Genomic DNA, 143,635 nt, shown 5'->3' on the forward strand with positions numbered 1-143,635 from the left:
ATTCTATTCCTGGACTTTTCTCTGCCGATGTCCTCGAAGAACGGACCCCGAGCAGAGGAGCGTCTTTAGTTGCCTCGGCGCAAGGACGCATACGGTACCAGGTACCCGTTTATTTAATGTTTCTACATTATCTATTCTGTTCTTGGATTTTTCTCTGCCGATGTCCTCAAAGAACGGACACCGAGCAGAGGAGCGTCTTCAATCGCCTCGGCGAAGGAGTGCTCATGGCACCAGTGATGAGAGCACAAAAGTGCGATCTACACATCACTTAAATTAGTATTATTGCTAACAAATAATAATAAAAGTGCTGCATTAATATTATATTTTTGTGGGGTGCAGGTGATCATAAATTAAAGCTAAAATACGCATTGGGTCCAAAAAGATGCAGTTAACTGAATGGTTCAACCCTAGTTGCACACTAGAAGGAACCTAAGTTCAGTCAGCCAGTTCACTGCAACCAATTCCCAGAAGCCTGTGCATCTCAGCCCGACGGAGCCCACGTGCAGCTCATCCTCTTCTTCCGTGAGTGATCCACAGCATCCAAAGCTATGCTATCAGCTCCCTCATCCGTCCACACCGTCAGCCAGGCATCATACGAATCTCAGCGTGCGACTCCTCATCCCGTGTCCATGTGATCAGCTCCCAGCATCCACCACGATTTTCAGCCTTCCCCAAATCCCGCAGGATTCCCAGATCTCAGCTTCCTTCCGCTTCATCCGCACGTCCCAGCTGCGATCCAGCCGTCCGTGATCATCCTCTACGTCCAGATCTCAAGCGATGGAGTCCCAGATTTCAGATCTCCCGAGATCCCAGCTCTGTGATCACGATCCACCCGCATCCCAGCAAAGTCCCAGCCGACTGCGAAGGATCATCCACATCCCAGGCGATCGTGATCTTCCAGAATCCCAGATCCTCCGCGTCCGGAGCTTTCGGAGTCGCGATCGCTTGCATCCGTCCATCCATCCGCGCCCATTCCCCTGCGAGCATGAGGGCTCGCATGAACTATATAAAGCCGGGCAGGCTGGGGAAGAGGGGGGGATCCTTCATTCAAAAAAAACAGAGGAGAGTTCATTCGGGAAGGAAACCAGAGGAGCCGGCCCTAGCATTTTGAAAGAAAAAAAAAAGAGAGAGGGAAGAAACAGGGGATGCCCTGTTCTTCCGAAAAGAAAAGAAAAAAAAAAAAAGGGAGGAAGGGGCTAATGTTTTAATGGAGGGCTGAATCCTTCGGTGAAGGGTGATGGGAGAACCCTTGACTTGTTACTTTCTTAAAGTAAACTCTGAACTTTGGTTTTAATAGATTTACATCTTTTCATATGTTCTGATTCTCTCATATTTTTTATTAGATAGATTCATCATGTTTTATATTTATTGATGCATGGATTGCTCTGATATTTGATTTGTCGTAGACATAACTGGCACGATGAATGCTTAGACATTGAGTTCATGTATTCAAAAGATATATTTCATGATTGAAACTATTTTATTTATTTGATCCTTGATCGAGAATTACCAAGTTTATTTCTTGAACGCAATATTGTCAAGGGGGATTCCGGATCCCTAACCATTTCTATTTGATTGAACTTAGTTTATTGATCTATTATTCTCTGCTTTTAATTTCTGAAAATCAAAACATCATCTTAATCCACATATTTATTCAACTGAAAATTACATCTAAAAATTACGCTAATAATCTATAGATCGTTCCCTGAGGATTCGACCTCGGACTCCCGAGATTTTACTACTTGTGCGATTCTCCTGCACTTGGAAGAACAATTTTATTTTTGCACCAAGTTTTTGGCGCCGTTGCCGGAGAACGGCTGATTTATTAGTATAATTTTAGAGTTAATTTTTAGTTGATTTGTTAGTATTTTTCTTTTGGAAAAAAAAAATCTTTATTGCTGTTTTTTTATTCCCTGCACAGTCTGCATCAAACTCTGATATCAAAGTAATTCACCGTCTGATTGAACTCAAATTTGGTCGTCAGTTGCAGGACCTGTGTTTCTTTCATCTGAACGGTCTGATTGATATTCTGAAACTTTTAAGACTATCAGATTAATACGAAAACTTGCTGCTGTCTGTTTTGAATTTTCTGCATTTAATTATTCTAGATCAGAATTTTATTGTTATCATATCTCATTAACCCTTGTTGCTAAAAAAAAAAAAAAAAAAAAAGGAAAACCTAAAATTTCAAATTCAAATTTCAGAATTCAAATTTCAAATTTCAACTCATAAAATTTAAAAAAAAAATAAATAATTTGCTTGATCACCTATTCTATTCTGTTCTTGGATTTTTCTCTGCCGATGTCCTCAAAGAACGGACACCGAGCAGAGGAGCGTCTTCAATCGCCTCGGCGAAGGAGTGCTCATGACACCAGCACATTATTATACTAAGTCCGGTGAATTCCCGTCACGAGCTGACGAGCATTCGACCCATTCGTTGGAAACGAATCTGGTCCACCCCGGCAACGCGAGGATCGAAGTTCACTAACTTCGCAAAAATTTTAAGTCCTAGAGACCGCCTTAGGGCTCGGTCGAATTCTGGACTGAGCTCGGGAAGACTCTCCGAGCCCAAATCCTTGGTATAAGCACAAGCGGTGCTATACCACTGGTTGAAGGACCGAGCAATGGAGCTCGGCAAGCCAAACTTAAACTCAAACCCTGTGGCGGGTAAAGCTCAGGCCCTAGAGCCCATATCCTCGGAACCTAAAACAGATCCGAACAGAGAAACTTGGACTACGATAGACGAGTTTCCAGAAAAAAAAAATGTATATTCATTTCAAAAAGGCCCGTAGGCTAAGTACAAAATTCGGGTTCGGCCCTTACAAGTACGGGAGGCCATCCCGACTTTACAAAACAAAACAAAATTACACTCTAAGGCCCGAGCCCGACCACTTCGGCTTCGGCAGTGTCGGGAGCGGCGGGCTCAGCAGTCGGGACCTCCTCGGCCTCGGCAGCGATGGGAGTAGCCTCGGGGGCGGCTTCGGTCGCCTCGGCCTCCGGAGCATCCGCCTCCGCATCCGGCCTTTCGACCCCTGCTCCCGGTTGGAGCAAGTTCACGTCAAAATCCGGGAGGAGCCGCCGCAATTGATTGCGAAAATCTCGGAAGCCCTGGATCAGCCCATTCACGCCCTCCTCTTCCAGGAGGTCGCGGAACTCCTCCGACTCGCGAAAGAGCGCCACCGCGCTCTGAGCTTGCTCCCGAGTCTCGAGCTCCCGAGCCTCGTGGTAGGTGGCCTTCTTCTCGAGGGTTTTTATTTCCCGCTCGAGCTCCGAATGTCGGAGGCGGGCATTCCCCACCTCCTGCTCGCGGGAGGCCAGCGCCTGCTCGACTTCGGCCAATCGAGCCTCAGCAGCGCGCAGCTCGGACCTCGCCAACGCATGCGCGCCCTTTTCCTCATCGAGCTCGGCGGTAAGGGCTCGAATTCTTCCCTCGGATGCTCCGACCTTTTCTTGGAGCACCTGTCGTTCGGCCTCAGAGGCCTGGTACTTCACTTCGGAGGCCTGGTACTTCACCTCGGCGGCCGTGTACCTCGTCTGGGCTTCGTCATACCCGCGCTGGCACCTCCGGGCCTTCTCCCGGTATTCTTGTACTAGGTGCATCAGCATCTCCGTCTCGTGCAAATGCTGTAAAAGAGACGAAAAGAAAAACATAAGGCGCCACTAGTAGAAAATCTATACAGATTACACAGGTGGAGAATTTTACTTACCCGGACGGCGTTGCAGCGGGTAAAGTCCATGAAAGCATTATAGCTCATGGACTGCATCATGGCCCGGTCGGCTGGGAGCAGCGCGACCCGGAATATCTCAAGCGCTACTCGAGGGTTTTCGAGGGCTGAATCACCCTCGAACACCGACCAGGTGGGTGCAAGGGGCACCCGTTCCACCGAGCCCGATGGGCCCGGGAGGCCAGCATCGGCTGGCCTAGGCGGAGCCGACCCCGAGGCTCCCTGACTGCTCCCCGGCTCGGAGCTAGGGGGCTGGGGTCGCACAAGCGGCCGATCTGACCGCCGCACAACTATGGCGGGGCGTGCAAGCACGGGACCCGCAGAACTCCTCCCCTGGTCGGCAACTGAAGCGTCTTGCCGACCAGGAATCTGCGTCAAGGGCGCCGGGCATGGGGGCGCCATCGAGGCTCCTCTGGAGCCCGAGCCCCCGGAATCCGCGCCCTCCCTCCGACCAGCTTCGGGGCGCGCGGGCTGAGAAGGACCCGCCTCGGAGTGAGCGGGGCGAGAAGGACCCGTCTCGGAGTGAGCGGGGCGAGAAGGACCCGCCTCGGCCACTGCTGCCGCCGGAGGCGCCGGGGTCGCCGAGACCTTCTGCTTCTTCCTCGGCTCGGTGGGCTCGCCCGAGAGCTCGGCTGCCCTCTTTTGGAAGCGGGCGTAGAGGACTTCGCTTTTCGTCACCATCTTTGCGATATCTGCAAAGGCAGAAAGGATTAGAATATTAGAACAGTAAGGAAATAAATACACCTTGAAATTACTCTTACCATGGGGACGCGCCGAGCTCAAGCCCACGTTTACCAAAGCGTCCTCACATATGAGACCGTTCAGTAAGATGCCGTCCTCGAAGCTGCGGATGGCGTCGAGGATCCCCTGCTCACGTGGAGAAAGTCTAGGGGGTTTGTTGATGGACTTGAGCTGAGCCGGTCCCCACCGTGGGTCAAACCCCCAGGACTGTGCAGAACCAAGGAAGAAGAATTTCTCCTTCCAGCCATTAATGGACGAGGGGGCACCATGAAAGAGTGGCCGACCCGCCCGAAGGGCGATGTAAAGCCACTCCCCGTCTCCCGGATTCGACTTAAAGATAAAAAGTCGCCGGAAAACGTTGACAGAGGTCGGAATCCCCTGCAGTAAACACAGTGACAGGAAGCCCATCACTGTCCTCCAGGCATTCGGAGTGAGTTGCGCCGGAACCAACTGGCATACCGTCAGCAACTCATTCACGAAGCCGTGAAGAGGAAATCGGAGGCCGGCCCAGAGCGATTCCAGGTGCACTCCAATCCGGCCTACCGGAGGATCGGTTATCCGATCCCTCCGCCTGGCGGGCTCCAAACGGAACCCCTGAAGAGGGAAAAACCACTCTTCGGTCATTTCGACCTCCAGGATGCTTATGGTGGACTCGACCTCACTGGGAAGAGAACCCATTGCAAAAAAGAAAAAGAAATCAAAAAAGAAGGACGATCTGGGGAAAACGCCGGAGAATAGAACTTCGGACTGAGAGAGGCTGAGAGGAAGAAAGCTAGAAGCAGAAGGCAATAGAAAGAGGACAGAGGGCCAGGGGAGAGTTTAAATAGACCTTCCCAACGGCCCGGATCAGCGAGAAAAATGCTGTATCCTGTTTAGATGGCGACGCGTGTCGGTCCAAAAAACAGAACGACGCATTTAATTAGGGCTAGCGCTTCGGACGCCGAAGCGCCCCATCGGATCGTGCGGCCCCATCATGAGCCCACGACGCGAGGACGCTTCGCAAAAAGTGTCCCAATAATGAGACTTTTCGGGAAAGAAGAGACGCCGCCGATTAAAGGCACCTCAAAGCGCTCGATAATTCAAAATACGCAATAAATTAGGATTTTCGGAATCCGTAATGACCCAACTGAAGCTACTTCCCACGCTCCAGCTGTTAGCCAACTGGAGCTCGGAAGTCGGGGGGTAGTGTTGGGGGAAAAACCCCAAGTCATACCGCCACGGAGGCGCTCGGCCAAAGAGCGCCGACCAGGAGGATGCTCGGCCAAAGAATGCCGACCAGGAAGGCGCTCGACTAAAGGGCGCCGACCGGAGAGAGCGCCAAGAGGCGCCCAATCAAAATAACCAAGTAGAGATGCTCGGATAGGAAGAGCCGACCAGCGGACGCCGACCAGAGAAGCGCTCAACTAGAAAGCGCTGACTAGAGAGAGCGCCAAATAGAGGCGCTCGGCTAGAAGGTACTCGCCCAAAGGGCGCCGACCAGGAGTACTAGAAGCAACCCCGCCACAGGGCGCCCCTCTGGGCGACCAGCTCGGCTCGGCACCCTTGCCGAGCCGATGCCTTAACTAATACTCCTCCCCGCCAAGCCTTCTCGAAAGGTCCGGCGGCTATACACGCGACTCTACTATAGCCTGCCACTATCTCCAAGCCATCAAGGCATAAGATCTCTGCAGGTATTCGGCACGACCTGCCATTAATGCATGAGACTCCCTCAAGTCTCCGATGCACCCAGTCATTTAATGAGCACGGCCCAAGACGATCTCCGGATCACTGAACCATCAGAGCGTATGGCTCTCCCTGACCGCCGGTTCATTCGGTAATAAATGCACTTACCATCCACGGACCTCAGGCCCACCACAGCCGGCGGTTCAACCACTCCAACAAGTCCGATCGACCGTGACAACTCCCTGATTCCGGTCCGATTCGGTCCCGTTCTCCACTACGCCATTAATGGGCCAAATCGTGCCCAATTATTACAAAAGAGGACAAACCTCCTGTCACCTCCCAGGTAACAAAAATTCTTCTATAAAAGGAAACCTGGGGGGAAAAGGATGGGGGCGGCCCAGACAGAACCCTCCTGGACCGGGTGAAAAGAAGCAAACAGCACAGACACAATGGAGAATATCACCCTCTTCATCTTCTTCATCTTATCCAAATATTCCTGCTGTCTTCTCCATATACTCTCTTCCTTGCTCTCTCCACATATCTGCCCCCTCTGACTTAAGCATCGGAGGGCCGGCGCCGGGGAGCCCGGCCACCGGCTTTTTGCAGGACTTACACCCCTCCAGGAGAACGTCACCAGTCGGCGCGCCGCCGACCACCGTCCCTGCAGCGAAGCTCCTCCTTCTCCGGCTTCGCGGTAGCCCCCGGGTCCAATTTCCAGCAACAATACTCATCTTGTCTATAACTCTACATTAAAGTTTTTAGTGGTGATGTTAGAAATAAATGGCATTTGTTACCCTTTTTCTTTTATACTAATACCTTGAAATATTTAAATTTTCAATTTGTTGAAAAGCGTTATATGCTTATATAATTTTATCAGAATATTAATATAGAAGCGCAATAAAGTTATTTTATATTTAAAATAATAGTTTATGATTTAAAAGGGATATGTAAATTGTCATTTTAAAGGTTGAATTTACAAGCTCTCAGAGGCGATTGCTTTAAGTTTTATGCATGATCGAAGGTGGAGGAGAAGACCAAGGCGTGCAAGGTGGTGGGAAGCATCGCCGCTGGTAGAAGCCGGGGTTTGTCGGCATGGGGGGAGGAGCTGGGCAATCGAGCGAAGCCCTGGGGTTGGGAGACGCACTCGATCCCAGAGGTGGAGGTGGAGAATCTTCGACGACTTTTCACGACAGTCCTTGAGTTGCTGAAGGAGCCTATTGAGGCATCGCGGAAGAAGTGGGAGGATCGTGTGGTGGTAGTCTGAAGCCTCGACCGCCGTGTGTCGGTGGAGTGGTGGCTCGGGATGTCGCTCTCCGAGGAAAAATAGAAGCCAAGGTGGAAGCGGTGCCTCTCACTGACGACCACCTCGCGCTCCGGTTTAAATCGACTGTTGATCGAGACCATGCGCTCACCGGCGGCCTGTGGGTGGTGGTGGGCCAGTTGCTGGCCATGGAGCCATAGGCTCCTGACTTTGTGCCGGAATTGGACACAGTGAAGATGGCGATGGTCTGGATCTAGCTCCTGGTGGAGTATTGGTCAAGCGAGACAATCCTCTGGATTGTGGCGGTGGCGGGCCGACCGCTCGCCATTGAAGGAATCACCGAGCAATAGAAGGTTATAGGCTTTGCCCAAGTGAAGATAGCCATCGACGCCATCGTGCCGCTGCTGCCCAGCGTTAAGATCAAGAGAAAGATGAGGGCGTTGTGGTAGCCCTTCACCTACGAGAATGTGCTGAAATTCTGTTTTGATTGCGGGCGGATCGGGCATGTGGAGGCTCGTTGCAGGTTTCCGGCACCGGTGTTGGTGGAGGAGGGGCAGGATCGGTCGTGGACCCCTGCTCCCATGGTGGTGGAGACTGGCAGAGATCTTGGGGAGCCAGACTTGAGCTCTCGTGAAGAGATATGGTGGCTGATTTTCAGCCCCTGGTTGACGACTATGCAAATTCGGCCACTGCATGCAGCAAAGGGGCCATCGCGGTCGAGGAAGATGACCGAGTCAATGCCCAAGTCTCCAAGCTGCAGTCTCCTCCCAACCATTTGAGCTCCCCTGGCTCTGCCGAACTCGGATGGTTGGCAGAAACTGGTGAAAGTGGCGCTCCGATGCTCCCCTTGAAGGAACGATCGACCGGCGAGGGCGACAACTCGAGCTTAGGGTCGGGAACGACTTAGGGTCGTTGCCGAGGCGGGTTGAGTTTTGACCTGCTGTTCGCCCTGGTTGACTCGGTGAAGGACGCAGGTGGCTTTCGACCGGCCAACAAGCGACCCAAGAGCCTATTGTTCGATTCGGATGGGGTGGGCTAGGCCTGGTTGCTGTGGGCCGGCCTTGGAGTGTGGGCCAACCTTGGAGTGTGGGTCGACCTTTAGTGATGAGCTGTGCGCGCCCGCTGCACACGAGCGTCAGGTCGGGCCTGACCGGGGCCCAGGATTGCAAGAGTCGGGGGCTGGCCCCCCTCCGCCTCTTCTCCGGCTTCTTCCCCGACGTGGGCGGCTTCGGCCCTGCCTCCGGTGACCCCCGGCTCCCCTTAGCCTCTATGGGCGAGGTCTCCCAAGGTGGATCTAGGCGCTGATTTGATGGAAAAAGGTGCCCTGGGTGGTCTGGTCGCGGATCCCCGGGAGCTCGGGCTGGGCTGGGAGGTGGCCGACCGCGGCGGACCGATGGCTTGCCGAGTGGCCACTAGCTCTTCTGCGGCCTCCTGGATCATCCTTTGGTTGTACGGATGGTGAGAGCGGCGGTCATGGGGGAAGGTGCTTGTCCTATTGAGGGTGGTGGGGTTGGTGATGGGCCGACCCAGATTGGGATGAAGGGAGCTGAGGCCCTATGCGGCGATGAGCAGAGGTTCGACTGGCAGTGCGGTGCGGAATGAAGATCCTTGCTTGGAACTGCAGGGGGCGGCCAAGCCCTCTTTCAACACTTCATTTAGAAGATTGGTCAAAGTGAATGACCCGAATATCTGCTTCTTGTGTGAGACGCGACTTTTGGAGATGGCCTTCGCCAAGCACAGCGTCGCCTTGCGGCTGCTTGGGAGTCAATTGTAGTGGAGTCTCAGGAGCTATCTGGGAGTATCTTGGTGCTGTGGAAGTGGGGGTTGCCATTATGGATGTATTCCACATCTCTCCTCAACAAATTGTTATGGTAATCTCTTAGCCTAATAAAGCTCTTTGGGTTTTGTTTGGTGTGTAGAGTCATTTGGGGTGAGGTCACCAACTATCTCTTAGGAAATGCCAACCATGGTGGTGGGCAATTTCAATTGCATACATGGGCATAGTGAGAAGAGAGGTGGTAGGGCTTGCATTGGTAAGGTGGAGAGAAGGGAGTTTTGGGACTTCTTGATGACGAATAGATTGGTGGATCGTGGGCTCTCTAGAGCGAGATCCACCTAGTGCAACAACCGTTTTGGCCACACCAGGGTGTGGGAGAGGATCGATGATGCAGCACCAGTGCGGGGAGAGAGGAGAAGAAGGAAGAACAAGAGAAAGAGAAGGAAGAAGAGGTTGTAGAGACGCAGGAAGAATAGAGGAGGAGAGGAGAAAAAGAGAAGAAAGAACGTAGGGAGAAAGAAATTCCAAATCACTTCCTTCACCCTAATCAACATAAAAGTTTCCTATAAATAGGGCCCAATAAGAACAATTAACATAAAACCCCCTTACACAAAAATAACTCCTAATAAGCCCACAAATAACACAAATAAGTCCTAAAATGCAAACAAGCCCAGAAATAAAATAATAAAATAAATATGCAAATAAACGGGTCTGACTCAATCCGGGGGCTCAGGATCATCTGGATGAAGGGCTCTGATGTCCCCATCAACTCCTCCCAGGTGAGAAAAACTCGACCCCGTCGAGTACAGGTCTGGCCGGCTGTCGTACTGCTCCAGAAGATCGGGGTCAATGCGCTGCAACTGTGCTCTGGAAATCTACATCACATCAGACTTTGGTCGACCTTTCCACCGAACAAGGTAACGTTGGTAACCACTGTTCCTGCTTGAAATAACCTGCTCATCCAATATATGTTCTATTTGTTCTCTGCGTGCATGAAATTTGGGAGGTGGTGGCTCAACAGCAGGTAATAGGTCAGGATGTCCAACATGGGCAAGTATATCAATAAAGGAGTCAGAAGGCAGGAATATTATCTTTTTGTATGGGACTAAATCTTCAATATTAAATGTCGCACTACTCCCATAGTCATCAGGAAGATCCACAATATATGCATTCGAACTGGTTTTCTTTAAGATTTTGAACGGTTCTGCACTACAAGTTTACAATTTCTTAAACGTTTCCGAAGAAAGTCGTTCAAACCTAATTCTTATTATGACATAATCTCTTTCACTTAACTCATTATAACGTCTGGTTAAATCAGCAAGGGATTTATATTTTAAGTTATTAAAGTGACTGCAATTGCTGATTTCTTGATGCAATGAATGTGGATGTGATGCAATTGATTGTGCAGACTCAAAGACTCTATACTGATGAGACATAAAAAACAGGTTTTTGGGTTGCCTAGGTTTGTAATCATGCACCACTTCAAACGGATTTATGCCTATGGACTTATGAACCGAACTATTATATGCAAACTCAACTGTCGGTAATATTAAATCCCAGATCCTAGCATATGCATTTGGGTTGAGCCTATAATGTTGAAGGTTGGGCAGAAATACTCCGGGAACTAGATTAATTGCGTGTTGGATATCACGCATCGGAGAAAGTGCATCCGGAAGATCATCAGGGACTACATCATTAAACTCCTCTAGAAGAAAAACTACTATAAGGGAATGTTCAAAATTAGACTCCACATGGGTATCTATAGCTCCAAGTGCCAATTCAGGTGACTGGCTCTCAATATCTGTCACTATCTCTTCCACAGTAGTGATGTGAAATGATTTGGTTGTACTTAGATCAATAGTCTCCCTTTGGGAATCATTTTGGACAAAATCTAATCCTATAGGTTCGTCTTCAAAGTCTTCTTCATAGTCTTCTATATTTGGTTCATAGACTTCTTCGACATATTCGACATCTTGGCTCCTAGCTTCTGGTTCAGTACTCAGGTAGGTCCTAATGGAACATTGGGATGCTATGTGGTCGAATTGTTGACATCTTGAGCATTGGGTTTGGTGCCCAAGAACATGGGAAAGGATTACAGGTGGTGCAACCAAACCGATTTTAGGTTGGGCTGCAACAGGGGTTGGCGGTGTAGGGGTCCTAGAATTTTGCATGAGCTCACGGATCTCTTGTGTGAATTCTTTATATCCAGCCCGCATGGCAACAATCTGTTCCTTGATAGACCTCAAAATGTCGGAATTCATGGTAGCTACAGGGGTTTTAGGTTGACTGAGATAGTACTTCATATCACTACAGGGTGGCATGCAATGATGACACTGGGTGATGATGTGAAATGCAGTGTCACTAATGAAACCCTAATAACTATGATGTAAGACCAAATTTGATGCAGGACAACCTACTAATGCAATCTATTATGATTTCAGAAATCAGCAAGTCTTCACAAAATAACTTAAAATTTAAATGTTGCTGATTTTTACTTCGGTTATTCAGAATTAAGGATTAAGATTATTCAATTTAAGAAATTAGATTGCAACAGTTGTTCTGATCCTAAATCAATCTGATCGAAGAATGTTGAGAAGCATCCAGTTGTTAGGGTGTGCTAATTTAATATTTAGATTTTAAAAGGGCAAATAGGATGGGTTTGAAAGTAGGGGTTCTATGTTTTGAATTTTGACAGCAAAAGTAAGTTTTCAAAATGTGGCTATCATGCAAGAGAACTAGAACATAATTAAATGAACAAGCCCAAGAAAAGTGGAAACCTATCACCTGTCGTGAAGTAGTCGACTAGAATCGTGTGCTTGTGGACTGGGGCGACGATCTTTGCGCGGTGAGTCGCCTCGTCGGATGGCGCGAATCTGGTCAAATCATAGCAACTCGGTGGACTTGATATCAGCAACTTGGGGGCCTGATCAAAAAAAATTCAGTGGGTCTGATGATGGGCCTCAGGGGCGCGGCTCGGATCTGATGGGAGTGATTGGCAGGAGGGCCTTGTTGGACCAATGGATCGGCGGTGTTCTGGTGTGATGTTCGGACCTGGCCCGAAGGCTAATGAGGAGAGAGGGGTGTTCTGGTATGCTATGGTAGTGAAGGAACAAAGCCCATGAAGGAAGAGGAGGGGGGGGAAGTGGAGTTGGGGGGGGGGGGGTTCGGTGCTTCTCGACGGAAGGGGGAAAACGGCAGGCGGCGGTCGGCAGTGGTAAGGAGGAGAGGCGGAGCTGCGGTGGCGTGCGACGGCGATGGAGAGGCGGCGCGGCTCGGTGGGGGGGGGGGGAAAGGCGGTGAAATGGTGGTGGAGGCGGTGGTTTTGCGGCGTGCGAGCAGAGGGGGGCAGCGGCGAAGCAAGGAGGGGTAGGAGGCAGCGGTGGTGGCAATCGGGCGGTCGCGGGAGCGGCGGGGACGGCGACGGCGAGGCGGCGCGGCTCGGTGGGGAGGGAGTAGACGGGGCTCGGGCGATGGCGGATCTCGGCGGCGGCAGGAGGCGGCACGGGCGGAGGCGGCGAAGGCGGAGCGGCACGGGCGGAGGAGCTCGGGTGGGATGCTCGGCGGCGGTGTTCGTCGGCGGGGAGGCGGCGCTGCGGTGGAGTTCTCGGGGAAGAAAGGTGAGCAATTTTTTTTTTTTGCTCTTTTTTTTTCTTTTTTTTTCTTTTTTTTTTTTTAGACATGTGAGATCACGTGTGTTTTTTTAAAACCTTGGATCCGGTCGGATTCGGGTTGTCGGGCGTGAACCGCTCCGATAACCCGTTAGTTCCTCACGTGCAAGGCACGTGCTTTTTTTTTTTTTTCCCTCCGGAACGGATCCGGGCTAGTGGGGCGGGCTAATGGGTCTGAGACTTACCCGTGGCCCCAACCTTCTTCAACCTCCCGACGGATTCGGGAGGGCGTCCCGTACTTCGCGGTGGCGGCGGCGGGGCGGGCTCCAATGGCCGTGGCGGAGAGCGGTGATCTCGGCTGCGGCTCCGTGGTCCACGGCGACGGGCGGCGGCCGGTGGCGCGAGGGGTCTTCTCCGGCTGACTGTGGACCGCGTGGTTGGAACCCTTGGCGGCGTTCCTCTCCCGTATCCGGCCACAGACGGTGGCGGCAGGTCACGGCCGAAAGGGCTTTCCGTCAGACCAGGGGCGGCGGGTTTCCGTGGGGATATGGATCCTTCGACGGCGGGCTCGGGCCTTCACTGGGCAGCGGCGGCGGCGAGGACGTCCGACGGTGGCTCGGCGCTGCTGGCGGCGACTGGTGGCGGCGGTGGGCGCAGGTGTGACGGCGGGTGGGGTGGACCTGGCGAAGGGATTTAGGGCATGTTCCTTGTGTGAGAACCGAGAGAGGGAAGAAAGGATTTTCTTTCTTTTTTTTTTTTAATCTGTTGAAAACCGAGAGTGACAGAGAAGGAAAGAGCTGGATCGTGGCCTTGGCAGCAGGGGCAAAGCCAACCTGGCTCTGATACCAAATTGATGCAGCACCAGTGCGGGGAAAGAGGAGAAGAAGGAAGAACAAGAGAAAGAGAAGGAAGAAGAGGTTGTAGAGACGCAGGAAGAATAGAGGAGGAGAGGAGAAAAAGAGAAGAAAGAACGTAGGGAGAAAGAAATTCCAAATCACTTTCTTCACCCTAATCAACATAAAAGTTTCCTATAAATAGGGCCCAATAAGAACAATTAACATAAAACCCCCTTACACAAAAATAACTCCTAATAAGCCCACAAATAACACAAATAAGTCCTAAAATGCAAACAAGCCCAGAAATAAAATAATAAAATAAATATGCAAATAAACGGGTCTGACTCAATCCGGGGGCTCAGGATCATCTGGATGAAGGGCTCTGATGTCCCCATCAATCGAAAGGGTCGTCGCGTCACCATGTTGGATCCAATGCTTTCCCATCTACCAGGTTCGTCATCTGCCTTGGATTGCTTTTGATCACTGTCCCTTCTTGATCTCCACTACTTCTAGCTCTAGCCATAGTAGTCCTTTCCACTTTGAGAAAGTGTGACTGTCGTACCCCCAGTCTTGGAATATTATTTGGGAGGCCTGGGGGATGCTGGTGCGAGGAGATACTATGTAGAGAGTCTCGCATAGGTTGGAGCTCACCAAGCGGAGGCTACGTAGATGGAACCATGAGATGGTGGGCAACATCTTCAAAAGATTGGAGGAGGTGGAGGCGTCCATTGCTAACCTTCAGAGGAGGGAGGATAGGAGTGGTGAACTTCTAAAGGCCGACATGGTTGTTCTGCGTCAGAAGCTGGTCTTTTGGTGATAGAAATCCAGAGTCCAATGGATAAAGAAGGGTGACAGAAACACTCATTTCTTCCACCGGTTGACCATCATTAGGAGGTAGAGAAACATGATCCAATCCTTGAGAGATGGGGTAGGGCAGTGGGTGGAGGAGAGTAGAGTTAGACATGTTCTATTGGATTTTTTCAGGTCTGGGTAGATGGAGGACAGTAACTTAGAGGCAAGTGCCTACTTTTCGTTGTCGGAGTTGGGGCGGCAGAGAATGCAGACTTGATCTGGGCTGTGTCGAAGTCGAAGGTGTGGGGGCTGTTTGGGCCCTCGCGGAGGACAAAGCCCTAGGACTAGACAAGTTCCACCCTTCTTCTTTAGAAGATACTGGTGCATTATCTGGAGGGCAGTAGTGGAGGCAGTCCAGTTATTCTTTAGCACGACATCAATGGCTGATGACTGGAACATAACATACGTCACTCTCATCCTGAAGTTCTTGGATGTGGCGGAGCCTGGCCACTTTAGGCCCATTAGTTTTTGCACTACCCTTTACAAGGTTGTGGCGAAGATGTTGATGGGTAGGATGAAATCCTAGCTACCTGGTCTCTACTGTCAGAAACAGGGGGCATTAGTGGAGAGCCGGAGCATTACCAATAACATCTTAATTGCCTAGGAGATTATGTGGGACCTGCAGCGGGCCTTGAGGCGGCGAAACTACATGCAGTAAAGCTAAACATGGAGAGGGCCTACGATAGGGTCGTTGGTGCTTTCTCAAGCATGCATTGCAGAGCTTTGGCTTCCACAAAATCTGGATAGCATGGGTTCTGGGCTGTCTGTAGGGGCCTTCTTTTCCATCCTAGTCAACGAGACGCAGTCACCTTTTTTCGATCCACCATTAGGCTTCGCGAGGGTTGTCTTTTGTCCCGTAATTTGTTCGTCATATGTTTTGATGTGCTATCTTGCGCTCTGCAGGCTACTTGTTGGGAGTGGGAGTTGGAGGCCTGTATACCAGCCTCTGGTACCTGACCAATCTCTCATCTCTTGTTTGCATATGACTGCCTCTCCTAGTTAGGGTGAGGACAAGGGATGCGCGGCCCTTAGAGGGATCCTGGAGGACTACTGTGAAGCATCAGGGCAGAAGGTGAATCTTCATAAGTCTACTATTTGCTTCAGTTCGAAGATGGAGCTGCAGGTGAGGTAGGAGATCAGAGGGCTACTTGGCATGAGGGAGCAGGAAGGGCCGTAAAGCTACTTGGATGTTTCCATCATGAAAAGGAGACTGCGGGTGTCGGAGTGTATCAACTTAGTGCAATGCATCTAGGAGTGATTGGAGAACTGGAGGGCGGCCTCGTTATCCATGATGGATAGGCTGATACTAGTCAGGTTGGTCTTGAGCCCCATACTTGCATACCTCATGTCAAATATTGTAGTTCCAAAAGTTGTGCTGATAAAGATTGAGCGGTTTCTCCAAAATTTCTTTAAGGGCTCTCATGATGGCAGCCACGGTGTGCATCTACTGGCTTAGGAGACGATCTACCAACTAACCCGTGAGGAAGGACTGGGGGTGCATTCTCTCCTTGTGAGGAGAGAGGCATTGATTGCTCGGCATGCGGCGAGATTTGTCCTTGAGCCGCAGTGTTTTTGGAGTCACGTGATGACTGCTCGGTACGACCCATCACGGATTGATGGTGCAGCTTAGAGTAGCCGAAGGTGCTCCTACATTTGGCAGAAGATCTGCAGGTATGTGCCCACTGCCTTGGCTAACACCAGGTGGCTGATCAGTGATGGGCATAGTGTGGATATGTTGGAGGACTCTTAGGTGGACTCTCTTTCGGTGAGGCTCTGGCCACCTATGGTCAATGTTGAGTCCATGGATGGACTTCGGGTTTGTGATCCTCTCCGCCCGGAGGGGGCTGGGTGGGACACCAGTTGAATCGGTCATCTGTTTGGGGAGCATCTCGCAGAGAGAGTTTGATCGCTTCTTGTTTCGGGGAGTGCTAGTCCGAACATAAGAGTTTGAAATATATCATGCAGACCCAGAGTCAGAGTGGGAGATATTTATCGTATCCTTCAGAGTGAGCAGCGCCGAGGACCGGACTGTGCATGGATTTGGAGGTTCGATCTTTACTCGAGGGTGGCCTTGTTTCTTTGGAAGGTAGCTTGGGGCCAGTTGCCGACGAGATCGGTGCTGAGCGGATAGGGATTAGGCATTCATCCTCAGTGCCCTAGGTGCCAGGTGGATGAGATCGTGGACCATACACTATTTCAATGCGAGCGAGCTAAGAGGGTCTGAAGGCTCGTCGAGATCTCGCCAAATGTTTGGTGCCACTCGGGCCCTTTCTTGGAGGGGCTCAGATAGTGGATCGTCGCCCCCCAGACTCGACAGATGGCCATTGGGGCGACTTATACTATTTATCAGATTTGGGTAGTCAGGAATGCCTGGACTTTTGGTAAGAGCAGCCCTTTACCTAGGTTCATTGTGGAGCGGACCCGGGTACATGCGGCAAAGATTCGACATTCGGGTTTCTACTTTAGCTCTTGTAGCACCTTGAATAGTATTTTTCACCTGGGAGCCCCCATCTCTGAGTTTTCTCAAGGTCAACTTCGATAGATGAGTGCTAGATAGTGGCAAGAGGGGAGGTGCAGGCTTCGTCATTAAAGGCTTAGACTCTAAGGTGGTTATTGCTGGTGGGTGCCAGATCTTCAACACCACGATTTCGGAGGCTGAGCTGAGGGTGGCATGGGCTAGTTTGAGCCATGCTTGGCGTGTGCTGTGAGCTAGAGTAGTCATGCTTGAGGGTGATTTAGCTACGGTGATCAGCTGGATCCAGGAGGCACTAGCGGCGTGGGTGGGTGCCACCCTTTGCTTCGAGACATCCTGGTCATGGTTAGTGGCGGCGTGGCTTTTCAGGGCAAGTATGTTTACACAGAGGCTAATGGGGTTGTAGATTGCGTGGCCTCATATGTGGCCGATCACTCTGGAGGAGTTCTATGGATTCAAGAGAGGGAGTTGCCTAGAACACTCTGTGACTTGTTATTCTTTGACTTTTTTGGATGTATCCGTACTAAAACTGCATGAATCATCCATTTTGTAAAAAAAATGCAATAAATTATATTTGCAAGCACATATATTAGAGATTGTTAAATAATTAAAAGAGGAAATTAGTGATTCCGACTAATCTCATATAATAAGTTTGAAGAACTCCTATTAACTATATTTATAGTAATAAGGTAATAAGTTAATAATTCGTGCAAGATACCGACGTACCATTTTAGTGTACCAAGTATAGTCCTTTTTTGTGAAAATTATAATTTTGCCAAGCACCAAGTTTAAGTGTGAACCTATCATCGCCAATTATCTAGGACACCTCTCAGGTAGCGTTTGGTGATCTAAATAGAATCATCGAGGTGATCTTAGATCATTGATGATTCTTAGGCCCTGTTTGAGGAGCTGTTAGTAATAGAGCTTTTGAAAGTAGAGCTGTCTGAAGCAGAGCGTTTACAAAAAGCTGTTTGTTGTTTGGTGACTACATTTCTAAAGTAGTGTGGCACTTTAACATATGTTTGGTAAACAAACTGAAAAGTACTTTTGTGTGACAAAATGACCATAAAGGACATTACCAATATTATATAACAAAGCATAATAAAATATAATATGTATTAATATATAAATATATAATACAATATAATATTAATGTAATATAATATTATAATATAGTACTATAACATTATGTATTATAGAATTAATATAATATTAAATTATTTAACATAACATATCAATGTATTATGATATAATGTAATATAATATTATATTTATAGTATAATACAAGAATAAATATATAAAATATTATAATTATTAGTGTAAATTAATTTTTCATCCTTCTAATGATCATTTATCTCTCTAACAAATTTTCTAACAAGATGATAAAATTAGTTAAATAATTACTAATATATTTATTTATTTATTTATTTATTTACTTAGATCATATTATTTGCCACTCACTCATTATTTTTTATTTATTTATTTATTATTTTATTTCATTGAAATATAGAGGGGTCGCCGACCATGGGTGGTGGCCGGCATGGTGGCTGCCACCGTGGGCAGCCACGAGCCTCCAAAACAAAAAAAAAAGAAAGAAAAGAAGAGGAAGAAGGAACAGAGGTGGCGGCGTTGAGAGGAAGAAGAAGATAGAAAGGGAGAGGATGGGTGAGAGAGGAAGAGGCAGGATGAGGGTTTTGGAAAAAAAAGTGTGATTTAAATAGGAGGATTTTGGTCCAAAAAATAGCTTTCCGACAAAGCTGAAAACAACGTTTTTGGAAAGCTCCAAATTGGATCTTCTCCCCAAAAGCTGTTTTCAGCTTCCCGCAAAAGCTGAAAGAGCTTTCCGAAAATTTTATTAAACACCATTTTTATCTAAAAGTACTTTTGGAGGGCCAGAAAATGCTTTTTGGCCCTCCAAAAGCTCCCCCAAACGGAGCCTTATTCAAAGATAATCTAATCCTAGATGATTTAAGATTATTGTATTTGATATGCTGTATTCTAATGATTAAAAAATTTTAAGTATTCACAAGTAACATGTTTGGTATTCGATGAAAATCCAGAAGCACTCATCATACAATACCAAAATTATCTTTGATATATTTAATAAAAATATATTTATTAATCATATAAAATATATTATAATAAAATATTACTATATATTTATTTATATATTAATTATCAATATTTTCTATAAAAATATTTATTAGTCCTATAAATTACTAATCCTATAAGATATATTAATTATTATTATAGAATTAATATTTTATTTATTCTTATAATATTTTTTTATACTAATAATTATTTTGATTAAAAAATAAGACAAATTGAAGTAAGATATTAAATAATTTTAGTGTATAAACACAAAGTACAATAATATATTTCTAATATAATTTAAAATTATCATTGAAGAATGATATGATTAATAATATATTATAATATAATAGATCATAAATATAATATACATAATATTAATATAATATCATATTATATATATAATATTAATATAACATATTAACAATATATTAATATACCTTTTTTTTTTTGCTAGACTAAGGAATATTTTTGCCTTCAATTTTTAACCCAAAATTAATGTTTTGAGGTAATTTTAGATTTTTGATCATAAAAATAGGTAATTCATTACTGAGTTGGCCGGTGATTTAAAAAGCCATAGGGGGCGTTTGGTATGAGGTGATCGTCCCAGGATCAAGGATGATGTGGGTGGAGGTGATGAGATCACTACGTTTGGTTGCACCACGGTGATCCTACGTGGCGGTGAACCTAAATCACCTCCACTCCTCAAATCACCGTTCAACCCGGTGATGGGATACCCATCCTTGAGGTCGGAAATCCAAGATCACCCCATGACAGTGATTTTGGGTTGAAAATTAAAGACAAAAATATCTCTCAATTTAGCAAAAAATTGATATATTAATATACCATCAATATATTATGTTAATGTTATATATATAATATTATGTTGATATTATATATTATATTAATGATATATATTATTATAATATATTACTAATCATATTATTATTGAAGGATAATTTTAGAAATATATTATTATATTTTATATTTATATAATGAAAATATTTAATATATTACTCCTATTTACCTTATTTTTTAATCAAAATAATTATTAGTATTAAAAAATCTATTATAAGTATAAATAAAAGTATTAATTCTATAATGAAAAATAACATATTTTATAAGATTAATAATTTATAACAGTAATAAATATATTTTTATAAAATATATTAATAATTAATATATTGATAAATATATTAATATTTTATTATAATATATTTTATATGATTAATAAATATATGATAAGAGCTACTAAAAGTAGAATATGTGACAAAATTATGGAACTATTATAGGAATTAGCATATTGATTTACATTTTTGATTAATGAGAATTAAAAATATATAAAAAATCATCTAAGATATATCAGGGGTATTTATGGTATTATGTGGTCGGTGATCTTGGATCTCCGTACCATACTAAATAAGTTACTCATAGATATCCGAAAATTTTTAATCACTGGACCATGGCCTGCCAAACACATTGATCCTAGATCACTGGAGATCAAATCATCCTAATATTTGGATCACTGGAATCTTAGATCACTGTGGCGATCTTGTTGGGGTTACTAGACGCCCCCATAAGTGATTTAGGCCCTGTTTGGGGGAGCTGTTGGCAGTAGAGCTGTTGGAAGTAGAGCTGTTGGAAGTAGATCTGTCTGAAATAGAGCTGTTATAAAAAGCTGTTTATTGTTTGGTAACTATATTTTTAAAGTGTTGTGGCACTTTAACATATGTTTGGTAAACAAACTGAGAAAATACTTTTATATGACAAAATTGCCATAAAGGACATTGCATAGTATTATACAATAGAGCATGATAAAACATAACATATATTAATACATAATATACGATATAGTATAATATTATTGTAATATAAAATATTATTATTATAATATAGTAATATGATATTGCATAGCATAGCATAATGGTAATATAATTATTAGAGTAAATTAATTTTCTATTATAGAACATAATATTAAATTATTTAACATAACATATTAATGTATTATGATATAATGTAATATATATTATATTTATAGTATAATACAATAATAAAGATATAAAATATTATAATTATTAGTATTAATTAATTTCTCATAATATAACATAATATTAAATTATTTAAAATAACATATTAATGTATTATGATATAAGGTAATATAATATAATATGTATATTATAATACAATAATAAAGGTATAAGATAATATATTATTAGTATAAATTAATTTCTCATAATATAACATAATATTAAATTATTTAACATTACATATTAATGTATTATGATATAATGTAATATAATAATATATTTATAGTATAATACAACAATAAATAACCATTTATCTGTTTAATAGATTATCTCTTTATTTAACTATTTGCAATGGCGACAAATTCACTATACTTATCAATATCATAAGGATCAGATTATTTGCCACTCACTCATTATTTTTCTTTTTATTTATTTATTTATACGTTCATTCGTATATATATTTTTATTTATGCATTTATTTATTTATTATTTTATCCATTGAAATGTATTTATTTATTATCTTATTTATTTATTCATTCATTCATTCATTTATATAAATATTTATTTATTTATTTATTCTTTTCTTTTCTTTTCTTTTCATTTATTTTATTTTCTTTTCTTCTTTTTTTCTTTTTCTTTTTTTCTTCTCTTCTTCTCCTTCCTTCCTCTGCCCCCTTCTCCGTTATTCTCCTCCCGCGCGGCCGGCAGCACCGAAAGGGGGCCAGGCCGCGGCGGCCGCGGGAGGGGGCCGGGCTGTGGCCGGCGGTAGTCTCGGCGCCGGAGGGGGTGCGACACTACGGCGGCGGGGGAGAGGGAGGGGGTGCGGCGGCGGCGGGGGAGAGGGAGGGGGTGCGGCACTACAGCGGCGGGGGAGAGGGAGGGGATGCGGCGGCGGGGGAGAGGGAGGGGGTGCGGCGGCGGCGTGGGAGAGGGAGGGGGTGCGGCGGCGGGGGAGAGGGAGGCACAACAGCTGCGGCGGCGGCGGTGCGGGGGGGAGGGGGGGTGCGGGTGGGTTGGAAGGTGGGTTGGGAGAGGAACAGGCGGGCGGCGGGGGGAGGGTGCGGCTGGGTTGGGAGGTGGGTTGGGAGAGGAACAGGAGGGGAGAGGAACAGGCGGTGAGACGGTTTTGGGGGAGGATTTTTTTTTTAAATGGGGGTATTTTGTTCAAAAATATAGCTTTCCGAAAAAGCTGAAACAGCTTCCTCCCAAAAGCTCCAAATTGGAGCTTCCTCCCAAAAGCTGTTTTCAGCTTCCCGTAAAAGTTGAAACAACTTTTTGAAAAGTTTACCAAACATAGTTTTTAATCTAAAAGTATTTTTGGAGGGCCAGTCCAAAAGCTCCCCAAACAGGGCTTTAGAATTACTGTCACGTAAAATCGAGTAAAGTGGTGCAGCCAAATAAAGTGATCTATAACACGCGAGGAGTGGAACCGAGTTTGCTTGGAGGGCAATTCCGTCATTCGGCCGCTCTGCCGCAGAAATTTCCAAAAGCCCGGAGGGTTTAGAAGGGGCCGTGAGAGAAAGCGAGAGGGGCCGTGAGAGACCGAGCGAGAAGACCTTCTCTCTTTTGCTGTTTTTCCTCTTTGGTTTGAGGGAGGAAACCGAAAAAGATCACTGTTCCTGGATTCGTTGACGATCCCCGAGTGCTAGGGTTTCTCCTCGCCAGAAAAGCAGGTGAGAATCCTCCCTCCTTCTTCCCGTTCGATACTCGAATAGGGTATTAGGGTTCGGAAATCCGCTCTTGTTCCCGGGTTCTTCGTTGCTTCTTTGGCCTCGTGGCGTTTGCTCGATTCTTGAGGGTTTTGATTAGTCTCGAGGCATTCGAGATTGTGTTCTCTTTCTTGGGTTGTTACTTTGAGCGTTTTGGTGTTGGAAAAAAGTGTTTTTTTGTGGTTTTGTTTTGTGTCAGTTGGGAGTAAGTTTCTGATTTTGGGGTGCATGGAAGGTTGGTGAAGGATCAGGATTTGGAAATTTCCTTCAAGTTGTGGAATTTGTGCTGTAAAAGTTTTAGCTCTATATCTTTCTATGTTTTGGTGCATCAAAAAGATTTTTGAATACGAAACTCAGGCATATTGAAAGATCAGTGATTTCTTTATTGGTTCTGGGTCTTGGATATGTCGTAGATTAGATTTGATGAACGTATTTCCGGCTTGCTATGCTTGTTTTTTTCATCCTTGGTTCTATAATTTGATTCTTTGCCACTTTTCGGTTCTGTTTCCCTGCAATAGTTACAAGTTACATTCTTATGTAACAGAAATGGAGAACATCTCGGTAGCCTAATATTTTGGATACTTTTCTTTTTGTAATGGCTTGTATAGATTCCTTACTGCTCGACATATGAGGGGGCTTTCGCTATCAATTTCACTATTTCACCAAATATAGTTTTGCCTTGTTAAGGTCCCCTCATTCAGTAGTATAACTTGGTCCTTACTGAGTAAGCTCAAAACTGGTAAGTGCGCTGCTAAAAAAAATGCCAGGTCTGCGCACATAAATCATGACCAATTATTATGCTGAGAGGTTGCTTCTCTGTTTGTGGCACTGAACGTAAGCATTCTTTCCTAAGTGCACTCTCTGGTTGCCAAGATCCTACACTTGTTTCTCCTTTGATGGAACCAGTCAATCACTTTTCTGTTGGTATAAGAAGGAGTTGGAGCAAGTTGTTTAACTTTCTATTTTAAATTTTAACATGTTAGTGACCTGCGGAAGTTGTTAATGTAATTGTTGACTAGTTTAAGTAGATGACTTTTTTCCCCAATTCTCCTTGGCCCATAGTTGTCTTGCCAGGCATTTGATCCCTTATATGAATCAAATTTCTGTGAATTTTTAATTGCATGTCTGCTGGTCTGACCTTACGTGCATCATTGAAACTGCAGACTGTTACAAAATTTAGCTGGACTTGACAGGGATTATAATCAAAAGCAGCCACTAGTGACATGATTTAACTTTTTTCAAGGAAACTGTGATTAAAAAAAAATTGATGTTACAAAGATTTAGAGGCTGTTGTAACAAAGCTAGCTTCTGGAAATAAATGGCAACAGAGAATCCATTGAGATTATTAGGTGGCAGTGGAGCTGGAAACTGGCCCATAAGCAAGGATGCTGCAACGTTTTCTTCATCTACGAGTTGTATAGCTGCAGAAGATTTCGGGTTACTTTTAAAAGGGAACGGCTATCATGGAGACAGGAGTACTGCTGGCCCTAGCCGTAGTGGAAGTGCACCTCCCAGCATGGAAGGTTCTCGTGCAGCATTTGATATCCTGAAAGGCCTGCAAGCCTCTGGTTTTGATGCTAGCTTGGAAAATTTAGGCACATCTGGAAGTTGTGTGTTGGAAGAGAAGCTCCGTGCCCATCCAGCTTATTTAGCATATTATTGCTCCAATGTGAATTTAAACCCAAGGCTTCCTCCGCCTCTTATGTCACGGGAGAACCGGCATCTTGTGCACCATATTGGTGGGTTCGGGAATGGTTGGAGAATGTCTTCTTTTGATGACAGCATCAATGCATCTTTGTTTATCTCTCGACCTACCCTCTCTACCCATAAGGAGGAACCTGAGGACGATAGGTCACCTAGACTGGAAACTAACAATTGGCAGGAAAAAAATGCTGATACTATCCCAGGACAATCTACATATCCTTTTCAAGGGCGCCACAAAAGCCTTCTAGATTTGATACAGGTAATGTATTTACTATGGTTCGTAAATTGCCTGGTACACTTCTTCCGTAAATGTTTCTTTCTTGTGTTCATGAAGACACTATATTTATGCTTTTAATGAAATATGGTACTTTGGTTCTTTTCAGCATCAGATGTCTGGTTTTTGATTTAGAATTTTGATCTAAAATGAAACACGCTTTTGCCAGACAAAGGTTAAAAAATTCATTGCTTCATTCATTTCAGATGATCGTAGCTGAGATAAGATATAATGGAACATGTTGCATTATATCGAAACAAGAAATAATCAGAATTCTTTTAATGATTTAATAATCGCGGGACCATTACTTAAGCAAATAAAAATGTTTAGCATTTTTTATTACTGGCCATAGTAATTGCATATGTGGTGACTAATTAAGCTAGTCTAAATCGGTAATGTGAATTTTTATGGTAAAATTATATTTTACTCTGTAAATGTAATAAAATATTAGTAATAACATATTAATTAATTCTAATAAAATTATATTAGAATGAATTTTAATTTAATATATATTATCAAGTTATTTATCCAGGTGATGAACTTGGAGCACCAATGAAGTCATTATTGTTATATAGTTATACAACATGTTGATTTTTATATCTCTTTGAGGAATCCTACTGATTCCAATTTGCTTTTATCCGCAACCATGTATTCTATATGAAATTGCACACTTTATGTTTGGAATGACCCTTACTATTTGTTGAAATGTGCATATTCCTTCTTGTTTTGGTAGGTCAGAACTGAAAATATTTTGTGAAAACGTTCCTTTTCTAGCTGGCTCTTTTGAACCCATGTTTTAGAATTATGAACCAATCTTCGTCTGCTTACCATGTACTCAAAAATCATTGTGGTGATTGCCATAATTGTGATGTGATGGAAAGCATGGTCAAATGCTATATACAAATAGGTCATTCTAATACTTGATGATAGAGCATTTTTCATACCATTTGTGGCTTATTTTTGATGCATTGTGTATTTGAGGCTTTGTCATTTTATCTTTCAGGAGGATTTTCCCCGTACTCCATCTCCTGTATATAATAATCAGACTCGTCCCTTAAATCACAGTATGGCAGAACAAGCAGCTGATTCAGATGGCTATGTCAACCGTGTGCATGATTCTTCTAAGTCAGAGTTGAAAACATCCACTGTGGGGGGCTTTGCTCGTGCACCTCTCCCAGGTGTACATTCAGTTAACTCAATGTCCAATGGTGATCTTGCTGCAGCCTCAGTTCCATGTTCAACATCCTCTAGCAGAATGATAAGGCCCCACTCAAGCCTAAGAGGAGACTTGAGCAATGATGACACCAGTTTGAACACTGGTATTTTACGTAGTAGTCTGGCCGGTTCAAATGTTGGCAGTATCGATAATGACATTAAGAGCTTAAAGATATCCAATGATGGCCACAAAAATCAGCATGCAAGGCAACATCATCAACAAAATGGCTTGCATGCACGAGACTCATCTCAGGCACAGCTTTCTCGGTCTCAAATAATGCCTCAAGGAGTGCACCGTTCTCCTGTGGATCATTTTTCTCAAGGACAGTCAAAGTCATCCTCGGTTGAAGTGCAACCACTAGTGCAATCCACGGGTATCACGCCACCTTTATATGCTTCTGCAGCTGCTTATGGAGCTTCATATTACCCTAATTTGCAGCCTTCTAGCCTATACCCTCCCCATTTTGGCATAAGTGGATATGCTTTGAGTACCTCACTTATGCCACCATTGATAACCGGCTATCCTCCTCATGGTGCTATTCATATGCCTTATGACAATCCTGTCAGTCCAAGTTTTAATGCTAGAGCTTCCGGAGTCACTACTGGGGGAAATATTATTCCTGGAATTGATTTACAGCATTTCTATAAGATGTATGGACAGTTTGGTGTAGCAGTTCAGCCTACTTTTCCTGATCCTTTATATGTGCCTTGCTTTCATCATGCTTCTGTAGACATGTATGCTGGTGCAGGTTCATATGATCCATTGGGAACCAGGGGAAATGCCAATGGAAGCACACCGGTTAATTATGATCTGCAGAAAGGGCCATCTCCTTCATCATATTCACCTGATCAGAGGCTCCAGATTGCTAGTACTGGTGGGTTCAATGCTTTGACTGCTAGAAAAGGGGAAACTGTAAGTCCTAATTATTATGGTAGCCCTCCAAATATTGGTGTGCTAATGCAGTACCCTACCTCTCCAGTAGCCAGTCCAGCATATCAAGGATTACCTGTGGCTGGGACAAGCTTTTCAGGAAGGAGAAATGATAATATTGGGTTGCCATTTAACTCTGGAAGAGCTGCAGGTGCTTGTTCTGGATGGCAGGGACAAAGAGGGCGTGAGAAGGCTGAAGATACAAAATCATATTCTTTCCTGGAAGAGTTAAAATCCAGCAAAACTCGTAGATATGAACTATCTGATATTGCTGGACACATTGTTGAATACAGGTAAGTTATAATTTCCAGATTCTTTTGATTTTAGCCTCATCTTGTTTGCATTGTAGGAGATGGCATAAACTAGCAAAACAATTGGTTATCTACTTTGTCATCAGTGCTGACCAGCATGGGAGTCGATTTATTCAGCAAAAGTTAGAAACCTGTAGTATTGAAGAGAAGGCATCAGTCTTTAGAGAGGTTCTTCCACATGCTTCGACATTGATGATTGATGTTTTTGGGAATTATGTTATCCAAAAGGTATAATGTTCTGATGTATATTTCTTTATTTTAAATGATAATTTTACTGTAAAAAGATTATTCTGTAGTTTCATTTTTCTGGAATGATTAAAGGTTTGTCTCTGAATGCGATAAGGTCTGTGGGTCAATTTTTTGTCTTTACAGTTTTTTGAGCATGGAAGTGCTGAACAGAGGAAAGAACTTGCAAGTAAACTTGCTGACCATGTCTTGCCATTGAGTCTTCAGATGTATGGCTGCCGTGTAATTCAAAAGGTACTGTATGCTTCATTCTGTCTTCTATCTGTTTTGCAACTCTAATCCTTTTATTTGGTTCACTGGAATTTGGATTGATTTTAGATGCCATGACCAAGTGACATTGGGGGAAGCTTAAAATGTTCTTTTGAATGTTAACAGATTTGCAATATGCATTAATTTAGAGATGGACACTGCTAGAAAATAAGGTTTTCTAGGACTGAAAATGGTTTTACCAATTCATAGTTAAGTAGGTTTTCAAACTAATCAAATCCCCTGTTTTTGATTCCTATAATAATAGCTCTGCCTTTGTAATTTAGGAACTTTTGTTTAGATAAAGTGGTGAAAGTTCAAATGTCTGGTTATTTAACTAACATTACTGAATAGTATGGAAAAGGTAGGTTCTGATACAAGTAGCAAATGACTGCCTTTTCTCTGTACCCAAATGCAACTTGGATGCGTGCTCTGAATTTTTGTATATACTCAAATATGAAATTGAAGTGGAGTCACATTTGTAGGGGTGGCAGTGGGTTGAGTCAGCTATGTCCATACCTAAGCTCCAGTCACATGCTTGAATTGAACCTCAGCTATGTCTAGGTGCCTGGATCGATATTGTATTGTGGACTTGATGGTCATACGAATGAGAGGAAGAAGAAAAAGGTGGAGGGGGGAAGGGAGGGGAAGCGTGTGTTGGGCAGGGGCCTAGGGGGGGAGGGCTTAAAGCAGAATGGTGAGTATTGGTGGAGAGGGAATGGTGGAAAATCTTCTGTATACAAAGAGACATATGTCATATATATAACGTATTTGTGAACTGATCTATGACATTTTAGCGGTCTCATTCTGGAATGTAAATGTGATGCTGTAGCTGATTAGGCCTGTTTCGAGGCCCAATATTTTGGGTCACGTTAGCGGCTCATTGGTCCTTATAACCTTTGGCATTGCATCCAGAATATAATCTGAAATGATGTTGTACAGCATGACCATGGTTGAGGCATTTGGAGGTTGCCAACACTGTCTGATGAGAAAAAGTTGTAGCATGATGCTGGTGACTAGATTATCACTTCTGATTTAAAAATTCCTACCATTTAGCATTTCAAACGTTTGAGATCTATAATTTTAAGGACTGTGGGGGTTACTTTGCTTGGGACATTTGGCTGCAAAGGGGAAATTAACGCTTTAGTGGTAAAGAAAAGGACCTTTAGTTCTTGCGTGCTTTAAGCATAAAGGATCTTTTGTTCGTTTAACCTTTTGAGTTAAGGAGGTTCAATCAAATGCAACAAACTATGAAGCAATAGAGAAAATCATGGAACTGTAGCATTCATCTCAAGTCATCCAGGTTAATGCATTCTTTGATTCTAGTTTCTGCTCACTGTAGGCTCTTGAGGTTATTGAGCTTGAGCAGAAAACACAGCTTGTCGAAGAACTTGATGGACATGTTATGCGATGTGTACGTGATCAAAATGGTAACCATGTAATACAAAAGTGCATTGAGTGTGTACCAACAGAGAGAATTGGTTTTGTCATTTCTGCTTTGCGTGGTCAAGTTGCAACACTTTCTATGCATCCATATGGTTGCCGAGTAATTCAGGTAAGAAAAATCTTAAAGAATTTGCCACTTCCTACCTGCCCTTGTTGTCTTGAGTTCTCTTTCTTGTTCCGTCTTTGATTTCCTGAGGCAGATATTTTCATGTTATATGATGTAGAGAGTGTTGGAGCACTGTACAGATGATTTGCAAAATCAGTGCATTGTGGATGAGATTTTGCAGTCAGCCTGCCAACTTGCCCAAGACCAGTATGGCAATTATGTTACCCAGGTGATGTTCATTTCACCTTTCTCTGCCATATGATCTATTTCTGCTGTCAAGTTGACAAATAATCTTTCTTTTATCCTTCTGATCCTTATTCTTTGATAAAAAAATGCTTTCTAAATGTCTGTGAAGTTCAAGTTTGAAATGTTTCTCACTTGTTTTTTTTTTCAATCACAATTTTGGCATTACAGAATGGTCCTGCGGTGTATGCTTAGTTTTGTAAATTTAACAATACTTGTAAAGAAGTATAACAGAGTGATGTCCAGCCAATTGAAGATTCCATTTAAAGTCCCATGTTTCAGTTTTACTGTTGTTTTATTACACTAACAAGTAGTTTCTGAATATTTCTTATTCATGCTAAATGATTGACTGGATAATACTAAAAAACCAAAATGGCTTTACCTTTCTCAATTCTGCTTTTGCCATTTCCTTTCGAGGTTTCTTATGCTTTGCTTTGACTTTGGGTTTTTGTTTTGAGGAATTGTGGTTGAAGCAAATAAAGTATGTATCAGTCCTACCTAAACAATATGAGTGCATAGGGGTTTGTTTTGGATACTGATTAGTTATGTTGAACTGTATTTATCATACCCTTTTTTTATAGTATCCGAGAAGTTCAATTTGATTTATTACGAGGCATGTCTTGTTTCATAACAGTTTGGTTATGGTATGACATGGTAACTGCTAATACTTGAAGCCTTTTGATTTGGTGGCTACCTTCTGAAGGGGGAAAAAAGCTTTCTCCCTTTTTTCGTTCATCGCTAAAGGCATGAATTCTTCAAGAAAGCAGAGAAACAAGAATGTAATATATCAGAGCAAAAAAAATGTTAACATAAGCCATATAACTTAACCGTCTCTGTCAAATTCACCTTTATGAAGCTGCTAAATATGGAGTTATTGAAATAAAGATGATGTTCCGGCTTTAGTTGTCCCTTCAAGGAGACATCAAATACATTCTCCTCACATTAACCTCATGGTTGTGTCAAAATTTACTAATGAGCAGTCCTATTGCAGGAAGAACGCTTGGTAGTTTCATATTGCTGCCTAGGCACCTCCCTTAACGCTTTGCATCATTTTTAGCATCGGTGATGAGATCAATTTATGAATTTAATATGAATATTTCCAAACTTGATTCTTTTCATCGATGTACCATATTTTATTTGAGATGTTTTGTTCAGGACTGCAAAAGGGTTGGGTTTGACTTGGGGCATGCTTGACCCTGACCTGATCCGGTTTTATATCCGGATTTTGATTTTGGACCCAGATCGAAGGCATTGGTTGATTTGGTTAGGTTGGATGGGGTGGGGTCTATGGAATAGATTTGACCCAACAGGTCAATCAAGTAAGGTCAGGCTCAAGTATGACTTGGATCTAACCAAAAATGTTCATGTTCATGTTGGGACTGAGTTGGTCAAGCCTACAGTTCAGGTCAAACATTTAGCTATTATTTTGTAATAAGAAAATAATAATTGATAATTAAATATAATCATTAAAAATTTTTAAATAAAATTATAAAGTCAACTTAAACATGAATTTTCATTCAAAAAATTTGTTGAATTTGATCCAAGAAAGTAATCATTCTTAAGGTGGAGGTTTACAAACTATCATTTTAAAAATAACTATTTATATACTTGAGAATGTTATAAATAAGACTGTTTTATAATTAAATGGAAGTAGTTGAGAGGAGATGGGATTGTTGAGATGAATAAAGAGATTAGTTTAAATAAGGTCCATTCTTGAATTGAAAAGTCATTTAGGGTGAAGGAAAAGGATTTTATATAACTTAGGTTTTAAGTCAGGTTGGGTCTGGTTGGGTTGCGTCGGATCTATTTTTTGTTGACCCAAAGTAGACTTAGATATTATATGGTCAGGTCGAGTCAGGTCAAAAATATATAATATCTAGACCTAACCTTGTTTTTCTAAGTTGGGTCCAATTTTAGACCTTGATTCAACCCACCAGTTTCCAAAAATGGAGGGGGTTGAGTCTAATCAGGATGGTACCAGGTCAGGTCACAAGGCACTCTTTGTATTTGTTACTTTTTTTGAATTCATTATTTTTAGGTTGCCTTGACTCATGGGCACTTGTCAAGGCGGCTTGCCTAGTGTCGTAGCACTTGGCTGCCCCAAGCCATTTATCTACTACCAATAGTCTTTCAATACATATATATCCATCTTATGAGCAATCCCCTTATAACTCAATTTTCTCTTTTATATTGTTGATAACCATATTTGATATTATCGATAACCGTATTTTATTACTTTTCGTGATATTACCATGGTCTAGTACCATCTAAAATCTTGTTTCTGAAATACTATTGATGCCAACCATGAATATCGTGCATAAATGTTGAGGTTAAAGTAAGAGCATAAAATGATATAATTTGAGAGGTCATTGTTACCAAAACACTTGGGGCTTGTTTGCAATCGCTTTTGTTCCGGTTTTCTATTTTCAAAATAAAATCATAGAAACCATGATAAAATATATGTTTGTTGCTATTATTTTTATATTATATTTTCAAAAGTCACTTTTATTATTTCTAGAGAAATAAAAGTAAGAAATTCTTACTTTCAAGTCACTTTCATTGTTTCAAGAAAAATAAAAGTAAAAAAATCCTTACTTTCAATACTTTTAAAAACAAGAAACTCATGGTTTTACCACCATCACCTTCACAACTATCGCCACCGCCTCCACCACCATCATAGTTGTCGTCTCTAGTTGTTACCACCACCAACCCCACCATTATTGCTGCCTTCACTATATCACCGTTGGTGTTATCATTGCCCTTGGAATATCACTATGGTTCCCCTTCCACCATTGTTGTTGCTGCTGCAACACCATCGTCGCCATGATTTTCATCTCCACCACATAGCCAACACCCTCAGCACCATCATCGACACCATCTCCTCCACTATACCACACTACAATTGTCGCCGCCTCCACCATGTTGGTGATGCCCCTGCCATCAATGTTGCTACCACTGCCATTGTTGCTACTTCATGTTGTCTCCGCCACATAGCCAGCACCCTTGCCACCATCGACATCATCTCCACCACACCACCGCTGACATCACTGTGATGAGGACCCCATCAAATTTCACCATGGCGGCCTCAAGCCAAGCGAAATTCGCCGCATGCACGAAGGCTTGGACGAGTACATCTTCGGCGGAGGGACACTTGGTCTACTGAACCGTCGGAACCGACCAGTTCAGCCTGTACTGTACCGGTGCTGGCCAGCATCGGTACGATACAACCACAGAATTCGGTTCCGATCCCTTTGGGGTTGGAAACGAACGGCTCCTTGCCCGTACCCGTGCGAACCAGTGCGGTTCGCACCGGTTCAACCTGGTACCGATGCGAACCGGTGCGGTTCGCACTGGTACAAGCCCGGTACCGGCATCGGTGAAGAAGAAGAGGAAGAAGAGGAAAGAAGAGGAAGAAGAAGAGAGAGGAGAAGAAGAAGAAGAGAAGAAGCCTACCTCCTCCCTCAGGCCAACCTCCTTCCTCGGGCCGACGAGGATCACCCATTCTCCGGTGCGATTCCGGCCCCTTCTTTGCTCGCAGGAGAAGGGGGGAAAGAGAGGAGGAGAGAGGGGAAAAAAGGAGAGGAGAGAGTTTGGGAAGGAGAGAAGGGTCGGGAAGAAGAGAAGGCCAAAAAAAAGAAAAGAATAAAAAGGAGAGGCCCGGGAATAGTGCCCGCGGGCGGGGACGCGGGCGCGAGTGGGGAAACGGTTTTCGGACTCGCGCCAGCGCGCGTTCCACGTTTGGCGAACCGCGCGTCCATGCGCGGGGCAGCGAGCCTTGCATGGGGCTTTAAATTTTAATGCTACTCATGGGCGCCATTCAAATTGAAATGGCCGCCATGTGTGCAAGCCACGTCATCAACTGCGTGCATGGAACACTCCATTTAAGGGTGACAATCACGGCCACCATTCAAATTCAAGTGGCCGCCATTCAAATTCAAATGGCCGCCATGTGCGCAAGCTACGTCATCAACCGCGCGCATTGACTACTCCATTCAAGGGTGACAATCATGGGCGCCCAAAATTGCAGCCTTGATGTGCGCCGGATGGAGTACTCTGGAGGGGCCAAGTGTCATCCAACAAGGACTTTTCATGAGGGCGTGATTCAAGGCTACATCATTTGAATTTATGTCCTTTCCGTTGAATGTTTGAATTTGAATTTCGAATTGCTTTTGTATTAGGTCTATATAAGAGATAGGATAGGGCTAGTGAGGACATCTTTTGACATTTGTATTTCCACCTAAGAGTGTGTCGGCCTATGGGCTTGGGAGGCTTTGTGCCTATGTATTTCGGCCTTAGGTTTGTCTAAGGCTTGGGCTAGTGTGGGATAAATCAATCCCCGCTAGATTGGGCTAGTGTGGGATAAACCAATCCCCGCTAGATTGGGCTAGTGTCGGGATAAATCAATCCCTCACTAGATTGTTCTTGTTTTAGTTTTATTGGAATCGAATTAACAATCTTTCCTCTCATTGTTCTTAGCTTGTGAGTTGATTCAACTTGTGCAATCATCGGGGTAAGCTGCAGCCAGTAATCTCGATCCTTGGACAAGGATTCCAAGGGTACCGATCTTCTTGTGCAAGCCTTGGGGTAAGCTGCAGCTAGTAATCCCGATCCGTGGAAAGGAGTTCAAGAAGTTCCGATCAGTAAATCCATTGGTGTTGCCTAAGTTCGGTCGAGGTATCATCTAAACCCAAGGAGGACGCCAAGGTCAGCGGCGAAGGCATGGAAAGGCTTGGTGTGGGCAGCGGCCGACCGATGCGCCCCACCACGTTGTTGCCTGCGCCACATTGCTAGTACCTTTGCTACCAATGCTGCTGCTCCTGCCATTACCGTTATCTTCGCCGTCCCACCTTCCCCTAGGCCACTAACCAACACTGCCTGCACTATTTTCATCACCACTGCCATCATGTCCGCTATCATCGTCAGTTTATATTATATTTATATTTTTAATAATTTCAAAAAAATGAAAATGTAATTTATTTTTTTTAGTTTTTGAAAATAGAAAGATGAAAGTGATGCCAAATAGCACCTTAATGTATCATATAATATTCTATGCTTTCATGCATTCTCATCTGTGATTTTTTGCAATGCATGGCTTTTTTTAATAACCCGATATGCTGAAACTTGACGTGGATTTTGGAAAAAGGTGTGAGTTTACTAGAAAAAAACAGTCAGGAAAGCATTTGTAACAAGTTATCACAGTTTTTGGATTTCAAAACAGATGTTCATGTGGAGAGAAATTTCTTGAATTCAATGCATCATATTGTTATCAGATGCCCTTGAAACTATGAATATGGAGTTGGCAAGGAGACATTCATATGGGAAGCTAGAGATCGTTTTGACGGCTATCTTATAAGTTGTCTTTGCAGCCCCCCTCCTCTCCCTTTCTATTTCTTTGCTTCTCCAGTTTTCCCACTCTATTCCCCGCTTCCTGTGTTTGTCTTAGCTTTTAAAGGCTAAAGTGCGTCATATTGGTGCTATATTAGTCTTAAGTACATTCGCCCAAAAGTGATTATGAGTATTAAAATTGATTATCAGTATTATATTTCAGTAGTAGGTTGGGAGACCTCATGCTTTACGAGCCTGTTGAACAGCCAGCCAGCTTATCCATGTGATATATCCCACAAGCAGGAGACATGAAGAGAAATGAGGAAGCAGAAGGATTTTGAGCACAAAAGTTATGCAATCCCAAGATTATATGCATACTCTTTATCATCTTTTTAGGTGGATGCCAGTTTCCTGAAAGACTTGAGATTCAGGGAGCAACAACTTCCACCAATTTGTTCCACATCTCTTTTGCTTCTGTACTTTTTAACTCCCATAAGTGTTGAAGATAGGGAGATTGGAAATCCAAATATTAGCCTCTCATTATTGAATTTGAACAGTGTTTGGGTTGTCTCGTATGAGTATTATGACAAAAATTTTATGCATCTTATTTTATGGACAAGTGTTTTTGATCTGGCTCAGGATCTGATGTTGATATTTTACACCTTCTGCTTAATTTATTTTTTATTTGATAGTTGAAATATAAAAAATATTATTTATTCGTTGCAGCCAAGTCTAACGTAAATACATTACTTGCAGCATGTTTTAGAGAGAGGAAAGCCACATGAAAGAAGCCAAATTATCAACAAACTAGCTGGACAAGTTGTACAGATGAGCCAGCATAAATTTGCATCTAATGTTATTGAGAAGTGTTTTGAGCATGGTAATACTGCAGAACGGGAGCACTTGCTTGAGGAAATAGTTGGACAGACTGAAGAAAATGACAGCTTACTGGTATGCTACTACGCTTATGAAATTTGCTAAATAAGAAACCCGAGCAAACTATCTTATGCTTTCCTCTCCTAGACTATCAATAATTGACAATCATCAACATTTGCATTTTTACATGTATTTAATGCATATTAGAGGGTGAGCCTTGGTGCAAGGTAAGGTTGCTCCATTATGACTCGGGTGTAATGGGTTTGAAATATAGAAACAGCCTCTCCGCATGCGGAGTTAAGGTTGTACATATTTGGCCCTTCCTGGACCTTATAGTGGTGGGTGCCTCATGCTTTGGGACACCCCTTACATATCTAATGCCTGCTAGAACAGATCCATCTGTAAAATTTAAAAATATGTTGCTTTGCTAGTCTTGTAGCATTTGTGTTATTAGGTACTTTGTATTTCATGGTCGGGGGAAAATGAAGACTGATGATAGTTGTCACTTCTTATCACCAAAATTGAGGATAACCTTATATATGCTCCCAAGAATAATGTCTCTCATCCTTAATAGTCCAAGCTACAATATTGAAGAGGCTATATTAAGTTTCTGTCAGAATATGCTCACACAATTTTTTTTTTTTCATGTAGTAATTATGCTAAGTATTCATCTGCTAATGTACTTGGATATGGGCTGTAATTACTGTGCACATAGTGTATTCTTTGTATATCTGGTATGTTATCCACCATGGTGATCAGAGATTAAATGATCCAACCTTTTGGCCTACCAGTTATCAGCGGCAGATTGCTGATTTATTTAATCGATGCATCATGTGACACACTTCTTGGATGCATTGTGGGGCCTAGTGACAGATGCAGCACAATGTATGAGCATCAATGCTTCATGTGAAGATAATATTTCATTACCCACACAGCTTCATTTGATATTTGTGAAATATATGTTGCTTCCACTCGCTGCATCCTGAGTCGTAGTTGTAAATGAAAACGTCATGGTTCAATTAAATAGGAATGTAATAATAATTTACCATGCAATTTAAAGAATCACCAAAACAGCCACAGCTTTCTTTCCTCCATTTGGAGGATGAATTCATTGGGCTGTTTTCTCTCTCTCTCTCTCTCTCTCCTTTTTCAATCTTAAGAAAGTTTTTGATCATTTGTTTGCTTCAAGAGGTTTAGGAAATGAATTGACATTTTCTAGTATCCAACTGTAATTCTTGCATAAGTTGTACTCAGTTCAGATAGCATCGCTGCACACTTCTCAGTTTTCACTGTTAAATTTTTTTGTAGTTGTACATAGGAACAACACTGGCTGTGCTGCCTGTGTTGTTCAGAAATTCAAGTTGATCTAGGATAATAAGTGCATTTATGGAACTGGTCTTGTGCTTCATATTACATGGATTCTTCACCTTCGCTTATGGTTTAGAAGTTCTTATATTGTGGCATTTATCTTGTAGATAATGATGAAGGATCAGTTTGCAAACTATGTGGTTCAGAAGATCCTTGAAACCTGTTCTGATAAACAGCGTGAAATTTTGCTTAATCGCGTAAAAATTCATCTGCAATCCCTGAAGAAATACACTTATGGGAAGCATATTGTTGCTCGGGTTGAACAGCTATGTGGTGAAGGTGCGGACTTTTTTCTTCATGCTAAAGTTAGTTTGATATTTTAGACTATGAAATTTACCGTGAAAAAAAGAATTGTTTCACTCATTAGCAAAACCTCAATATTCAAACTCTAATCTGCTCCACAGCTTCCTCTTTTTACTACTGTCTAACTGCTTCCTACCATAATGTTAATTTGAACATCAGGGTAAACTTATTGATTGTTCACATTAGTTTATATACTGTCATACTTCTGCAGGTCTAACCAGCAGTGCCATAAATCAGAGTCCATGCTTTATTATATATGGGTTCTATTATTTATAGTCACCATCCAAAAGATAAAGCAACCGATATCTTTGTTATGATTAAAGCAAAGAAAGTATGGTTGACTGATGATATATTGATATGGTACAGGCCGTAGCTAGTTGTCTTGAGAATGACAGGAAACTTTTCATTTATAAAAGGAAAGTTGTCTCTTGATTGCTGATAAAGCAGTTGATTTTGGGTTTCCTCGACTATGAGAAGAGGTGATTGAGTGTCAAATATATAGCCCAAAAGAACACAAATATATATATATATATATATATATATATTAAATATATGAAAAATCAATATCCAATCTAATGTTCATTTGCAGAGCTAAATGTTCATCTACAGATTAAACTTTTCCATTGCAAGTTATTGAATTCTGAAAAAAATTGAGTAACAGTAGTTATTCAAGATCCAATACCGTCATTCAAAATTATAAAATCCCTTATCTTGCAGTTAATCGAATTTAACTGAACGAGTTATACTTGAAGCAACGTGTAGGCTTGCAGACCATCATCGCAACTGCCTACGGACCCTCACAAAATAGTCAATAATTTCATGATCTGTATTGCAGATATATGAATAGAATCTGAAAAATTCTGGGCTTTTGTCTTTAATTGTTGTCATTTTTTTGAAGTAAATGCGGGATTTTGTACTTCCATAATCAAGGGAAGTCCACTTCCATAATCAAGGGAAGTCCGTTATTTTTCTCAGCACCTTTCTCTTTAGGGGGCAATAACCAAGTTATTTGATAAGATGAGGTTTGCTGCTTGTAAGTAGAGTAGCTTTTTACTAATCCGATTGTTCATTCTTGCTCCCATGCAGAAGCAGGTGCGTCTCTATCATGAAATTTCGGCAACAGCACCTCTCTTTAGGGGGCAATAACCAAGTTATTTGATAAGATGAGGTTCGCTGGTTGTAAGTATCGTAGCTTTTTACTAATCCTATTGCTCATTCTTGCTCCCATGCAGAAGCAGGTGCGTCTCTATCATGAAATTTCAGCAACAGCACACACCAACATCCGTCAGTACATGGTATCAGGTGGAGCTCCACTCACATAAATGCTCTCGGGTTATGCTCATACAGGAAGAGTAACTAAATCCTGGATATTCTCCCCTGCCAAATTTTCTCGGGAGCAGCTTTCAACTGCCTTCAGAATGTACAGGTCAGGGCTCGTAGCGTAGGTAGTTTGACACTGTAAAGTTAGTAAATCCTGTTCTACATGTGTTATATACGACTTATTTAAGGCGATATGATATAATATATTTATGCAATATCTAGATTCAGCCTCTTGTGTGGAGAGTGTCCATCCATTAGTGCTCCTTTGATTAAGTAGAAATGGAATATTGATTCTGATCTCTCAGACCTGGACCTGCTTAACCATGGATTATATATCAGGATATAATTTTTGAACTTGGCGTGCCCCAGTAAGCAGGAGTTTTTAGTGTGTTACAGTAATTGTTGAAGTCAGCGATTGACCAGTAGCTGGCAGCTCTATTTGATCCTTGGGTGGAGAAAAACCACAGATCAGAACAAGATAACCCCAATTCAGCTTCCTGTTGATCTCTGGCCGCGGTATTCATGCAAATGAAGAACCAAATAAATATCATATCAAAATGTGGGTAAAATATACGAGAGATATGGCTGGAGAGTTCGACGATCGTGAGCTATTTTGGATTCTGAACCTGGGCATCGGTGCCTTGGAACTGTGTTCCTTTAAGGCCCTGTTTGGATTCCGGGTGTTCTTTTCCGCCCTTTAAGAACTTCCTTCTCGTGAGGGAGTTCGAAAAATCCGATGGTGATCAACCGGAAAAAAAAAAATTTCCGATGGTGGTGTAAGTTGTTCTTTATTTTAAGTTATTGAACTGATTAAACCAATCCTTATTGGTTGTTTGTTTTCTATAATAATTTTAGAGCCAAAAACAGTGGCCGGGAGATCTTTATCAGCTGATAAGCTCTTCCGGCATCCAAACAGAGCGGAACATCTCAAGACTAATTTGCTGCTTCCAATTATGTTTGACCCCACGGGGGGAGGGGGCGTGGGATTAAAGTTTTAGATTCAATTCTTGGTTGGTGTAAATCTTGGCGCGGATGATTATAATTCTCTTTCTCAAACCGTAGTAGCTGAAGCATTACATGGTCATGATACCATGAGATTTATATAAGGAAAAAAAAAAGCACTGGAGATGATTTTTAATCTGTAAGATTCGTGTCGTGTTTTCTGTATCCATGCTGAGTATTTTCCACTGATATACAAAATGACTTGTACTGTCAACCGTACCAGAAATTATCGTGATTGAGATCCGGGGATATCAATTCTCCAAGAATAAAAAAATTTCGAGTTCTTTTTTTCATTCAATTTGGAACGGTAATTGAGCTCATGCTGTAACGGTCGCCTAATGGGGGTGAAAATGTGCATTGATCATCCAATCGCTGCGTCACATGATATTTTGCCTTGAACATCCACAATTTCTTGCTGACGAAGCATCTATTTTTCCTCCTGCTACAAATCTTTTATGGCATTCCTGGTATAATCTTAATTATTTAATGCCCTTTAAACAGCAAACTGATTACTGCCTCTTGAAGTGCTCGTGACACTTGTGAAGAAAAACCGTGGTCGGTTGCTGGAAAACTCCGGCAAAGCTGTGATGTGATAGAACTCCCATAATGAAAAGGGAAAATCAGGGCATGCCGTGAGATTTGCTTCGCAACCCCAAGGAAGATTTACGAGTCAGCTTTATAATTTTGTGCAAGATTCCTGCGCTCAGCAAACACTGCTCTTTGATAAAGGTCATGAGATTGTGAACCTGGCAATGTCTCTCCATTGCGAAACAAAATAAATGTGAAGTAAAATATATAAGATTTTCATGGATACCTTGTAGAACACAAAAAATCGTAAAAATAAACTTAAAAAAAAAAAGTCGAGGCATACCTTGTGACCTTAAGAAGTCATTGATAAACGTTGCAGCAGTATCCTGCAGAAGAAGAAAACGCAAAAATGGGGTAGGTCTTCATCTCCTTCTTCTTGATACCTGTCTCCTTTTTCTTTTTTTTTAGTGTACCGGCATTTCACTACATACAATTGTGAGTATGCCTAGAATAGTCACAGTACAAAATGCGCTCTAGTGCCAGTGGTACATGCTCCAATGCCCCCTATGTGACTGCACCAGTGTGAAGTGCTGTAAAGGAGGCGACCCAGTCTGTTGCACTGTTCGCCTTCCAAAATACATGCCTGATACTAAAGGAATCAGACTCTTCTAGAAGGCGGCAAATATTGTGAACTAGAGGATGTAGGTCTGTCCTGACTCGCCCACTCTGGATCCACTCTGGACCCTGTCTTCTTAATGGGATAAACGCCCTCTAGGAATGTACAAACTTGGATTCCCTCGGGTTTCATTACAGATAGATATATATATATAGGAGTAGAGTAGGAACCTAATCAAATTAGGATAATGCTAATTGGTCCATTCATTACAGAGCTCATTAACTAATTTGGGCCTACATCTATACTGACTATACCACGACTAAGACAGCAGGGTCCAAAAAAACCATATGATCATGAATTAATTTTGGACTCTTAAATATGCATTGACACAATAACTTAGCCCATATAATGTAATAAAACAATAGAACTAGTCTACTATCAAGGGAAGCCCACCTTTATGTGAAACTCTAACATTCTCTCACTTGGGCAATATTGTTTAAGACTATCATTTTTTTAAAAAAATATATTAATTATATATATAGTATGAAAATGACTCTCAAGTTAAATTCACCTCATACGATCATATTTGCAAATATCCTAAATAAATAACATCTTAAGTCAAAAATCAGTCCAACAAAATCACTAACGATTCATGGCAGTCTTCATATCACCTATTGGCATATAACTCTTCTATGGTTACAAATATTAGTATAATGCATGTAGTGAGAACTTTATATCCTTATATAATCAAAACAAAATATACAAAATTCATCATCAATCCACTTTATGGTTTCGAATAAAACTCTTTTATACTTTCAAATAAAATCTGCTACAATTATAACAATTTTAAGCTTATATCACAATCTCATATTTATGTCTCATGATGAATTATGATATCAATTATAATATAAGTAATACCTTTATGCTTAAGCAATACCTTTATACTTAAGGCTTTCGTTTAAACAACATATGCAAATAACCATAAGTACACAAATGTAAATACAATATTTCAATATAAAAATAATGGAAAAGATAGTTTATGGTATCCAACTAATGTTTAACAAAATAATGCTTCCACTTACCAAGCACATCAAAAAGACTCCAATAGATCCATGTTTTCAGTATGCTTAATAAATACATTGGATCTAAGTGCTTTGGTCAATGAATCTTCCAATATTGGACAAGTCTCGATATGCTTAATTATAATATCTCCCTTTTAGCCAAATATCCGGCTGCCAGATATTTTATCAGGAGGCATTGGAACTTGTATTGTTCTTTGAAAATAACATAGTTGCACTATTATCACAATAAATTTTAAGTCATTTCGAGATGGAATCAATAATTACGAGCTTTAAGATAAAGTTTCTAAACCAAACAACATGTGTTGCAGCTTCATGATATGCCACAAACTCTGGTTACATGGTAGAAAAAGCTAAAAGAGTTTGTTTTGTGCTTTTCCAAGAAATAGCCCCTCCAACCATTATAAAAATATAACTAGAAGTGGATTTTATATCATCCACAAAATCAGCAAAATTAGAATCACAATATCCAGTTACCTCAAAATGATCAGACTTTCTATAATCCAGCATAAAATTTTTGGTATTCTGTAAATATCTTACAACCTTTTTAGCTGCCTTCCAATAGTTTGTACCTGGATTTAATATACATCTGTCACAATAACAATATACACTACATCCGGTCTAGTGCAAACTTGTGCGTATATTAAACTACCCACATCACTAGAATAAGACATATTTTTTATTTATTCTTTTTCTACATCATTACTAGGACACTAGCTTTTTCTAAATTTATCTCTCTTGATCATAGGTACATCTCTAGGTTTGCAATTATGCATGCCAAATCTACTTAGTATACGATTAATGTGAGCTCTCTGAAAAACCCTAATACACAGCAAGCTCTCCTTGTGAATCACAATACAAAGTACGAATGGAGCTTCTCCAAGATCTTTCATATCAAAAATCTTAGCTGGCATATATTTAATCTAATGCAATAATCTAGAGACATTACTAGCAAGCAAAACATCATCCATATATATGATAAGAAAGATAAATTTACTCTCACCGACCTTAAGGTATATGCATTGATCCATTTTTATTTTCCACAAATCCAAGAGAACTCATAATTTCAACAAACTTACAATACCATTGCCTCATTGCCTACTTAAGACCATAAATGGATTTCTTCAGTCTATATACCATAAGTTCCTTCCCACTCTTAACAAAATCTTATGTTTGATTTATTTAGAGTTCTTCATGGAGTTCACCATCCAAAAAAGCTATCTTAACATCCATTTGATGAAGCTCTAGATCAAAATGAGCTACCAGTGTTATAATTATTCTGAAAGTATCCTCACAAAAGATTGGAGAAAAAATCTCATTGTAATTTATGCCCTCTTTCTTTGTGAACCTTTTTGCAACCAGTCTAGTCTTGTAGATTTCATTATTAACATTAGAGTCTTTCTTAGATTTAAATACTCATTTATATCTTATAGGCTTAAACTCCTTAGGTAATTCTACCAAATCTCATACTTTATTTTAAGTCATGGACTGCATCTCATCACGCATAGATGCAAGCCAACTATGTGGTTGGGGACATGCAATAGCCTAATAATATGAGATTCAATCAACTACATGACCAATGTCATAGTCATTCTCACCTAAATATACTATATAGTCATTAGAAATGATTTTCCTCTCTTTATGTGATCTCTTTAGAAGCATTTCATTAATTGGCTGTAGAGGTGCTATAATTGGTTCACCTATTTGCTGCTGCTCTCACATTGTCCTTTCAATAGGATGAAATATGATTTTTTTCTTATACGAAGGAATAGAAATAATGACTTGTGTTTCTTCTAATGTCATATCTCCAGTATAAGAACATCTGCAATTATCTATATCAGACTCTAAAAAACCCACATGGATAGACTCAATAATTGTTGTGCCTCTATTAGGGCAGTGGAATCTATATTCTTTAAAATTATTTAGATAACCAATGAAATAACAACGGATGGTTCTAGGTCCAGACTTATTTTCTGATACATTTAAACCTTAACCTCTGCAAGATAGCCTTGAACATAAAAATGATTAATACCTGATTTCCTGCCAACCCATAACTCAAAAGGTTTTTTCAATTCTGCCTTACTAGGAACTCTATTCAAGATTTAGATGGCAATCTTTAAGGCCTCACCGCAAAAATATCCTGATAAATTGCACCACTCATCATGCTTCGAGCCATATCCTTAAGAGCGTGATTGCGCCTCTCAGCCATATTATTTTGCTTTAGAGTTTCAGGTATAATATATTAACCAAATTCACCATATCGACTATAATATTCACCACTATGATCAGATCTTACCATCTTAATTATCTTTATATGTTGCTTCTCAACATCAGTTTTAAAGATCTTAAACTTAGCAAGTGGTTTGAATGTTTTCTTAAGAAAATAGATATATCCATAATGAAAAAAGTCATCAATAAAGGTGATGAAATACTTACTACCACAAATAGCAAGATTTAGGGTTCCACTAATATTAGTATGAATTCATTCTAAAATTCATTACTTCGTGTGGACTCTTTTCTTGTAGTTTTGGTAAATTTATCTCTAAGACAATCAACTCAGATATGAAAGTCACTAAAGTCAAGCGCAGGCATAATTCCATCATCAATTAATTTTTGATTCCTCTCTTTAAAAACGTGACCGATCACTTATGCCACAACATAGAGAATTTATCTTTAGTCGATCGCCTTTTAGGAACAATGCCATCTACATGTATGGTTTTTTCTTTTCTAGTTTAATGATGTAAGCCCTAACACCATCAGCAATACCATCATACCTCATATTGATTAATTTATCCATTGACTCTACAGCCCCGGCCTTATCAGATTCTACATACCTTTTACTTATGGCATCAAATAATTGTTTATTATTATTATTTTCAGGTGTAGCATCTAGAATGAACTTAGGTATGGATCTATTCATGATTAACATGCTAAGATATGCAACTTTTTGTTTTAGAATATCCTCACTAATGAGTTGAGATGGAGGACCATCTTGCAGTACAATATCAAAATCTAACAAACTCAATGCTAGCTCAATATCATATTTCTATCTTTTGCGGTTTGTTCTAGTCAGAGTTTCAATGGGAGCAGTAGTTTTATCGAAGCAAAAGTGCTAACTGCAAAACAACCTCAATGTAGTGAGTTAAATGGACAAATATGGGCAACCAATATGCTTGAAAACACTTATAAGCATTATACTAATGAGAGCCCTTAGTTGCAATGCCACAAACTTTGTTTGGAAAAAAAGTGATCCACATAAGGTACTCTCACAAGCGTACAGTAGAATCGACTGGCAAGGCATCATTAGTTGTTGGAGGTCCATCTATTTTAGTAAAATGAATTCCTAAACCATACACACTCATTAGTCAAAAATATTCCACTTTAGAATTATAACACACAATAAACTTCCTTTGAGAAGATAATTGTGTATAATTATTTCACAACGCTTCTCGTTTCTTTCAAAAATCAAACAGAAAGAATCCAACAAATCTTAGTGAATGGGCCACTTTGATGATTACCATCCAGTGAAATCCACAACCTTCCAAATCAGCGATCAGCCTAGCCATTTACTAACCTTAATGCATCAATAACATGTAAATTATCAAATATGGCATTACTCAAAACATATTATTATTTAGACCAAATGTAAGAGTACAAATAATTTGCAATACCACAATTAAGGGCTTTTATGTAACAAAGCTATTATAGAGACCAAAACAATTATCTGACGACCTATATGTAATAAAAATCATTATCGATGGACCTTTATGTAATAATGCCCTAGGGATCAAATGATAATTATACAAGGATCTTTATGTAATAAAATTCCACTATAGGGAATAATTTTCCCTTCTCCTTCTATTTATTATCTTATGTAACAAACCTTTACCATAGGAATCAAAAGGTAATTACACAAGGATCTTTATGTAATAAAATTCCGCTATAGGGACCGCAAATCATAATTCCACTATATGTGTCAAAAAGTAATCATCCAAGGATCATGATAACCCTCATTTTCCTCCTAGGCGCCTAATCAGACAGCGCGTAGCCAAATCTTGACCGGCAGCCCCCGAAAACCTTAATCATCCGATCGCCGTCTCCTCCCAAGAACCCTGATCGCCGATTTTCTAATGACTGAGAGGAGAACCGCCGATGAACCGAGATCTGATGATTCCTCTCCTTTTAATCAAGAAGAGAGTCGTCATCCCTCCTGCGACTCTTTTAAACCTCAACGTCGGTGCCGCCGGTTGCTGACGTCAGGGTCACAAGCGTTGGAATTTTTTTTGTTCTTGATCACCGCCAGGCGCCGGCCCATCCCAAGTGCCGCCCGAAGACCGATCCTACCACCTTGATGAGAAGAGGACGAAGGCACGAGGGAGAAAACTATGAGCACCATCGTCCCCATCTTTTTTTTCTTTCCATTTTTTATTTTATTTTAATTTCTTGAATCAGGACAAAAATCGGGGATTGACCATCCTGCGCTACACCGTGATGGGGCTTGTCGTCAGCTTGTCCTGATGGCTGCTGAAGGTTTGCCTGGCCATCGCAATAGGAGAAGAACGACGCAACGGGGAAAACCATGGCCACAATCATGCTTCTTCCCTTTCTTATGTCTCTATTTTAAATTTTGATTCTGATATTCTACAACATCTGGCTCTCATATTAGATGTCGAGTTCTTCACAGACGCCATGCAAAAAATTAGAACATAAAACCCCCTCAAAAAATAAAAAAAAACATTAAAGCAAACCATGAAATTCTTAAGAAACCACTGATACCCGTTGCCGCAATATCCTAAAAAGACACAAAAGCGGGGTGAAGCTTCCTCTCCTCAATGAAATAAATACCCTAAAATCATAGAAACCTTAATGCCCCAAAATTTCATTACAAGCATATAAAATAGAAACCTAGCTTAAGTTAACTAGTATAATGCTACACAACTCGCGAACAACATATCATCATATATTAATTTTAGAGCTTATTAATTATTTATTCAACCCCTATGACTTGGTTAAACGATAAAAACCATTCTATAATAAATGAAGGCCTAACTTTATGAAGAATTCCAACAAAATACACACGCTATAGTCACAATTGCTTACCAAAATATGACATCAGATTTCACTCATGGAAGCCGTTTGCTGACCTGATGCAAATAAAAAGTAGCATCAACCATGAGTCACGATAGAATAAAATAATTAAAAAAGAAGAATATTTAGGCAACTCAGTTATTCCTTTGGCGACAGCCATCTTAAGAGCGCTTAACTTTTTTTATTTTTGCCCTCTACACAGCTATTGTCACCAACCATATATCTCCCCCTTGCTCCCGCGGACCCATGAATCCATCCGCCCACCGAATCCTCACATTCAGCAGTTGTCATTCCTTTGCCACGAAGCCGGAGCTCACGTTTCTTTTAAGGCAACCCTCAGGCTGCTGCACACCAATACACCAAACTAGGATGGGCTCATAAGCAACCAAAATGGGATTTTATTAGGAGTAAAAATAAGTTACCTGAAATAATTATACGAAATTTATCAATAATTCTACCACATTATTAATAATAGTTGCATCCGCATTCCACCGCATGCCAAGATTAAGTAGTCTGGAATGCAGATCCTAGCAACAGCAATAAATCAACCAACTTCACAATCACCACCAGACCAACACACACCACATCATTATCATGGTGCTGCATCAACAACCAGTTAATTTGATTACAATAAAACCAAAACTCGTACTTCTCTTGGCGGCTGAGGACAAGTCATGATAGCATAACCTAAGAATGTCCAGACTGTCTGGGAGAAGAAAAAAAAGAAGAAAAAAAGCAAGTTCAAAATCCTTCTGAGATCAAGATCTGATTTAAGTCTTAACTTGACTGTGACCCTGTAGCATTACAAGTTCGTTTGAATTAATCACCATAGAATAATAAAGCAAACAAATTTCAATTTCATCAGCAAGAGTAATGAAAAATACTTGAGCACTTCAAAAATATTTCCAGCTCCACCATTACAAGCTGCATAACAGAAACTAGAAAAATTAAAGAATATGAACTTCTTATCAACAACACACCACCGGAAAAAAAAAGAAGAAAGAAGAGAGATCCTGCAACATCAAATCTCAGAATATCAGCAACAATCAGACCATACAACCGAGCCTTGATCAAGGGCAACATAACAATCCAACAACAACAATGATAAAAGCCAACCTACGCACCGAAACAGATCAGGCACGATGTGCTGCAGTAATCATATCAAGCAGATTGACCATAATTTATACAGAGCAGATGTTGCAAGTCTGTTGGATAAAAAATGTAACCCAAACAGATAGCTTATACCTAGAGGAGGATGACAAACAAAATAAAAGCCAAAAGAAGATACCAGAATACTAAAATCTTTTACCACCCAAAACACCTAAATGGACAATCAAATATTTGTGCATGATTTATCATAAAACAGACAACCCATCAGGCCACTGAAAGATATATAATGCCGGTTGCCCATGGAAACTACCAAAAGGCAAGTCAGCTGGCCTAAAGAGGCAGAAATTCAATGAGATCCATCTGAAGTACATAAAATAAAACCCACTAGATTTAATCTGAAGTTAATGAGAGAAAGATATGCCGCTAAAAGGATATCTGTTACTCAATCATAACAAACATCCATATCCACCATGCCTAGACCCGGACTAGGTCATAATGTTGCAGCATTACATATATCAGCAGGAGAAGACCCGATAACACAAAAATTACCTAAACCTGAAAACACCCATAACCAATGAAACCAAAACTATAAGCCCTAAACTAAAAGCTCAAAATAAACAAGAGGGAATTCAAGTAGAAGCCATTCTGAAGGCTTCACCTACTCAACCTTCTCCACTTTCTTCTCCTTTTACATATGGTACACCTGTGCCATCAAATTACCCACCTATCTATCCACTCCTACCTAAATCACACCTGACGAGAGGGGAAAAAACCCACAAGCCCTCAAATTTCTGTACCCCTACCCATGCCCTCTCACATGCTTCTCGTCTACTATCAACTAAACTTGTTGTTAGTTTCTCGGAGATCTCAAGCCTACAGCAGGAGACTGTGCATCATCTCGATCGGAATCGCACTCTGATGAGCTACCCGAATCTGAATCTGAACCAGGATCAAAGCCATAGACAACAAGTTAATTAAAAAGACCCTGCAAGGAACAGTGCATGAATCAAAAAAGCACAAGATCATCGTTGTTGTATACCACTTGACGATGAAGAGCCGCTGCTGGAGCTGCTGGAGCTGCTGGCACAACCAGCATCCTTCTCAATCTCCACAGAGGGATAATTGGTGCACGGCATCTCATCACCAATATCAACATCCTCCTCAACTGTGTCCGCCTTCTTGCTCTTCTTCGCCGCTTCTGCCTCTGGTGTCTCTACTGCCACTGGAGACTGCCAACATCCATGCAGAGGAGAAAGGGCATGTTAATAATAGTATCAGAGAGCAAAGGAAAGAAAGCTCCTTGAAATTAATAGCCTAACAGAGGAAAGTGCATTCTTCATTACCCTGTCACCGCCTTCGGTGTTAACCATGGTCGCAGGTGGACCAGCAGAGATCAGGTGGCTGGCCATGTCCTGCCGCTTGATCTTGCTCATCATCTTCTTGCAATTGTACAGGAACCGATCGAGTTCCCAAAGGGTCACCATGTCCATTGTCTCAATGTCCAACTCTATCTCATCCCCCTGCTGTGCTGGATCCGCATTCCTCTTCCTCACGATTTGCAGCACCTGGGACATCTTCTCCTGGGGCAGGCTCTGGAGCCCCAGGCTCAGCTTCGTCTTCTCCTCCAAGCTCATTGGTCGCTTCTTTGGGTATGTCGCCTTTGGCTTTGGTTGCTTCCCCATCATCATTCTACCAACGACCGGATGCTGCTGGGGCTGGGGCAGCAGCTGCGGCTGCTTAGCTTGAACAGGAGGCAGTGCAGATGGAGTTGGCATTGGAGTTGGATTCAGAGCTGGTGGCAGTATCATAGGAACGACCGGCTCAGGTCTCATTGCACTCTCGACAACAGGAGGACGAGACCAGGAAACGACCCTATGGCCCTCCTCTTCCTCCCTGGCAATGGTGCTCTGCTGCTTCTCATACTTCTCGTACGAAGGGCGAAACAGCCCCTCAAAGAGCCGGAGGAACTGATCAGCGAGCTTATGCACTTCATGGCCTTCTGGATTGTAGAGAAGGGCATTGTTAAAGGTCAATCTGATGTCAGCAGCAAACTCCAATGGCGACGGGTAGAGACCTTTGTTGAGCTTAGATTTCACAGTACCAAGGTCCATGGGGTGCTTGATGATCTGGAAGTAGTCATGGAGGCCCATGCCCACCACATCCACAGGGGAATTGAACCAGATGCCCTTCTTGTGCTTCATCAGCTTCGTCAAGATCTGGCCACACTTCTTCATCATGGCAGAGCGGAGCTTCTCTGAACCTGGCGCTGCCGCCAGCCGCTTTGCCTCCCTGGGAGAGACCACCGGCAGCAAGGTCTTGTTTCCGGAGATCTTCTTCTCCTTGGTCGAGAAGAGATCGGAAGATCTGGCTGCCTGTGAATCAGGAGGCTGGACGTGGTTCTGATGCAAGGCTGCCGCGGCCAAGGAGGTGACCTCCCGGCCACCGCAGTAGATCCCCGATGAACTGAAGCCAGCGGATCTGGCGGAAGACTGGAACTCTCTGGATTCGATCCGGCTGCTCAGGCTCCGGACCTGCTCCAGCTCCGAAGCCAGGCGCCTCTTGAGCTCCCTCAGCTCCGTCTTCGAGTAGTTCGAGATGTTGAACGTGATGTAGCTGGCCGAATCACGCCGGTGGTTGAGGTTGATGCATTTCCGGTTAAAGGACGACGAGTCGTCCGACACCGCGGCCACGGACGCCGGCACCTCCTCCGGCTCCAGTGGGTGGAACTGGCCCGTATGGTCGGAAACATGGTCTCTGGCGTTAGGATTAGGATTAGGGTTCGTCACAGCTCTTGAGTTAGGGTTAGAATTCGGGGTTTTCCTCATATAAACCTTTCTGTCTCCCCAGTACGGCTCATTTCGGCTGGCCAGGAGAGCAGACGCCATGCACGGCGGCGATTCCCCTCAAATCGTCCGGGATCCGACGGGCTCGTTCGGATCGGGTGCCGCCGGGGAATCGGGGACCATGGAAGAGGACAATTGTTCAACGAAGGAAGGGCCGGAATCCAGGGAGCAGAGCCTCGTGAACAGCCCAGGCGGGGGGGGGGGGGAGGGGGGGAGAGAGAGAGAGAGAGAGAGAGAGGATGGTGAGGTGAGGAAGGGCGAGGGTTTCTTGGGAGGACGAAACCCTCGGCTGGACGAGGAGGAAAGGCCGGGGGGCAACGCCTCTTAAAGACAGCGAGATCTGCCCGAGCACGTCCCCGGCCTGATCGGCACCGTCGGTTCGAGCATATATGGGGATCGGACGGGCGAGGCAGTTTCTCCCCTGCCCGGGACGGTGACCGTCCCATCTGTCACGGACGGCGAGGATATCGGGCTGAGGTACATGTGGCGCGCATCCTAGTGTAGACCGCTTCCAATCTCGCCCCGGTGGAATTTCATTTGGTTTGGATTTCGCGTGAATTTGGGGCGCATGACTCGTGCATTTGGGGTTAGGGTCCCGACTCCCAGTACCTCTCCTCTCCTTTGCCCTCTGTAAAGAAATTGATATTTTTTTAAACAAGAAACTTAGTACCCCAGGTAAAGGACCGGCCCAGGAGAGGCGGTCAGGTGGAACTGATACAGCTGGCAGCCGATGCGGGAAAATATCTTTCCAGAAATGACACGTAGACCCAAAACCAGTGAACCAACAAGTCCACTCGCCTCAGTCATGCGGGCCCCGATCCATGGAAAAGGTATTGGTGGCGGGTTCTATTTCGCCAGGAACCTTTCTGGGTCTCCAAGGAATGCTTTGGGTACTATTTTCTATTCTATATCTATATAATAAATAGTAAATACGGTGACAGGATCTTCTACCGGTAGCCAGCTCGGACAGAGACGGTTACCTAGAGGTGGGGTTACCGCGAACGTGTGGCCAGTGCCCGGGTCAACGGCTGGCAATCTGGTGGTTACGTCACCTGGAAGGTGACTATAGCGGAACGAAGAAAGTTTCAAAATGAAGCAACGACGACGACAGCAAACTCAAGCATGTGGCCACGTCGTCCAATGGGTGACCATTCAACGTGGCGTGGTGCATCTCGAGTCTTTCTACACCTGGAATTACGGACGTGTCCTCCCACATGGCACAGCACTTTTCTACGTCTAACTCACTCTCCGCCCTTCAGCCCGAGAGGCAACACGTCCAACATCACGGGGCAAATGGGTTGGACCGAGTCATGAGTTAACACCCCCCCACCCCCCAACCCCAACTCAATTTAGTTCCATATCGAATCTAGATCCAATCCAATAAAAAAACGAGTCGAATTGAATTAAATATATGACTACAATATTTGACCCAACAGATCATTCGGATCGAACCAGATTCATATATAATCATGTATAATCCGATCCCAACCCAAAAAATTCGAATCCGACTCAGACCCAGCCCCAACCATCTTTTTTTGCCGAAGTTGCAATTTCTTATGTAACCAGTATTCACTTTCTCAAATTAAATCAAACAAATAATTAACATGCTTGTCTTAAATGTTGGTAACCCTCCTACCGGTGTCCATAAATGTTACACAGCTCTCAATGACTTTTATTTAGGTAAGGATTCAATTTTTAAACAGAAACTTCATAAGCAACATTTGGACCTAATTCATAGAAACTACGCTTGGTCGGTATCATTCATATCCAAATGATGGTAAATGGCAATTGATCCTTTCCACAAAAATCGATAGTCCATAAGTAGTGCTCAATAATAGTTGATAGTTTGATACAACTCGAAGTTAACAAAAAATTGTGTATAGTAAAGCAAATTGAACGAGTACATATTTCAAAACCAAAAGCATATGGTATCTAAGATATGGATCTAAGACCTTTCTGAAAACAAAAATCATGGATCTAAAATAACTGTTGAAGATGTAATTGAGTTCTGAAGGTGGCCATAAAACTACTGAAAGAGAACTACATGAGTTTTCCTATTCCTTTCACCTACTGGATTGGTTGGCCTTCTCTTTACTAAGAGCAAAGCAGCCGTTTGAATTCAAAAATCCTGTAAACTGGAAAGCAGCAGGATAGTGATACCCAATCTACATTAAAAATGCATCAAACAGAACAGCAAACGTATGATGCTTCTGTAAAACCTTATTTCAGGATATTCACAAACAACTACTTAAACATGTGATGCACCCCTGCAGCCTGCAGGCCCAAATGATTTACTGGGTTCGGGTCGGGTTGGGTCGTAGGGTTGGAAATCCAAAATTGCCCCAATTTCAAACAGATTGAGTCAGGCTGGATCAGGTCAGAATTCAGAAAACCTAAATTCGGCTCCAAAAATAGCATGGGTCCAATTTTAAAACTCGACCCAACCCTACGGTTCCTTTAAAATGGATTGGATCGGGTCTAAGTGGGTCGGGTCACGGGTTAACCCAACCCATTTGCAGCCTTGCTCACAAGCAATTGAGACTCGCTTGGTTTGTGGAAAGAATTTGCCCTCACTATTATCTAAATATATGATATCAGATTATTTTTTATTGCATATTTAGTTGACCATAAAAAAGTACCAAGATCATGCTTGATCGAGCATTAACTTTTTTTAAAAAATATATAAAATACCTATTATGCTATTAATTAAAAAAAGACTTTACCACATTCTATCTAAAAGCTTAAAAGCACATTTGGGAAAAAAAATTATTCCAATTTTTAACTGGTGAAAATTGGACTTTTCCATATCCCATATAAATTTTTCTCTCATAAAGTACGAAAATCTTAATCTCATGAAAAAGCTATTTTTCTATCTTTCTTCTTTAAAAAAGTTAATCAAATATCAGGTATTTCTTCGTTTTCTGTTGATCATACTTTTTCTTTCTCGTTTCGTGCACCAAACGAGTTTCTAAAGTTTGGACTTAGGGGAGGTGCTTAGGAATGCTCTATCAGTGGACTTAAGGTCCATTTGGCAGAGCTTTTGGTGAGCCAGAAAGTACTTTCTGATCCTCTAAAAGTGCTTTTGGATGGAATAGGGGTGTTTGGTAAAAAAACGAAAAGTTGTTTTTTTTCTTTTCAGAAAGCTAAAACAGCTTCTTGGACTTCTTCAGAAAAGCAAGTTTAGCATGCATCGGAAAACTATTTCAATTTATAATTTTTTTTCTTTTTAGACCAAAATACCTGTGATAAAATATTATAATTACAAAAAATGTCACTTCATATTACAGAAATCTGCAGAAGACCCAACAAAGAAAACAATGAACCCTAAATATCCCTTAATATATATTGATACTAATTATAATATTTTATAATATATAATGATAATAATTATAATATCTTATACTTTTATCACTATATTATGCTATAAATATCATATAATATTATATTATATCATAATTCATTGATATGTTATGTTATATAATATCAAATTATGTTATATTATTATGCTATAGTATACAATATTATATTACTATATTATAATAATATTATATTACATTATAGTAATATTATACCATATCATATATTTATGTATTAATACATGTTATATTTTATTATGCTTTATTGTATAATACTATATAATGTCCTTTATGATCATTTTGTCATACCAAAAGTACTTTTTCACTTTGTTTGCCTAACACATTAAAAGTCCATAGTATTTTAGAAATTTTGTTACCAAACAGCAAATAGTTTTTTATAAAAGCTTTGCTTCAAAAAACTTTACTTTCGAAAGCTCTATTGCCAACAGCTCTGCCAAACGAAGCCTTAAACTTCTATTAACACAGACACATGCAAAACATTTGAAGCCATAGCACAAAATTTGAAGCTGCCTCACATCTATTGCATGTGCAAGTTGCCCCTCTAAAGCCAAACCACTCCATCATAATGGCATGGCACCCACATTATCCATGGACAATCGCTGTGTTTGGGAGAAGCATTGTCCATGTCAAACAAGTCTAATGCTATAATTTCATCTTGGTGACTGCTCAAGATAGGCATACTTGTACTTACAAGTAAGAACCACCAGCGTGTAGCTAAAATTGCATATAACATTAACTACAGAACTTTGACAACACACGTAATTGGTTTATGTGACTTAGTTTTATAGTGTTTGATCGACCATAATTGACAAAAATAATATCTACCTAATGTAACAGGATTCATTGCGGCCTCAGTCTCCATGATTTGTCATATAATAATATTGGCTGTAGAACAAGTTACCACTGGGAAGATTGGCAGGTTCTTCCATAATTACCAAACAAAGTTATATCAAAGTTGGCTCACTTACAGTGTCTGCTGGACTACTGCATCCTGGCACCTATATCCAAAATAGTGCAAAAGGCGCAAAAAGATTATGGCTGGACTTGTATAACGGGACTAGGTTTAGGGATAGCAAAGTTTAAACTTTCAACCCGTTATAGATCAGATTATATTACTTATTTAATAGAATGGTCAGATCTTGATTTGGATTTTTGACCTGTTTATTAAACAGGTTAGGTTCAGGTTGACAGATTTTTTGTGTATCCTGGATCCATCCTGACCCATATCTTGTCTGTCGCAACCTGATTGCTACCTCTAACTAGGTTGGCCAGCACCCTGCAACAGAAGGCTACACCATATTAAGCAAGGTGTGGTTGACCATCAGCCTGAAGCCTAAACACACTGCAGATCTCTTATCGAGCTGGGTATCAAATTGAAGTGGTTAAGTGCAGGTTGACTCCACTATGTAGGATGTGTTTGCCGCACCGGGTGGGTTCGGCCGGAGAGAGGGAGCCCCAGAGAAGGAAGAGAAAGAGCAGGAGAGCAGGAGACAGTGAATGCAGTGGTTGCTGGCCTCGATTAGCCATGACTAACATGTTCACCCTCTACTGCTCGATCCCTCCCTCAGCGCTGCCCCTCTTCAGCCAATCCTGTTGGATCCAGCAGGAACCTTACAAACAGGCCCGTAATGGAAAAACTCCTATTAGCATTAAAAAATAAATAAATAAAATAAGATCATCCATGATGATTTTGTATGAAATTCCACAGAGGATATTAAGTTGTGTACTCAGATGTAGTACTTCTAATACATCTGAGAGTCTAGCTGTTAAGTGCCTACCAGAACCAATAAGCATCTAGCTGCCGTTTGAGACCTGTAACCATGTGGCACCTATGCATTTTGACACTTCTCACAATGATGTTTGTATTTCTATTGCTAAATAGCACTTAAAATGCTGTTCGTAAAAAAATTATCATTTCGAACAATGACAAAACCTGTCAGAGTTGCATCGTTATTTTTGAAATTACAACAGAAAGACAAATATAAATCAGTACTTAACTTGGACAAAGCTTAAATTGCATTTCTCTTAAGAACTAACCTTGCTGGAAGGCAGCAGACAACAGTAGGCCTTCTGTTTGAATGCTGTGCATTTTGTGCTATGAGGTATGCCATGCCCTTTTCTTCTCAACTATTCATTCTCCAATTTCCACTCTCTTCCTTTCTATGTCATGCCAAGCTGCATCAACAAAAACATCTCTCGTTTTAGACAAGACATGTCCCTATCGTGCTTTGCCATCTACCTCTTTTTCTATAGTAGAACAAAATTTATCTGTTGCTATTCAAAGTATAAAGAAGTAAATGTATTTCAACATGTTTGCAGATTTCAACTTAGCCATCAAAATCTCATTTAAGAGCTGGAGTTGCCAAGGAAAAAGAGTCGACTAGATCACAGACGGACAAATCATAAATCTTAGCAGTCATACTAACATGCACATGTACACATATATACAAGGCCCGAGGGAAGGAATTGAATATGATCTAAAGGAGCAAAAAAATAGAATTATTTATTGAATTAAATCTCTCTCTCTCTTTTCGTGCTGCAACCACTGTAATAGTTAAAGAAACCGCACGATAGGCTAAGACATGTATGTAGAAAACAAAATAAGCCAATAATCAACAACTCTTGTTATCACCACAATCATCATAGAAACAGCCACTGCATTATCATATGTAGGATAGCAGCAGAATTAGAAGCAAAACACTGCTCAATATAGCTTGTTTGAGAATGGAATGCAATTCTGTCTCATAATGTTCTTAGTACTGGTTAGGATTTAGGAATTGTCTTATAGTGTACAACAGGAAATTTTTTTTATCAAAATAACTACTAGCGTCGTGCCATGTTAAACACACTTGTTTGCACGCATCATATTATACTTTCATATTGGTCTCTTGTGACTGACGATGCTTTAACTCCCATAAAATCACCCAAATGAAAGTAAGTGGGACACTGTGGGAAGGTGAATTGATCAGCATTTGTGTTGGTGCAGCTAAACCCAAGATTTCCTGTTAAAAACAGTACCAACAAGTACATTTTATTAACGGGTTTTTTGCATAGATACCCTTCTAAATATTAGATTTTGCGTGAATACCCTTTAAAAATTGGTATTTGCATGTATACCCTCGTAAAACTCTGTTATAGTACAAATATCCCTAATATAACGGTTGTTCTAACGGTGTTAAAAAAAAAATCATAGTTTTATTAATTAAAAATAAAATTAAAATATGAAATGACGTTATTATCCTTGCTCCCCCCTCCCCCCCCCCCCCCCCGCCCCCCCGCGCCCGGCTCCTCCTCCTCCCACCGCGCCCGTCTGCCCAACCCCCCCCCCCCCCCCCCCCCCCCCCGCACCCGGCTCCTCCTCCTCCCACCACGCCCGGCTCCTCCTCCTCCCACCGCGCCCATCTGCCCAACCCCCCCCCCCGGCTCCCCCTCCTCCCACCGCGCTCGTCTGCCCAACCCACCCACCCCCGGCCCATCTTCCCCACCCCCCGGGCCCGTCTGCCCAACCCCCCCCCCCCGGGCTCCCCCTCCTCCCACCGCGCCCGTCTGCCCAACCCACCCACCCCCGGCCCATCTTCCCCACCCCCCGCGCCCGGCTCCCCCTCCTCCCACCACGCCCGTCTGCCCACCCCCCCCTCGCCCGTCTTCCGCACTCGTCGCGCCCGGTTTCCCCCTCCTTGCGCCCGGCTTCCACATCACCCCCTCCTCCCCGCCCCCGTCTTCCCCACTCCCCGCGCCCGTCTTCCCCCCCCCTCCACGGGATCGCGGGCGACGCGATCGGGAGATCGCGATCGCTGGCGTTCGCCCGCGGCCGTTCGCGACGGCGAGATCGCGATCTCCTTCCTCCCTGGTCTGTGACCCATGACTTGAAAGACTTGCAATTGACCTTCAGTCAGAACAGATGACCTATGACTTACCAAGCCAAATTTCATATCACACTATTTTTTATCTATATGACTGATTGGACAGAACTTGGCGTCTCCCAGCTCCCCTCTCATGAGGACAAAAAAAAACCCAGACCTTCTTCCAAAATCCAATTCCATTGCAGAAAACTGACACGACCCATATTTCGTTCAGTGTTCCCTCACTTTCTCCCTTCAAAAGTTACAAGAAACAAAAACCAAAAAATAGAAGGAAAAAAAAAACAGCTACTGAGACACCAGAGGTATCAACAGTGTAATAGATCGAGAGAGAGAATCCTGACGGGCCGAGGTTCCTTTCGATTCTGTGAACCTATGCTTGTTGCCATCCTTCCACGCTTGAACCCTACTCCCCTTATGATATTAATCCCATCATCAGATCAATTGCAGGAGATAAATCAAGATACAACCAATTTGCAAATCCTATTGTATATTTTTGTTATATTCATGATATAGAAACAGGCTTTTAGTCATAGAACAAAATACATTTCCTAATAAATACAGGGTTATAAAGGCTATCACATTAATCAATGTATCTAAATTCTTTCCATCTACTAGGATTTTTTTTGCGTAAATACCCTTCTAAATATAGAAAATTGTATGAATATCCTTGTAAAGTTACTATTTGCTTGTATACCCTTATAAAAATTTCTATTTGCACGCCTACCCATTAAGGATATTTTAGTCATTTTAATTTGAAACCGTTAATTTTTTAACGGCGTTAGATGGCATGGGTATATATACAAAAATAAGAATAAAAACGGATAGAATAGCAAAACAAGCATTTTACAAGGGTATACATGCAAATATCAATTTTGGAAGGGTATTCACGCAAAATCCGATATTTAGAAGGGTATCCATGCAAAAAACCCTTTATTAATTCACCCTGGACTTGACCTGTAATATGTAGTAACCAGAAACAAATTTAATCAGGCTACATGATTGAACCCCTAAAATAACCTCTTGAAAACAAAAAATAAATTGAATTTGCTGCTGAGAGCAGAGAAAGATTTTATACTAGCAATATAGTTCAGCAATTTAGACACTTAAGAAATGCAACATAAACAAAGTATTTCAAACAACTTGTCGTTCATGAAATATCATATGCACAATCATGCTCATATAGTAATGAAGAACAAAATTATGGAAGGAGAACTCCAACTTATAGAACACTGGATCATATCAACAGGCTGAAACTAACAGCCACATGGATTTCAGCAGGCATGCATCACACTGTGCATTCACAAGAAAGAAATAAGGAAATGTAACTCAACATTCCTCACCAAGAAACTAACAAAGCATAGTTTTAAAAAGCCCAATGTTTTCTCAACCATGATGCATAGTGGACGATAGACCTTGTGTCATTGATGTCAATGCCAAGAATATCTAGAACCAACATTCAAAAAAGTGACACCATTAGCAAGCCCATGGATGACTAATGGTCACCGGCCCAAACCCTGTAATAAAACTTGGAATAATGAAATGTATCCGAAAAAATAACCTTGTAATTTAAAGTAAGCATTTTTAAGTAAAGATAGTAAATTTGAGAGAGATCTTCATATACATAGCATTCAACATCGACCTCCATTAGCTACAAGTTAATCATAATAACAGCAAACAGGAGAGCTACTGGCTATATATATCCAAGGGTCTTTCCTTTTTCACTTGTTCTGTCACTAGTAGACTAACAGTCCTATAGACATGTTTATTTTTTGTTTGCATATAATAATCAAAGTTAAATCATAAGTCTCATACGTCAGGTCAGCCAAAGGTATATTTCCAGTGAGTTCCAGTAGAATAGTGATTAGTATATTTTTGAGGTCCTTTGTCCTCCTTCTAACCACTGATGATCCTCTAGATATGTTTGTAATGTTTAGCCATTCACTGATGTCAGCAGCATTAGACCATTTCCCAGTGCAACATTTTCAAGTTGGTAATCACAGTCTTCTTGAAAAGTGCTCCCAAATCAGTGATACACCAACTCCAATCTAAAATTGATGCCCATATGTCCAGAAATAACTCCAAATTTTCACAACCTTCCTATATGATTAACAATGTATGCGTACAAGTTCACAAGTTCCTTTTCTTCTCAGAATGACAGACATGCACCTTGGAAAGCAAAGCTATATACCCTCCACTGTTATCGTCAATTGGATTGTAGATCATATAAAAATCAGGCATTCCCAACATTTCCAAGCTATGCCACTCAGCCCCTCCATAGAAAGCAAAATGAATTTGACATCAGATTCAAAGAAATCCTTGCAATCATCATTATTCATACATGATGTAGACAGTGAATGATATATTGAGACAGGACTTAAATCACCTTATTTAGGAAATTCAGTATGTATAGTCCCTTTGTCGTAGAATCATAAGGAGTAATGGAGTATGATACGACAATCTCTAATTATAGCCAAAGAAAACAAGAGCAGCATCTAAAAGATGTACCTAATCAATATCAGCAAGAATAAGGTTGCCATCCTTCACGCTCCAATGCGACATCTGTTACAAAATGGACATTAGAATGAACAACAATTGGGAAAAAAAAAACCACAAGCAACAGAAGAATCGCATTGAACGCAATGATGACCATCCTCAACAAGGCCTCATCACTAAGTCCCAAACCACAGACTAACGAAGCAAGGAAGAATCAAATGAATAAATTAATGAAAACGTTCAAAGTTGCAACAGAACTCGAATTGTCTGTCAAATAAACTGTAACCTTTTTTCTGCCACGATCTTCCATAAGCAAAAGTTCCTGCCGTTGTTCGGCATTTACTTGTTCTGACAAAAGACTAGTATTAATTTTTCTTATCTTTTTTAAGATGTGGACGGTAAAATCGAAACAAATATACATCTCACCGTCTCAGGATACATGATTTAAAGATAGGTGAAATATTTAGGACCCGTGTTTCGGAATTTGCGCATTCAAGTCAACTGCTTCAACGTTCAAAACTTTGCAATTAATTGCCATTTTTTAGATAACAACCGTTCGGGGAAAATGTAAGAAAGAACACACCGGCAAGAAAAAAATAATAATATTCATAGATATCGAGCAAAAGCCCGGGGACTCCTTCGCTCGAAGGAAGGAGAAGCGTCAAGGCTTTCTCCAAGATCTTCGCCAAAAGCCATAAATAAATGACAAATCAAGTAGAAAATCGAGAAATATCAGAAACGAGCATTGGAGTCGCCGTCGGAGCTCCCCGGCGGAGCCCGGAGCTCCGGCCTCGGTACCTTAGCCCTCCCAAAAACAGGAAAGAGGTCCGGATGGAAGAGGCAAGAAAGATCGAGAGAGATGGACGAAGAGAGCGAGAAGCAGGCGGCCACCACTAATCCAGGGTTTATCTTCCCTGCCAGGATAGAAGGAACGCATGGAAGACCTTCTTTGACGACCGTTGGATCCTGCAATATCCGCTTTGAGATCTGGAGTGCCAATCATCCTTCCGTGCAAAAAAATACAACTCAAACCCATCGAAACATGTAAATCTCGAGCTTGTATGAAAGCAAGAGAGGAATAGGGACACCCTGCTTTACTTTGGCCTTTCAAGCTGGGTATGTATAGGCTAATAAAGTCACAGACTGTGTAGCTTCTTATCTGACGTGTTTCTTCAAAAATATTTTGTGGGTTCAAAGCACTCTTAGACTCGTTATTTTCTAATTTTATTAGGTATATCCATACTCGAACCGTATGAAACACCTGCTTTAATATAGCACAAAAAAAAGGCAAGATAAAAATCCACAGGCATATTGTTACCTCTCGGGGGTTCTACTATTTCCATGCAAATCTATCAACCATAGAGCAATGTTTGACTCAACACAATTTGATCTAGTAAAACCATTCCGAACCCAAGTCGCCAGTTGTACGAGCGAGGACGGTGCAAAGAAAGCTCTTGTTCATTGCTTGAGTGATGCGGAAGTCAGTGATTAGCTTAGCACAAGAAGGGCTTGACCAACGCCACCAACCCTATCATGTATGGCACTAGTCCCTGATTGCAACATTTTTGAGTGAACTGACCATTGATCATTAGTGGGTGACTGGTAATAGTACTTTACATAGATACATGATTTAGCATTTATTTTTTCATCATGTCTTCAGTTTTGTTGATTTTATGAAGCGAGATCAACCACAGATGAGTGGTTCATAGAGGTGCTATTGTGTCAACTCGGGCTTGGGTCTAGGTTTCACAAAATATGTTGTTCTATAGCAGATCCATCTAAGGATTTGATTAGGGTAGATTAATAAAAATATTTCGGGCCTTTGAATCAGGTTCAACTATGTTAAAACCCATAATCTGCTTAATGTTCCTTAAATTTAGTTTGGTTTGGATTGGATCCAAGTTTCCATCGGGTATCAAAAAATATATCTTGAACAACTAAGTTAAGACTATTCATACTTCGAAAAATTTATCACTAAACATCTAATCAAATGCTTGTTCATGATTCATTAATAATAAGTATTTGATAGTTAACCAACAATTGACTAAATATTGAAAAAATACATTATTTTAAAATCAAATACTAATATCTAAATATATTCTAATATGTAATTAAATTGCAATAATTTAGAAATTAAATGGTGTATATATATGTGTGTGTGTGTGTATGTATGTGTGTGTGTGTGTGTGTGTGTGTGTGTATATATATATGTATGTATGTATGTATCTATCTATCTATCTATATATACGTATCATGTAATTAATGAGGTTCGGGCTCAAATGTGCATCGACCTATATTTTTATTTTATTCTTCTTTGCTAGACCTTACATGAAAATCCATGGCAACAAGAGGCAAAAGCAAGGTGATTACTCTAGGATCGAACTCCTAATCTCTTAACTAAGGGGCAAGCCGTCGACCTACATTATATTTGCATGATGCACATCAGTAAAAGTAAATATATGAATTCAAATGTATAGGTGTGAGAGATTAGTGAAAGCCATAACAACCATTTTTTGCAAGAAATAAATAAACAAGGCCTTCGAATTTCTTTATACATAAGGGTGGCAATCCGGCTGAGCCAGTCAAGATACAAGTTGGGTCAAATACAAGAAAGATGAGAAATTTGTAAATACGAACCCAGCCTATTTATTAAATAGATCAAAAATAAAACCCGATTATTTTATTAAAAAAATTTAACCCAATATATAATGGATTGAATCATGTGAAATGAGTTGAAGAGTTAAGCATTACTAGCTCTACTTAAACGAGAGCACTTGTGCAGATAGACTTTAAGAGAGCAATTTGTTGCAAACCATTATCATTCAGATGGATGAAAATCAAGTTTACACCATCAGAATAAAAGACTACAAAAAGGTTAGCATTGGAGATCTAACGAACAAGTTATCAAACCATTACAAAATAAACAATTAGCTAATGTGGCATGAAACAAAGTTAAGATTAAATTTCTTGCTTTTTTTCTTCTTTGGAAAGCTTTTCACCTTTTAGCGCATGTTTGAGCAAATCCTCCCAGATCTAGTAGGATCGCGCATCGTAGGACCTAGAGAATTTAGAGAAGGGAGAAAGCATGAGAGGGGGGAGAAGAGTGTGGCGAGGCCATAGGTCTCAATCACCGTTGTAAGAAGAAACAAAGAACTTGAGAGAATTATCCACAAAAAAAAGAGCTATTTAGTAGACAGGAATGGTAATCCGCGCGATGTGCAGATAACAATAAAGATAGAAATATAATTCTATGTAATAGAAAAATAATAAAAATCTTAAAAATAAAGTAAACAAATAAAGGTGCGATACTAATTCTTCCAATCTCTTCGTTTACTATGGCACGAACCTGACACTTCAATTGTAGGAAGAAATAGAGGCGAGATTTTTTCAGATTTCTTACTATCTTTGATCGTCGTGACACTTAACTCAAGCTCAAAATTTTTCTTGTATGGAGAAAAATAAATAAGAAATAGATTTCTTAAAGTTTCTAAAAGAAATAAGAAGCAATTTTTTTTTTGTCTTTCCTTTTCTACACAACTTTGGAATGCTACATTTTTTCCTTTTCTATGAACGATTTTTTTTCCTAATTTTTTTTTCATTTTTTTTTTGCATGCATGATTTCCTTTTTACATAATTTTCTATAATTGTTATTTTTTGTTTGATTTTTTTTGTGCAACTATAATTTTTTCCTTTTTGAATGTTTCTTATTCAATGATTTTTTTCTTTTTGAAGAGTCTCACCAAAAATATAATTCACTCGTGGAGAAAATATTATGAATGAATTATTTTTTTTGCGCATGTGGCGTTCTCAAAATAATAAGAAGCAGAATTGTTTTCTTTTTGAAGTTTCCCACTGATATTTTTTTTTCTTAGTGGAGAAAATATTGCGAACAAATTACTTTTTTTTTTGTACATATAGAGTTTCTAGAAAAATAAGATTTTTCTTTTTTTTGAACCCATTAAAATTCTAATTATGAAGATATTATTTTTTTCTGATTTTTTTTTATGCATGTGCCTTTTTTTTCTTTAACATGACTTCCTACAATTGTTGTGATTTTTTTGTGCATGATTTTTTTTTATGAGAATGGTTTTTTTTTCTTTTTGAACATCCCTTTTGAATATTTTTTTTCCTTTTGAAGAATCTCACTAAAAATTTAATTTACTTATGGAGAAAATATTACAAATAAATTATTCTTTCCTTTTTTTTGTGTGGAGTTTTCAAAAGAAATAAGAAACAATTTTTTTTGTTTTTCAAAAAGTCCCACTAAAAATCAAGTTTATTTCAAATTTTTGATACTCACAGAGAAAATACTATGAACAAATTAATATAGAGCTCCCCTCAAAAAGTTTTTTTTTTCTTTCTTCAAAGAGTCCCACTAAAAATCTAATTTACAAAATATTACAAACGAATTATTTTTTGTGCTTAGATTTCTTTTGTGTGTACATTTATTTTTGAATTAATTTTTATTTCTTTTTGAAGAGTCCTACATAAAATTTAATTTATTTCAAACTTTTTATAAGAAAATATTATAAATGAATTATTTTTTCCTTTCTCTGTGCATGTGGAGTTCCCATAAAATAAGAAGAATTTTTTGGACGCAATATCTTTTTTCCAAACAGTCTACTAAAAATATAATTTAGAGAATATTTCAAATGGGTTATTTTTTCTTTTTTTGGTTGGATTTTTTATGCGTACATTTCTTTTTGGATAATTTTTTCCTTTTGAAGAGTCCCTGTAAAAATGATTTGTTTATTTTTTGTGCATGGATTTTTTTCTTTTGTATATGTTTCTTTTTGAATAAATTTTTTTCCCTTCCCAATAAAAATGAATTATTTTTTTAAATATTTCTTTTTCTTTTTTTTGGTGCACGAACTTTATAAATTTATTAAAAAAATGATTTCTCGAGTGGAAGCGAATATATGCAAATTCTTTTATATGATTTTTTTTATAATTTTTTTTTGTATTTTTTTTTAAAAAAATTTAGAAAGGGAGTTGAGTTTTCCCTGTTCTAGTAATGTAAGAGAAAAGAAGAGGAGACGATAGCGGCAGAATTTTGACCGGGCCCTGATCTGACGACCTGGAATCTCTGGCCGAGGCCTGATGAAAATCCGGGGAGCTGATCTTGTCCATGCTCGAACCGTGCAGGTATAACAAGCCAGGTGCTTCTTCTGGGAAGGAAAAGGGGGAAAAATCTCCGGGAATTTATTTCCCGACTTCAGAATTCTTCGGTAAAAGGTTCAGCACGCCGAGTCCAACAGGGGCAGGGGCCGGCGGCGGCGGCGGCGGCGGCGGCTGGTGAATAGAACACGGCGAGAAAAATTAGGGTTTGAGCCGCCTCTCTTTCTATCGGAGAGATGGAGGAGGAGGCGGAGGGGGGACGGGTGGAGGTGGGGCGGCCCGCGGTGGTGCTGGTGTGCGGGAGCCTGATCTACTACCACTGCGCGTACCGGGAGTCAAGCCTCCTCTCCCTCGTCTCCGACGTCCTCATCGTCCTGCTCTGTTCCCTTGCCATCCTCGGCATGCTCTTCCGCCAGATGAACATCTCGTACTCCCCTCCTCTACTTTCTTCTTCCTCTTTTCTTTTTTTAATCGCCAGAGATTTCCAATTCTCGAATTTTAGATTTTTTTTCCTTTGTTTGTTGGTCGATGCTGCGGTTCTTGGTTTATAATGGCGTCTTTCCGTTTTGATGCACCGAATTTTTACCATCTAGGGGGATTTTGTGTTATGTTAAGCTTGGCAGAACTATAAGCTATTTCTCCTGCAATATACGTGCAATTGTTATTAATTAGAGCTTTATATGGTGTATAGATCAGGGATTCGTTGTCTTGCATTAAATTTTGATCATATTGATAGCAAAAAATGTTTTCCTTGTTTACTCTTGGGTACTCAATTAGTTTCCTGGAGGCTAATTCTTAACATTTTAAGATATCGAAGATGTGATTTTTAGCGTTATTGTGGAAAAGTGTTTCTTTTTAGCAGTAAAAAGAAAGGATTTTGATTGTAACCTGGAATGTCCAAGTCCGTATTTGGTTTCTAATTAAGCTCAAGATGGGAGAAAGACAATTTTGGCTGATTTTGATTTAGGGTAGTCACTAGGTTCTTCGTGGAGTAATCGATCAATACTGGATTTTGTAACTCATAGTACTCAATGTTGGAAGAAATTTTGTTGGAACTTAAACTGAGTTGGCTCAGTTTATTGAAGATGAGATGTTAAGTTGTAGGTTTCTCTACTAACCCCTCTTCAGAAATTTCAATTAGAACACAAAAAAGGGAAGAAATGAGCTTTTGTTACCAACTTGTTCAGTCTCCTATGAAAGGAAAATTTAACATTTATATGTAACTACTGTGTGCCAATTGTCTCAACACTATCTGTGTGTTATTGTTACAAAAATTAAGCTATCTTACTCTCTGTTATGACTAAGCCCGCAGATGCTCCACTTCTCCTTTCCTAAGATGTTCTTTATATCCTTCTTTTCCTCCATCTCTTCAACTCTTGTTTCCTCCTCATCTACCTTCAGCTACCACTGGTATCCCTCTCTATCTCATATTTCTCCTTCCTTACCATCCAAACACTCTCCACTCTCATCCAACTAAGCACAAGGGGTTTATGTGGCACTGGTTATTGTGGGGCAAAGATATATTTATGCGTGTTTTATTGACATGTTAAAAGTGGATATTATTCACATTTTTGGTGGATAAAAAGTTAAAGAAGAAGATAATGATGGCTTTTGATAGTATGAAAAATGCTTTATTTTCTAGTAATATAGAAGATGGTACATGGTCAATTGTACGCTTGGTGAATCACATTACCAGAAAAATGGCGGATAACATATTAAAGATATGATGAGGATTCTCGGGTGTATGACAATACTTCTTTTGAACAATGCCAATTTATGAGTGGGATGTAAACTAAAAGCAATTTTTGTTCTCTTATGAGTGGGATGTAAACCAAACGTAACTTTGTTGTTTCAATTACCTCCTTTTGTTTCTTCATGACCATTCTATAGTCTAGTATATGATCCTGCAAGGCTGGTGCTTATCTATTTCTTCTTTGATTGGTTTAACATTAGTTTGTCCTTGCATGTCTAGAGCATGGAGTTTGGGAGTGTATACACGTTCAATTTCCAAATAATCTTTGGATCAGTATTTATATATTAAACAAAAATAAAAAGAAAATAAAAGGAGTGAGTCTTAGCTCATAAATATAATCTGATATTGATCAGTCATTTTTTTGAGCAGTGCTTAGGATTTGAACCCTTGACCTCCTAGAGAGAAAGCCCTTAGGGGTGAAGCGCCAGCTACCTGTGCTAACAAATTAACAATTGTTGGCTATATTGATGAGTCATATAGGCCTCTTGAGAAGCGAATCCCCCATAATGACACGCTTCATAAAATTTGATACTATTTTTTTTCTTTGGAAAACCTATACCTGCACATGTCTGTTGATATTTAAAGAAAATTGTGATTAGCGAATACATACCCAGGGATGAATCAGCTTCTTTCATACATAAAGCCATCTAACATCTGATGTTTCCTTCTTTACTGTACTGGGTCCTAGATGAATAATTAGTGTTTTTAACCTTTGGGATAGTTATTTCTGGGGTTCTCATTTTCATTGGAGAAGACAGTATACATGAATCTTCACCAATCAGCTGTGCTGGCAAGATTCCAAATAACTTATGAAGATGCACTTCTGGTTAGATACTTTTGTAACATCAGCCTTTGATTTTATAATTGTATTATTTTTGTCCATTCATTAGGTACTAACAATATCCGCCATGTGATATCTAGCAAAGCCTTTACGTGCTCTTGATAACCTGACATCCATTTCATATGGTTATCTGACACCATTATTATATGAATGCCACTGATACGAAGTGTTTAAACCTATTGTTTTCTAGTTGATTAGCACATTAGTACTGAACTTTGCCATCATCATTTTAACGGTAATCTGTATTTGTAAAATTGTTTTATTCCAGCTGCTTATGCCGCTGGCCTGTCTATATGTTTAGCATTAACAGGTGAGTTAGGATTTAGAGTCCGGTCTTCTTGTTGCAACCCTCTCCTTGCAAATATTTAGCTGCAGCAGGTCTAAGCTAGAGATTCATGGTAACCATAAGGTAATTGATTGGCTAATCTATTCAAATGTTTTGTGATTTGTATTCAGGGTACCTGTAGATCCTCTTGAATGGCAGATTTCTCAGGACACAGCCAATACAATTGCTGCATGCTTGGCTAATACAATAGGGGCAGCAGAGTCTGTGTTACGGGTTGCTGCAACAGGACATGACAAGAGGCTATTTTTGAAGGTCTTTTAGTAACAATTGCACATCTTTAATTTTCAGCATTATTTAGGAAATTTCATTGTACATTACTGTTCATCTAGATCCAGAAAGTTGTTTGCTCTTCTATTAGCTGTCTTTATAGCTAAAGCTGTTGTTGTGCTACCTCAAGAGGACTAGGTTTAGATTATCGATTTGGCATAGCAATTTGCTTGGCGATAAGTGTCTCATTCATCATCTATGACTCTATCAGTTTGAATCTCATATACTCCTATTCAAGCCCTGGCATCTTGGTCAGGCTAAGGATCCAAATTGAATCAGCATCACAAATACCTTAATCGGCTTGTGGTCAACCTCAAGTGGGCATGTGCTATAGTATCCCCTAGTCCATATGGGCTATAGGCCGAATCTACTTTGATACTATTTTATTTGTAATAACCCAAGATAGGCTAGCTAGAAGGTATTATTTGGGTTTCTTGGCCCTATAGAAGTACTCAAAATCTCGCCAATGCAACTAATATGGGATTAAACACACGCCTACATGGGCTCTCATAATAGTGCATTGTTTTGACATTCCCATCTTCTGAGTTAGATGACAGTGAACTTCTTTGCATCAAAAAGGCTCCAAAATACACTTCATGTTCTTTCATAGTTCGTTTGGAATGTACGATGTTGTTGAATTCCTTCAAGGTAATCTTATCTAGGCATTGGAAGGTGCAACTGATGTGACTTTGTTACTTTTTCCTCCCATGTGTAAAACAGTCTATATCTTTGTTATGTTCCTTACACATTATTGTTAACTTTCCAGGTGGTGCTTATTCTATACCTCCTAGCAGCTTTGGGACGAGTTGCTTCAGGTGCTACGGTGGCTTATGCTGGTAAATATACTACATAACTTATCTACTCTCTCTGTCTCTCATTTGTGTTTGAGATTGTCCAAGTGTCCAAAAAGCTCACCCATCTCTTACTGTCATTTGGCTTCCTTGCACATCCTCCCATTGACAATTCTGTTGCCATTCCTGGTACCAATAATGTTATGAAGACCATTAATTTTATTACTATAATCTGAAAATGCACCCTTATATAATGTATAATGCCTTGAATACCTGTTAGTTATCAAATCTTTGTTTCAAGTGCTTTTGTGATTTGACATAAGCAAATTGTGCAGTACGTTTAACTCAGCTGGTTATCTGGTGTTTTGAACAGGATTGTGCTTGCTTTGTATGTACGCTTTTGCCCAAAATTCCCAACTGATCAATAGGTGCATTTCTCGGTTTTCAAAACGAAGAGACTCTACAGGTGGAGCTCAGGATGCCATATAAGGGGTAAATTTGCAATATTCTGGCCCCTAGTCTATGGGTTATAGAGGCAATTTTTCCTTTGTATAGATTAAAGACGGCATCCAAACTTCTTTGGTGATTGGTTTGATTGCATGACGTGTAACTTGTTCAAAAGCATATGAATATCCATTTGTGGGTGTTTGATTGTTTATCTGTATTTCCTGTTATTTCCTGAAAACAGTCTAACATTAGCTAGCAGATCTATATCTCGTTGGGAATTATTATTAGCTTGCATTACTCTTATGGGAATTTGTTTCAGTTTATATACATTGCTTTTTCTGAAGATCCATTTCCGGATGTTCGTTCGTTTGTCTGTATTTCTTCTTGTTATTTCCTGAAAACAGTCCAACGCCAGCTAGCAGATCTGTGTCTCCTTGGTAATAATTATTAGCTTGCAGTACTCTTATCAGAATTTGTTTCAGTTTATCAACAATGCTCTGGCCATCTAATTTATCACATTGAGCTTGTGATCATCCAAATGAGAGTAATGGGAACATTGAGCTTGTAATTCCATTCCTCTTTCTTTGTATAGCAAGTGATGTAATATGCATCGAACCATATCATTATTTACTAGCTGTATAATATCTTTGTATAATATGCATCCAACCATATCATTATTTACTAGCTGTAAATTGAAACACATGAACAGAACGAGACTTTAGCATCTGCTGGCATGCAGAATGATGCATTAGTTTCTATTTTGCCAAAGGGGCATGGCCAGTTGACACCCCTTCTGTATGTGAGAGAGGTCTAAGACTTGTATTTGGGCGTCAGCATTTCCACGTTGTCTCCGAACAACAGTAAAAAAAGTACATTGTGTTTTGTGACCTGACTGTGGCTTTTGCTTCAATTTGATTTCAGATGCCCACGCACTTGGATAATCTTCAGTAGTCACACCCTCTTGTTAACCATGATCGTGAGCAATTTTTGCAGACATAATGAAAATATCAAATCATTGAAGTTGCAAAACCTTGGGAGTCATCATCACTGATGAAAAGATAAAGCTCATTGCATTATGAAAAGAAAGTTGAGAAAGTAGCATATTTAAAGTTACTAGACAGAGTTTGACAATACTAGTCTTCCACTGTTTAGTGAATGGAATTCAAAGCTTGGGCATTGCATTTGTATGGGAATCCCATGTCCAAATGTCAGCCCCGCTGTTTGTTACTTCACTGGAGTGTCTGTTCTGTAGGTTTTCCAAGCCTGGGATGCTTTCCAGTGGCAAGCTGTGATTCATTCTAGACCTGATACCCCCATTCTTGTTCTGACTATTCTCCATTGCTATGCTTTGAACTTGTCCGGCCGCCGACATACCAGTGTAGCAAGTGTCATCACCTTGGAAATCCAAGGTTGAAAGGACATCTGATAATGCTCGACATGGCTGTCGAGTATTTAGATACTGGGGTGATCCACTGTTGCTTTGAAGGAGATGGTCTAGACTACAAGTTAACGACCCTCTAGTAACCAAATCTTCTGCCATCTTTACCTGAAGCAAAAAAACAAAAGTTAAGTCTCTCTTGGACTGCCTCCTGGCCATTTTACAAGCTTGAGAAGCAATTAAGTTTTTGGCTTGTTAAGACTTACCTTGACTCTCAAATTTTCCACACCTGATTTGAGAACCCTGTTATCTCTAGCAGCTTCAGTGAATTGTTGATTGGCATCTGTTAGTTGCTTGAATAAAGATGCATTTTCTCCTCTAAGTTGGTCAACCTGATGATTCAACAACAAAAACGGAATTTTGAATTATAGTAGTCAAAGAAAGGATGCAATTCCTCGTTTATCAGACATATACATACAGTTTTGGGTAATGTTTTAGTGCGTTAAATCCTGCTCCTACTGCATTCCTATTGAAACTATGTGAAAACAAATCAATCCTAGATATGGATTTTGTCCCATGTGTCCAGCATTCAAATTTTCTGTGCTTGGATTAAAGAGGCCCAGATAAATTTTTTGGCTCCCACATTGAATATTGGATGAGGAAACCTCTTTGTAAGGTAATTCTAGTAGGCAGTGTTGGGCAAGGGATTATATGCTGAAGATTACTCTTCCTTATTGGGCTATCATTTTCAAGTTGTAGATTGTCATCATCATATTCTTTGTTATGCATAGCTGAAGGACCTAGAAGTAGTTCTGGTGCGACGATTATTTTCAGTTGGAAGTGTGGAAATTTATATAATATGAGCATGGTTAATTGTTACCTGCAACTCGAGATCAGCTAAATGTGCTTGCTTTCTCTTCCTGGAGCGTCTTGCAGATTCGCGGTTGGATACCATCCTTCAAAAATTGAGAATCCCTGAATTAGAACTATTCGAAGAAGAAAAAGGCAAATGGAACATGCTTCACCCATGCAGTAGCTACTAAAAGAATCATATGTTGTTATCTCATTCTTAGGTTTCTTACGCATGCAATGCCCTTTGATTTGGTTAGGCAGACCTGTATAAAATACATGATATGAAACTATGCAGATGGTCTAGTTTCAGAGCCACCTCATCTGAAGAAAAACGAAAAATTGTACAAGGGAGCTGCAGATCGTACAAAAACCTGTGGCAGAGAACTTTCTCATTCATTGTCATGGTGTTTGCATCACAAACATTCTGGAATTTCATCTCGGAATAAGTATTTGGTAAGTATTCCATCAAAAATCTTTGCCATAAATTGCTTGTATGGAATGGATGATCATTATTTCGTGGCATTACAGATGTGATGAAATTAAAATGATGTGAAGTTTTAGTTATACCTTCTCATGCGCTTCAAATCAGAAACGTTTGTGCTTTGTTCGCATGACCCAGGCTCGAATTCGAATGATTCGTCATCTGACTGCTCAGAACCACTTGTTCCTCCTGGAGCTTGATTCTCTCTACCTTTAGGCTTATGAGCTGAAGTTGGGGTACCAGCTATCAAAAAATCAGTGTCATGATACAATTAGATCATTCTATTGCATGCAAAAACTGGGATCGATCATGGTAAAAGCCTTTGACCTACAAGCGCAATGATGCGGGTTCCAATCCTAGGAGAACCATTTGTAAAGAAAAAGAACCTGAAAGATTAGTACTGTACCATAACTACATAATGTTTTTCTTTATTTTTTTAAATTTTTAAGTATGCATAAACTGTGACCTGCAAAGAGGGCAGTGGGCAGGAAAAGGGAGCAGCTATAGAAAGTAACAAGTAACTCAAACAAAGTGTTTCATGGATGTTAGATGGTTAGAGAAGCCGGCCTGGTGAAGTTGAATTCCCTCTGATCTCAGTCATGAGTATCTTTCGCAAGAAAAAATGGTTGATTTTCCTCTTTTTATGGCCTCAATAATTATATCTCATTCTGCACAGATTTCAAAGTATCTTTTTATTCAGCTGCTTGCATGGTTATCAAAGCAATCATTGCATGATCCAATGATGGATTCGCATGGAGGAAGATGAATCCTTCCCCCTGTTCCTCGGTCATATGAAAATTGAAAGGTATCACATGATTATACCAATTTCCTCTCAATAGCGGGCGCCTAGCTAGCGGACTTGTGACACAAGCAATGGTCAGATTTATCTATTTATCTATTTACTTTTGGTGGACTCGTTAAATTTGCTTCCCTCTCCACCTTTTTTTAACCATGAGGAGCTGCGATTCCTTGTACCAAGGCAGATCGTAGACCAAGAAAACCATGATACGTTGAGTTCTGGGCTCATGGTAAGCTGGCTTCTTGGGGCTAAAATATTGATCTGCTCCAAGTTCAGATGAAAGGAGAGGCAGAAGAAGAAGAAGAAGAGAAAGGCCATACCACAAATGGAAGATTGGGACTCGATGGTTGCAGAAATGCTGGAGTGCTTGGGGGTGGGATTCTGAGACCACAACTGCTGACTCCCTGCCTGGAGAACACCAGTCGAATGACTGCTTAACGTCTCCTGCTTTCAAGCGCACAGCCAACTACTCTTCAGTAAGCATCCACGACATCACGGTCTCGAATCTAGGATTTAGATAAGGGAAGGGGCATTTTCTCAGCGAAGTCAAGAAGAGAGAGACTGGGGAGCTCACCCGATCGCCGAAAGGGAAACCCAAGTCGCCGCAGACGTCGGCGAAGGGGTCTCCTCCGGGCTTCTGCGAGGCCGCCGCGGGGAGGAGGAGGTCCTCTATCGCGGCCGGGGGCGGTTGTGGCCGATGATGGTCATCGGTCTTGCCGCCGACCGGTTGCAGTAACGCCTCCAGATCCAATTCCGACGCGAATCTCTTCATCTCGCTGCCGGTGCGGAGCTCTGGAGCTGGGTTCTTTTAAGGGTGCTTGCTTTCTTCTCGCCCGGCTGATGATATCGTTCTTTCCATGGACGCCTCGTCGGACCCAATACAACGTCGGAAAGGCAAAAAAGAGAAAGGGAAAGGCTGGGTGCGAAAGGGATGTCTTCAGGTGGCTGCCCATGCACTGTGTCCTTAATCACCAAAACGCCACTTTCCCAATTTCCTACTTTTAGACCGCCTTGTTCCATTTGGAGCTGTCACCTTATGAACCAAGGGGCAGACTACATCATTCTAGAAGAAGACTCGACTACGGTAATTGAGTGCATTCGTGACATCAGGCGACAGGGCGATGGCCACCTCCTATTCAGAGACATCTAGAGCTCGGTGGCTGGCTGTAACTCGTTTTAGGTAGTTTATGTATTTTGGAAGGCGAACACGACAGCAGACTGGTTCGCCTTCTTTGCTATTCAGCACTCAAAAAAAATTTTATAGACAGGGACTGATTCCGCTTCCCTACCTTTATTTACTCTTATTTCTCTTGACGCTGATGGTAGAACTCACATCAGGCTAACGTGAGATACCGTAGTACCAAAAAAAAAAAAACTAATTTTTTGATTTTCTTTTCAAAATATTTGGAATAACTCTAGTTTGGGAATGTCCTTTTCCATTTAAAAAAAATTGAAAAACAAATTTATGCAAAAAATAATTATGCTGGATTGCATCCTCTTCTCAAAATGATATACATTTTGGCATGAACATATTTGATTGGAATAATTGTTTATTTTTTTTTTTGGGGGGGGGCAACTTTTATGCGCGGGTCTTATTTCAAGTCTTATACTTGTTTTATTGCTGAGCCAAATATTGCATTAACTGCATTTCGGTTAGGAACAAGGTAGTTATTTCATATGCTGGACTTGGTTCAAAAGTAGGATAGGAAGGTTATTTTTTTTGCTTTGTTATTTTATAGGATGCATTTAGTGCAGCAACAATAAGCCGAATAGGAATAGTTAATTCTTTTGAGATAGTTATTTCACAAGGTGCATTTGATTCAAGAGGTAGGAAAAGTGCAAAAGGAATAGTTGATTTATAAGTTATTTCACAGAATTGCTATATTTGTAAGGTTATATATGTACGTTCTCTCTCTTCCCCTCTCTCACACACACATATACAGAGAGAGAGAGAGAGAGAGAGAGAGAGAGAGAGAGAGAGAGAGAGAGAGAGAGAGAGAGAGAGAGAGAGTGTTATATCTGACTATATTTAAATGGATCTCTATTCAAATCCGGTCAGATCTACATTGTATAATAAAGGCCTATATTGATGATTGAAGCCGTTCGATATAATCTACTATTTTTAAAATACTTATATTACCAAAAAAATATATAATTCAAAGATCCTTAGCCTATACATCAAGCGATCAAAAATCATATATAATTTAGTATTATTTAGACTGTCCATATTTGGACTGTTTAATATATAGAGTACGAGTCTTCAAATTATATAATTCTTTATATACAAATAATTTAGAAGTAGTAGATTGTATCAAATTGTTTGGATCATCGATATAGGATCATATCGTCCAAATTATATGACTCTCTCTTTATATATATATATATATATATATTTGTGATTTTTTAAGCTGCCAAGAGGGACAAGTTGATTGGATGAAGGGAAGCTTGAGAATTGTGACAAGAACGAGGGTTGTAATGGGAAAGCAGGAGTGGGGCAATGGAGGTTGATTCGGATTCGCACCGGCCTTTGGAAAGGTGGGAGGGGTGCATGAACTTCCACATAGGCCGCGGCTTACTTTTGCTTTGCACGGCAGCCTCAACCAGGATCCGCTGTTTCGTCTTGGTTAGCATTTGATGCTGTTTGATGATGCGTCGAGTTGCCATTGGTTCATAAAATCTGAATAAAGGCCAACTCTGCAGGCTAACTGCACGGGGCTTGACACGTCCCCGGATAACATCGAAGTTGCCAGAGAAAGAGCAGCCGGGCCACTAGCGACCCACAATCTTCCGGTCGTAACACGACACATATATTATAAAAAGAATCTAGGCGCTAAATCCAGAAAACTTTGTTCTTTAGCATGACGTATATGGATAAGAAACTTTGATTTCCGACAACAAAATAAAGGAATTGGACACTTCCATACGCGTTCTGAGTAATGGAAATTATGGGATCTAGATGGAAAGCTGTGATGACCTTTCATGGAGCAGGAGAAATAAGTGAGGGGCTGGTTTTAAATGGAAAGAGAATTCCATATATAAGTACTTTGCAGTCAACTGCTTTTGATGTAAATTTCTCTGCAACTATCAAAATTTGCTATGTAACCCCAAGGTCAGGGGCTGCAGAGTTGTGCAATCAATATAAGTTTCTAATGTGCTCGAGTTGCAAGAATTCTCAAGTTGAACGACGTTAGATGGGTTGGAAGAGCTACTAATGAAATAGTATGGTTTATACCTGGAATTGTCTACGTTGTGCAGTAGCTCTTTTGCCTGCATTCTATCTGAAAACTTGCATGGTTTTTTGTGTCCGAGATAAACTTTGCATGGAGGAGGAAGATAGACTAAAATTTATGCGTGTACAAGTTTTTGGGCATGTTGTGCACTGCCTTACAAAAACAGAGAATTTCAATTTCAACTCAATTGATCTGGCCCGGGAGAATGAAATAATTCCTTCTAGGTTTCATTTTCTTTCGTTGATGAATTTCAAACTAAGATACATAGCTTTTATTTATACTAGTAAGGTCCAGCTTTGCACAATTTGGATCAAATTTCTCTTGTAGTTGAAAGAGGATACAATTTTTTTAAAATAGATATGACTAATAAAAATAATCACGAAGAGTTAAAATTCTACAGTAGATAGATCTCGACTTTTATATCAATTTCGCATTCAGCTGCCTCACCTAATTCTTTCTTGATTGGGAGTTATGTTCAGTTAAAATCTTTTCAGAAAAAGAAAAAATTTGCTTTGATAGGACTGTTTTGATGTCCAAACGATGAAATTTGATCTCGATCGCTTGGTGCACCATATCTTTTAGTGGTGGTGCCAAATTGTAGATACCGAAGAGTTACCCAATTCAAAAAAAGCCCCTTTAATTGGGCATCGTGCGGCCAAGTTATGGCATTCAAAATTTAACATGTGATTCGACTTTCTATAGCGTATCTTGCTCTTAAACTTGTGTTTGGTAGTAGTCAAAGTGGTCGACATCGAATTTGATGATCCTCCTAGATTACCGGTTGATGGTTAATCAATTGAATGATAAATTTTGTATCATGTACATATGCATATGTAGGTCAAGGTAAAAAATAGGCTCCATCCATTATTGAGCTCTTCTTGTTTGCTATTACCCATGTTCACATGATAAATTCTTTCAAAAAGCCACCTAATGAATGTTAGCTTACATCAAATTTACCTAATAACTAAATAAATTGAAAGTTTTGCTTAGGCTTCCAGATCAGTGAAGAGAAAATTTCTTGCAGTGCTAGACTATTAGATTAAAAAAATATAATAATTTAACAGCTTCACCGAAATGACAAAATGTTTATATTGCCATATTTAGGGGCTTAATCAAAATATCTTGAGTGCTTCAATCCTCTTGCTTTTCTTGTTAACCCCGAGTTCTGCCTTAAACAAGCTTGCTATTTTCAGTCAATATCTTTAGTTTGACTCCCATTGTAGCGTAGTTCGAAAAGATATTTTACATAATATTGTTCTATTCAAAGTTGATCTTTTTCAGATAATATAGCTAGCAGTAGGATTTGCTTAAACTTCTGCAATTAATCTGTCCCGTGGCATTCATTGGTCCACGTATCATGGATAATGTGACGTGGACCAATAAAATCTGCATAGTAGCAGAGAATGTGGTAACAGTTAAATAAAAAATTTCGTAGCAAAGCCTTTAACCTTCCTATTCACTAAATTCGAGCCGTTGTCGGTAATTATCTAGTATCTTAAACCGACAGATGATATGATGGTTTATGAAACGAATAACCTGAGCGACTATAACACCAGCTTAGGATGCTGCCTCTCTCTGTGTCAACCTCAGCTTATGCCCGTATGCAATTCTCCACTAATCTTTCACATCTCTTCCTTTTCTATTCCATTTATCGAATCAGTCATAGATTCCAATGCTATCAGCCTGCCAACCCCCATGCAGCGGAGGCTTGGGTGGCAATTAGCACCCTCCCCTTCCCTTTCCACCAAGATCTCTATGACTATGAGTTAATAACAGAATTTTCTTACATGCTTTATGGAGCAATACCACATATATCTTTGCCTGAGCTCTTATGTAGCCTTTTATTTTCTGATTTTGTTGGGCGTATTCACACACGTTATGTGTGAGCCGCTGCTATACCAAAAAAGGAAAGAAAGAAAGAAAGAAAAAAACAGCTAACACCTTCAAAACAACCTCAAGCGATGCTGCAGCCAAGTGGTTGGGCGCAGAGATCCAAACATCAACCTTTTTCGTGCCAACTCCAGTGGAAAGCTGAGAGTAGAAAACAACGCATGAAAGGATCAGCAAGCCGAGCTCTAATCTCTTTTGATCTCCCATTAGTGATGAGGATGCATCCATTTCTGTTCCTCCCGATAACAAGTTAACTATGATCATTATACGTTCCAAAGAAAAGTGATTCTAGCGCACCCTTCACTTTTTGATTGTATTATTGACCAAACCTGGTTGGTGGAGTGGCATTTGACGAAGGTGGATATATGGTCTTCCTCATCAGCATTGCATAAGATGCAAAGGGCAGGTCTAGGCCACCCTCTTTTTAGCTAGGTTGTCCCTGTATGCAATTTTCCTGAGTTGTCGCTTTGGCGACTGCCCACCGTCTAAGATTTGAATGAAAATTCATTCAATCTCCAAGCAAAGGTGTTTTATATCGATGGGGGCTGATGAGATTTGATAAAAGATCCCCGAATTGGGTCAACTCATGTTCATTTTCCTGATAAAGTGGTCTCATAAAAGTTAATTGCTTTGTAGGCATTGCACTCATTAGCCTTCGAACGGTGAATGATGATGACCAAGTCTAGCAGGGGGTCATCACAGAGTCTCAAACTTTTCTTTCGGGTTGAGTCGGCTACCTTATAAAGCATTTGAATAAATACATCCAATTGCATCAATTATCCTAAAGATGTCCTGAAATCATAAAAAAAATCTCTTACCGTACCGAACCAATATCCTCAGCTATATAAAAAACTACCCAATCAGTCGTACCATTGGCCTTTCAGGAAATATATAAAATCTCAACTTTGACAAAGAGAAAATGCCCTAACGTTTGCCGAAGGAAGATTTATGCTAGGTGGGTTGGGATTTGATACAATTGGACGGATCTAATTTTAGAAGTATGGTATTATGTCAGGTTTGAATGTTTGATGGACTTCCCCTGTGTATGGATTCCTGTTGGGCGTGGCTGAATTTGTTCGGTCCAAATCCAAAGCCCAAACAACGAGTGGGCCGGTACACGCTCCCATTAACCTGGAAACCTTTGCACCCTAAACAGTAACTCCAAACTGAAATCTAAACCACAAGACCTTTTTTTTTTTTTTGAATGTCTTACTCACCGATCATTCCCATAATCGGCAATCGTAGTCCAGTACCAACAGTGTTTATCTTTGGTTATTGATTGCATTATTTGTGCCAGAAGGAGCTGGTAACCGGTCTTCTTGTTGCGTAACTTAGTACTACCTTGTAATGCTTTGCTCTTTTTTTCTTTCAGGGTTCAAAGCTATTAATTTTATGGCTACATTTCCCCCCTCCATGTTCCTAGAAACAGAGTGGATATATACATAGGCAATTTAAGTAGGATGCTTGAACGTAGCATGGTTTCGCTAGCTAAGTTTCCAAGCTTTTCCTCCCTCCATATTGAACTTTTTAAGCCTTCCAAAAAGCATGACGAAGAGGAGGATCAGCTTTCCTTGGTTGCTCCATCTTCCCACAAACCCATACCATGCATCCTTGCAGGAGTTGTTGGGTTTCAGTAGCCGCTGGCAGCTGTATCCAATCGAGAACCCGACATTTCCATATGCGCTGCAACATCATGCATGAATCAAATTAGAAATCAGAGAAGTTTCACTTCAATAAATAATTCTTCTTCTTTATCTTCTCCTTCTCCTTCTTCTTTGTTGATCTTTGTCTTGTTTAATATTGAGTTGTCAATTAATTGTGACTCCTTGTCAAACTAGAATGTTGGGTTATGTTGCATAGACCCAGTTTGTGCATCAGGTGCTTAATGCATGAATGATAAGTGTCAGATTCTTTCAATATCCAACAATTTCTTCCTAGAAAACCATTCGGCTCATTTTGGTCAGGGATTCAGGGATCATAAAAGACATTATCCCCATTAGCTACCCAGATGGAGTGTTTACTATCCATGGGGCTGGAACCAAGTGATCCCTGCTATCTTAGCTTCTGTTATCCTCAGGAGCAGGTGGCTATCCTAACAATTCCATTCAATCCTACCAAAGAAGAGTCGTTATCTTGGGGATAAGAGTTTCAAGAACAGTGTTTCTCATCCCTGGGATACAATCCTACAACCATAATGAGTCCAAACGAGAAGTACTCCGTCATGATCGAAGTTATGTAATTGATATATTTACGACATTATAGTTGATATCATGGCAAAGTTGTAGCTTAAAGATGCAACAATGAAGCTTAATAAAAACAAAATGCTATGCAAGTGAGAATGATGACAAACATGCATGGTGCCAGACTTACATGTACAAATGGTAAACTTTAGGTGTTTGTCAGTGTAGATTTGTTATCTAGTTTAGATATCATCTTTCATGAAAGTTTGAAAGCAATTCATAATAAAGCTCAAGAACATTAGGCAGAAAGAAGTGTAAAAACTTGCCTGATCACTTCAAAGACTATATTGAAGACATTAAAATTTAGTGGATCTTCTATCATTGCTTTCCTTTCGGTAATGCAGATGAGAGTGATGAAGATGACAAGATAAGAAAGCTGAGAGAAAATCAGACTCTTCAGAAGTTTTCCTCCTTCATTTCCTTCCTTTGGATCTACTGAACGCCACTCAACATCTTTAATAGGAAGAAATGAAGTATATGGAGGAAGGTACCTGAAAATAAGAGGAAGAACTATCATTGAAGAAATGAATGACATGATAAATTTGTTAGCTCAGTTGATTGATTGTTTTTGTTTGCTTAAGCAACCATACCTGTTCAGCATGCTTATGACATAATTTTTTTCACTTCAGTTTATGTCAAATTGTGCACTGTTTAATCAATGCTTAATTTCAGTTGCAAAACATGGATTTGGATTTATACGTGGATCTTAAGTTTTTTATTTTTTTGATGAATTCATTGTGATGGAATCCAATTGTGGAAAACTCCTGTTCTTTACGTTCATGCAACATAAAACTTCCTGATGTCATCTAATTGATTTAACATAACCGCTTTGATCTTATGTTATATTTTCATAATCTTGATTAAAGTTTCCTTATAAAGATCACTATCCTAATAGTTATTTAGACCTGTTGGGAGGCTAATATTCCTCTAATAAGCACTTAAATCTTGTTTGATGCTGCTGTATTCAATTTACTGAAATAATATTGATGATCTTAGAGCGAAAGAAAGAGCGTTCTGCATGAACGTATAATTCAGAGTGTTGAAGGCCACTAGATATATTGACCAAGGCCAAGGCCAACGTCAAAGAAAAGGTAAAGATGAGTGTGCATGAGAAAGAATGGGATGGCAAATGGCATGTTGTGAGAGTGGGTGGGGAGCATTCATCTGATGTTTTATATAGTAATTGGTAGGCTTGTAGAAGGCCTTTTAAATTGTGTGTTGCTTTCAGGCGTGATGTCTTTAATTCAACCACGTAAAGGTTCTTCAAACAACTATTGTTTGGCATATTCATTTCTGAAGGTAGAAGATTGATTTATTCTGTGTGTATGTGTGTGTGTGTCAGTAAGTGTGTGTGTGTGAGAGAGAGAAAGAGCTCTGACATCATGACCACATATAGCACCAGGATTGCTGGGGATAGTTTGGAGAGATCAATGATGGATTCCCCGGCATGTCTTGAATTTACCGACTGAAACAAAGCACCTACTAGTTTCTGAAAAGAGTTCAGCCCCTGCAAGGCTTCTGAATTCCACTCTAAAGAGCAAAACAATACCATCTGAACCAGAATAAACCCCAAAACTGTGAAAGCCAGGTAACCAGAATGCTCTGGAGGCAACAGATGTTTATATCTGGTGGCCCTTGGATGCTGGAGCATATAGTTCAATTCTTCTCTTTTAGTAAGCTTCTTTACAACCCATATCATGAATCTTAGAAACACAGGAAATAGTGTGTTCCCAGCCAGAACCTGAGGAACAATCAGTAGTAAAAGAATGGAATTCTTCTTAAAGATCATCATATTTTCATTTGCTGGAGTAAATCCACAGTTCCCAAGTGAAGATACAGCTGTGAAAAAGGAGAAAGTTGAAATCCGAATACCTTTGCTCTCCAAAACATCCCTAGCATTTGAGACAAAGCTTAGATATAGCAAGATAAATGAAGAGCCAGACAAAGTCGCGACTATAAGATAACACAGCACAACATAGCCTAGGTATTGGATCGCATCATGCTTTAGATGCTCTCCTTCTGGCAGGTGCATTTTGGACAAAGTGCCAGCCAATATAGTGCACTTGAGCTGGCTTTCATCATCAAGGTTGGTGCAAATAGGGACCTCAAGGTCTGTGCTGAGTGACTCAGCTCTTTTCTTGGTTGGCCCCTCACTCTTGAACCTGGCCTTCATGAATTGAAGACCTAGCATTGACGTGAAAACCTCCCCACCAACAAGCATCAGAAGAATTAATACCCAAAGCTGGGAGTCTGAGAAAACCTCCATTTCAACAGTCCCCATGCTTGAAACAGTCGATGCTGAAACGGAGGTGAAAAACAAGTCTAAGTTCTTGAGCCTGTTCACTTCATTTCCTGGCTCAAGAATCTTCAAAGCCAGAAAACCTGCGAAGGAGATGGAGATGAAGTAGAATAACTGAATCAAGAATGGATTGCTGTGGAAGATGATAAAACGATAGGAGCACTTTACAAAACGCCTAATAACAACGGCCAATAACTTCAAATATGCATGCAGTTGTTGAGCTTTTTTGCTAAAACTGCCAAACATCTCCTCGTTGCTGAGAGATGTATCTTTCAAGGTCTCTAGGAAATGCTTTAGAAGAGCTGCGACTTGTTTCTTTGAGATTGAGTTTATACACTTATAAACCTTAACCACCCCCGTTCTGGCTGTCTTCTATGTCACCATAGTGGCGATGTGGGACCATGATCTCCTCTAGATTTGGCTCCAATTAATTGAGAGCATATGCAGGTTCCAGATTAATCATGGAATAAGAAGGATAAAAGAGAAGCAGTACTGTTTAGTGGTGGGTCGTAATCACTCGGTTAGCTATTTAGCATGTCTATTAGTAGTCACAAACAATGGTACAATTTGGGACCTCAGAATAAGTTCTCATCAGAATAAGTTCTCATTGGTTCCACTTGAGGAGGCCCGATACGATGCGCCTTCTTGATTCTTGCCTTTTGTTTCTTCTTGCGAACCTTTCTCTTGCTCTGTTTATTTGCCATAGTCAAACAGACAACGAGCACTTTCTTTAGCTTATTCTGTGAAATCTAATTCGAACAGCACACATTTCTATTGGAATTTGGCATGCCCTTCTTTACATCCAGAAGTTATAACATCTTAGTTGATTCTTTTTCAACATGATTTTGACTAACACCTTATCTTATTTTGAGTATTCCAAGTAGATTGTGGTGCTGCTCTTGCACGGCTGCTCAAGCAGGGATCCATATGACGCCTTGTTGTTATGGTGTGATCTTTTAACCTACTCATTCCCATATATTCGTGTTTCCTTACTGCATGGTGATTGTTGTCCTTGTTTTAGGACCTATTTGGAACGGTCCAACACTGTGTGATCTAGAAAACCTGATCCTACGCCTACTGCGGGACTGTGATTAATTGGGTTCTTATTCGTTTAGCCCCAAAACATATGAGATTCTACTTTATTTGTAAAACGGGATTTTTGTAATCCCTGTTTTCTTGGATGTGTGCTATCTTGAGATTCCTTACATGGGACACATGTAAGCAATAACTTACACACACGTGACAAGCCAGCATAAGCAATATTTCAACCATACATCCATTTACGCAGATCACACTCCACTGTAATTCATTTATGCAAATTCTGTTCCACATATCAAGCCTCATTATATATATTTAGATCCTAGAATCATGTTTGTACAGCTAGCCTCCATAATTAGATCCTAGAATTATGCAATTCATTCATACAGATTTTGCTCCACATATCAAGCCTCCATTGTACATATTTAGATCCTAGAATCATGCTTGTACAACTAGCTTCCATAATTAGATCCTAAAATCATGCAATTCATTTATGCAGATTCTGCTCTACATATGAAATCTCCATTGTACATATTTAGATCCTAGAATCATATTTGTACAGTTAGCCTCCATAATTAGATCCTATAATCATGTTTGTACAGCTCAGTTATACCATATATGCAACTATTTAAAGACATCTAATGCAATGAGATCTGTGTGGTATTCTCGCATAACTTCTTTTACATGGTATCAGAGCTTTCTAGCTCCAATGAGCCGATCCTGCATTCTCCAGCCATGTCCTCTACCACCAATTCAATTGTGATGGAACCCCAGAGTTCGACCCCTCTCATTGCTGTGAATGCTACCTCACAGCTTCCTCATAAATTGACTCCAACAAACTTTCCAATAGAATGCCGACCCCTACTCTCAATGAAAAATATTTGCTTCATACTTTCGGGTGCTTATGCTTTCCATGATTGAAACCCTACTCCTCAAATAAACTTAAACCTAAATCCACACCATGCATTTTTCTTGGGTATTCCCTCACTCAAAATGCCTACCGATGCCTTGACTTTGCCACAAAAAGACTTTATTTTTCATGACATGTCATGTTTGATGAGTCTGTTTTCCCTTTTTTTCCACATCACCCACCCAAGTTACTTTTCAAGACTGGCAACCTCTTGTTGAATCCACTAGAGATGATCTTTCTCCTACTCATACCACTGGCAATTCGGATCCAATTCTAGCAGTGCCACTAATGCAACATGTCCCATCATCTCTCCCGCTGCCTGAAAATATCTCAGCCACTGGTTCAGCTTCTTCATCACAAAGTATTAACTCCTCTTCCTTCCTCATTGCATGGTATGTCTTCACCTACACTCTTATCATCTCTCTCACCTTCACCACCACCTAACTTACCTCATCGCACACATCCCATGATCGCCCGTGCAATGAACAACATACACAAACCTAAACAGATGTACCTAGCCACTAAACATCCCATACCTAAAACTACTGAGCCTACATGTGTAACACAAGCCTTGACAGACCCCAATTTGCAATAAGCCATGTTCGAAGAATTCACAACATTTGTTAGACATCGAATGTGGCAGTTGGTGCCTCCTAATTTTTGACAAAATTTAGTTGGGTGCAAATGTGTCTTTAGATTGAAGAGGAAACCCGATGGTAGCATAGATCGTTATAAAGCTCGCCTTGTAGCTAAAGGCTTTTAGCAACATCCTGGCATTGACTTCAAGAAAACCTTTAGCCCCATAGTGAAACCAACTACAATCAGGATTATTCTTTCAATTGCCCTGATGAATAATTGGCAGATACGATAGATGGATATTAATAATGCATTTTTGCATGGCACTCTTGAAGAAGATGTTTTTATGTCCCAACCTCAAGGAATTGTTGATCCTTCCTATCCAAGCTATGCTTGCAGGCTAAAAAAGTCCATCTATGGTCTTAAACAAGCCCCGAGAGCTTGGAATAATGAGCTTGAATCATGTTTGCTTTAGCTTCAATTCAAGCAGTCACAATTAGATTCTTCCTTGTTCATCTATCAATCGGATGGTGAAATTATGTATTTCTTGGTGTATGTTGTTGACTTGTTGATTACTGGCAAAAATAATCGATTGATTGGTGAAGTGTTTGAGCAATTGAGTAGGCGGTTTTCCTTAAAAGATATGAGGCCTCTACACTACTTTATTGGAGTCGAAGTAATACCTACTTCAAGTGGACTATTTCTTAGCCAACATAAGTACATTTGTAGTCTGCTTGATCGCGCCAAATGGATGGGTCTAAGGATGTTCAGACCCCATTGAGCACAAATGTTGCTTTGAAGTTGGAAGATGACTCCTCTTTTGTGGATGCCATTGAATATAGATGTGTAATTGGGGCTCTCCAATATCTTTTATTTACACGTCCTGATATCGCATTTGCAGTTAATAAGTTGGCTCAATACATGCACAAACCAAATCTCACACATTGGACAACCACCAAACGTATTCTTTGATATCTCAATAATACAATTTTCTATGGATTGCATCTTATTCGAGCTACCCATTTGATGATTCAAGCATATTCGAATGCCAATTGGGCAGGCAAGTATGATGATCGGTCAAGCACTATAGCCTATTTGGTGTTTTTTGGTACGAACCTAATATTATGGAGTACCCATAAGCAAAAATCCATAGCTCGTTCTTTTATTGAAGCAAAGCATAGAGCCCTTGCTGCCAGCACATCCGAGCTTGCATGGATTAAATCACTTTTATCTGAATTGCATTTATAGTCCACGAAACCACCATTACTTCTATGTGACAACATCAATGCTACCTAGTTAAGCCTCAATCCTATTATGCACTCAAAAATGAAACATATTGCTATTGATTTACACTTTGCAAGGGACTATGTGAACAAAAGGCTTCTTGATGTTTGGCTTGTCAATACTCAAGATCAATTAGCAGACCTCCTTACCAAAGCATTATCCAAGAATCGATTCAAGCTTTTAAGATCCAAGATTGGCATCATAGATGGTGCCTCCATCTTGCGGGGGTGTGTAAGCAATAACTCACATACGCATGACAAGCCAGCATAAGCAAGATTTCAGCCATACATCCATTCGTGCAGATCACTCTCCATCATAATTCATTCATGCAAATTCTGCTCCACATATCAAGTCTCTATTGTACATATTTAGATTCTATAATGATGCTTGTACAACTAGCCGCCATAATTAGATCCTAGAATTATGCACTTTATTCATACAGATTCTACTCCACATATCAAGCCTCCATTGTACATATTTAGATCCTAGAGTCATGCTTGTACAACTAGCCTCCATAATTAGATTCTAAAATTATACAATTCATTTATGCAGATTCTGCTCCACATATCAAACCATCATTGTACATATTTAGATTCTAGAATCATGTTTATACAGTTAGCCTCTATAATTAGATTCTAGAATCATGTTTGTATAGCTCAGCTATACCGTATACATGTAACTATTTAAAGACATCTAATGCAATGAGATCTGTGTAGTATTCTCACATAACTTTCTTTATAACACATATCTCCTGTCCCCTTCTCACCCCGAGGCTTGAGTCCAAGGTGTGGTTTATCCAACAGATATGGTATGCAACCACCAAAGATACCTTTAATTCTATGATACACTTCTGAAATCTTATTGAACATACAACATCCATGTGTTTCTATCAAATTTTACATCATGTAGATCATACATAGGGAACACTCATTTACTATAATCTACTTAATATAAAACACCTTAGGGTACTTTTAATGACTTTGAACTTGTTTAAAGTTGAAGGGCATATGGAATTTATAGCTAATGGTATATATCTTCTTTAGGTTGCGTAGTTGAACTATGTATACCTTAGCCTGCAAGCCCCGGTCTATTCATACATGATGTATATAAAAACTTGTTTAGAGTTTAATGAAATATAGATGTAGGGAAAAAATTTATATTAGTCCCCTATTGAAATATACAGTTTGATTTCATAGCATCATATAATAATTCTAAGCCTAAAATAGTATAAAGTTAAGATTACTAATTAAAAAGATATTTCAATAAATTTTATGATTTTGTTTCTGATTTTATCATTTGATTAATGCAATCTTCGTACAAACTGAATGGTTTACTTTGAGATCATTGGTCCACATGATTGTTGCTCATCTAGTAAATTGAGTGCCCTACATGCACAACCAACCTTGACCAAACCTTTTATGATAAGGGACATTAATAACTAAAGATAAACCATTAAAACTTACTTATGATTTCTTTGATTCAGAGGGCTGACCACCGGTAAGGTTGTTTTATTTTGACTTTAGTGTTATGGATTTGAAATATGGAAATAATCTCTCTATATATTTGACCTTTCCTAGATCTTGCGGTAGTAGAAGTCTCGTGCACTTGAACAGTTCTTGTTACTATCTGAATATTTCTTTTTGACGTAACATTTGAATATTTCGTATCAACAAGCTGCATCCAGATTATGAATAGTAGCAATTGAGACAGAGATAGGGGGACTGGTAATTTTAGGGTTTCCCTCCAACTTCCTCATTTTCTTGGTTCTCTAGAGGCCTTAACTTTTAAACCTCCTCTCAAATGTGAAATACACTTCAGTCTGCTACATACAGTGGAACCTTCAAAGGTTTCAATCTCCACCGGAGCACATTGTGCACATGAGACATACTCTGCTTCTAATTCAGCTTCCAAGCTTTCCCTCCTCTCATGTTGTATTTCTTTAGCCTTCCGAAAAACATTACAAAGATGAGAATTAGCTTCCCTTCATTGCTCCATCTCCCTGCAAACCCATACCATGCATCTTTGCAGACCCCATCATGCTTCAGTTGCCGATCGCAGCTGTAGCCGGTGGAGAAACCGACATTTCCATATGCACTGCATAGTTGGAGTTTTTGTTCAGACCTAGGATTCATATCGATATGATAGTGTTTTTTTGATGAAATCTGCAAGTATGAACTGATAATCTTAGAAAGAAGTACCCACCCTTTTGCTCTCTCTCTCTCTCTCTATACATACATATATATATATATATATATATATATATATATATATATATATATATGTATATGTATATAATGAAAGAAAGGAGAGATTTGGTTTGACCTACATAAGCTATGGGAGGGTATGGATTAGTTCAGGACTTGTATATCTCTTGTGACTGGTCAATTTTTGGCCTAGTTTTGTTTCAATAATTTGAATCAGGTTTGGGTCCCATGCACCTTGGCGTCTAAATTTGGTTGGTTGGGTATCAATAGAAATCAATGACATGGGCCAAACTCTCTGGCCTGGAAAATGAGACAGCTACAGCCTGGTGTCATGAGGGTTTAAACTGCAAGGCGTCAGTGAGCCATGCATGAGGGCCCTGAGGTATGGCATGTCCCCAAGTTTTAGCCATGAGTTCTATGCTTGTATCTTGAAAGGATAGTGCATGTGTCCCCTCTGTCTTGGTATCCATCAGACGTGGGGACTGGGGCTTAATTCCCAGGCCATGCATGTGAATGGAAGCTAACTCCAGTACCACCTCACATGGTGTGGGGCTAGAACTCTTGTTGCTCCATGAGCTCTATATATACGAACACCAGCTACCTTGCATTAAATATACAGTTTTTGGTACATTAGCATAACTAGAGAGCACTTGCCTGACTACTTCGATGACAATGCTAAAGACACTGAAGTTTAGGGGATCTTCTGACATATTCTTCCTCTCTGAGATGCAGATGAGGATGACAAAGATGGCTAGATGTGTGAGCTGCGAGACTGTGAGAGTCTTGAGCAGTCCCATGTTGTTCTTAGATTTGTCTTGATTTGCTGGAGTGAATCCCTCATCTTTGAAAGGCATAAATGATGTATGTGATGGTAGATACCTGAAAAAATTATACGGTAAGCCAGATATCATCTTACTGTAAAATTATAATAATAATAAAATCATTGACTTGGAAATGATAGTTCAAACTCGGGGAAAAAAAAAAGAAAAACTAGAGGTAGGCTCTACCCTTCTCAAGAAAAGAGGTATCTACTCCACTCAGGTACAAAATTAATAATCAAGCATACAAATCGAAAATTTACATCGTTGGCCCTGATCTATTATACCACTAAAAATCAAAAGCCACATATTTTTGTGGCTTTCGGTCTATACATGATGTAGCATCAAAAATAAATTGTTAAAACGATATAAAACCATATTTGCTATGATCTAAACATTAAAATCTATGCATTTTTAATCTATACATATTTTATTATATTTAAATCATGATTAATAAGACAAGTTTTTATTTAAAATTATTTATTATGTATTTTAGTGTACTAGTGTAGTGAAAATCATTTATTTTTTGTCTACCTGATGTATAATTTTGGTTTCTATATATTTTTGATGGTGTAAATGATGAGTAATCATGTAGATCTTTGATTCGAATGAAAAACTATACATCATACAGAATGTAGCCCATCTATACTCTCAGCAAATTTATATGGTGAAGCAGGAAGTAGCACATTTTGGGTGGTTTGAGTCTCTCTTCGAGAAAAGAAAGAAAGAAAGAAAGAAAGAAAAAGGCCCCCACCTCCGCTTCATGCGACGAAGTAATATGACGTTGCCTTGGACCAATAGAAGCACGAGAGCAGTGAGAAGTAGTAGAAATCAATGCAGATTAAACTATTTTTTTTCCTTTCCTTTTTGAAAGAAGAATTTGATGTGTGAAGAACTACTGCTCTCTTAGATGGTCTTCCTTTCACATCAGAATGGGGCTGGCCGACTCAAAGACGAAAGGGAAAGTTTCTAGCGGGTGGCAGGAGAACGGAATACGTGGCAGGAGAGGAATGCTGAGTGGGACTGAAGGCTCTCGCCGAGCAAAACATGGTCACGTATTCTAGCTGAATGATTGAGGTCGGGAAGAACGCGTCCTAAACGCGTTTGGCTCAGCGTCTGCTGCCCGTCGGTCCAGGCCAATCAAAATCGATCAATCATTCAAGCTGGCGGCCGGACCTTGGGACCCGGCACGTTCCTCTAATGATTTCTCATCAAGATTTGTTCCTATCAAAATACCGCAAAGTTCTTCTCTCTTGGCTGGTTGGTGATGATGATTGGAACGATGAGCATCCAATCAGTGAAATAAGAGGGAGGAAAGATAGACACGAGATCTATGAAATTATATCCTTACACTGTATGCTCTGTGCGACTGTGCACCACATCAATCGCCGCATCTCTTTCACGTAGGCTTCATTCATTGTACACTCATTTTGATGATCAGCTCAGTAAAAGAAGATCTGGTGATTGGCATGGTGCACGATCATACTGGTGCATATAGCTTGTAGTATAAGCTTTTTATAAAACCAGTCATTTTAATTAGAAATAAATCTGTCGGCATCAAAGGAAAGTAACTCATCTCCAATTTCTAAATTAATTCAGTTGTATATGATATGAGATAGAAAGAAAATAAAGAAATAAAGAAAGACCGCCTAGGTTTACCATGTGTCTTTGTGGTCATTGTTTGAGATGCCCAAGACCAAGATTTTTATGGGTCAACAAAATGAGCTGACCCGCCTGAAGGATGACATATGCTGTCACTATAACTTTTTTTTTTTTAAAAAAAGAAAAAAATTTGGGGGCATCTCTGTAGCTTCAAATTGTCTGAGAAGAATAAAAGTATGCAATCACGCGGTATTGGAATCAAAGAGCTATAAAAAAAAAGGACTAGTGCTGCCAACAAGAATATATGATTAGATTTGTATTCTGACATCGATTCTTACCACTAACTTACAAATAAAATCAACACATAAATATTATTTTAACATAACTATTGAATGCTTGCAGCATTCTCTCCATGTAATCGCACATATACACCCATGCAGACACGTGCACATGGATGTGCCTCCAAGTGGATACTCCTACCAACATTATTTATGCCATGGAGAACCAAGAATAAGAGATCTGACAGAGTGTTAATACCAAAAGTGAAATTGCCAATTCATTTTCATCTTTTTCTTAGTTATTGTCTCTCTAGCTAGTTCGTTATGGTATGCAGCTTTGTATGTGTGTATGTATGAAGTACGAGAACTTATCTCAAAAAAGGTATGAATTATGAAGATATGATTAAGGTTTCCTTGAGAATTATAGTATTCAAATGGCTTATTAACAAATACAAAAACCATTCTGGAAAGCACTTGGAGAAGATTGAAAAACTGAAACATTTAACATTTGCACAATCATGCTTCATAGCCCCATGTTACATCTACCATCCCAACTATTGCCAAGCATAACATCCATTTAATTAAGGTTACATTTTACAATAACTTTATGATATAAATATATATTTTAATTAATCATCATATTGAAAATTTCATTATTCTATATGGCTCATGTCATCAGCAAGTTTATCCAGGATGATTTCACTCAAGGAGGGACAGGAGTGATTAATTTGTGAAACAGTTTGACATATAATATTCAGATTGTCATACTAAATGAGCGAACTTCCTAATCTACTTAGAAGTTATGACAACTGCAGCTTTATGCGTTGCATATGTAATAGAATAGAATAGAACTTAATTCCTAATCTAGCTCAAACTAGGAGCAGTCTATGATGGAATAGAATGGAATAGGTAGAGAGAACTAACATCATGATGGCAAACAGAACCAAGATTGCAGGGCTAAGTGTGGAGAGATCGGCAATAGATTCACCGGCATGCCTTGAGTTCACGGACAGAAACAATGCTCCAATAAGCTTCTGATAAAAATTCATCCCACCCAAAGCCTCAGAGCGCCACTCTAGAGCGCAACAAAATATGAGCTGAATCGCCACGAATAGAAGAACGGTAACAAGCAGTAGAAGAGAATGAAGGTGCGGCAGCAAGTGATAGTATCCAATCTCTTGCGAATTTTTCAGCATGTACTCAAACTCTGCTCTTCTAGTCGTACTCTTCAGGACCCATAATAGGAATCTCAAACATGACGGAAACATTGTATTCCCAAGGAGAACCTGAGGAATGATCAGCAGCAGAAGACCTGAATTTTTCTTGAAGATCATCATGTTCTCATTCGTCGGAATAAATCCGCAGTTTGAGAATGAAGAAATCGTAGTGAAGAAGGAAAAGATCAGAACTCCAATCCCCTTATCTTTCAACACAGCTCTTGCACTTCTTACGAGATTAATGTAAACTATAACTGATATAAAACCACCCACATGTATCACTAGGAGATAACCCGTAACAACGCGAGCCAGATATGTTACAGCGTGGTATTTCAGATCCTTAGTGTCTATGGGATGAGATTGAGAGCCCACCATACCTGCTTCGATGCAGTCGGGATCAGGAGCTGCTGCTGAGTCCATCTCAAACTGATCATCTTTCATGTCTGGCGAACTACGAGCAACTGATTCGACGCAGCTTTCGGTCATTGCCTGTTGCTTGAGCTGCTCTTTTCTGAACTGAAGACCAATCATGGAGCTAAACAATTCCCCACCAATTAGCATTAGAATGGCAAGCGCAACAAGCTGGGAATTTGAGAAAACCTCCATCTCTACAGTCGACATGCTAGATACGGTTGCAGCGGATACCGACATGAAGAACATATCGATGTCTCTAGGCGTGTTTGAGGGCTTTTTTAGCTTGAATGATTTCAAAACTAGAAAACCCAGAGATGATATGGAGAAGAAGTAAATTATACGGATGCACAGTGGATTGGAATGGGATAGAAGGAATCGATACAAACATGTCGAGTGCCGCCTAAAAGATTTGCTGAACCGAGAGCACAGTCTTTTGACCCAATGCCAGGTTGCATTTGCCATCCAGAGAGAGTAATATAAACACGCCATGGGAGCCTGAAAGGTTTAGCTAAGCGAGCAAAGATCTATGCCTTGAAGCGTTTGCTAGCGGGGTTTATATAGGGAGAGTCCTGGCAGAACTGGCTGTAGTTTTTTCTTCTGGATACGGAACTCTTTGTTTACTCAAAAACAAGAACCAGAACTCTCCAACTTAGCAAGCAGAAACGCCTTTCTCAAGCCATCAATCAAGAGCCCAATGGTCGTTATGGTCATCAAAATAATGCAACCGCGATGTCTTCTTTGGAGGCTTTTGTGAATGGGACCCAATCGCATCAAATAGGCTGTATGACTCGTATTTTTGCCCGAGCAAAAGGGAAATTCCATCCTGCTAATTATGAGACCAGGCACTTAATTCCGTCGGGGAAAAAAAATGAGACCAGATTCTTCGGGTTGGTTTGGAAATAATTGAGGAATGCGGTTGGGAGGGTGAATGGAGTTGGAGGGGCCCAGATGCATTTTGAATGAAAATCCAAATAGACGGAGGTAATAAATCTAGCTTCTGGGCACTCATGAATATAAATCTAACTTAGTCTGTAATCTTATGATTTTCTAGTTATACCAGCTCAATCCATAAATCTAATAGAATTTTCAGCTTAATCATCCGAACAGCCTCGCGAATTATCATGTGTAGTTGATGGCAAGAGGGAGCCTTCTGTTGTGACTCCACCTTTGGATGGGTATCTTGCAATATATGTGGAATCCAGTTTTTTCATTGAGATTCCACCAGCACAACAGTTGCTTGCAAGTCGTTGATCAATGGAGACCGTGATGCACATTGTACATCGAGTGAGGAATGTCATTGAGATATTCTCTTTAGGTATATTAAATTGGGAAACTTGTATACCACTGTGGTAGGTCAGGACATTGGAGAACTTGGACACTGCCACAATGCTGTTTGATAAAATGCCTACGAGAGTTTTATATTGTAACTTCCACAACCCAGGGTTACGTTCAGATTAGGAATTGAATATTAGTTTCAGGGAGTGTTTTGAGATATGATTTACAAAAAAAGCTTGGATTACCTTCGAGCCATATATGGCATTTTCCCCTTAACCTAAAACAATGATTCATCTCTTATTTTAGATAAATTATATTCAACTAACCCTTGAATATTCCAAATACTATCCTCTATTAAGCAGATAACATGCGATCAAATTAATGGAATTTGTTAAGGCGAATATCCTAATGTTTTCTCTTGGCTGTGTCCCCCCAAAGAAATTGCCAGTTTTTATTATGCATGCCCCCACAACTTTAGCCTGTAAGGAGTTTCTAACAGTTCGGACATTTTTTGGGTACAATTTGAGTTGCTTTGGTTTTTGAGGATAGCAGCGAGTCCAAGCATGGGCCTTAAGGTGTGGCCTACTTCTTTTTCTTTCTTCCTTCTTTTTTTTTTTTTGGCTACAACGGTTGCTCACACTATACGTGTATGAGCACATCCGACAAAATTAAAAAAGAGTACAAAGTGAAGGGGAGCAGAAACCGAGTCTTGATTCACCCAAATAAACTCTCCCTCATGATGTGCCACATAAGAAGCGATCCAGTTCGCCTCCCGATAGACATTGGAAGCCCGGAATGTTCCATACTCTCCTACGAGCTTACAAATATCTCGAAAAAGTGGGTGCCGATCGTCACTGATATACTGCCTTCGAATCCACTCTATCACCGTAGTCAAGTCTTCCTCTAGGTGGATGCTGACTGCAGTGGCCTAAAATCTTTGTATGTTTGGTAGACGGAATGTATGCAGAATAGGGGTTTAATCGATCTTGTTTTAGCTAAACACTTTCTTTCGTACTGGCTGAAATAACACATACCATACTCCATGTTAGAGATGGAAAATTTTGATTAGGGGGGAGGGGAATGGAATAGCCATACTTCCGATTTTAGGACCTTGCTTCTTTCTCCCTCCCAATCTACCATCCTCACCCATGCCCTCCCCACTTTCTCCTGCTGCTACTACGTTGGTTTCTAACCATCTGCCGGCATGTTGAACTAACTCAGTGACACCATGGTCCACACTACCTCCAAAAATGTTGGGTGCTTTGCTCTCCCAAAAACCCACCCCTATTGCCTGTATTGCTACTCCTTTGTCGACGAGGATTCTATGCTGATCCAGTGCATTGACACCCCGGTCTACTAGCCCTTTGTGTTTGGAAGCTTCGGTCTCTCACCTTCCTCGATCCTTCTCTTGCTTGTTGAGCATTCTCTTCTTTGAACCCTATCATCCCTCCCCTTTGGCTGCTAGTGAGCCAATTCGGCCTGGTGATGCCAGGTTAGAAACCTATCAAGAGAGGAAGCATTACTTTCCTAAACCTTGCTAGGTTTCGTCCAACTGTCGATGAGACGATCTAGGTTGGTTCTTTACCTCGGTTTGCTGCTCCATTAGGATTAGGAGCATCACTTTTCCGAACACCGACTCCCTTTCTCTTGCTCCTTTGCTGGTTTTGAGTCCCTCCTACATCTCCGATGGCTATTAGTGCTTCTTCGAGGCCTCCTTTAATCTGATGCTGTGTATGAGGCACCCGTTTCCATCTCAACTATGTCTTCTCTTGCACTTTCCTCCAACACCAAGATAAATAGTGGGCTATTATTCATGAGTTGTTGTTTTTTCATGGTTGTATGAGATATAATTGGAATTATTAGACACATGAAGCAGTATTCGTATGCTTTTTCTTTGCTCGGCAGCATGATTTTGCTCATTTTATATTGAAAGTTGGTTGGCTTATATGTTACATCCATGTGCAGGGTTTTCTTAATTGATACATATGTATATCATCAGAGCGAGTGCATAATGCCCTTCTATGCCTACAACACGCTTGATATCATGTCTGTGAGTGCTGCACATGAGCGTATGTCTTGATTTTGCCTTTAATTTTACTCATGGATGCCTCTCCATGATTTTTGTTTCTCAAAAAACTTTTCATATGCAATTGGATAGCTAGGCAACCATTGCATCCGCACTTGCAACACGATGATGGCATATTGGATGCTGGCTTTTGATGGCTTTGCTAGGTTTGGCATGCATCTAGCATTGCTGTGATCTATTGGCCGAAGCTCGACATGGCATACATTGCATGCAGTCGACATTGTCCTGGTTCACTAGTTGTCACTTGGCATTTCATGCATCCGATTTAAACCTAATAATGATGATGGTTCATAATCTAAGCCTTCATCTTAATTGTAAATCAATTTTCCATGTGTTGATGTAGGGTTGTTTTTTCTTCATTGCTGAGGTCAATTTAGTTATTCACCAACAAATGTGAATGTCAGCTTATTCTCATGCCATGGCTAGATGAGTTTGGTAGGAAGAACAATGTGGACACTATTGGTAATGGTACCATATCAAACATAGGTTATTTGTGTTAACATAATCATCTATACAATTATCAATATCATCCTTTGTGTACAATTGACTCGCTGGTCACAAGATGGACCTGTCTTATGGAGAAGAACCATGACTTCTTGAGAATAGTCATCATCCACATTAACAAGAATTTGAAGATCTCCATCCATAGCTGTTTAGGGTTCCCTAGGGATTGATTTAGAGTTGCAACCTAGCTAAGATGCTTGAAGCCTAACTAAAATGGACAAGCTTATAGATAAGGATCTAGTTTGATGATAGAAAGGGCTCATGAGTGCACCCTCATCATCCTCCTGTTAGGAGGTCATAAAGGTAACAGGTCTCCTAATCTATCATTAGAGTTTATAATTGCATGACAAAAAAAAAAAAAGAGAGAAAAGAAAGAGAGGTAGAAGAGGAGTAAAAAAAGGCAGGGGTTTAGCTGCTTGATGCTTCTTTGAAGCTCAATCTTTCTTCCTTATCAAGTGGCTAGCAAAAAGTTTGGGTCTCTAGGGTTCTCGAACTCTTAGCCTAATTATAAGAGATTCATTGTTGTTAAATTTTAGAAGAAAAAGAGATATTTATAGGGAGAGGTGAGGGATCCTAGGGTTAGGATTTAATAGGCAAAAGGTTTGCTTCATATCTAAGGGTTAGGATAAGGTGATTGAGTTGTTTAATCCTATTGATTAATGGGTATGAGGAGAGGTTAAAGAGATGACACAATAGAGGGTCGAGATGATGGGAGAGTGTGTTTCCTCAGGTTGTGTTTCTTTAGAGGCCAAAACTATGTACAAAAGGGAGGACCTGTTTGAGGACAATGATTCAGTCTAAAGGATTTAAATGTTATGATGAATCTGAGGTGGCAAGGATTTATTGGGTAATGGGTATGAAAAGAGGATTGAAGAAGTAGATGGTGGAGATTTAGGGGTTATTAAAGCTAATGTGCTATGCTTGGCCCTCAAATCCAGATAAATTGGGTTAAAAAAGATGAGATAGGCTACAGAAAGGGCTGGATTAGTCGTGATAGGATTTGATCAAGTACGATCAAGCATGATCGAGCATAGTTAAGATAGATTGGGTGTAATCGAATGTAATTAGTGATCTGATCAGGGGAAAGAAAAGATTTCCTTTAATCTACTTAACTTAAGTCTCTCGAATAAAATAATAAACAATATGAATTTTAGAAAATGGGGCTTCAAGTCTTTTTTTTTATCATCCATAATTGTGGTACATATCATGGATAGAATGTAAAATTTATACTCTCTTTCACCCTCTCTATTTCCACCTGTTGGGTTCTAATAGGAGGAAGCAGAGTCTTGCTTTTGCTTTCTCTGTCTCCATCCCATCTTCCAAGATTATAGCACATCCCTGCCTATTTTCTCTAGAAAGAGAGGACTCTATGCCTCTTTTCTGAGTCTCGTCTCCACTTAGAGTATTAAAGAGATAATTTAGAGATAGGAAGAAATAAGCAGCATATGGGCCAATTTCAGCCTACTCATTTTTCTAGCCCAATATCCATAAGAAGCTAAACTAAACAAATATGTCAAATTTGTGTGCACAACATTAGGAGTGTGTGTATGTGTGTGTAGAGAGAGAGAGAGAGACTTGGCTAGACTTGAGTAGATCTTTACTTAGATTTGTTTAGATCTAAATTGGGCAATGGAATTTCTACATCGGTGATCTGAGCTGTCGGATGTAATTTATTATCTCTAAATTGCATGCATACTAAAATTTATAGGATTTGAAGACTCCTAGCCTTTGCATTAAAGGGTCAAAAAATTGTATAGTCTAGATAACATGACACAATACATTTTGCTTTTGATCACTTGATGCATTGGCTAGAGGTATCCAATCCGTACAATTTGTGGTGTGTAAATATTTAACGATAGTAAATCATATTTAATGGCTTGAATCATCGATGTGAGATCCTCAGTTCGATCTAAATTTGATCGTATTTAAATGAAAATCCATTCGAGTGGAAACAAATCATGCTCTCTCTCCCTCTATTTGTGTATCTATCTATCTTGAGAGAGAGGGTACCATGGAAAGAGGAGAAATATGCCAAGGTGACTTTCCTTGAATTATACTCATGGGACACTTATCCTCAAATGGATTCTTCGAGTCCCTGATTGGGAACTAAGAATGGAGTGCAACTGTTGGCGCTAGTTATGGAGTAGACGACACTAGGAGGGAATGCGATGGTTGTTGAAGAGGCCGCAGGCAACGAAATGCACGTTATGTTTCCTGAGCGTGCACCTCCACCTCTTCATCATCCCTTACATCCATCTATCCAATTGGATATAAAACCATTGATAATTTGGAATACTTGCATATCTTCTTTTTCTTAAGTAAATATCTGCATTTTCTTCTAACCAAATTGCACAACACTTTTGATTTCACAATACCATTATTTCTCATTGTTGGGGGAAAAATGGATTCTCCAAAACACGTGGATATATCGCCGGCACGTGATGACGAGCACAACGACGGCAACCCTCAAGGCGCCCGACCTCAGGGCGCCCGACCTCAGGGCGCCCGACCTCAAGGCGCCCGACCTCGAGACGCCCGACCTCAGAGCTCACAGCCTTGCAGCTTTAGTCTCAAATTAAGCTGAGCCCAATCGACCTCAAGCCCCAAAAGAGACCCAATCAAAGGACGAAACAGATCCCTCCACTCCGCCGGAAATCAAGTCCTTCTCCTCCTCATCCGGAACCCAATCCTGCGATTTCCGCCCCAGCGACCGTCAACAATTAAATGCGCACAATCTCAACGGACTTCCAGCCAGCCCAAAATCTCGGACCATTCACGGCAACTCATTAATTCACACGATTACGTTCAATCATGACGGTAACTCATTACTTCGCACAGTCACGTCCAGTCACAGGTAACACTTGCACCCCTCTTATAAAAGGGGACTCTTCCTTCTGAGAGAAGAGGATTTTTCTCTCACGCATTCTCTCTTTTCTCTACAAAAAATCCCTCTGACTTAAGCATTGGAGGGCCGGTGCCGGAACTCCCGGCTACCGGCTTCTTGCAGGTCCCCCGGAGAGTGCAGCCCACCACCGCGTCCCCTACCAGAGCTCCTCCTCCTTGGTCCGCGGTCACCCCCGGATCCAGTTTCCAGCAACACTCATCATTCTCAACAACCGAGAATTTGCCAAATAGTCCATAAAGATCTAGGTGACATCAGCCATGGCAACTCAGTGGTGGCATCAACTTGCTTGTTTGCAAGAGCTTAGGTGCTCCAGCGAGATGCGACCTTCAAGAAAATTCTTTCAAAAAAGTACCCGAGTTTGATATCCCCCTTGCGAGGTGGGTGGGATATAGAAATCTCAGATTCTCCAAAGGGAGAAGGGCGGAGACCTGAGCTATCATCCATGGACCTTAAAGTAGATGCTTTAATGTATGTTGCATAGAGTGGGAAAAAAAATAAAAAAAATATCTCACACAGGAGTGCAATTAGTTTGTTAATGAAATTTGAATTGGAATCGAAATATATTGAAATAGAAATCAGATTTCTGATATTTGGTTTGTGACTAAAATTAATGAGATTTGAAATACTAGGAAAGAGTTAGGATTGAATTTTGGAGGATCGAAGCATATTTTCTTTTCCTCTTGAAATTTGAATGGAAATGAAGCTCCTCTCAACTAAATGGCTAGAATGAAAATCATTTATGTTGAGAATTGTTGCTTATCCTACTTATGCTAGGATTCTGTTCCTAGTTTTATTCAACTTAGTTATTTCTTCTAGAGTAGTTATCCTTATCCTTTCATAGTTATCAAATCTTATCTTTTAGTGGGCGTTGATTTTTGAATTTGAATAAAAATCAAACATCTCACCCATATGAACTCTATTTAAAGGGACCTTTGGTATCCCTTTAGTATGCCATGAGAAAAGAAAGAGAAAGAGAGAGTGAGAGTTGTCCTTCTCGAGGAGTGTGAGAGAGCTTTTTGTGTGGCACAATTTTTTAATTAAATATTTTTTTCTCTCCTAATTCATTTTATTTCAGCATTTTTTTCTTTTTTTTTATTTGGTGTTTGCTCTAGATCTTGAGTCGACACGGTCGACCTACTCCGCGTAGTGTGATGTTCTACATGGTATCAGAGCCACAAGTTTGGAGATCAGTTATTCGTATATTCGTAGCTCGATGTGGTTGAAGAGTGTTCAGTAATTCGTTGTGCGGCGGTGCAACGTGTGGACTTATATTTGGTGATTAAAAAAATAAATCATCATGGCTGAAGCTACTACCATCTCTAACATTGAGATCAAAAAATTGAAGAATATCAATTATGCATAGTGAAGGCCTGCATTAAATCTTATTTGATTGGGCAAGATTTATGGAATATTATGAATGAGACAGATATGGTGAAGTCACTAGAAACTCCTGACAATGCAGAAGTGAGAAAAAAAGTAGAAGATTAAAGCGGAAAACACTATGTATATTCTCAAAACTAATATAGATGAAGAAAATCATCAGCATATTCAAAATATGAAGGAGCCAAAAATAGTATGGAATATTCTTACTACTCTCCACTCTAAGTCTAAACAAAGTAATCACACAATCTCTCAATATTTTCTTAAAGAATAGAAATTGTTTGATGAGCTTGGTATGCCCAATTCAAACTCTCATTATGATGAAAATATACAGTTTTGATTGCTAGTTCGTGGTTTGAATAAAGAGTATTGTGCTTATATGCTTGCTATTTCTGGATGGGCTCTATAACCTACATTACTAGAGTTAAAAAATATACTTGTTAATCAAGAAGCACTTAATACTTAGATGTATGATTTGACTATATCCTCTCAAAAAGAAGAGGTCTTATTTTCTAGTAGTAAAAATAAAAATAAGAAGTGGAATAACAAATTTACAAATTCAATTATAAAAAAGGCTAATTGGAGAATTTGAGAAGGATAAAAATCCTAACTAGAAGAAAAATTATAAATTCAAGGGAAATTGTCATAAGCATGAAAAATTTGGCCATAAACTTCAAGATTGCCAGGTGAAGCAAGAGAAAAAAAGGACGCCATTGATAGGTGTGGAAATTGAAATTATTCTTCTACTGCCTATTATTATGCTTCTACTATTGTTGATTAGCTAGAACCCACTTCATATGATGGGCCAAAGGCATTTGTGTTTGGGAGGATACCATAAAACAAGAGATTTCAGCTCTTAAGAACTTGATAAATTGAAATATTTCCTTAGCATTGAAGTAGCTAAGCTTAAGAATGGCTATTTTATTTGTTAAAGAAAATATGCTTTTGATTTATTGAATGAGGTTGGATTGGCTAATTGCAATAATATACAGACACCAACTAAATCAAATTTAAAGTTGAGTATACAGCTTGGCAAAGTTCTTGATGATCCAATTATGTATGAACTCTATTTAAAGAACCTTTGGTGCCTCCTTTAGTATGGGGTGAGAAAAGAGAGAAAGAAAGAGTGAGAGTTATTTTTCTTGGTGAGGATTGTGTGGGAGCTTTTTTTGTGTAGCTCAATTTTAAAATTAAATATTTTTTTCTTTTCTAATTAATTTTCTTTCAGCATCATTTTTTTACTTTTTTTTGTTTGATGTTTGTTCTGCTGGTCGATCTACTCTGCATAGTGTAAGTGGAGAAGTCGGAAATGACTCGCTTTTGTTGGCTTCATGTCCTCTCTGTCAAGATGATTGAGGTAGATTAATGATTATAGCTTACTAAACTGGAGAAAAGCCTCGAACCAACTGAACTGCCAAGCAAGATACAATGCACAACGCTTAACTTTCAAAAGAAATCTCCTTCAAGGCATTGATTCTTGGACAACCAAATAGGACCTAAAAATAGGGGCATATTTATCATGTCACATGAACAACGGAAAGAATCCTCAACCAGATAATACTGGATGCAAGCGCCATCTTCTCTCCCTGTCCCAGCTTTACGATAATGGCTAGGGAGTAAGGACGTCCTTTGCCTACCTGGACCATCCATCTACATTGATTGAAAGGAAGGCCGCAAAGTCCCATATAAAGAGATCCCAAATTTGGTGGTGCTCAGCACGGTCATGAGTTCGGTCATCTTACATAAGGGTATCTTTTGGACAAAAGAGACGTTCATATTGCATGTTCTTGACCGTATCTTTTTTTTTTTTTTTTTTGGTAAGAGACCATATCTTTACAGTAGATGGCAGAGGAATATTTAATTTGCTTCAAATATATTGGTAAAGTGCACAGCTTCCTGATAAACTAAACAAAAAAACAAAAAGAACTTGTCTCGCAAGCAAATTAGAATGAAGCAAAAATATTATCGATGGTTATAACTTATTTTTACGGTACACTCAATGAGATTCTCATTGTCATCGATTGCCAACGTAATCCTAGTGTTTTATGTCTTCTAGTCAAAGAATGCTATAGAACTATTCCTCAACTTTGTTTCCCGGTTACTTTGTCTTATAACTCGGATCTCGTGCCATTCAATAGTCCAATGTGTGTTAACTACGTCATGTGACTTGATTCTATTTTATTTCCATAGTAGTAATATTAAATCTTTTAAATGGTTGACAACAAACCTGATCTCAGCTATGCAAATGCTTTTTCATCGACAATGTAAATGTGCCCTGATACACAGGTGGGGACGATGTCTGTTGTTTCTTATCAGTGGCATTTAAGTGACTAATGGATCACTTTTCACATACATATTAGCAGTCACAAGGCCATGTTGATACTCGTTCCATATATATTCGTTAGCCTTTTGAAAAATTTAGTAATCTTCCTATTACTACCCTCGCCAAATTAGACTTGTTTGGCGTCTCCATCGGTTTCACTTTATTATTATTATTATTATTATTATGTCTAAAAATATAGAAATTGAGATTAGAAATTCTTTAGTTAGCCCGCTATTTTATTTTTCTATTTTAAAAATATTTTTATATAAAAATAAATGTTTTTTAGAATAGATTTTACATTTTTTAAAAATAATAATCATTCATATCCAAAATTACTTTTTTTGTTTTCATCACTAACACCATCCTCATTGGCCTTCGCCACCATCTGTCAACTCACTGCTGCTGCCACCTATCATTGTTGTCGGTTACTACTGCCCTTACATTGCTATTACCTTGTAGTTATCGGATAATCCAAGTAGCCACTAAATAAATTTTCAATTTATTTTTTCAAAAGGAATTTAATTTTGACTTTTATGAAAATTAAAAATTAAAAGTCATGCCAAATAAAATTTTGATAATCCATGTATTACCATACTCACCATAACTTTAAAGTCTCGCGACATCCAGAAGGCTCTGATGCCTTGGAGGATGTGATTTTCATCTCCTCATCTAGAAGTGAAAAGACCGAGCATCCTCCACTTCACCTGAGGGCAGATGTTCTCATGGAACCAAAGCAAATAAATATAATATCTTATAAGAAGGAATTTTGATTCATGATTTAAGGTACGATGGATGGCAATGGAGGTACTGCACCCACCCCGCCATAGAAAATGATATATTTGTTTCAGACCCGTACCGGCCTCGACACCTCGAAGTCTCGGACCTACCCAACGGGTATTTATTTATTTTTTTTTAACAACGGGTATTTATTTTTTTTCTAAAAAAAAAAAAGAAAGGAACAAGCCCATCCTGCATAGCAGCCTCCATTGAGCCTCCACTCCGCCAAGAGAATGTTCGATGCATACAAAAATGATCGAGTATTTACTTTGACCACCAAAACTTTCCCTACCCCAGCCTATTTGGAATTAGACGAGTCCGAGTGGATAAAATTGTAAATGTAGTTTTATTTTATTTCAGCATATAAACCAAACAAGCTGGAAGAATGTAAGATTAAAACAGACCAACCCATATAATATTAGGTAAAATAAAATTTTAAAGATATAGAACATAACAAATCAAAATTTTTAGTATTAATATAAATAAAAAATAATATTTTTTAGAAAATTAAAAATCTCATGAACTAAAAAAATAAATAATTAAAAGGGTATTTTAGTAAGTGCCCATAGAGCTATAATGATTGATAGGGAAATGGGCTTTGGAATTCCTAAATAGAATTAAAGGTTCCGAGGCTACATGGTGGAAGTAGATCTACCCCACCTACTACTTTAAGAGAGGATAAAATATCCAAAAAAGATTGACTTCAATTTGGAAGGATACCTAAAGGATGTGCATCACCTTCGGGCTGGGTAATAAAGGGAACATCGATACCATATTAAAATTACCACTTGTCCCAAAAATTTAAATTTATAGGATGAGATAAATTTATTTATATATTTTATATTTTCTTGCAAAAACCAACATTATATTGGCATCATAATAGAGTTGGAGGGTTTCCAAATATAGAATCAAACTCTGTGAGCTGCTCGCATTATTAGAAGCACACCAATTAGACCTACATGATCTTCTCTCTACAATCATACTCGCAAGAATTGGATATACCCCCTATTTGGAAGCTCTCTAAGAATTGGCGTTGATTCATTCTACGAGTTCATTAAATTCAGGTGATGCACATTGCCCCTACTACAAAGTTATTTGGTAAGCTGAGATACCTGGAAAAATCAAAATGTTTCTTTGGTTGGTGCTCAAAAAATAGGTTATATGATCATGAAGTTCTTGCAAGAAAATGATCGGTGATTGGATTAGGGTGCTCTTTTTGTAGGGCAGGGGTGGAAAATACAGCTCATCTTTTTCTCAGATGTCCTTTTACAAGATCTATATGGACCTCCTTATCTAGATGTCTCTGGTTGAATAGGCTGCCTTCTAATCTTCATGCCCTTTAGACATTTTGAAGATCGAGGAGAATTTGAGAAAAGGTTGGGATCAGCTCTTCATGGCATTGGCTTCGCAAATTTGGCATGGGAGGAACATAAAAATCTTTCTTAGAAGACACTCTTCTACTACTTTAATCCTGCGGAAAAACCTCCATTCATTCATCCTCTAGGAAAACTTGTGCTTTGGAAAATCTTTGGATAGTCGTATCATGCTTGAAGATCTTCTACGATGAAAAATCCTTCCTAGCTTGTCGTACTACCAATGTAATCTCCTTTTATATATGTAATTACCTCTTTGTAAATAGCTTTCTTTAATAATATCAGGTGGAAGTGCCTCACTTTCTCCACATTCCATAGAAAAAAAATACGATAGTGCTGCCGCCATATCTGATCGAGGTAGGAGCGCAGCTCGGACGACCCTGAGGTCGGCTGGAGATGGGGTGAGCAAGCTGGTTGAGGCGTTAGACTCTGGACTTCTTCACTGGGTAACATGCAAGAAGTCCACTTGCTGGAGGATTTCTGGTTGGGGGACCCTCCGTGGCTGGCGACTTCTTCGTCGAAGCCAAAGTCGTTCACCTCGGTTTATGTTCGAGGACAGAGACATCGGTCAGGCACGAGGTTGGGGTGTCCAATATTTCTCCCATCACTTGCCCTCACATCCGAGGCCAAACAGTACTCTGGTTCGGGCGATGAAAGTTGAACAGTTGCTTCGATCGAGGATGAAACTTTCGTGTGGTCCTTCACTTTGGTTACCAACTCTTATTCTCCTTTTCAGCATGCCCATGTGGTAAGCGAGATAAAGTGGTTGGCCGAAAGGTCCACGAAGCATATTTTGACGCTCGAGGAAAAATGGAAAACGGCCTTTGAGCAGCTCGAGCTAGGCGAGGTGAAGACCATGGCGGCTGAGGCGAAGGCCAAGTCAGCCGGGTCGGCGGAAGCCCACGAGGGTAAAGGAGGCCATCTATCCGCAACCAGAAAGGCCCTTAAAGTTTCCAATCAAAGAGTGGCGGACCTTTCTGCAGAGCTAGCCTAAGCCGAATAGAGGGCCTAAGAGGCTGAACAGTGGGCAGCTGAAGCCGAGCAACGGGTTGACTAGGTCAGGCGGCGGGTTGAGGAGGCCGAGCAGTGGGCCAATGAGGTTGACCGACGGGTTGCTGAGGCTAGAGAGCAGGCTCTTCGCATCAAGGTGAAGGTCGTGGGAGCGGTCAAAGAGTACCATGCCTTGGAGGAGTTTCGAAAGGAGGCCTTGGAGACTGGTGATACCTTTGGGAAGGGCTTAAAAGCATGCCAAGCTCAAGCTCAACGACTATTCCTAGAGATGGACTTCTCCATCCTTGATGTCAATGACGGTGACACTAGTGAATAATGCAATCCTGACAGCGATGAAAGGAGGGATATCGGTTACAATGAAGGCTCCAATGGGGGCGAGGGCGAAGAATGAAGTCTTCTGCCTCATTATTATTTTTTGTTTTTCTTTTTGCTCAAGTGAGCCGAGCTTGATGTGCCTTCTTTTTGTTTGGTCTCTATTGGGTGGTGTAGAAGGATACAACTTTAATGAAAGTGAGAAGTTTTCCAAGTACCTGAATTCGGTCTTGATTCGCATCGTGTTATTATTTGCTCTTAATTTGAGCCCGGATCGTCGTCCCAAGCTTCGACCTTTTGTTGTAGTTCTTTTTGCTTGATTTCTGCTGAAGTTACTATACGTAGTAGAAGATAATGAAAGTAGAGAAATTTTTTGAAGTACCTGGCTTCGATTTTTGCTTGTTGTCGAGCCTTCGGTACGGCGACCAGTTCTCCTGCTCGGGTCAATATGGACCTATAGAGGTTGTTTGACTCACTGAGCCTTTGACGCAGCGGCCGGTTTTCTTGTTCGAGTCATTATGGAACTAAAGATGTTACTTGACTCACTGAGCCTTCAGCACAGTGGCTGGTTCTCCTACTTGAATCGTTATAGACCTAAGGATGTCGCTTGACTCGCCGAGCTTTCGGTGCAATGGCCGGTTTTCCTATCTCGGGAGTATGCTCCTTGAGGTATCTCTAGGATTGGCTACTAGAGGAAATTCGATTGGGCTCGATCTTCGGGAGGTCGGCGGCACCTCCAGTCATTTTTAGAGTATGCTTCCGAAGGCATCTCTAGGTTTGGCTACCAGAAAAAATCCAAGCAGCCTCGGTCTTCGGAAGGTCAGCGCCTCTGTTCGTCTCCAAAGTATACTCTCGGAGGCATTTTTGGGTTAGGCTACTAAAAAAAATTAAGTGGGCTCGGTCTTCTCATCTCAGAAGTATGCTCCCCGAGGCATCAGTAGGGTTGGCTACCGAAGAAAATTCTAATAGGCTCGATCTTCTCGTCTTGGGAGTATGCTCCTCGAGGCATCTCTACAATTGGCTACTAGAGGAAATCCGAATGGGCTCGGTCTTCTTATCTTTTGAGTATGTTTTTTGAGGCATATCTGGGTTGGTTACCAGAGAAAATATGAGTGGGCTCGGTCTTCTCATCTCGAGAGTATGCTTTCTGAGGCATCTCTAGAGTTGTCTACTAGAGAAAATATGAGTGGCCTTTGGTCTTCTCATCTCGGGAGTATGGTCCTCGAGGCATCTCTAGGGTTGGCTACTAAAGGAAATTCGAGTGAGCTTGATCTTTGGGCGATCGATTCCTCCTTTCCTCTCTAAATTGGGGTCTTAGAGGGATCCCGAGAGAGCTCGATTTAGGAAGTCCCCATGCGTCCCTATGGTGTCTCCTTTGTTGGGGCCCAAGTGTCCCCGAGGTATTCCAAGTCGAGTATATTTGGCACATTTGTCCGGTTTGAAAGATAAACACAATGAGATGATTTTTATTGAAAATAAGTTCGGACTTCAATAAGCCTTACTAATAACAGGTGCAGAGGTTGTCATGGTCCTAAGCTTGCAGGATCGGGGTGCTGTCAAGGTCTCCCAACATATACGATGAAGATCCTCAATTGCTAGATTCCAAGATTCTTCAAAGGCTTGAGTCTGGTGATGAGCGTTGTGCACTTAGCTTCGCTATTCGGGGCAGAAGATTTGAACCGGAGGCTGTACTTCGATGGGGTCAATTAGCATGGGACCAGCTTTGCTACCCTTCAGGCTCGATGACCTATCTACATGCATGATTTATGGTGGCTCATTGGTCAGAGTTCGGCTATCCGAGGCACTTGGGGACCTTGGCAAGCCTGTTTGCGATGGTGTTGATGACACCTGCTGTCGGGCGATTGTCGATCGGCTTAGCGGGTGGCAAGCTGAGGATAAAGCAGGTGCTTTTCAGTCATGCCGAGCATGGACATGCCTACCCAAGAGCCCGCGTCTGATGGGTGCCTCAATCTCATCTCTGAGCTAGAGGCACTCTATAGTGTCGTGGTCGTGATCTTAGTGGAAACGACAGTACTTCTTCTTATCCCTGTTGAATGCCAAGATCTTCATTCTACAAGGGGGTGCAGGCAGCCTCGACCTTCAATTTCTATGAGGACCTAGGTCCTTGGGGTGGTGAGATGGGTGTACCTCTTGAACTTGCGAGGAGGGATTCTTGAGCCATCGCGGGCCCCTCTCGCACTGTGGCAAGATACTCCTCGACTCTCTTTGCTTCTTTGATCTCTTGGTTTCTTAGGAGAGTTTTCCATCAATAGATTCGCGGTAGGAGGCCATGACTTTCTCGACATTGACATGCTTGTCGACTCGTGCCAACATTTTGGCGAGGTCGATGGGGAAGCACTTCTCCAGGGAGAAGAGGAAGCTTGATGGTTGTAGGCCACTCTTCATTGCAAACATCATGACTGACTGATTTAGGTTGCAGACCTCCAGTATCGCCATATTAAAGCGCCTGACATATTCTCTAAGGGATTCCTTCTCCCTTTGTTTGATGCCAAGCAGCATGTTCGAGCCACGACGTTGTCTTTGGCTGGAGATGAAGTGCGCTACAAAAAGGTGGGTGAGTTGCTCGAAAGAGTGGATAGACTCGGGCCGAAGCTCGAAGAACTAGAACTGAGCCACCTTGCGAAGGGTTGTAGAGAATACTTTGCAAAGCACCACGTCAGTGGCTCCGTGCAGCATCATGAGAGTTTTAAAGCTCTCAAGGTGGTCTAAGGGATATGATGTGTCATTGAACAACTCTACTTGAGGCATCTTGAACCGATGTAGGATCGGTTCCTCTATGATCTGCCCGAAGAATGGGGGCTTCGAGGAGAAGTTGAGGTCGTTGCTTACCTCTGGGGCCTGCTCCTTGAGGGCCTAAATTTGGTGGCCCATTTCCTTGATCCTCCTATCGAGGTTGACACCCCGCCGAGGCGGATGGCTCCACGGGATGAATAGGCAAGAGGCTCTAGATGGAGTCTGCACCGAAATGGGGGCTTGGAGTGTGCCGTCTCCCATTTCAGGCAGGGTTGCTTCACCGGGGGTGCTGACTTTGATGCGACAACTCAGGATTCCAGTCCTGAGAGCAGTGGCTATTTGATGAAGATATAAAGAAAGCCATGAGGAATGCAGCAAGGAAAGCAAGAAGAGCTGAAGCAAAGAAAGCCAAACAAATGTATTGCTTGAATGGCGGCTTGCAAGGACCCAATGCAATTGGATTTGATCCCACTTTAAAAGGAGGCATACAAGGCACAAAGGACCAGAAAGGAGGCGTGGCACATGGAGAGGAGCATGGCATGTGGCTTCTTAAATCTTAGAGAGAGCAATCAGCCATTTGAATTTAAATTTAAAGGCATGCGGATGAGCCATTTGAATTTAAATGCCGATGTAGGATTGGTTCCTCTATGATCTGCCCGAAGAATGGGGGCTTCAAGGAGAAGTTGAGGTTGTTGCTTGCCCTCGGGGCCTGTTCCCTGAGGGCCTAAATCTGGTGGCCTTATTTCTTGATCCTTCTATCGAGGTCGACACCCTGCCGAGGCGGGGGGCTCCATGGGATGAATAGGCAAGAGGCTCTAGATGGAGTCTCCACCAAAATGGGGGCTTGGAGTGCGCCGTCTCCCATTTCAGGCAAGGTTGCTTCACCGGGGGTGCCGACTTTGATGCGACTGCTCAAGATCTCGGTCCTAAGAGCGGTGGCTGCCTGATGAAGACATGAAGAAAGTCATGAAGAATGCAGCGAGAAAAGCAAGGAGAGCTGAAGTAAAGAAAGCCAAGCAAATGTATTGCTTGGATGGCGGCTTGCAAGGACCCAATGCAATTGGATTTGAGCCCACTTTGAAAGGAGACATATAAGGCACAAAGGACCAGAAAGGAGGCGTGGCACATGGAGAGGAACATGTCGTGGAGCATGGCATGTGGCTTTTTAAATCTTAGGGAGAGCAATTAGTCATTTGAATTTAAATTTAAAGGTATGAGGATGATTGAATTTAAAGACATGTGCATGGGCTGGGAGGTTGACTTGGTTCCTTAAAAGAAGGAGGATCTTTAGGCTTTAGAGTTGCTGTTTTGAATTTGAAATTAGAGTTTGAATTGCCTTTCATTTGAAGAGATGGCTGAAATCCTTAGGGGTCCTATAAATAAGCCTCTCATGTAATTTGAAAGGATCTTTTGAATGAATAATAAAAAAAAATGGCATTAGCTCTAAACCGACCCATAGAAATAGGTGTTAACTTGAGCTATTCCTATCTCCAAATCCGCCATCCTTTGATTTTTGGTGCTGCCCGGTGATCCATTAATCTCATCCATCTATTACGACATCAAGCCTCAACCAATCATCCTACCGTGGGCATTCATCCAACACTTTGGTGAATCCTAGCCACCGAACACACCATCAACACATCACCCACCATCGTTTGAGGGCTTCCATTACTATCCTGGGGCACTTGGCGTGCCGGTGACTGAGAATGGGGGCTGTGCTAGTCGAGTTTCGGTTGAGCTGGCAATGCCATTGTCTGCTGCAGGCCCTAGATCGTCACGGTTAACACCTGCACCTCTTGAGTGAGCAGGTTGAACTGCTCCTCATCTACATGCGCAGTGGGCCGCAACAGTGGTTCAGGTTTGGGGCTTTGTAACAACCTTTGGGAGGTCGGAGCGCAGCGTTGCAAAGCATGCAATAAACTGCGGGTTCCTCACGACTTCATGCCGGTCGTGTCTTCCTTCAATTGAGGTTGATGTAGCTGGGGTCTGCACCCTTTCTCTAGTGTCAATTTGTTGCCGCCGTATTCGGACCGAAGTAGGAGTGCAGCTTGGACGACCCTGAAGTTGGCTGAAGACGGGCTGAGCAGGTTAGTTGAGGCATTGGGTGCTAGACTCCTCCGTTGGATGGCCTACAAAAAATCTACTTGCCGGAGAATTTCTAGCTAAGGACCCTCCGATACCTAAGTCAGAGCAACAAGACAATAATATGTAAGGGAGAGAGTTCAACAGAGTGAAGGCTCTGTGAGAAGGGTAGCGTATTGCGTGTATATTGCGTACCTGAAGTCCCCAAGTTACTCCCCTTATATAGGAAAGTCAGTTTGTCATTATCTGGGGCGACATAGCATGCAATGATGACCATATAGTGGCCGATGGTACGGCAGTAGTGTGGGTGCCTATCCACGTGGGCAGTAAAGTGAGCTAGTGGGGCGTAGGATGTGATGCCGCCGCGACTATAGACTGTTAGAATTGTTGGTTGTTGTGGCTGTTAGCCTTTGTCTATGCGTATCGATTGTTCTCTGCTGGCGACTCTTCGGTCAGAATCGAAGTTGTTCGCTTTGGTTTACATCCGAAGACAGAAAGGCCTGTCAGCTCCGAGTTCGTGGCGTCCAGTATTTCTCTCATTAGATAGCTTTTATCAAATTTCTGCTTTATTGAAGAAAAATCTCATGATACTAACAGAGCTAACTTGGAGGAGTGGATATTATCAATTATTTAATTAATAAAAGACTTAGAATTAATTTTCAACTAGGATCTCTATGTGCGGCCGCGCACCGTAAAATATTGTGCATCCCTCGACTGCTGTAAGGAAATGAACTGTGTATGATACGATATGCACTTGTGAATTGCCTTGCTTGATATCTGTCCGATGGCAGCCATCTGTGGCTGCACATCACTCGGTGCGGGGCACCGCAGAGGATCCATGCTCATTAATTTTAGGGTCTCGCAAGTACTTAGGAGGGTATAATGGGCCGGCTGACTGGTTGGCTGTGGGTCCACGGCTTCGCATTCAGGTGACTGCTTGCTCGACTATTTTTGTCAAATGATCTCCTGCAGCTTGTCTCAGCTGGTGCTTCTGGTTTTAGCTTTCTAAGGATACTTGATCTTTTTCTCCTACCAAGACGGTGATGATCATGACGACGATGATTAAGCACTTGAAATCAATCGTTTGATCATTATCGCATTTGGATTTCAAACACCGGTGATCAATTGAAGCACTCAAATGAGCCCTGTGGCATGCTTATATAGCTTTAACTATCTGAGTTGATATCGCTTACAAAAACCAATCCCATCCCCATTGTTTCATGCTTTATATAGCGAGCTATCGACTGTAGTACACTGGAAACGAAGCATGTATACATAGATCAGCCAAGCTTCCAAGCTCTACCGCCCCCCATGCTGAACTTCTTGAGCCTTCCAAACAGCATGACAGCAATGAGAGTGAGCTTTCCTTCAGTACTCCATTTCCCTGAAAACCCAACCCATGTATCCACGCATTGCCCGGTGGGCTTAAGTTGACGTTTGCAGCTATAGCCGGTCGAGAATCCCACATTGCCAAATGCACTGCGATCGATCAATTTGCAAAGGTTTCAGTTGAAATGCTCATTCAAAGATAAAAAAGACAGTATCAGAAACAGGAGAGGGATCATAGGTATGATTAGTACTAACAATTAAATTGTATATGACTTCATTAAAAATGCCTTTGCTCTGACACTACTCGGAAAAAGCATAGAAGACGTAGCTGAGTTTTAGTTGCATGATACCATGCTTGTGAAAAATATCAAAGAAATAGAAAATGAAAGCGGAGAACAAAAATTTTATATATAGTCGACTATTTTTTTTTTTTTTTTTTGATGTAAAAGGAGGCTGAATGGATTAAACCATGCATCCTCAGCCACAGAATTTGTTGACAAAGAGAAGTTACAGAAAGAATTTACAGAGTGGATAGTTGACTTAAAACTTCGGTTTTGTGGCTCTTCATTTTTTTGCACGTTTTTCTTCCTTCTTTCATTTTTGTTTTTTAACCGAGGAACTGAGCGTAGACATGTGTAGGTCCTCAACCATTAAATGATACACTACTATAGGTCCCTAAAGCACCACCCCACATTATTCACGCAACAAATAATCTCAGGATAAGATTTAACGTGTTTGGCTGGTGTTAGAGCACTAGAGCTTGTCACCTCTACTTTCTGAATGCATTTTGCCAAGTGCAAATCTTTCTTCCATTCCTAATCGTGTTTTTATCTTGCTGTTTGATGGTTAGCAAGACACTTGTGTTAGGCAAAGGTACTACAACGGTCAGTATGGGAAGTTGGGAAGTAGACGACCATCATGATTACAAATAAGTTGTGGTACTTCGCCTTCCTAACCATGAGCGGGCTTGGCAAATTATTTGTCAAACTTTGGACCTAAGCCTTCTTGTAATAGCTACAATATACACGTTGAGGTCATAACTAAGCATGGAACATACCTGATCACCTCGATAACTATGTTTAAGACGCTAAAGTTCAAGGGATCTTCGGAGAGCTTTTTCCTCTCTGTGATGCAGATGATGATGACGAAGATGGCTAAAATCGAGAGCTGCGAGAGAGTCAGGTTTTGCACAAGGTTTTTTCTCTTGCTGCCACCTTCCTTACGCTCTGAAGGCCCGTTACCATCTCCTAAAGGAATAAAAGAAGTACAAGGAGGAAGGTACCTGAAATGACAATTGGTAATTAAGAATTAGCAAGAATGATTAGCTAAAGTAATTAACATATATATATACATCAAGCATTCACTGATCACATTATCTTTCGATAGTGACCAAGTACAGACATATGTGCGCGAGGTAGTGACCCAATCACGCGTGCCATACGTGGTTGACTAGTCCGCACGTTTTGAGCCCCATCTAGAGTACAATAATCGTGCCTCAAGTCTTCCACTACAAACATGTTCCTAGTGGGCACCTCGGTGCCTGACGCGTAACCCATGTTCAAATGAACCCCTCCATTCTAGCTTGTTGATACAAGGTAGGTATCGCACTATCACTATCGGGTTCGAGTTGTATCCTCGGCACCTGATTCAACATCTTTCATGACATCAACCGTCGGATTGCACGGCTTCAAGATCTGTGCAGGTGGATGAAAGAAAAATTTGGAATGCTCTCAGATTTGTGCAAGTTGCGATCTAGTGGTTGACATCATGAAAGAAGATGCAACCTAAACCCATCACTACCTTAGCATAGCTGTTCTCCAATCACCATTGGATGCCATGCTGCTGGCCATGTGGGGTAATAAAGGCAAATAAAAAATGAAAATAGAAGCAAAGAGTAGATACATCATGACCACGTAGAGCACCAAGATGGCCGGCGAGACGGTGGAGATATCAACAATGGACTCGCCGGCGTGCCGCGAGTTGACCGACTGAAAGAGTGAGCCCACGATCTTCCGGTATGGGTTCAGCCCGTCCAAGCCCTCAGACCTCCATTCCAAGCAGCAGAAGAGGATGAGTTGGACCAGGACAAACCCAAGCACGGTGAGGGCTAGCAGCACTGCATGCGGGCCAGGGAGCAAGTGATCAAACCCCATCTCTCCGTGATTCCTCACCATATAATCGTACTCTTGCCTCTTTGTATGCTTCTTGAGGATCCATATGACCAACCTCAAGAATGAAGGGAACATCGTGTTCCCCGCGAGGATCTGCACTACGATCATTAGAAGAAGTCCCGAACAATTCTTAAACACCATCATGTTCTCGTTAGTTGGAATGAACCCGCAGTTGGTGAATGAAGAAACCATAGTGAAGATGGAGAAGGTGTGGAAATGGATCCCCTTGCCCTCAAGCACAGCTCTTGCACTTGGAATGAGGCTTAGATACACCAAGATAAGCACATAGCCAATGACGTGAAATACTAAGAAATAGCCCAAGACCACAAAGCCCAGGTGCTTTATAGAATTGTACCTCAAGTCCGAGCCACTCTCGGGACTGATTGCACCGGACTCCACTGTCCCGAGCTCAAGTTGGTCGGGGACCTCGGCGCGTACCTTGGAGCTTAGCTCTATGCTAGCTTTATTATATGGAGTTTCCTTCTTCTCGAGCTTGATCATGGTGAACTGAAGGCCAACTATGGAAGTGAACACCTCCCCACCTACTAGCATTAGAAGAGTTAAGATTACAAGCTGGGAGTTTGAGAAGGACTCCATTTCGACAGCGACCATGCTCGAGACGGTGTTCGCGGACACCGCCATGAAGAACAAGTCAAAGTCCTCCGGCTTACTTGCAGCATCTCGCATCGGCAAAATCTTTAGAAGTAGGAAACCAATGGAAGAAACAAAGAAGAAGTAACAGAGCTGAATCCACAGTGGGTTTGCATGGAAGAGTAGAAACTGATAAACAGATACGGCAAAATCACGGAAAGAGCTGATGAAAGAAGGCGGTTGCATGTGCAGTGGACTGCGAAAATTTATATGACTTTTACTGTGAGCAGGAACGACTTCCATTCGAGTAGGTCGAGCTTGTTTAAGTAGACGGAGTGCTTGTAAAGGAGTTGGGTATATTCTGTGGTATGGGAGGGGAAGGAGTATATATATAGGGCGAGCAATAATGGAAGAGCCATTGCTTCCTTGAGTGCCCATTTCATCTCCAAAGATGGGTCCTCCCTTTTTTTTTTTTTTTTTTGAATAATAGTGGAAGCGAATATCTTTCCCCAAATGATCTGTTACCGCTCTATGATCCAGAAGGATCCGTGGACCATTTTAACTACTTCGAGCAAGACGGGACAGATTCAAGAATGAGATCCGCCATATCAAAAAATCAAGTCACATGCCAAACTTCAGAAAGTCGTAATTTAGTCATACATTGTCCGATTGAGATGATTTTTTTAAAAAAATTAGGTATATTTTCGAAATCTAGACGAAAAAGTCGAATTGAGTCAAAATTTTATTAATAAATTATTAATTAAATAAACTATTTTTATTTTTTTATAAATTTGAGTTGACCAGATTATTTTTATTTTTATTTTATTTTATTTTATTTTATTTTATTTTATTGGGTCGGATCACTCCGCTCCGAAAGGAGGGAAGAATAGGAGCGAGAGGAATAGAAGCCAGATGGTTGGCTATCACGATCACGAAAAGTTATGCAAAGTGACCGCACCTACCCCTTTCACCAAGTAAATTCTTTTTTTAAGAATCTTTGGATTTGCTTGGAGTACGGGCAACTCATCCGTCGCACCCTTCCACGCTCAGTTTTGCGTCCTATGTGTCAGGACTCGGTGCAATACAATCAGGTGGCGTTGGGCCGCTCTCAGTGTCATCGTTAAATCGAGTGCCGCATGAAGTGACTCTGAACTTTTCCAAATGCTTATGCGAGAGCAAAGCCAAAACCCACAATTTAGACATCAATAGATGAAGGATATATTAATTATAAAAAAGTACAATAAGAGAGAGAATATGCTTATTTGCAATCTCGTATTTTAACAGTTACAACAATTTAGACGTCAATATATATAGGCTAACAATATAGCTAGTAACAAAATATATCAAGACTAATAAAAAAAATCAATTATATTTGGACTAATATAATAGCATAATGGTAAATTTGCTTAACATCCACCCTTAAATTTAAGCTGGTAAAGTAAAACCAGCTTGAGTTTGGAAATCAGGTCTTGAAAGCAGCTTATAAGTGCATGTGCTTTCGTAAAAATATCAGCAATTTGATCCACTAAGATGAATGAAAGGTACCGTATTGTACCATGAATAATGTATCGGCACACAAATTGATGAACATTTTTTATATATTTGTGCATTCATGAAAAACATGATTGTGAGCAATTTGGATAGCATTCCTATTGTTGCACTAAAGAACGACAACATCAAGAGTATTTAACTCTTATATGTTCTAACAACCAATATAACCAAATAGGCCCTTGAGCAGTATCCATACTGGGGCTCAATACTAGATCTGGCAATAACTGTTTTCTTCTTGCTTCACCAGAATATGAGAGAATCTCCCAAAAAGAAACGGTAGCCAGTCGCTGAGTATCTATGAGTAGAATCATCCCCCCAATCAGCATTTGAGTGGGCACATAGGTCATGAGATAAGTGCGCAAAAAAAGGAGATTCGTGAAATAATGTATCCTTAAAGTAATGGAGAATATAGAGTACAACTATATATTAGGTGGTTTGCGAAGCTGATAAAAATAAACTAACTAGATAAACAATATATGCAATGTTAGGATGGATGATAGTCAAATCAATTAAATTCCCAACCAATTGCCAATATAAAGTAGCATCACTAAGTAGTGTTCCATAGATATAAATGAGTTTAACATTAGGTTCACGAGGAGTTGGAGAAGTTTTATTATCAGCTAGATCAGCTTTGAAAATTAAATAATTAAAAGCATACTTAGCTTGGAAAAGATAGTATTCATCAGGACCAGGTGAGACCTCATGTGATACCCCGTATCTGGGCTTGGCATGTTGGACCGGCCCAGAATAATTGTTCCAAAGGAGTTGGCCCAATAAAAAAAATTTTTAGCACGTGCTGCGCACCTGCTTGAGAAGAAGAGGACTCCTCATAGAGTCTTCTTGCTCCTCGTGTTGGTCGGACGGAATCCGACTCTGAGTCGTATTTCGGTTGTGGCCGAGCTCTATTTAGAGCTCTCCCCTCATCCCTTTTCCACTTCACTGGAGAACCCAGCCGTCGCCAGATTTCTCTTCAATCTCTTCCGCGGCTGTCGATCGTGTCAACACTATTGCTGTGGCCAACCGTTGCCAGAAACTAGGTAAGGACTCGGCCTCCCTTGAGCTACTCTTTTCCTCCTTATTCCGAGGTCGTTGAGAACCCCGATTAGGCTGGTGATCACCAAATTTTTGGTGGAAAAGAGTGATGCCATGTTTTTCCTATTTTGGTGGATCAATCACTTTTTCTCTTGATTCCGGCTTGTTTCGCCATGGCGCTTGTCGCCGGGGTCCCCCTCCGGCTCCCTATGGTAGCTTATAGACTTATTTTTGATCTGATGTAGCCGGTTGTCACCGCATGTTGCCACCGGCTGCTTGTTGGCCAGCTGTGAGTTCTTTGACTCGAGACACCACCATAATCACCCTCTCCCTCTCCCTTCTTCTTCCCTTTGCTAGAGAGACTTTGTTCTCTCTTTTCTCTCTCTTCCCCACTTTCTCTCTCTTCCTCTTTCTTATTTTTCTTTCTACAATGTTTCTCTCTCTTGATTGATCTAGATTGACCCGTGCTATTGACAACCAAACCCAGACCCCTGATTGAACCTGGACTAAGATTCTCTCCCTCCTCTATCTTTTCTCTCTATAAAGTTTCTCTCTCTATCTGCACTTTCTTTCTCTACTCTCTCTAGAGATGATATATCAGTAAAATACTTTTCTTCATAATTTTGGGTCAACCCTAATAAAGAGTCCTGATTCAGGGTCGTCGGGCGGCGTGTTAGCCCCACCCTAGCCCCTGCCAAACACTGTTAGATTTGATCGTCCTAATCTTTGTTGCACCACTTATGTCCTACTCCAAGTGTGATTCAATTTCACTTTGATCAGACTGACTAGAGTGTCGGGCATTCCCGCTAGATCAGTCCTGTAAGGATGTTGGTATTTAGGTTTTTTTAAAATAACTATAATGAAATTCTAATGAAAAGTATAATTTTGAAATATTAGGCTATGGAAAGAATTTTCAGAATTAATTGGATCTATTACTTGGATTGCATTCGCAAGGTAAGTAATATAACTTTTTTTCTATATTTATCGGCAAATTATAAATATTTTCTACTTTTGATTTATGAATTTGATGCATAGTATTTTATTATTATATATGTTTTTTTCTAAAATATTATATGATTCTTGGTTGAACGTATGGATTTTGACATGAATTATGTTTGATTGTTTTCGATATTGTAACAACTCAGGACCTCACCCAAAATGGCTGGCCAGAAGGTATTATTTGGGTTCCTTGATCCTGTATAAGTACCCAAGATCTACCCAGCGAATAACTGATGTGGGACTAAACACACGCCCGCACGGATCCTCACATACTCCCTCCGTTCAAGCCCTGACGTCCTCGTCAGGCAAAGGATTCAAATCTATTCAAATCTAATCACAAACACCAAGATCAGCCCGTGATCAACCCCAATAGATCCGTGTTGCAGTATCCCCTAGTTCACATAGGTTATGGGCCGGGTCCGCTCTGATACCATTTGTAATAACTCAGGACCTCACCCAAAATGGCTAGCCAGAAGGTATTATTTGAGTTTCTTGATCCTGTATAAGTACCCAAAATCTACCCAGCGAATAACCGATGTGGGACTAAACACACGCCCGCCGGGTCCTCACAATCGCATCTTACGATTTGGAGCACCAAACATGTTTTGAGAAAAAGAGTTTTGAATTAAAACGAATTTGGACTCGCAGGCAAACTATATTTTGATACTTTGCCAGTAGGGATTGTACGTTGGCACTTTGATACTCTGCCAGTGGAGGTTATACATTGGCACTTCGATACTCTGCCAGTGGTGATTGTACGTTTGCACTTCGATACCCTTCTAGTGGGGGTTATGATGTGGCACTTTGATGTGTTCATAGTTCTGGATCGTCAAGTTGAATTTGATGATTTGAAAGAAATTGATTTATGAACGATATTTGGATTTTGAGAAAAATTGAATTTGGCAGACATAATGTTTCGATAATCCTGCATATCTAGATTTGGTTTTAAATTGATGAAATTCATATATTTATTTTTTGTAAATAATTATTTAATTTATTGTCTGATTTATCTAGCTAAAGTGTTCATTGCTTACTGGGTTGTCTAGCTCATTATACATTTTTTATTTTTTTTCAGATTCAGAAAACTAGCCTACCAGAGTTTTTTAATATAGGAGAGCGACTCTAGAAACTGTGACATAAGTTATCTTAGATTAGAATTTATTTAAATTACGTATTACCTTAGACTAATGTTAGAATTGTGAGACATTATAAGTTGAGTTAATTAATAAAATAAAGATTGCATATTATTAGTTAAATTATTTTCACTCTCTGATTTTGATAATATAATGAGATGCCTTGCATGCTCGTGGAAAAAGTTTCCTATAAGTATACGGTGGTTGCCGCGAACCTCGGCTCGTGATCTCAGGTCAAGGGTGTGAAACCTCAAGGCCAAGAAAATAACCAAATGCACCAAGATCTTTCATTTCAAAATGCTAACTTAGAAACTATTTAAAATAATAAATATCAGCGAGATCACTACCCATGATACTCATATTGCCTACATAAAGTAACAAAAGAACAGTCCCTGAATTCGGCGAACAAAGAGTGCAGAATCATACGAACCGGAAGCGAATCCAAATTGACTAACAATAGTATTGAACATAGCAAATCATGCTCACAGAGCTTGTCTGAGACTGTACAAAGCTATCTGAAGTCAGCAGGCTTTGTTTGGAAGATGTTTAAACCAAAAGGAGGATGCATATGTCTCTCTTGAGCAAGATCGCCATGTAAAAGAATGTTTTTCACATCCATTTAATACTAGTCCCATTTTCGTGCAACCGCCGCTGCTAGCAATATGCATATTTACCATTGCAGTAATATATACATCAATATATAGCCTAACAATATATCTAATAAAGAAAGCATATCAAAATTAATAAAAAAATATTAATTATATTTGGACTAGTACAATATTATATAATGGTAAATATGCTTAACAACATATTACAATATTTAACTTTATTTTTCTCATACTTTCAATTTTTTTTTCTAAACTGTATATTTGAAAGCAATCACTTAGTATATTGGAAAGCTCAATGGGTGACAAGAAGGCGTAGCTATGATCACGATCGAGCAACTACCATCCACTCCTTCGGTATCTTTGGAACGTGGCAGGTTTAATTGAGATTCGCCAACGTTCTTTTTTTTATATTATCTGGAAGGCAATTAATGCACCAGAACATTAGTTGTTGATAAAATGATAGACGTGTTTTTTAAAGCGGGATGTAGAATTTTTCTTTCTAAAGATGCTATCTTCGTTATCTTTGAGAGGAAAAAAAACTGAGGTGCTAAAGTCTTCATGGGGCCTACTCCGAGATCGGGCTTTATACTGTGGGGTATGGTGGGCAATGGTGCTCGCGAACTGAGGACCTGTGATCAAGTCGCGGCTCAAAGGAGCGGCATACCCTGATATCCTACACCATGTACATGCCGCCAATCATAGCTGCTCGTGTTGGGCATCGCTCCTTATGCATTTAATTATGCTTGGAAGTTGTGAGATATGTTGTCTTCAAATTTGTTGGAAAGACACTTGGTTATTCAATGTTTGCTTGGGTAATTAAAGCTTCTTTGACTACTTGTTTCAAGGCAAACTTGGGAATCAGCTGGTTTTTGGGATTCCAAAGGGCTAATAGTAGTAGAAAAATTCAGATTATTGTGCTGGAATTTAAAGCTATTAATTGGACTGCATTTTTGTGTCTCCTTGGTGGCTTGAAGAGCTTGGTGCCTATTTTCTTCAGTTTTTCCAGCAACCTTTCACTCTTTTGTTTTGGAGCTTTTGTGTAGCTACTTCCTCCTTTGTCAAAAGCTTAATTTTGGCCTAGAAATCCCTTGTTATTTTGTGAGACATTTCTGTCTCTTGTAAACACTTTGTAATCCTGCAAAGTTAATGAAATTGGATCTCGGTCCCGTAGACGTACCTCAATTGAGGGAACTACGTAAAAATCTATTGTGTTCTTGTTTTGTTTTTTGTTCTCTTTATTGATCTACACTTGTGGGGAGCTATTTTTCCCAACAACTGGTATTAGAGCCAGCTTTGTAGAGATTGTGTAAATCATGGAGAACAACGTGGGTCACATGGTTAGCTTCAATGGAAGCAATTGGTCAACTTGGAAAATCAAGATGGAGGATCTTCTCTTTTGCAAAGACTTGTATGGATCCATTGAAGGTGATGAGAAGAAGCCCGAAGAGATGAAAGATGAAAAGTGGTCCAAGCTTAATCGAAAAGCCGTTGGTGTCATTCGCCAATGGATTGATGACAGTGTCTTCCACCATGTCTCTACTAAAACTTCGGCTCATAGTCTTTGGATGAAGCTTCAAGGTTTGTATGAAAGAAAAATGGCAACTAACAAAGCTTTCTTGTTTTGGAAATTGGTGAACTTGAAGTATAAGAAAAGTGGATCTATTGTGGAGCACTTGAATCAAATGAAAGACATTGTGAATCAACTTGCCACCATGAGTATCTCATTTGATGATGAGCTTCATGCTTTGTTGCTCCTTAGTTCGTTGCCCGAAAGTTGGGAGACCTTGGTTATGACAATTAGTAACTCAACGCTCGATGGCAAAGTCACTATGAGCCAAGCGACTAGTAGTTTGTTTAATGAAGAGGTTAGAAGAAAATCATCCAATTCTTCTAACTCGGAGGCACTTGTTGTTAATAGGCGTGGAAGAGGTAGAAGTAGAACGCCTCACATTCGAGATCAAAGTCGTGATAGCTCCAAGGGAGATTCAAAATCAAAGAAAGATATTGAGTGCCACTATTGTCACAAGAAAGGACATATGAAGAAAGAATGTTGGAAGCTTAAAGCCAAAAATAGCAAGAAAAATGAAGAAAGAAAGAAGATGCCATGGTGGTGACTTCCGGCGATGAGATGTTGGTTGTTTGTAATGACAATTATGTTAATTTCACTTGTCAAGACTCTAATTGGGTGGTTGACTCCGGTGCTTCATTTCATGTTACCTCACGTGCTGATTTCTTCAATTCCTACACCAAAGGTGACTTTGGGCATGTTCAGATGGGGAATGAAGGTGTTTCTCAAATTGTTGGAATGGGTAATATATGCTTGAAAACAAATGTTGGTTGCAAATTATTGCTCAAAGATGTGAGACATGTACCGGATATTCGTCTTAATCTAATTTCTACCGAAAAATTAGATGATGAAAGCTACAACAACCAATTTGGTGATGGTAAATGGAAGTTATCCAAGAGTTCTCTAGTGGTGGCTAGAGGTAAAAAGATTTCAACTCTTTATTGGATGCAAGGCAAAATCTGTCCGAGTGTTGTCAACACTCTTGAAAATGATTCTTCCATCGAATTGTGGCATAAAAGGCTTGGCCATATGAGTGAAAAGGGGCTGCAAGTTCTGGCCAAGAAAGAGCTCCTACCCGGCTTGAAAAGTATGTCTCTAAATATTTGTGTTCATTGCTTAAATGGTAAGCAACATAGAGTTTCATTTCAAAGAAACTTGAGTTCTAGAAAAGAACATGCTTTGGATTTGGTGTATTCGGAGGTTTGTGGCCCTTTGAAAACTAAATCACATGGTGGTGCACTTTACTTTGTTACTTTTATTGATGATTATTCAAGAAAACTTTGGGCTTATACACTTAAAACTAAAGATCAAGTTCTAGATGTGTTTAAGCATTTTCAGGCCAAGGTTGAAAAAGAGATGGGGAGAAAATTAAAGTGCATTCGGATGGACAATGGAGGTGAATACCTTGGGCCATTTGATGCTTATTGTAGTGCTCAAGGCATCAAACATCAAAAGACAGTGAAGAAAACCCCTCAACAAAATGGCATCGCCGAAAGGATGAATCGCACCATTGTTTAACGGATTAGGTGTATGCTTTCTAATGCAAAGCTACCTAAACCATTTTGGGAGAAGCTTTGCGGACAGTGGTGGACTTGATCAATATGTCCCCTTCGTATCCTTTGCTTGGTGATGTCCCCGAAAAAAATTTGGTGTGGTAAAGATGTTTCTTATGCTCACTTGAAAGTTTTTGGTTGTAGGGATTTTGTGCATATCCCCAAGGATAAAAGATCCAAGCTTGACAACAAGTCAAAGCAATGCATTTTTCTTGGCTACGGGCATGATGATTTTGGCTATAGATTGTGAGATCCGGTGGACAAGAAAATTATTAGAAGTTGTGATATTGTCTTCCTCGAAGATCAAATCATAGAGGATTTTGACAAAGATGTGCAACACAAGTCAAGTACCAATGATCTTGTGGACTTGGAACCTATTTCTCCATCTTCGGTGCATGGTGAAATTGTGGAAGACTTGCAGCAACCTCATGAGGAAGTCCATGATAACGAGGTTAGTAATGAAAATACAAATAATGTTGATGCGGGGGAGCCGTCAAGTCAAGAAACTCCAACACCACCCACTTTAAGAAGGTCAACTAGAAAGCGAAAACTTTCCAAGAAGTATTCCACTAATGAATATGTCATGGTTAGTGATCAAGGTGAGCCCAAAAGCTACCAAGAAGCCATTGAGGATGCAAACAAAGATGCTTGGCTAAAGGCAATGCAAGAAGAAATGACATCTTTGCTTGAAAACAAAACCTATGAATTGGTGAAGCCGCCAAATGGAAAGAAAATATTGAAGAATAAATGGGTTTTTCGGCTGAAAAATGGTGACAAAATCCCAAGGTACAAGGCACGGCTAGTTGTTAAGGTTTTGGACAGAAAATGGGTATTGATTTCGATGAAAGTTTCTCACCCGTTGTGAAGATGTCATCTATTCGGGTTGTACTTGGAATGGCTGCAAGTATGAATCTAGAAGTTGAGCAACTTGATGTGAAAACGACATTTCTTCATGGTGATTTGGAAGAAGAAATATACATGGAGCAACCGGAAGGTTTTAAGGTGAAGGGTAAGGAGAATTTAGTTTGCAAATTGCAGAAAAGCTTGTATGGTTTGAAGCAAGCTCCACGGCAATGGTACAAGAAGTTTGATTCCTTTATGGTGAAGCATGGTTACTCAAGAACAACTTCAGACCATTGTGTATTTGTGAAAAAGTTTCCGGATGGGAACTTCATTGTTCTTTTGCTCTATGTTGATGACATGTTAATTGTGGGCCAAGATTCCTCCAAGATCAACCACTTGAAGATGGAGTTGGGCAAGTCTTTTGCCATGAAAGATTTGGAACCCGCAAAACAAATTCTTGGAATGAAAATCATTCGTGATCGCAAACAGGGACTGATTTGGTAATCTCAAGAAAATTATGTCAAGAAGGTGCTTGAAAGATTTAACATGGACAAAGCAAAGCCCGTTGGATGTCCACTTGCTGCACACTTCAAGCTTAGCTCAAAGCAATGTTCTTCTAATGAAGAAGACAAGAGGGAGATGATGAAAATTCCTTATGCTTCAGCTGTTGGTTCGTTGATATACACTATGGTTTGTACTAGGCCCGACATAGCACATGCCGTTGGAGTTGTTAGTCGATTTCTTTTTAACCCCAGAAAGGAACATTGGGCACCAGTTAAGTGGACCTTAAGGTATCTCAGAGGGACTTCTAATATTTGTTTATGCTATGGGAAGGGCAAACCAATGCTTGATGGGTTCACAGATGCCGACATGGCGGGTGACATTGATTCTAGGAAGTCCACTTCAGGTTACTTGATGACTTTTGTAGGGGGAGCTGTTTCGTGGCAATCTAAATTACAAAAGTGTGTTGCCTTATCAACTACAGAGGCTGAACTCATTGCCATTACAGAAGCATGCAAGGAGGTACTTTGGTTGAAACAATTCTTACATGAATTGGGCTTGAAGCAAGAGAAGTATGCTCTCTTTTGTGATAGTCAAAGTGCTATTTATTTGAGCAAGAATGCTACTTTTCATTCAAGGCATTGCAACTTGAGAAGATTCACACAGATGATAATAGTTCAGACATGATGACTAAAACCTTGTCTAAAGACAAGCATGAGAAGTGTAGAGCTTCGGTAGGAATGGTTGATTTCTCCTCATAAGTCGGAAGGGGGAGAATTGTTGGGCATCCCTCCTTATGCATTTAATTATGCTTGGAAGTTGTGAGATATATTGTTTTCAAATTTGTTGGGAAGATACTTGGTTATTCAATGTTTGCTTGGGTAATTAAAGTTTCTTTGACTACTTGTTTCAAGGCAAACTTGGGAAACATTGGTGCCTCTTTGGAAGCTGGTTTTTGGGATTCCAAAGGGCTAATAGGAGTGGAAAAATTCAGATTACTGTGCTGGAATTTAAAGCTGTTAATTGGACTGCATTTTTGTGTCTCTTCGGTGACTTGAAGAGCTTGGTGTCTATTCACTTTAGTTTTTCCAGCAACCTTTTACTCTTTTGTTTTGGAGCTTTTGTGTAGCTACTTTCTCCTTTGTCAAAAGCTTCATTTTGGCCTAGAAATCCCTTGTCATTTTGTGAGACATTTGTATCTCTTTTAAACACTTTGTAATCCTGCAAAGTTAGTGAAATTGGACCTCGGTCCCGTGGACGTACCTCAATTGAGGGAACCACGTAAAAATCTCTTGTGTTCTTGTTTTATTTTTTGTTCTCTTTATTGATCTACACTTGTAGGGAGCCATTTTTCCCAACAGCTCGTTTCTATAATAATGAAGAGGATCCGTCCATAGAAATGAGGGGTTGTAATTGGCAGCATATACGACCACGTGGTGCATGCCTTGTGGGATATAATTTCTCCAATCCAAGATGATCGTATGATAAATAGGGCTTATAGAATGAATGGCATGGTGCATCGCCACCTATTTTATATGGTGTAGGGTATAATTTCTCCATCGGCTCGTCGTACTTCACAATGAGATAGAGTTGGTAGTGGAGGAAAAATTGTTGCCTATACTGGGGCTTTTGTGGCGGGCTAAAACCATAGGATACACCTGTTGACCAGTGTTGACCTACGTGCCTAACTTGTTTAGAAGGTTGACTAATGTGTGCACGTCGGCTCGTGCGTGGGGTACTGTAGTTGGCTTCCCATCAAGTGCTCTAAAAGGGTAACGACACATTCCTCGCTTCCAGATAGGGTAAGCCAAAGGAATTAAGATATAATATAAGTGGCGCATGAGGCTTTGTTGTTGTCCCACAAGCACTTTAGCGAGCGAGGCACAACCTTGCACTCTAGCCTCGTCCACTAGAAAATACTGGCAGGCAACCTTGTAGGTAATTGTTGCCATCTTCCCATCTTTTAGGAAATATAAGATATCTTAAAGGTGATGCACTGAAATTAGCCAGAAAAATTTATGTTTTTTTTTTGTCGATAATCACTTTGAATTACGAAAATAATGGCGTTAATGCTATAAATATATATATAAAATATTGATGATTGTTTAACCGCTTAAGCTTTTGAGTCTAACGGTTGGTTAATATGATATTAGAGTCAAGGACCCTTATTTTGCTCGATTTTCTTAAGTCTTTTCTTTTCATCATGACTTGATCTTGGCTCGTTCTTGAATTATCCCCGACTCATTTGTGCCTTCGCCTACATGATCCAAGCTACACATGAGAGAGATGTTAAGGCCTAACATCATTGGTTAACCTGCTATTTTGTTCCTTGTTGATCTTTGCATCCAAGTTTCTTACAACAAGATCCATAAATTAAATTGAATAAATACTTAAAAGAACAAATTGTTTATAATTTGCTTGATGAATGCTCTCCAATGGATTGAAGAAGTTAATATTTCGAGATAAACCTAATTACTCATCAACAATGATTCTATCCTATGAAATTAATCTTCTTGCACTTCTTGGATACTTAAATGATTTTTTCTTTTTTGAGAAACTATGATGGGAGTGCCATATCCCAAGTTGTAGCAGGACCTCTCCGCTGGGAAGTTGCCCGTTTATTTTTCTTTTGACTTATTCTCGATTGAGTCATTCTTGATTTGCTCTTATCGAGTTATTCTTTGCTCGTTAATACGGCTCAAGCCAACCTTGAGGAGGATATTAAGACCTAATATACTTTATTGATCCCTTTCTTAATGGTTTAAGTTGTTAGGATCTAGTGGTTTATTAACATATGGAAACTATATGATTGATCTGCTAAGGGCTTGCAGCCCAAGCAACATTGGATAATTAGTCAACCTACCACTTTGTTTCTTCACGATCTTTGCATCCAAGTTTCATATAACAATATCTATAAGAAAGAATTTGAGTAATTTTTGTTTAAGAACAAATTGTTCCGGATTTCTTGACAAATACTTTATAATAGATTGAAGAAGTTCCTATTTTGAGATGCGTACTGAATATATTTTCTTTTAGGAAACATGGTGGGAACGCCACCATACCAAGTTGAATTGGGGACCCCTCCACCAGGAAGAGCGGAACAAAGCAACTGAAATAAGTAGGACCTGTCATTCTTAGATGTGCACAAGATTATCTTCATTAAAATATGACACAAATGGACTTTCTCCGTTTATCTCTTTCCGGACGGAATTTCAAAAAGGACAGAGCTTTATAATAGGAGAGTGCATGAACTCATCCCCAAAAGATGATTGATTCGGCAAAGGAAAGAAATGACGTTTAGAAACAAGCTTGCCCTATACAAATATTTGCTTGTCTTTGTCTCTCTAGATAATGTTCTTAAAGGAAAGAGTAATCATAGTGCATGAATGAGAGTAAACGGACCCATTCACGAATTTTAGAAATATGATGGATAAAACAGTGTGAGCAAATTTTAGTGGCATCAAGTTATATTACTTAATAGACAATTGTTCCACTAATCCACATCCTACATGCCGAATAGCAGTGCCCATCACTTTCGGACTTAATAGTTTTTTTGTTGCAATACTTGTTCTTACGACCTTGAGTTGCCTGTCCGTGAGTTCCCTTGTAACCACACTTCATTCCTCAGCCCAGTATACACTTACATGCTCCAGTTTTTCAGTGAACTCTCGTACTCTTCGCCCATAAAAAAAGAAAAGCAGCACAGCAAAAAGTGAAAGACCTTAATGAATTGCAAGAGCGGATATGTCAATTCCCCCAGCATTCGCCCCGGACTGTACCAAAAGTGAACTGGCATGGAGGGAGAGAGAGAGGAGCCGAGAAATACTCTCCACTACTGCTTGAAAAGCAGGAAAGAAGGCCCCAAAATCCATCTATTTTCATGTAAAATAAAATACATGCATATATATATATATATATATATATATATATATATATATATATATATATATATATATATATATATATATATATATATATATATATATATTATTTATTAATTGAAGTTAGTAAATAATTTGCCAACTTGTTATAATGAAGTTGGTGCTTCCCTTGGTATTTACTATCAAAACTGAGAAAATAGCTGAAATATTTACCTATTTCAGCTAAAAAATTCAAAAAAAAAAACTGGTTTGTTTCAAAACTGTACCGTCTGAATTTTTATCATACTTTTCCGATTGCCGATCAGCATGGGTTGACAAATCTTGATTCCCACTATATCTTTCATATATATGAATTAATCAATCATACGCATTATAAGTGCAGAGTGTTTTTTTTTTATATGAATTAATCTTGATTCCCCTCTCCTTCAGTGATCTCTAGGATGCTTTGATAGTTCCATCCATTTTCATATTGCAACCATCCAACTGTTTATGATGAAAGAAATTGCAAGCCACTACTTATTTTAAGCTTGCTGGTGCTTCCATCGTTGATCCCTCAAATGTTTTGATAGTTCCACCGGCCATTTTCATATCATCTAACTGTTCAGGATGAAAGGGATTGCAAGCTACAACTTAGTTTGAGCTCCCTGGTGCCTCGAATTTCATTTGGTTATCAAACGTATTTGCTGGATTACCATCACTTTTCAATTGAGCTTCTGAAGACGATTGTTACTGTTTGATTCCCCTCGCATGACCGCTCCAATATATTCCTTGACTAAGATAATGCTGAACATATATAAATAAAGCAAGACCTATTAGATTCTAAAGCAGGGTTGTTTTTTTTTTTTCGTTTTATTGAATGGAATTTTGGAGCAATGATGAAGTCAATATATTAAAAATCAAATTGCTGCCAGTTAAGAGATACTGAGAAAACATGACATTCTCCATCATGTTGAGAAAAGATGGTGACCGGGATAAGCGGGCTTCGTACTCTGTGGACCCAAAAAAATAAAAATACGGTACTATACGGTCGTTTCCGTGAATTCTATTAAGCTGATGCTAGCTTGGTATTGCTTGCTGAATTTGCCCATTTTGGATTTGCGCTGAACTTTCGAAGGCCGTTTTAAGTGGGTTCAGCACTCGTACTGCGTTGCCCAACTCCCGTGGTGCTTTAGGATGGGAGTGACACCGGCATCCGCTCGGTATAGCTAGCGTCAAATTTAGGCCAAGCCAAGGTAGTTTTGCACGTTTGTGGATAAACTTCTCGAATGGAAGGGTGGCCACAAAAGCACCATTGGTATGAAATTATCAAATGCTCATGTTGATCTCTCATCGCTTTTGTGAAGGCCTTTTTTTAAGTAATCGACCAAATTGGTAATGGTTGAGAACTAATGCTTGATGACATTACGTGTTGCAACAATGATCGTATACGTGTTGGAATAATCTTCGTTAGGGCTCGCTTCAAGTGGAGAGTCTTGCATATTTAATTTAGTTGGTGGTCTTCGACAGGCATAAATAGGAAAGACCAATTCATAAAGCAAGACCAAGTTGACAGGAGAGTGATAAGGTTTGTTACTTATGGTTCATGACTTCAACTCCTTTTGGGTACTTGAAACATTGTCTGAATATATAATAGTTTATCCACCGGCCGTGTGAAAACTGAAAGGTGAGCCGCTCCATGACAAGCTCAACATGAATGCCTGAATAAATGTACTCAACTTGCACAAAATGCCGCTTTTGATTCAAGGATTAAAATAATAATGACCATTGATTTTGAATAAAAATTGTAACCATGATACCTTTAGTATTTGTTTTAATAGACATGTATTGCATGCATACGTCTGTTGGTTGCACCAATACCATAACAGGAGCGTTTTGATCCACTCATACCATACACGCTCGCCGCCCCACTCTTCCCATCCAAATTCCCAGTCTAATACTTCGATTTCACGAATTCCTTTTTCTTTTTTCTTGAACTAGAGTTAGAGCCTCACTTTAAGGAACATATATGGAGCCGGCATGCATGATGATGCTTTACAAAGGAGTGCTTTGGCTGCAGCAAAAAAAAGGAGGAGTGCTTTGGATCTCTCCATGCTGCGTTGTCCCTTCTGGTGTGTGCTGGGAAACGGCTTATAAAGCACTAGAAGCTGGGAGAACCGGGAAAGATTATAACGAGAAGGTGGATTCTCCACTCTGGTTGTTGATGGAAATGCACCACACAAAGCCTGCTCCTTTTTCTGGTGCTCATGAGCCTGGCTTGAGGAGATCGAGGGGATGCTCCCACTGTCGTGGCAAGCCGGGGGCCCGCACGTAGAACCATTGGTCTCGATTACCCGAAGCCAACGAGACGAGATGGTGGTGGGGGTGTTTTGGTAGGGACTAAAGAACTCGATAGAGTTCGATGCTTATATCCACGCTTATATCCACACTAGCCAAAGAACTCGATAGAGTTCGACGCTTATATCCACACTAGCCAAAGAACTCGATAGAGTTCGACGCTTATATCCACACTAGCCAAAGAACTCGATAGAGTTCGACGCCAGCATGATGGCCCTTCAGGTGCCATGTGACGGGAGGATGAACACTTGGTTCCAAATGCTTCTGGCTTCCTAAGAATTGAAATACCAACGCAAAATATGACATGCACCAGTTTATTTTGGCCTTTCACAAATGCTTGGTGGATGCCTCCTCGGAATGCATACGTGACAATCAAATCTATGGTCATCATGGATCGGCAAATGCAAGGAGGAAAATAGCAAGCAAGAAAAGAGCACGCACAACCATGAGAGGACATTAAATTTAACGTGGTTTGGCCAAATGCAAGATCTACCTCAAATTTAGGTGTGGCAATTGAATCAGGTCAAATCGGATATGGGTCGGGTCAAAATTTGTTAATCCAAATCCGACTTATTTATTAAATAGGTCAAAAAATTTATATTTGAATCCAGCCAAATAGATAATCCGATCTAACCCACATAATCCATTTATTTAATAGGTTAAGTCAGGTTAAACAGATTAAGTTAATCTTAAATATATTAGATAAATTTAAATATATTAAATATGTTAAGTGAATCCGATTATATAAGTTAAGCAGATTTTAAATAGATTAAACAGATTTTAAATGGGTTAAATAAATCAGTTCGTCTGACTTAATTATTGAACAGATCAAAATAGGTTAAATGAATTAAAGATCTAAATCTGAATCTTACTTATTTGATAAACAGATTTGGACAGATTGATCCATATATATTCGAACATACTTATATCAAATTCAAACCTACTTAAAGCAGATTATTTGCTAGATTGAGTTGATGGATCAGACTATAAATTGCCACCTTTATATTTCAGGGTCCAGGTGGAAACGCCTGCAAATACTGAGGGAGGGACACCTAGCATCCAACGTAATGGTAATGCTATGGCTGGCTAAGTGTTTAAAAAGGTTTGGGCAACCAGCTGAAAGAATTCCAGCGAGTGCAGACTTCCATGTTTGATTTTCCATCCTAGACATTCGAAGTGTACTTCGCTTCAGAAGGTGACATTAATTATACCCCACGAAATTCCAATTTTACCCTTCTTTCCATATATTATCTTGCTTCTTGTCACCAATAGAACATTTTCCTGCAGCAAGATTTGCAGAGGCCCACATTTCAGTGTGCTTGGGCTAGCCTCTGAGCAACGGTGCCAGCCCAACCCATGAGAAAGGGGGAGGGAAACTCCTGATCGGAGTCTTCCCTCCCCCCCACGAATCCACCGAAAGGAGGAAAATGGGAGATCAAATCCTACCTAATTTGGGACTATTCTCGCCAATAAAAGGACCCCTTCCCTTCTTCCTTGGCTTCAATCGTGAGAGCCCTTCCATTGGAGGATTGACCACCAAGCATTCTGTGAGAGGAGATTGGGGTGTTCGCCATCAATTTGGCTGGAGAAGCTCACCAGAGGCAAGGTGGGAACCATCTTCTTCTTCTTTCTTGTGTTTGGGCCACTGTTCCCTTGGAATTCAGTCGGCAAGCCGCTAGACTGATGGAGAAAACTGAACCTCTGTTTGGTCTTATTTCTTCTTTCATTTGGCTGACCATCGCTGGAGGTGGTGCGTGGCCGGCACCACCTTGGGCCATCGACCGCTGGGGTCGTCGACCACGGGCGGCTATTGCCACCGAGCATGCCATGGGGGGAAGGTAGAGAGAGAGAGAGAGAGAGAGAGAGAGAGGGAGAGCAACTCGGTTCTCTACTCTTTCTTTGTCCTTCTCCTCCTCTCTCTAGTTTTTCTCTCTAGTTGGGGTTCTCTTTCTCTAGCTTGATCCAGAGAGATTATGGTTTGAGGACTGTTGGATAGTCCTGGAGTGCTAGATGTTGGTGGACCCTTTAGGTGATCAATAGAGGATTTTGGGTTATCGGATATTTTGGATAATTTTTAATGTTGACTTGATTTTGTAGGAAAATAATCTGTTGAACGAGAGGACGTTGAGTAAGGTTCTGCACACCCCTGTTTATAGATCACGGTGTGGGCAGGTGATTGGTTTGTTTGTTTGTCAGCAAAGAGATAAGAATCTATGTACGCCGACCTGCATAATATAAATATTTTTGCACCTATATATGAATGATATGCTATGATCCAGATAAGTAAAAGCAAAAATAATTTGTATTAAATTGTATTTTGATTGTATTTGATTGTGATTGGTATTATGATGAATATATGTATGTGCATAACCTACACTTGCATAATCCAGAACCTCACCCAAAATAGTTAGCCGGAAGAAATTTCTTTAGGTTTCTTAGTCCTATATAAGTACCTAAGATCTTCTTGGCGAATAACCGATATGAGACTAAACACATGCCCACACGGGTCCTCACATACTCTCTCCGTTCAAGCCTTGACATCCTTGTCAGGCTAAGGATTCAAATCTATTCAAATCTAATCATAAGCACCACGATCGGTCCATGGTCAGCCTCTATGAATTTGTGTTGCAGCCTTGACATCCTTGTTAGACTAAGGGTTTAAATCCATTCAAATATCTAATCATAAGCACCATGTTCGGCCCTTGGTCAGCCTCCATGAACTCGTGTTGTAGTGTTCCCTGGTTCACATAAGCTATGAGCCGAATTTTTGCAAGAAATAGGTTATACAATTATAAAGTTCTTGCAAGAAAATGATGGGTGATTGGATTAGGGTGCCCTTTTTGTGGGATAGGGGTGGAAAATATAGCTAATCTTTTTCTCAGATGTCCTTTTACAAGATCTATATGGACCTCCTTATCTAGATGTCTCTGGTTGAATGGGTTGCCTTCTAATTAATCTTCATGCCCTTTAGATGTCTTGAAGATCGAGGAGAATTTGAGAAGATAAAAAGAGGAAGAATGACGACACTATTTAATGCTACAAAGCTAGGCTTGTAGCAAAATGATTTTCACAAAAATATAGAGTTGATTTTGATGAGACCTTCAGCCCAGTTACAAAACTAACTACTGTCAGAGTACTTATTTTCTTAGTAGGAAGCAAAAGTTGGTCGACGCCGCAGATAGATGTCAAGAATGCTATCTTATATAGTGATCTTAATAAGGATATTTATATATTGTAGCCTTTTGGGTTTGTTGATTTCTCTCATCTTGAGTTTGTTTGTAGACTTAGGAAAGCTTTATATGGTCTCAAACAAGTACCTAGAGCTTGGTATCGAAAAATTGCAGAGTATTTATTATTATGTGGTTATTTTCTATCTTTTACGGACACTAGTTTATTTGTAAAGTATACTAGTAAAGGTATAGTAATTGTTTGCCTTTATGTTGATGATTTGATTGTTACTGATGATGACATTGATGAGATCTGTAGTGTTCGTGGATAGCTATCTATACGGTTTGAGATGAAAGAACTTGGTGAATTGAGATATTTCCTGGCATTAAAGTAGCTAAGCTTAAGAATGGCTATTTTATTTGTCAAAGAAATTATGCTTTTGATTTATTGAATAAGTATGGATTGGCTAATTGTAAGAATATACGGACACCAACTGAATCAAATCTAAAGTTGAGTATATAGCATGGCAAATTTTTTGATGATCCTACTATATATAGACAGGTTGTGGGCAGTTTGATCTATTTAACTATCACAAGGCTAGATATTTTTTATGCAGTTGGTATTGTCAGCCGATATATGCAGTGTCCTCGACAACCACACCCTGATATAGTTTCACAGATCCTAAGATATATTGCTAAGACTGTTGATTATGGTATTCTATATACTAATTATGCTTTAGTCAAGTTAGTAGGTTTTATAGATGCAGACTATGCTGGTGATGTAGACACACGTAGGTCTACCACTGGTTATTCTTTTAGCTTGGTATATGGTATTATTTCTTGGTGCAGTAAGAGACAACCTACTATTGCATTGTCTTTTACAGAGAGAGTATCATGAGGCCGCGATGGCAGTTCAAAAGTTGATTTTGTTCACGAGGTTGCTTGGTAATATAGGTCGGGATACTGACTATAATGTTCCTCTTTATTATGAATGAGAGCGCAAATCCGATTGGCAAGGAATCCATTATTTCATGCAAGGACAAAGCACATTGAAGTTCATCATCATTTATCAGAAAAAAATACAAATAAAGATGTTGATTTGCTTCTAGTGGGGTACAGGATGTGATGCCGCCGCAACTACAGATTGTCAGGGCTGTCAGTTATTGGGGCTGTCAGCCCTTATTCACCCTTGTTCACTATGCCGATTGTTCTTCGTGGCTGGCAACTTCTTGGTTGGAGCCGAAGTTGTTCACCAAGCTGAAGTCATTCGTCTCAGTTTATGTCCGAGGACAGAAAGTCGGTTAGGCCCGAAGTCGGGTTGTCCAGTATTTTTTCAAACACTTGCTCCCCACTTTTGAGGCCAAATAGTACTCTGGTTCGTGCAATGAAAGTTGAGCAGTTACCTCGATCGAGAAAGAGACCTTTGTATGGTCCTTCACTTTGGTTTCTGACTCTTATTCTTCTTTTCAGCATGCCCATATGGTTACCGAGATAGAGTGGCTGGCCAAGAGGTCCACGAAGACCATGGCGGCCTTTGAGTGGCCTCAAGGGGAAATGGAAAGCGGCCTTTGAGCGGGTTGAGCTGTGAGAGGCAAAGACCATGGCGGCTGACGCAAAGTCCAAGTCGGCCGAGGATGATTTCGAGTCAGCGAAGCCAACGCTTTGATCGCACGAACACAAGCAGGGGTGAAGGAGGTCCAAGTTTTCGTGACTAGAAAGGCCCTCAAATTTGCTAATCAGAAAGTAGCAGACCTTTCCGTGGAGCTGGCCTAAGTTAAACAGAGGGCCCAAGAGGCCAAATAGTGGGCTGCTAAAGTGGAGCAACGAGCTGATGAGGCTGGGCGGCAGATCGAGGATGCTGGGCGGTGGGCCAATGAGGCTGACCGACAGGTTTGCTGAGGCAAGGGAGCAAGCGCTTCACACCAAGGTGAAGGTCGTGGGAGCGGTCGAAGAGTACGGTGCCTCAGAGAAGTTCTGAGAGGAGGCCTTAGAGACTATAGTGACGCCTTTTGGAAAGGCTTTGAAGCATGCCAAGATCAAGCTCAACGACTTTTCTCAAGGATGAACTTTTTCACCCTCGATGTCATTGATGGCAATGCTAGTGATGGCGGCAACCCTGACGGCGGCCAAGGCAGACAATGAAGGCACCAATGGGGGCGAGAGCAAAGAATGAAGTCTTCCACCTCGTTATTTTTGCTTGTTTATCTTTTTTCTCAAGTGAGTCGAGGTTGATCAGCCTTTTTTTTTTTATTTAGCTTTTGCTAGGGTCAGTGTAAAAGGATACAACTTTTAAAAAAGTAAAAAGTTTTCCAAGTACCTGATGTCGGTCTTGATTCGCATCGTATTATTATTTGCTCTTTATTTAAGCCCTAATCGTCGTCCCAAGATTCGACCTTTTGTTGTAGCTCTTTTTGCTCGGTTTTTGCCGAGGTTGTTGTATGCACCAGAAGTTAATGAAAGCAGAGGAATTTTTTGAAGTACTTGGCTTTAATTTTTGTTTTTTGTCGAGCCTTCGGCGCAGCGAACGGTTCTCCTTCTTGGGCCATTGCCGACCTAAAGAGGCCGGTAGACTCACCGAGCCTTTAACAAGACAGTCGATTCTCCTACTCAGGTCATTATGGACCTAAAGAGGTCGCTTGACTTACTGAGCCTTCAGAACGGCGGTCGGTTCTCCTACTTAGGCCATTGTGGACCTCAAGAGATTGCTTGACTCGCTGAACCTTCGGCGCGGCGGCCAATTCTCCTTCTCAAGTCATTATGGACCTGAAGAGGTCGCTTGACTGGCCGAACCTTCGGTGCAGCAACCGGTTATCTTGCTCGGGTCAATATTAGAGTTGGGCACTGGGCCAGGCCGCCCATGGCCCGGCACGAAGCGGGCCGTGCCTGGCACGGCCCGTGTGCTACAGTACCGGGCCGTGCCTGGCACGGCCCATTAAAGGGGGCCGTGCTGGGCTGCCATTTTCTGGCCCGCGGGCCGAGCCCGGCACGGCCCATTAGGGCCTGGGCTGGCACGGCCCGCGGGCCTGGGCCAGCCCGGAACGGCCCATAAGGGCCTGAACCGGGCCTGGGCCGAGCCAGGCACGGCCCGTCTCCCTTAAAATAAATGGAAATAATTTTTTTAATAAACTAATAAATATTGAAAACTAAGGATTTATTAATAAAGCCACCTTAATGGTGGGAGGTTTGGCATAGACCCCTACCAGTTTATTAATTTAAATCAAAATGGTACATGAAGGGAGATTTGGACTTTGGACCTTGGTCTGACCTCCAGAATACAATAAGAAAGAAGAAAAAATAGAGATGACTCACTTTAACAATTAAAAAAATAAAAATGTATAATTATAAAAAATTAAGAAATCTTACTAATCATCAGTGATTCAGTATTCACTATTCAGTAGTGTTTGTATCATCATCATCAGAGGATGTTGTATTATATCCACCTTTATCTTGAAGTCTCGCCTCAGCATCCAACCAATCTTTGAAGCAGAGAAGCATCTCAACCGTTTCGCCAGTCATCCTACTTCTCTTTTCGTCAAGAACACGCCGACCTGCACTAAAAGTGGATTCCGATGCTACTGTGGACATCGGCACAGCTAAAATATCGCGTGCAATTGCAGACATAACAGGATATTGATTTTTAACACTCTTCCACCAAGATAATACATCTAGACTCTCTATTTGATTTTCATCATATGCAGACTGAAGATCATTTCGTAAATAAAATTCTAGTTCACTACTTAAAGATGAAGAAGATGAAGATGAACTTGAAGCATGTGTGTGTTTTCTCTGTGCAATGAATGAAAAAATAGATGACGAACGAGAACTACTAGAAGAAGAAATAGAGCTTTGTACGGAGAATCTAGATCCACGAATTTTTTCATCATATATAGCATAAATATCATAAAGAAGTTGTTTTACCTCAATTTTAGCAGGTTCAGGATCTTGAATCATATTTTCACAGTATGCATCAAGTAAAATTAGCACGCCATTCAATTTAACTCTTGGATCAAATACAGCAGCTAAGTTATGCATAGGATATATCTTGTCCCAATACTCATTCTATTTAGATTCCATTTGTTCAATAATAGGCATTAAAACATCATCATATCTATGTTCTGCAAATTTTTGACTAATTATATATGCTTGTTGTAAAAATGAACATGAAGTTGGATAATAAATACCAGAAAGAACATTAGTAGCATTATAAAAACTAAGCAAAAAATCTTCCAAAATTTTTCCTTTATTCCAATCAGTTTCAGTCAATGTAAAGCCTAATCCACGATCATTAATATATGCACTTAATAAGTTTTTATATGGGTATGCATCATGTATCATGCTATATGTTGAGTTCCAACGAGTAATTACATCAAGTTTAAATTTTTTAAAACGTTTACCATGATTTATACATAGTTCCTTAAATTCTTGAAGTCTTGATCTTGAAGCATGAATAAAAAAAATTGCATTTCTAATTTTTGAAATCACATCTTGAATCATGCCCATGCCAGCTTGAACAGAAAGATTTAAGATATGACATGCACATCTAATATGCAATAAATTTCCATTTAACATGGGATGCAATGAGTCCTTTAATAATGTAACAACAGAATTATTATTAGATGCATTATCAAAAGTAATAGACATAATTTTATCATTAATATTATATGAACATGCAGTTTGATAAATGACATTTGAAATTTGTTGCCCAGAATGTGAAAAATCAAAAGCACGAAAAGCAAGAATACGTTTATTTAATTGCCAATCATTATCAATATAATGAGCAGTAATGGCAATAAAACAATTACTACCTACAGATGCTAACCAAATATCAGAAGTTAATGAAATTTTTACATTTAAAGTAGAGAGTGTTTCAATTAAACTTTGTCTCATTGCTAAAAAGTTAGTCATAGCTACTCTTCCAAATGTACGCCTACTAGTTCTTTTGTAAGCAGGTTGTAGATTTAATTGAATATATTCTTCAAAATTAAAAGATTCACATAAACTAAAAGGTAATTCATTCTTAACCATCCATTTTACAAGTGCTTTTCTTTGATTTTCTTGATTATATGCAAAATTACCTACAAGTGATCCCCCTTATATATTAAGGGTACTTTGAGTTTGAGCATGAGAATCATGCATCCTATGACTCTCTTGATGTCTTTTTAAATGGCCTGTTCCCCCACTACTGCTATAACTATAAAGTTTGGCACATTTTTTACATTTTGCTTTCCAGACTCTATCAACCATAATTCTATCAAATTCATTCCATACAGCACTAGTCCTCTTATGAGAAGAGGTTTGATCTCCACTCGGTTCACTAGTTCTAGAGGAACTAGGAACACGAGGTTGGGGATTAGTTTCTTCTTCCTCAAAAACAGGAGGAATGCCAAAATGACATTTCTCAAAAGATGACATATCTAAATTGATGAATGCAAAAAATAAAAACTAACCATAAGGAGAAATTGAGTAGAGGGTCAGAGGGCAGAGGTAGAGCCGAGATTCTGAGCTTCCTCTTGCGCTCTCAACAGGAGTGACCTTCTCTTCTCAATAGGAACCTCCTCTTGTGTAGCACTTGAACACTTGCTAAATACAAACTAAAAATTAAATTGCTAGAAGAGCACTTTAGAAGAGAGAAATAGTAGTAGTAGAGAAGGAGAGAATAGTTGGTTTGGTGTGGTGAGAATGAGGGAGGAAAGGGGTATTTATAGGACTCCAAAAAAAATTCCCAAAATACCCCTCAAATTAGCCATTTTTGTACTGTTGGGAGGGATATTTTGGGAAAAAACCAAAAATAGCCGTTGGAAACGGCTATTTTCTCCCCTCCTTCCAGACGGGCCGTGCCAGGCACGGCCCGTAACGGGTCGAGACGGGTCGTGCCAAGCACGGCCCGTTTGGAGCCGTTGCGGGCCGTGCCTGGCACGGCCTGTTTGCTGGGGCCGTGCCAATCCACGGGCCTGGGGCCGGGCCGGGCTTCGGTTTTTCGCTGAGCGGGTCGTGCCTGGCCTGGCCCGGCCCGGCACGGCCCGATGCCCATCACTAGTCAATATGGACCTAAAGAGGTCGCTTGACTCGCCGAGCCTTTGGTGTAGTAGTCGATCTTCCTATCTCGAGAGTATGCTTCTCAAGGCATCTCTAGGGTTGGCTACCAGAGAAAATTCGAGCGGGCTTGGTCTTCTCATCTCAGGAGTATGCTTCTTGAGGCATCTTTGAGGTTGGCTACTAGAAAAAATCCGACTGGGCTCGGTCATCTCATCTCTGGAGTATAATCCTCGAGGCATCTTTAGGGTTGGCTACTAGAAAAAAATCGAGGAGGCTTGGTCTTCAGGAGGTCGGCGTCTTCTTTTCTCTCCGGATGGGGGTCTCGAAGGGATCCCAAAAGAGCTCGGTTTAGGGAGTCCTCAAGCATCCCGAGGGTGTCTCCTTTATTAGGGCTCAGACATCCTCGGGATATCCCAAGTCGAGTATAATTGGCACAGTCGTCCAATCTGAAAGATAAACACAATGAGAGAATTTTTATTGAAAATAAGTTTGGACTTCGATGAACCTTACTAATAACAGGCGCGAAGGTTGTTATGTTCCTAAGCTCGTGGGATCTGGGTGCTGTCGAGGTCTTCCAACCTGTACGCGTCGAAGATCCTCAATTGCCGAATTTCGAGATGCTTCAAAGGCTTGAGTCTGATGATGAGCGTTGTGCACTTTGCTTTGCTACTTAAGGCGAAGGATTCAAACCAGGGGGTATACTCCGCTAAGGTTGATGAGTATGGGACTGGCTTTGCTGCCCCCCATACTCGATGACCTATCCACGTGCATGATTTATGGCAGCTTTGTGGTCATCTTTTTTGAGGAGTTCGGCTATCTAAGGCACTTGGAGGCTCGGCAAACCCACCTGCGATGGTGTTGATGATGCCTACTGTTAGGTGATTGTCGATCGACTCCGAAAGTGGCGGGCTAGAGGAAAAAACAAGTGCTTCTTGGTCATAAAGAGCATGGACATACCGATCCAGCCGCCCACGTCAAATGAGTGCCTCAATCTTGTCTCTGAGCTAGAGACACTCCTTAGTATCATGGCCATGATCTTAATGGAAACAACAATACTTTTTCTTGTCCTTGTTGAACGCCATGGCCATGAGGACTTGGGCTCTCGGGGCGGTGAGAGGGGTGTATCTCTCTACCTTCCGAGAGAGCTTCTTGAGCCATCAAAGGACCCTCTTCCGCTGAGATGAGACACTCCTCGACTCTTTTCGCTCCTCACATCCCCTCTTGGTTCCTTGGGGGGGGTCTCCTGTCAATAGATTCATGGCGGGAGGCCATGGCTTTCTTAGCATTGACATCTTGTCAGCTCGTGCCAATATTTCGGCGAAGTCGATGGGGAAGCACTTTATGGGAGAGAAGAGGAAGTTTGATGGTTGCAGGCCACTCTTCATTACAAACATCGTGACCGACTGATTTAGGTCACAGACCTCCAGCGTTGCCTTATTAAAATGGCTGACATATTCTCTGAAGGATTCCCTCTTCCTCTACTTGATGCCAAGCAGTTTGTCCGAGCCATTGCATCATCTTTAGCTGGAGATGAAGTGCATCATGAAGAGGTGGGTGAGTTGCCCAAAAGAGTGGATAGACTTGGGCCAAAGTATGGAGAACCAAAATCGAGTCGCCTTGCATAGGGTCATAGAAAATGCTTTGCAAAGTACGACATTGATGGCTCCGTGCAACTTCATAAGAGCTTTGAAGCTCTCAAGGTGGTCCAAGAGATTCGAGGTGTCATCGTACAGCTCCACTTGAGGCATCTTGAATCGATATGGGTTCGGTATCTCCATGATCTACCAGGAGAAATGGGACTTCGAGGAG

General features: G+C 40.5%; 7 protein-coding genes and 2 long non-coding RNA genes across 18 annotated transcripts; 2 read left to right on the forward strand and 7 right to left on the reverse strand.

The window, feature by feature from the left end:
- The first annotated feature begins 22,494 nt into the window (after positions 1-22,494).
- On the forward strand, positions 22,495-38,891 carry LOC103701463 (pumilio homolog 5-like). Of its 5 annotated transcripts, none has more exons than XM_088716247.2 (11): positions 22,495-22,726; positions 23,926-24,725; positions 25,744-26,830; positions 26,936-27,179; positions 27,284-27,425; positions 27,570-27,677; positions 29,032-29,244; positions 29,360-29,470; positions 35,566-35,760; positions 37,161-37,332; positions 38,443-38,891. In XM_088716247.2, the coding sequence occupies exons 2-11, from the start codon at positions 24,081-24,083 to the stop codon at positions 38,463-38,465; spliced, it is 2,940 nt and encodes a 979-aa protein (XP_088572373.2). In that variant the 5' UTR covers positions 22,495-22,726; positions 23,926-24,080; the 3' UTR covers positions 38,466-38,891. The 5 variants fall into 5 exon arrangements, with proteins under 5 accessions (XP_088572373.2, XP_088572374.2, XP_088572372.2 ...); XM_088716248.2 differs by having other exon boundaries at positions 38,589-38,891; XM_088716246.2 differs by having other exon boundaries at positions 22,549-22,726; positions 25,744-27,179.
- A 7,949-nt stretch (positions 38,892-46,840) lies between these two features.
- Positions 46,841-47,541, reverse strand: LOC149768299 (uncharacterized). The gene is made up of 3 exons (XR_016399306.1): positions 47,412-47,541; positions 47,166-47,333; positions 46,841-47,045 (listed from the first exon to the last, which is right to left on the reverse strand). It is a non-coding gene; the product is annotated as an uncharacterized LOC149768299 (long non-coding RNA).
- A 34-nt stretch (positions 47,542-47,575) lies between these two features.
- Positions 47,576-47,985, reverse strand: LOC149768300 (uncharacterized). The gene is made up of 2 exons (XR_016399307.1): positions 47,874-47,985; positions 47,576-47,783 (listed from the first exon to the last, which is right to left on the reverse strand). It is a non-coding gene; the product is annotated as an uncharacterized LOC149768300 (long non-coding RNA).
- A 480-nt stretch (positions 47,986-48,465) lies between these two features.
- On the reverse strand, positions 48,466-61,771 carry LOC103701462 (transcription factor GTE2-like). Of its 2 annotated transcripts, none has more exons than XM_088716250.2 (6): positions 61,620-61,771; positions 60,688-60,741; positions 56,357-56,494; positions 49,443-51,570; positions 49,139-49,328; positions 48,466-49,038 (listed from the first exon to the last, which is right to left on the reverse strand). In XM_088716250.2, the coding sequence occupies exons 4-6, from the start codon at positions 50,982-50,984 to the stop codon at positions 48,950-48,952; spliced, it is 1,821 nt and encodes a 606-aa protein (XP_088572376.1). In that variant the 5' UTR covers positions 50,985-51,570; positions 56,357-56,494; positions 60,688-60,741; positions 61,620-61,771; the 3' UTR covers positions 48,466-48,949. The 2 variants fall into 2 exon arrangements, with proteins under 2 accessions (XP_088572376.1, XP_008781734.1); XM_008783512.6 differs by having other exon boundaries at positions 61,474-61,766.
- Positions 61,772-65,626: 3,855 nt separating this feature from the next.
- Positions 65,627-75,046, forward strand: LOC103701458 (reticulon-like protein B22). 3 transcript variants are annotated; one of them, XR_603169.6, is made up of 6 exons: positions 65,706-66,220; positions 68,844-68,985; positions 69,767-69,836; positions 70,165-70,283; positions 72,764-72,921; positions 72,997-73,480. XR_603169.6 is itself a non-coding variant. In XM_008783509.6 (5 exons), the coding sequence occupies exons 1-4, from the start codon at positions 66,030-66,032 to the stop codon at positions 70,278-70,280; spliced, it is 519 nt and encodes a 172-aa protein (XP_008781731.3). In that variant the 5' UTR covers positions 65,689-66,029; the 3' UTR covers positions 70,281-70,283; positions 72,764-75,046. The 3 variants fall into 3 exon arrangements, 2 of the variants coding, with proteins under 2 accessions (XP_008781730.3, XP_008781731.3); XM_008783509.6 differs by having other exon boundaries at positions 65,689-66,220; positions 72,764-75,046; XM_008783508.6 differs by having other exon boundaries at positions 65,627-66,220; positions 70,165-75,046.
- Positions 71,287-74,520, reverse strand: BZIP9 (basic leucine zipper 9). 2 transcript variants are annotated; one of them, XM_008783511.6, is made up of 6 exons: positions 74,323-74,520; positions 74,069-74,192; positions 73,036-73,174; positions 72,497-72,572; positions 71,883-72,008; positions 71,287-71,784 (listed from the first exon to the last, which is right to left on the reverse strand). In XM_008783511.6, exons 1-6 carry the CDS (start codon positions 74,518-74,520, stop codon positions 71,401-71,403), a joined length of 1,047 nt encoding a protein of 348 aa, XP_008781733.2. In that variant the 3' UTR covers positions 71,287-71,400. The 2 variants fall into 2 exon arrangements, with proteins under 2 accessions (XP_008781733.2, XP_008781732.2); XM_008783510.6 differs by having other exon boundaries at positions 73,036-73,192.
- Positions 75,047-80,113: 5,067 nt separating the features above from the next.
- On the reverse strand, positions 80,114-83,712 carry LOC103701576 (cation transporter HKT1;3-like). The gene is made up of 3 exons (XM_008783698.5): positions 82,488-83,712; positions 81,375-81,599; positions 80,114-80,551 (listed from the first exon to the last, which is right to left on the reverse strand). Exons 1-3 carry the CDS (start codon positions 83,651-83,653, stop codon positions 80,353-80,355), a joined length of 1,590 nt encoding a protein of 529 aa, XP_008781920.3. The 5' UTR covers positions 83,654-83,712; the 3' UTR covers positions 80,114-80,352.
- A 5,125-nt stretch (positions 83,713-88,837) lies between these two features.
- On the reverse strand, positions 88,838-95,037 carry LOC103701575 (putative cation transporter HKT1;4). Of its 2 annotated transcripts, none has more exons than XM_039128421.3 (3): positions 93,042-95,035; positions 90,074-90,298; positions 88,838-89,309 (listed from the first exon to the last, which is right to left on the reverse strand). In XM_039128421.3, exons 1-3 carry the CDS (start codon positions 94,235-94,237, stop codon positions 89,111-89,113), a joined length of 1,620 nt encoding a protein of 539 aa, XP_038984349.2. In that variant the 5' UTR covers positions 94,238-95,035; the 3' UTR covers positions 88,838-89,110. The 2 variants fall into 2 exon arrangements, with proteins under 2 accessions (XP_038984349.2, XP_088572377.2); XM_088716251.2 differs by having other exon boundaries at positions 89,242-89,377; positions 93,042-95,037.
- A 17,798-nt stretch (positions 95,038-112,835) lies between these two features.
- LOC103701574 (cation transporter HKT1;5-like) lies at positions 112,836-117,011 on the reverse strand. Its single transcript, XM_008783695.4, has 3 exons — positions 115,762-117,011; positions 114,917-115,141; positions 112,836-114,009 (listed from the first exon to the last, which is right to left on the reverse strand). Exons 1-3 carry the CDS (start codon positions 116,922-116,924, stop codon positions 113,811-113,813), a joined length of 1,587 nt encoding a protein of 528 aa, XP_008781917.3. The 5' UTR covers positions 116,925-117,011; the 3' UTR covers positions 112,836-113,810.
- Positions 117,012-143,635: the final 26,624 nt, after the last annotated feature.

This window comes from Phoenix dactylifera, chromosome 2 (assembly GCF_051530095.1).
Source record: "Phoenix dactylifera cultivar Ajwa chromosome 2, Ajwa_hap1_PhDact_Kaust_v1.1, whole genome shotgun sequence".
Taxonomy (NCBI): domain Eukaryota; kingdom Viridiplantae; phylum Streptophyta; class Magnoliopsida; order Arecales; family Arecaceae; genus Phoenix; species Phoenix dactylifera.

Coding starts and splice junctions, on each gene's coding strand:
- LOC103701575 (XM_039128421.3), bottom strand. CDS start 94,237: ATGGCGTGTTTATATTACTCTCTCTGGATGGCAAATGCAACCTGGCAT. Junction 90,299..93,041: donor GTTCTGTTTGCCATCATGAT/GTTAGTTCTCTC, acceptor TAATTTTTTCAG/GTATCTACCATCACATACAT. Junction 89,310..90,073: donor ATTGTCATCGAAGTAGTCAG/GCAAGTGCTCTC, acceptor CCAACTATGCAG/TGCATATGGAAATGTCGGTT.
- LOC103701574 (XM_008783695.4), bottom strand. CDS start 116,924: ATGGAAGTCGTTCCTGCTCACAGTAAAAGTCATATAAATTTTCGCAGT. Junction 115,142..115,761: donor GTGCTCTACGTGGTCATGAT/GTATCTACTCTT, acceptor TTGTCATTTCAG/GTACCTTCCTCCTTGTACTT. Junction 114,010..114,916: donor ATAGTTATCGAGGTGATCAG/GTATGTTCCATG, acceptor GATCGATCGCAG/TGCATTTGGCAATGTGGGAT.
- LOC103701458 (XM_008783508.6), top strand. CDS start 66,030: ATGGAGGAGGAGGCGGAGGGGGGACGGGTGGAGGTGGGGCGGCCCGCG. Junction 66,221..68,843: donor TTCCGCCAGATGAACATCTC/GTACTCCCCTCC, acceptor ATTTGTATTCAG/GGTACCTGTAGATCCTCTTG. Junction 68,986..69,766: donor ACAAGAGGCTATTTTTGAAG/GTCTTTTAGTAA, acceptor TTAACTTTCCAG/GTGGTGCTTATTCTATACCT.
- LOC103701576 (XM_008783698.5), bottom strand. CDS start 83,653: ATGTTTGGCAGTTTTAGCAAAAAAGCTCAACAACTGCATGCATATTTG. Junction 81,600..82,487: donor GTGCTATATGTGGTCATGAT/GTCAGAGCTCTT, acceptor TCTTATTTTCAG/GTACCTTCCTCCATATACTT. Junction 80,552..81,374: donor ATAGTCTTTGAAGTGATCAG/GCAAGTTTTTAC, acceptor ATGATGTTGCAG/CGCATATGGAAATGTCGGGT.
- BZIP9 (XM_008783510.6), bottom strand. CDS start 74,520: ATGAAGAGATTCGCGTCGGAATTGGATCTGGAGGCGTTACTGCAACCG. Junction 73,193..74,068: donor GTCCCAATCTTCCATTTGTG/GTATGGCCTTTC, acceptor ATTTTTTGATAG/CTGGTACCCCAACTTCAGCT. Junction 72,009..72,496: donor TAGCTGATCTCGAGTTGCAG/GTAACAATTAAC, acceptor TTGAATCATCAG/GTTGACCAACTTAGAGGAGA.
- LOC103701463 (XM_088716246.2), top strand. CDS start 24,081: ATGGCAACAGAGAATCCATTGAGATTATTAGGTGGCAGTGGAGCTGGA. Junction 27,426..27,569: donor GGAATTATGTTATCCAAAAG/GTATAATGTTCT, acceptor TTGTCTTTACAG/TTTTTTGAGCATGGAAGTGC. Junction 27,678..29,031: donor GCTGCCGTGTAATTCAAAAG/GTACTGTATGCT, acceptor TGCTCACTGTAG/GCTCTTGAGGTTATTGAGCT.
- LOC103701462 (XM_088716250.2), bottom strand. CDS start 50,984: ATGGCGTCTGCTCTCCTGGCCAGCCGAAATGAGCCGTACTGGGGAGAC. Junction 49,329..49,442: donor ACACCGAAGGCGGTGACAGG/GTAATGAAGAAT, acceptor GGATGTTGGCAG/TCTCCAGTGGCAGTAGAGAC. Junction 49,039..49,138: donor CGGCTCTTCATCGTCAAGTG/GTATACAACAAC, acceptor ATCCTGGTTCAG/ATTCAGATTCGGGTAGCTCA.